Genomic DNA, 121,896 nt, shown 5'->3' with positions numbered 1-121,896 from the left:
TCTTCCTTCGTACTAGGTATAACTCCAACCAGCAGAGAGTTTTCCCCGGCTCCCATTGACTCCAATTTTGTTAGGACTAATGGGGTTAGGAGCTGAGTGGCCCTGGCAGAACCCAAACTGAGCATCAGCGAGCAGGTTATTGCTGAGCAGATGCCACTTGACCCTTTTCATCACTTTGCTGATGATCGAGAGTAGACTGATCAGGTAGTAATTGGCCAGTAAAATAAAAGCAAAATACTGCGGATGCTGGAAATCTGAAACAAAAACAAGAAATGCTGGATTCACTCAGCAGGTCTGGCAGCATCTGTGGAAAGAGAAGCAGAGTTAACGTTTCGGGTCGGGTCAGGGAGTTCCGAAGAAGGGTCACTGACCCGAAACGTTAACTCTGCTTCTCTTTCCACAGATGCTGCCAGACCTGCTGAGCGAATCCAGCATTTCTTGTTTTTGTTGTTGTAGTAATTGGCCAGGTTGGATTTGTCCTGCCTTTTATGGATAGGACACATTTGGGCAATTTTCCACATTGCGGGTAGAAGCCAGTGCTGCAACTGCACTGGAACAGCTCGACTAGGGGCACAGCTAGTTCTGGAGCACAAGTTTTCAGTATTATTGCCAGAATGTTGTCAGGACCCATAGCCTTTGCGGTATCAGCACTTAACAACATAAAATACAATTTAATACTAGACTCTCTGCATTACTAGATAACATTAACCACTAGGAACCTGTCCGACCTCTGGTGAATTCAATTCCTCCTTCAGATACCTCAGCCTGACACAAGTAGGCCACACGGTAACATAGCAACCGCCGGTTAAAGGTCAAATGAGCCGCTGTTGCCCAATGAACGCCGTCATTTTGAAGGAATATTGAGTTAAAAAATACAAGAGAACTGACGGCTGAAAAACGATCGGATTAATACTCGTCTGGTTTGTGGTCAGATACTTGCCACATCCATTTTTGAAAGTGTCATTTTCCCAACTCTCCGATTCGTATAAATTTAATCCCCGTAAAGAGCCGCAAATAACTTCCGGTCTGGTCCATCAGGAGGCAAAAAGCACAGGGAGTTGGGATGGGAAGCTATGAATGATATCTTGGGGAATAATAGCATCTAAATAAGTACATTGGAGTCGCGAAAGAGCGGAACGGATTTCATAATGACTATACTGCACATAGATTTGATTTTTTTTGCCGGTCTGCCGGTTATTAAGCGGTTTGCCTCCCTTCCGTGCACCCCCCTCATCACACAGCCGGTTTGTGAGTGTTGGTATGTTCCACCTGTCGCGCGAAGTCGCAGCTGCGGTTTCGAGAAAAACAAAAACAGTCGCGAGCGTGAGGCGCGCGGATCGGCCCGGAGCGGAGTGTGGTGGCGGCGCAGGCGCGGAGCCGAAGCTCGAGCCGCGGGGAGAAACCATAGGGTTCGGGTCAGTCAGTCCGCCCGCGTCCGCTCGGCGGAGCGGTCCGTCTGTCTGTTTAACTTCCCCCCCCCCTCCCCCACCCCCTGTTTGGTTATATCATGGAGCAATGTCTGAACGTGGAGAGGGAGCTGGATAAAGTGCTGCAGAAATTCACCTCGTATGGACAACATTGTGACCGGACCTTGGAGGAGCTGATCGAGTACACGAGCGGCCTGAGGCAGGAACTGACCCAGACTGGAGGTGAGCGCCGCCATGGCGACGAGGACACTGGGCCAGCAGCAGCAATTGTTAACAGTGCCCAGGCCTGTAGGGTGTATGTGTATTTGTGTGGTGTGTGGGTGGGGGGTGTTGGATGGTTGGCTCAGTTGGCTAGACGGCCTAGTGTATGATGCAGAAAGATGTCAACAGCGCGGGTTCAATCCCCTTACTGGTTGTGGTAGTTCATGGCGGCCTGCCTCCTCGCCTTAGGAGCGGTGACCCTCAAATTATACATCACCAATTGTCTCTAATCGGGAGAGATGCCTATGCGCCTTTGGGACTATGGCTAGCACAATGAAATACAATGTGTGTGTGTATGCCTTGGCATAATTCAAAGGCACATTGCATTCGGCGTATGTCACATACCCACACTCTGGCTGATGCATTTCATACTTACACTACACTTGACTGCTTTGGCTCCCCATTTAATATTATTTAACCTCAATCCACTGCATTGCATGAGATGAGGTGTGTATTATTGCAACACTGACATTGCATGATTCTCTGGCTGGAATGTTATACTACAACTGAGAACAAGTGTGCAATGTTCTATCACACTTAATAACATTACATGACACTGGAGCTAAGATCTGTAATGTTATGCAACACTCATTTGCACTGATAGCACACTTGAGCTGGTGTACTTGCACAGTTGACTTTGGGATTAGAGTAAATGAGAAAATAAGTCGTACTGCAATTGTATAGAGTCTTGGTGAAACCACACCTGGAGTTTTGGTTTCCTTACCTTAAGGAAGGAAATACTTGCCTCGGAGAGGGTGTAATGAAGATTCACCAGATTGATTCCTGGGATGAGAGGACTGTCCTATGAGAAGTGATTGAATATGATGGCCCTATATTCTCTGGAATTTAGAAGAATGAGAGGTGATCTCTTTGAAACATATACAATTCTTGGGCTTGATAGGGTAGATGCTGGGGGGGATGTTTCCCCTGGCTGGAAAGTCTAGAACTAGGGGTCAGAGTCTTAGTCTGAGGGGCCGGTCATTTAGGATTGAGATGAGGAGACACTTCCTCACTCATAAAAGGGTTGTGAAATTTTGGCATTCTGTACCCCAAAAAGCTGTGGATGCTCAGTTATTGAGTATATTCAAGTCAGAGATCGACAGAATTTTTTGAAATACTAAGGGAATCAAGGGGTTATGGGAATAGTACAGGAAGGTATTGTTGAAGTAGAAGATTAGCCATGATCGTATTGATTGGCAGAACAGGGTCAAGGGGCCAAATGGCCTACTCCTATTTCTTGTGTCCTTACTTACAATAAGCTCCCTTGCAGTGATGCTACAGTACACAGATGTTACATGTGTATTCCAGCCTAGAATTTCACTCACTGGATATGTGGTCCATGTGTATACACAGCGTGATTATGGTAACTTACAGTGCCAGAGGAGGATGCAATGGGAAATTACAAAAGTACTAGAAAATCTTGTTGATTGCAACTTGCTGCCAGGAAAATCATCTCTTCTGATATGTACATTGCAGTCTGCAGACTGTAAAAACTTGTATTACAAATTAAGATATACCCCAGCAGTGTTGCTGTAAGATTTTACAAAAGCATAAAGTATCAGCAGTTTTCACGAGGTTGCAGCAGAGGTGTTTTGTTGGGTTTATAGTGCAACATAATGCTGTGTGTGTTTTTTATGTAGATTGTGCACTTGAGCTTTGGAAACATAATAAGGGCGTGGCTAGATTATAGTATTTTGCTTACATTTTTTTTTTACTGTATTGGTACCAAGCTCTTTAACCAAGCATTTGGTCACCTGTCCTAATATCTCCGTATGTGGCGCGGTGCCAAATCTTATTTGAGAACACTCCTGTGAAACGGCTTGGGATGTTTTATTACATTAAGTTGTTATTGATTGCACTGCTTTAGATTTTGTATTGTATTATGCTATGATTTTCTTAGGCTAGATGGGAGATGAATGGTTTACATCAAGCTAGCTTCTTTCCACGATTAGCTACTTCGTGATTTTACTTAAACTGATCTCAATTAGCTTTTGTTGCTTTGAAAATAATTTGGATAGGTGGTAGTGCCTCTTGGAGTATGATTGATGTCTTCGCTATAATTGGTACAGTAAACTGTGCTGTGCTGTCTAAAGGGGGAGGTAGTTGAACATTTTTCAGGTAGGCTAAATGCAAGTTTGAGCCAAAATATAACACCAGATTGAAACAGCTGATGCGGAATCTGCTCCCTTTATAAAGTGGAATCAATTCAGCAACAGAAAGAAATTGCATGAGTAGTTGAGACCCTAATTTGGATGTGTGTGTATGTACAAATTTTAATGAGTGCAAGGTTTCATTTGTACATTTGACTTAAGTACTGTTGGTGAAAGAAAGCAAGACTTGCACCTATGTAGTAGCTTTCATGACCCTAGGATGGTGGAAAGTGCTTTACAGCCAATGAAGTGCCTTTTGAAATGTAGTCATTGTTGCAATGTAAGAAATACAGCAGCCAAGTTGTGCACAGAAAAGTCCCACCAACAACAATTGGTCTCGGAGGATGATGGACTGCATCCAGATGTATGTCTGCTGGAGTGTTCTCTCCAGGGCACAGGCCTGGGCAAACAGCATGGAGACCTGGAGTTCCTCAAGCATCAGGACCAGCACCACCCCCCCCTCCCCTCGGCATTGCTGGTATTGTCCAAAGGAAAAGGAAAAAACAGTACCGTTTGGTACTAGCTGTGCTGCAGGAGTTACCAGAAAGCTGTCCGATAAATGATACATAACCGCCTATGGGACTCCACTCTGGATTTTCGGTCGGGAATTACTCCCTAAGCCGCCTTCTCTCCTGAGATGCGCACAAGACAGCGATGCTATTTATCCATAGCTGGGGGTCTGGTTTGTGGACGTCCGGGCAGAACCACGTGGTGGGCCTGCATGCCATGCATTTGAGGGCCAGGCCTCCTCAGTTTCCTATAGTTTAGCCTGGGACTATAGATACCCAGTTTACGTATGTCGCCACAGGGAGGCATTACATGGGGATTGTTGATGGAAAAGCTATGTACTGACAGGCAGAGGCTTAAACACTTGGCTCTCTTTTTTGCACTACTTGTATTGCTAGCTAGTGGTGAGAACTGAAAGCGAGAGGTGACCAGCAGACTAACTGCCATGCATCACCCATGGTTAGACAATAATCTCTGGATTATTACCTGAGCCACGTGCCAGTTGGCAGAGGGCACAGAAGATTACTGAAATGAATACGTGGCTGAAAGACTGGTGTGGGAGAAATGGGTTTCAGTTCTTGCGGCACTGGCACCAGTACTAAGAACATAAGAAATAGAAGCAGGAGTAGGCCATTGGCCCCTCAAGCCTGCCCCGCCATTCAATAAGATCTGCCCTAGACCTCAATTCCACTTTCGTGTCAGCTCCTCATAGCCCTCAACTCCCTGATATTTCAAAAATCTATCTACCTACTCTTTAAATACTTTCAGTGATCTAGCCTCCTGGGCGGCACAGTGGCGCAGTGGTTAGCACCGCAGCCTCACAGCTCCAGCGACCCGGGTTCAGTTCCAGGTACTGCCTGTGTGGAGTTTGCAAGTTCTCCCTGTGTCTGCGTGGGTTTCCGCCGGGTGCTCCGGTTTCCTCCCAAAGACTTGCAGGTTGATAGGTAAATTGGCCATTGTAAATTGCCCCTAGTGTAGGTAGGTGGTAGGAGAAAGGTGGGGATGTGGTAGAGAATATGGGATTAATATAGGATTAGTATAAATGGGTGGTTGTTGGTCGGCACAGACTCGGTGGGCTGAAGGGCCTGTTTCAGTGCTGTATCTCTAAATAAAAATAAAACTCTCTGGGATAGAGAATGCCAGTCATTCACTACCCTCAGAGAAGAAATTCCTTCGCATCTCAGATTTAAATGACTGTCCCCTTATTCTCTACCTATGTTCCCTAGTTCGAGATTGCCCCACTAGTGGAAACGTCTTCTCAACATCTACCCTGTCAAGCCTCCTCAGAATCTTGTACATTTCAATAAGATTATCCCTCATTCTTCTAAATTCTAATGAATAAAGGCCTAACCTGTTTAGCCGTTTTTGATAAGTCAACCCCTTCATCCCAGGAATTAGCCTAGTGAATCTCTTTTGAACTGCCTCCAGTGCCAGTATATCCTTTCTTAAATATGGGACCAAAACTGTATACAGTACTCCGGGTACGGCCTCACCTACACCCTGCACAGTTGTAACAAGACTTCCCTATTTTTAAACTCCAACCCCCTGGCAATGAAGGCCAAAGTTCCATTTTCCTTTTAATTACTTGCTGCACCTGCATGCTGACTTTATGTTTCATGCGCAAGAACACCCAGATCCCTCTGCTGCATTTTTTTGAAATCTCTCTCCATTTAAATAATCTGCCTTTTGATTCTTCCAACCAAAGTATATGACCTCGCACTTTCCTACATTAAACTCCATCTGCCAAGTTTTTGCCCACTCACTCAACCTATCTATATCCCACTGGGGAAAGTGGAGGCTGTACTGTTGGGACAGTCTGCACCTGAACCGTGCTGGGACCAGTATTCCAGCAAACCATATAACTAGGGAAGTAGAGAGGGCTTTAAACTAAACAAGGGATCAAGCCTGGGTAGATGTAGCAAACCAAGGGTTAGAGTCAAGACAGGAGAGGAGAATAGTAATGTGGGAAATGAAAGTCAAAGAATGGAAGAAAGGGACAGAGAGAAAAAACCTAATAACACACCAACAGTCCAGACTTCCTCCTTCTTTGGCCTCCTTGTCTCGAGAGACAATGGGTAAGTGCTTAGAGGTGGTCAGTGGTTTGTGAAGCAGCGCCTGGAGTGACTATAAAGGCCAATTCTAGAGTGACAGACTCTTCCATAGGTGCTGCAGATAAAATTGGTTGTCGGGGCTGTTACACAGTTGGCTCTCTCCTTGCGCTTCTGTCTTTTTTTCCTGCCAAGTGCTAAGTCTCTTCAACTCGCCACTCTTTAGCCCCGCCTTTATGGCTGTCCGCCAGCTTTGGCGATCACTGGTAACTGACTCCCACGACTTGTGATCAATGTCACAAGACTTCATGTGGCGTTTGCAGATGTCTTTAAAGCGAGACGTGGACGGCCGGTGGGTCTGATACCAGTGACGAGCTGGCTGTACAATGTGTCTTTGGGGATCCTGCCATCTTCATGTGGCTCACATGGCCAAGCCATCTCAAGTGCCGCTAGCTCAGTAGGGTCTATATGCTGGGGATGTTGGCTGCCTTGAGGACTTCTGCGTTGGAGATACGGTCCTGCCACCTGATGCCAAGGATTCTCCGGAGGCAGCGAAGATGAAATGAATTGAGACGTCGCTCTTGGCTGACATACGTTGTCCGGGCCTCGCTGCTATAGGGCAAGGTACTGAGGACACAGGCTTGATACACTCGGACGTTTGTGTTCCGTGTCAGTGCGCCATTTTCCCACACTCTCTTGGCCAGTCTGGACATAGCAGCAGAAGCCTTTCCCATGCGTTAGTTGATTTCTGCATCTAGAGACAGGTTACTGGTGATAGTTGAGCCTACGTAGGTGAACTCTTGAACCACTTCCAGAGCGTGGTTGTCGATATTGATGGATGGAGCATTTCTGACGTCCTGTCCCATGATGTTCGTTTTCTTGAGGCTGGTGGTTAGGTCAAATTCGTTGCAGGCAGCCACAATCCTGTCGATGAGTCTCTGCAGACACTCTTCAGTGTGAGATGTTAATGCAGCATTGTTAGTGAAGAGGGGTTCCCTGATGAGGACCTTCCTTACTTTGGTCTTCACTCTTAGACGGGCAAAGTTGAACAACCTGCCAACTGATCTTGTGTGGAGGAAATTTCCTTCTTCAGGCTTGAACGCATGTGAGAACAGCAGGGAGAAGAAGATCCTAAACAGTGGAGGTGCGACAACACAGCCCTGTTTCACATCACTCAGAATAGGAAAGGGGTTTGGTGAGGCACAGCTATGGTGAATTGTGCCTTTCATGGAATGAGGTGATGATACTTAGTAGCTTTGGTGGACATCCGAACTTTGCTCCTAGTCTGAAGAGACCACGTCTGCTGACGAGGTCAAAGGCTTTGGTGAGATCTATGAAAGCAACGTAGAGGAGCATCTGTTGTTCGTGGCACTTCTGTAGCTGGCGAAGGGAGAACAGCATGTCAATGGTGGATCTCTCTGCTCGAAAGCCACACTGTGCCTCAGGATAGACACGCTCAGCCAGCGTCTGGAGACTGTTTAAAACGACTTGAGCGAAGACTTTCCCCATTATGCTAAGCAGGGAGATTCCACGGTAGTTGTTGCAGTCACCCTTGTGATGATATTGGCATCGTGCATGTCCTGTGGTACTGCTCCCTCATCCCAGCGCAGGCAAAGCAGTTCATGGAGTGCTGAAAGTATAGCAGGCTTGGCACTCTTGATTATTTCAGGGGTAATTCCGTCCTTCCCAGGAGCTTTTCCGCTGGCTAGAGAATCAATGGCATCACTGAGTTCCGATTTTGTTGGCTGTTCGTCCATCTCCTGCATGACAGGAAGAGAATGGGCTGCATTGAGGGCGGTCTCAGTGACAACATTTTCCCTGGAGTACAGTTCTAGGTAGTGCTCCACCCAGCGGTCCATATGCGTGCGTTGGTCAGTTACAAAGATAACAAAAAGACAAAACTAAAGGCTCTGGATCTGAATGCACGTAGCATTCATAACAAGGTTGACAAACTGAGGGCACATTGATGTAAATAAATATGATCTGATAGCCATCACGGAGATGTCGCTGCAGATGACAAGGATTGGGTTCTGAATATTTTGAGGGGTATATGACATTCAAGAAGAATAGGAAGCAAGATCAAGGTGGAGGGGTAGCACTGTTAATCAAGGATGGCATTGGTGCAATAGTTAGAGATGACCTTGGTTCAGGAGATCAGAATGTAGAATCGGTTTGGGTGGAGATGAGGAATAGTAGGGGAAAGGAGTCACTAGTGGGAGTGGTTTACAGCGCCCCAACAGTAACTATAATGCAGGACAAAGGTTAGAAGGTTGTTGGGTGGTTGTGATAAAGGGACAGCAATAATCATGGGTGATTTTAATCAACATAAAGAACAAAGAACAGTACAGCACAGGAACAGGCCATTCGGCCCTCCAAGCCTGCGCCGATCTTGATGCCTGCCTAAACTAACACCTTCTGCACTTCCGGGGCCCATATCCCTCTATTCCCTTCCTATTCATATATTTGTCAAGATGTCTCTTAAACGTCGCTATCGTATCTGCTTCCACCACCTCCTCTGGCAGCAAGTTCCAGGCACTCACCACCCTCTGTGTAAAAAAAAAAAAAAAACTTGCCTCGCACATCCCCTCTAGACTTTGCCCCTCGCACCTTAAACCTATGTCCCCTAGTAACTGACTCTTCCACCCTGGGAAAAAGCTTCTGACTATTCACTCTGTCCATGCCGCTCATAACTTTGTAAACCTCTATCATGTTGCCCCTCCACCTGAATCGATCCAGTGAAAACAATGAGTTTATCCAACCTCTCCTCATAGCTAATGCCCTCTAGACCAGGCAACATCCTGGTAAACCTCCTCTGTACCCTCTCCAAAGCCTCCACGTCCTTCTGGTAGTGTGGCGACCAGAATTGCACGCAATATTCTTAAGTGTGGCCTAAGGTTCTGTACAGCTGCAACATGACTTGCCAATTTTTATACTCTATGCCCCGACCGATCAAAGCAAGCATGCCGTAAGCCTTCTTGACTACCTTATCCACCTGCGTTGCCACTTTCAGTGACCTGTGAACCTGTACGCCCAGATCTCTCTGCCTGTCAATACTCCTAAGGGTTCTGCCATTTACTATATACCTCCCACCTGCATTAGACCTTCCAAAATGCATTACCTCACATTTGTCCGGATTAAACTCCATCTGCCATTTCTCCGCCCAAGTCTCCAACCGATCTATATCCTGCTGTGTCCTCTGACAATCCTCATCATTATCCGCAACTCCACCAACCTTTGTGTCGTCCGCAAACTTACTAATCAGACCAGCTACATTTTCCTCCAAATCATTTATATATACTACAAACAGCAAAGGTCCCAGCACTGATCCATGCGGAACACCACTAGTCACATCCCTCCATTCAGAAAAACACCCATCCACTGATACCCTCTGTCTTCTATGACCGAGCCAGTTCTGTATCCACCTTGCCAGCTCACCTCTGATCCCGTGTGACTTCACCTTTTGTACCAGTCTGCCATGCGGGACCTTGTCAAAGGCTTTACTAAAGTCCATATAGATAACATCCACTGCCCTTCCTTCATCAATCATCTTTGTCACTTCCTCAAAAAACTCAATCAAATTAGAAAGGCACGACCTTCCCTTCACAAAACCATGCTGTCTCTCGCTAATAAGTTCGTTTGTTTCCAAATGGGAGTAGATCCCGTCCCGGATAATCCTCTCTCATAGTTTCCCTACCACTGACGTAAGGTTCACCGACTTATAATTTCCTGGATTATCCTTGCCACCCTTCTTAAACAAAGGCACAACATTGGCTATTCTCCAGTCCTCTGGGACCTCACCTGTAGCCAATGAGGATGCAGAGATTTCTGTCAAGGCCCCAGCAATTTCTTCCCTTGCCTCCCTCAGTATTCTGGGGTAGATCCCATCAGGCCCTGGGGACTTATCTACCTTAATGCTTTGCAAGACCCCCAACACCACCTCCTTTTTGATAATGAGATGACTGAGACTATCTGCACTCCCTTCCCTCGGCTCATCATCCACCAAGTCCTTCTCTTTGGTGAATACTGATGCAAAGTACTCATTTAGCAGCTCGCCCATTTCCTCTGGCTCCACACATAGATTCCCATCTCTGTCCTTGAATGGGCCAACCCTTTCCCTGGTTACCCTCTTGCTCTTTATATACGTATAAAAAGCCTTGGGAATTTCCTTAATCCTGATTGCCAATGACTTTTCATGGCCCCTTTTAGCCCTCCTAATTCCTTGCTTAAGTTCCTTCCTATTGTCTTTATATTCCTCAAGGGCTTCATCTGTTCCTAGCCTTCCAGCCCTTACAAATGCTTCCTTTTTCTTTTTGACTAAGCTCACAATATCACGTGTTATCCAAGCTTCCCGAAACTTGCCAAACTTGTCTTTCTTCCTCACAGGAACATGCTGGTCCTGGATTCTAATCAGCTGATGTTTGAAAGACTCCCACATGTCAGATGTTGATTTACCCTCAAACAGCCCCAAAAACTGGAAAAACTGGAAAAATCAGATTGGCAATAGTAGCTTGGATGAGGAGTTCATAGAATGCTTTTCAGAGAGTTTCTTAGAGCAGCACATTCTGGAACCAACCAGAGTAGAGGCCAGCTACCCGACCCAAACCTGACGACATGCGCCGGGTTCGAGTCGGGTTGGGCCGGACACACACGGTAAGTGCTCTGCTGGTAAAATAAAAAAAACTTACCTGAGCTGGGAGTCCAGGCCGAAATTGAGTCTGCGCAGTGAGCGACTGACGTCACAATGACGTCATCGCGCATGTGCTCTGCTGCCGGGAGGATCCGAGTCCGAAGGTAAGTAAACGGATGGTCGGAATGGGATTAGGTTGTGTCGGGGCCTGGGCTAAATCGGAGGGACTCGGGCCGGGTCGGGCTCGGGTCCGCTGTGGTTCGGGTTGAGTTCCTTTTTCTTGACCTGAACAGGCCTCTAAACCAGAGAGCAGGTTATGTTAGACTTGGTATTTTGTAATGTGACAGGATTAATTAATGACCTCAGAGTAAGGGCACCTCTAGGTAGCAGCGACCACAATACGATTGAATTTTACATTTAGTTTGAAAGGAGTGGGTCTAAGACTAGTATTTTAAAGTTAAATAAGGACAACTATGTGGGCATGAAAGCTGAGCTAGCTGAAGGGTTACTAGGCTAGGAGATAGATCAATAGAGAAGCAGTGACAGCCATTCAAGGGGATATTTCAGAATACTCAGGATTAGTACATTCCCACTATAAAGAAAAATTCTAAGGGGAGGACCCACCATCCGTGGTTAACGACAGAAGTTAAGGGAAAAGCATATAATTGCGCAAAGGTGAGTGGCAGGTCAGATGATTGGGCAGAATATAAAGAATGACTACGAGAATGACTACAAGGATATTGGGAGAAAGAAATTGGAGTATGAGAGGAAGCTAGCTAGAAACTTAAAAACGGATAGCAAGAGTTTCTACAGGTATTTAAAAAGGAAAAGAGTAAGTAAAGTGAGTGTTGGTCCTCTAGAGAGTGAGAATGGGGGGGTTACTAGATAATCAGGAAATGGCAGATGAAATGAACAAATATTTTGCTTCTGTCTTCACTATAGATATACATTTCAGAAGTATTTAGATGAGCACTTGAAATGCCATAGCATACAAGGCTACGGACCAAGTGCTGGAAAATGGGATTAGAATAGTTAGGCGCTTGATGGACGGCACGGACACGATGGGCCGAAGGGCCTGTTTCTGTGCTGTATAACTCTGACTCTATAGAGGATACAAAAAACATTCCAGTAATAGCTGTAAATTAGGCGGTGGAAGGAAGAGAGGAACTTGGTGAAATTACAATCACCAGGGAAGTGGTACTGACCAAATTAATGGAGCTGTGGGCTGACAGGTCTCCGGGTCCTGATGGGCGTCATCCTAGGGACTTAAAAGAGGTGGTTAATGAGGTAGTAGATGCGTTGGTGTTAATTTTTCAAAATTTGCTAGATTCTGGTAAGGCTCCATCAGACTGGAAAGTAGAAAATATCTATACAAGAAGTGGTGGTGGAAAGAAACAGAAAACAGATAACTATAGGCCAGTTAGCTTGACGTCTGTCTGGGGGAAGGTGTTCGAATTGATCATTAAGGAGGTTATAGCTGGGCAGTTAGAAAAACTCAAGGTAATTGGGAATAGTCAGCATGGCTATGTGAAAGGGAAATTGTGTTTAACCAATTTATTGGAGTTCTTTGAAGGAGTGATATGTGCCTTGGATAAAGGGGAGCCCATTGACGTGCTGTACTTGGATTCCAGAAGGCATTTGACAAGATACTACATAAAAGGTTATTGTGCAAAGTAGGAGCTCCTGGTGTCGGGGGTAACATATTAGCATGGATAGAAGATTGGCTGGCTGGCAGAAAACAGAGTATGCATAAATGGGTCCTTGTCACATCCTGCCAATCAGAAGAGTGGAGTTCCGCAGGGGCTTCAAGTTTTTACTATTTATATCAATGACTTAGATGAGGGGAGTGATGGAATGATAGCTAAATTTGCAGATGATACAAAGATAGGTAGGAAAGTATGTTGTGAAGAGGACATAAGGAGGTTGCAGACTGATATAGAAGGTTGAGTGAGTGGGCAGAAATCTGGCAGTTGGAGTATAATGTGGGAATATGTGAAGTTGTTCACTTTGGCAGGAAGAATAAAAATGCAGTCTATGACTTAAACAGAGATTACAGAACTCTGAGGTCAAGAGGGATCTAGGTGTTCTCGTGCATGAGTCACAAAAAGGTAGTACACATGTACAGCAGGTAATAAAGAAGGCTAATGGAATGCTATCCTTTATTACGAGAGGAGTTGAAAATAAAAGTAAGGATGTTGTGCTTCAGTTATACACTGCATTGGTGAGACCACATCTCGAATACTGTGTGCAGTTTTGGTCTCTTTATTTAAGGAAGGATGTGAATGCATTGGAGGAGGTTTACTAGATTGATACTTCGATTGAGTGGGTTGTCTTATGAAGAAAGGTAGGACAGACTGGGCTTGTATTCACGAGTTTAGAAGAGTGAAGGGAGACTTGATTGAAGTACGTAAGATCCTGAATGGTCTTGACAAGGTGGATGTGGAAAGGATGTTTCCTCTTGTGGGGAGTTCAGAACTAGGGGACACTGTTTTAAAATTAGGGGTTGCCCTTTTAGGACAGAGATGAGGAGAAATTTTTTGAGGGTTGTGCGACTTTGGAACTTTCTGCCTCAGAAGGTGGTGGAGGCGGGGTCATTGAATATTTTTAAGGTGGAGGTAGATTTTGCTTTTATTATTGTAGATAGATTCTTGTTAGGCAAGGGAATCAAAGGTTATCGGGGGTAGTTGGGAGTGTGGAATTCGAGACACAAACTGATCAGCCATGATCTTATTGAATGGCGGAGCAGGCTCAAGGGGCTGAATGGCCAACTTCTGCTTCTAATTCATATTTTCGTATGCTAACACATGACGTAATGTTGGTTGGATACATCCTGGGCAGGTTGCACCATGTTGGAAGTAACGGGCAAAGTCCATTGTTTCTGGCAGAGGAAGTGTTGCGTCCTTTTTGTTGACTTTTTTCTGTCAGTGCTTTCAGTGTTTGAGCCAACCCTGTAGTATAAAGAAGCACAATTGAAATTGTATGTAACTTCAGAAAGATGTAGACAACCCAATCAAATACTTATTTGATTGCATTCATACTATACTCTAGTAAGATGCAAGATTTGAGTAGTGTATAAACAGTAACAACACGTTATACATCATATTTAATTTTTTAAGCAGTGAGATCAGATGCTGTGCGCATTTTCTAAACTGTGCTTATATAACCTAGCAGTTAACATATCTTAAATCATAATTAAGGATTGTCCTTTGCACCTTGAGATTAGATTATATTTAAACTTGAGTTTTGACAATGAGTGTTATGATCTATTTGATCATTGGAAGCACCATAGTTGTCTACTGGGGTTTTAAAATATCAATTGGAAACTGGATCCTTGGTTGATTTTTTCTTTTTCCTTTCAACCCGACAGTACTGAGGCCAAGTGCTTAAATGAGGAGCCAAACTTGGGACCTTGCTGATTTGTATACTCACTGGATAAAAAAGCTACCAGGAAATTTCGGTGTATTTCTTGCATATATTGCACTGTACTTCTCATTCTCCTTAATATTCTTAAACTGACTTGTGGGGTGAAGTGCTTATATTTTTTCTCATAATTTCCTTCCCTTTTCTTAAAGATGTTTCTTGCTTAGCTGTGCTCTCATGAATGCGAGAAGTGTCCTCTGTCCCAGCAAGTATGATCGTTACTTAGATTTTCATGCAAGAGTACACTCTGAGTTGGTAGTATACTTGATCATGGAGGGCATTTCCATTATGTGTGATTCTGTCATCAACTCATGACCACATTGTGAGCTTTTCAACAAGGGTCACTGATTTCCCAACCCCTTCCATTCCCTGCCTGCCCAGCCCAGAGGCGCTTGAAGCTGATATCATCCAAGGTTTCTGCCTAATTGAGATCAGCATGCAGTACAGATTGGGTGTGAATCTAGGACCTATAGGAATTGATAGCTTATCCAAGTTTTTCTCTTCATGGGTTGCATAAGAGCATACCATGGAGCCTGAGGACCATCTAAAAAGTTTAAATCTGTGTTTCCTTTCATTTTGTATGTATCTCGAGCTGTAATTTCCAGTACTTTGTTGTTCCAATTTAGGATTTATCCACTAAGGAGTCAACAGTTCTAAAAGCAGTTTTTCCAAACCTTCTAGACCACAAACTTTAAATAAGAATATTTAAAGGAATAACAAGTGCAAATGGAATAGTCTCACTTGGGTTTTGAGGGTCACATTGCTATGGCTTAGGTCTCTAGGGCTATAGATTGGATACTCTGGCTTAGTATCATTGCTCACCAGAAGCTTGTGGGTGGAACTCCATATGGGCAGTCTGTTAAAATAGACATCCCTTTAATTGCGCACACTGAAGTGGGAGGTATCCCATGGTAAATGAACACCAGACAACATGATTCTATTAAATTAAAATATGAAATGGGATTCAAAATGCATTTAATTAAAAATGTGTGTTGATAGTGTAAAGAAATTTGTGAACAAAAAAGACTTTTTACAGAGCACCTTTCACGACCTTATGACACCCCGAACACTTCAAAACCAGTGAAACACTTTTGAAGTCTAGTCACTGTTGTAATGTAGGAAACTTGAAAGCCAATTTGTGCACAGAAAACAGTGAAATTGACCAGCTGATCAGTTTTTAGCGATCGTGATTGAGGGAGGACTGTCCTATTCTTTTCAATAGTTCATTGGATTTTTGCATTCACCTGAGAGGATGAATGGACCTTGGTTTTAATGTCACGTGAAAAACTTATGACTAATTTTTTGGGTGAAGAAATCGGTATATTTTTTCATGATGTATGATTCCAAAAACAGCCACAAAATGTCTCCTTCAATATGTTTAATCAATACAGTAGCTTTTTACTTTTGGGAGAAACAGTATGTTTCTGTCTGTTAGCATCTTTGGTAAATTCACTGCTACTATTCAAAGCAGTGTTCTGTTAGTTTCTACTCAGAAAGCCCTATCTTATTTCTTTTGTTATGCTGAGAGAACACTGCATGCTATACTGTTTACACCAAAGTACTACTTTACTGCATGCTGAACAGAATTAATTTGTGTGTTTTCACATATGTGAGAAATTGTAAACCTATTGCCATATCTATTCAGGTAATTGGTGATGTTGCTACACTTCACATGCTATTGAAGTGGCCACTGTGACTTTTTGTAAAGTGGCTGAAATACTTTTTATGTGAAAGTATAACCATGCTAATTGGATCAGAATTACAGATTCTTAATTGTTGTGGGGCTTATGAAACAAATCGTGTTTTGCAAAACTTAGTACAGTAACCAATAAATTTAGTACTTGCCATGGGGCGTGTTACATGATTTTATGGTTATTAAAGTGTCCTTTCTGTCCATTGGACTTACAGCTGCCTGAAGAATATTCAGGATCTGGGGTAGTCAAGTGGATGTAGAATGCCTGGGTTCGGGAGAGGAAAAATAAAAGTAACATTTAACTTTTGATCTCAGTCCAGTGAAATGTCAGGTGAAGATAGGATCGGGTTCAAAGGTGATACTTAACATGGTAAATAGACTGTGAAACTCACTGTCAAAGTTCACGTCTGGAGACTGAGCACTTGAATAAGGTAGTGCAGGATTTGCTAGTACCTCCAAAGCCACACCCCAGTACGTTAGCATTTTCAGAACAAGCAAATTACACAATTTGAAGGTAGAGGAAGGGGTGGGGAATAGAATATGCTCCAATTTCTTTTTTACTCCTTCATTCCTCCTCTCCTGAAGATGTTGACTCCTGCCAGACCATGGTTCCATGTGTACTGACCTCCCTGAGTAGCATTCTTTCTATGTGAATCCAGAGATTGAGTGGCAACTGATTAATTCCAAACCCGTGACCTCTTCCATCTGGAAGGACAAGGGAAGCAGATGCATGGGAAGACCATCATCTGCAAGTTTCCCTACAAGTCTCACAATATCCTGACTTGGAAATATATCGCCATTCCTTCACTCTTGCCAGATCGAAATCATGGAACTCCCTCCCTAACAGCACTGTGGGTGTACCTGCTGCGGTTCAAGAAGGCAGCTTGCCACCACCTTCTCGAGGGCAATTAGGGATGAGTAACAAATGCTGGTCTTGCCAGCGATGTCCACATCCCATGAAATGAATAATAAAACAAAAATTGGCCAGCAGAAAATAACTGGTTTTATCACCATTTATTGCTTGGATTGTTTTAAAATCACTCTGATCTAAAGTAGTAATAGCATAGGATGTGTTTTAATAACAATTGTCATGCAGGTCCCCACTTGCCGAGAATGAGACATTAATTACGCCACATAAACATTGATTTTTAAACTGTTACTGGAGTAAAGAAAGAACTAAAAAAACCCACTAGACTCTTGACTGGAAAGACAAGTGCATAGTAATGGACAGTACTTGGAAAGGACAAAGGGGTCACTCCCTGCTCCAATTTAATCCACAATGGACTTTTAGTTGCCAGACGTTGAAGGTGGAGAGGCCGGCATTCCAGGTTCACTGCTGAGATGGCCGAATATACAAATAGACATGGTCAGACCAGTTTAGTCACATGACTAACTGGCTATTGGAGTTTTTTTGAATTTGAACTTGCCACAGAGTTTTAAAAACTCAGAAAGCTGTTTGCTCCTGGACTGAAAAGACTCCTCTTCTGTCTGCTCTCATCTCACTCTCACCAGCTTCAGAAGCCATTGAAGGCACATGAACCCCGAAAGAGAACAGTCTCCTACAGTGAACAAGGTTTATGAAGAATACTGGGCCCCAACGAAAAGCAAGAATTACCTACAAGAAAGAACTACCTACAAAAGGACCACAGTGAGCTTGAAGCACAGTAACAAGAAACTCTTCTGATATTGTCTCAAACCTCTCTATTTTTTCTTCTCTTTTCTGTCTCTATTTGCATGTGCATATTGCGTATGCATGCTGGCAAAGGGCCGCGGTGTGTATCCGTAGGCGTTAACTGAATTAGAGTTTTAAATGTTAATAAATTTCACTTTACACCTTTAAACCCAAGAAGGCCTGTTTGTGCACATTTCTTTGCCTTATAATTAGAAAGCGGTGAACAAGGATTCACCAAGGGGGAGCTCAAAACGGTGTTTAAAATTAAACCCTGTTTGAATAAGACCAGGTGAAGGCTGAAAAAGACCCCTAGACCCCTTTTATTACCTGGTTGTAACACAATGTGCGCAATTAAAGTTGCTGCATTACAGCAGCTTCTAGTGATTGTAATTTCTAGAGCCTCAGAATGACAGTTTAACAGTTCCATCACACAAACCACCTATTTCCACCTTGAATATCATTTGTCTCAAATCTTGCCTCAGCTGATCCATCCCATTTGTTACATCTAGACTTGACTATTCCAATGCTGTTCTGGCTGGCCTCCCATTTTCCACCTTCCATAAACTTGAGTTTATCCGAAGTTTGGCTGCCCATATTCTAACTTGCACGAAGTCGAGTTCACCCATCAATCCTGTGCTCGCTGACCTTCATTGGGTCCTGGCCCGGCAATGCCTCATTTAAAAAATTCTCATCCTTGTTTTCAAATCCCTCCATGGCCTCTCCCTCCCTATCTCTCTAACCTCCTCCAGCCCTACAACCCTGCTGGCCAGGCTCATTACCCTGAGAAGGTAAAGTTAGGGCTCCTTTAACTGCTGCAGTCTTTTTAGTGGTGCTGCTCCATAGAAGCATAGAAAAAGTACAGCACAGAAGAAAGCCATTCAGTCCATCGTGTCAGCGCCAGCTGAAAAAACTAGCCGCCCAAACTAATCCTACCTTCCAGCACCTGGTCCATAGTCCTGCAGGTTACAGCACTTCAGGTACATGTCCAGGTACCTTTTAAAAAAATTTAGGGTTTCTGCCTCCACCAATATTCCTGGTAGCAAATTCCAGACACCCACCACCCTCTGGGTAAAAACGTTTCTCCTCGTGTCCCCTCCAATCCTTCTACCAATCACCTTAAATCTGTGTCCTCTGGTAATTGACCTGCCCACTAGGGGAAACAGGTCCTTCCTGTCTACTGTATCTAGGCCCCTCATAATTTTGTACACCTCAATCAAGTCACCCCTCAACCTTCTCTGTTCTGGGGAAAACAATCCTAGTCTATCCAATCTTTCCTCGTAGCTGCAACCTTCAAGCCCTGGCAACATTCTTGTAAATCTCCTCTGTACTCTCTCCAGAACAATTATGTCCTTTCTGTAATGTCGTGACCAGAACTGTACACAAAATTCCAGCTGTGGCTTAACCAGCGTTTTATACAGTTCCAGCATCACATCCCTGCTTTTGTACTCTATACCTCGGCCAATAAAGGAAAGCAATCCATATGGCGCCTTCACCACTCCATCCACATGTCCTGCCACCTTCAGGGACCTGTGGACATGCACTCCAAGGTGTCTCACTTCTTCTACCCTTCTCAATATCCTCCCGTTTATTGTGTATTCCCTCGCTTTATTTGCCCTCCCCAAATGCAATACCTCGCGCTTCTCTGGATTGAATTCCATTTGCCACTTTTCCGCCCACTCAGCCAAACCATTGATATCATTCTGGAGTCCACAGCTTTCCTCCTCCCTATTAACTACATGGCCAAAATTTGTGTCATCAGCAAATTTTCCAATCATGCCTCCCACATTTAAGTCCAAATCATTAATATATACCACAAACAGCAAGGGACCTAACACTAAGGCCTGTGGAATGCCACTGGAAACAGCTTTCCATTCGTAAAACCCGTCAACTACTACTCTTTGTTTCCTCTCCCTGAACCATTTCTGGATCCAACCTGCCACCTTCCCCTGTATCCCATGGGCTTTCATTTTACTGACCAGTCTGCCATGTGGGACCTTGTCAAATGCCTTCTGGGAATTTCAGGAATTTGACCTTGTGACTATGAAGGATTGGTGATTATGTATCCAAAGTAGGATGGTGTGCCTTGTCATAAACAAATTGATAAGGAAACACTGTGGGCCGAATATAGTGCCCTTTGAAAAATTTAAGGGGTTGGGACCATTTCTGGGTCCTGATCCTGCTGGAGTCAGAGGTGCACTAACAGTTGGAATCTTGCAAAAGAGGGCCAATTAACAGGCTGCCTCTATGTTTGCTGTCCAATTAAGGACAGTGGGTGGGTTCCAAGGTGTGGATCCCAATCAGAGGGCCCGCAGCACAGGTCAGCTGGCAGCCTGACTACAAGACGTGGGTGCTGCTGAGACAGGTGGGGGACCACGAGGGTGCCTCAAAACGGAGGCGCTGTCTGAAGTGTAATGAAAATTTTAAAATAAAGAATGCCCACAGCTTTCAGGGCCGTCATTGTGGAGGGCAACCCCTTCGCAGGATTGCTTGAGGCCGCGGCTGTGGATCCGTGATTGGGTGTTTGAGAGGAGGCTCCAGTAGACTCTGGCCTGCCACCAGGAGGCCACTCCAGATAGCTGCTGGGTTCCGGCCTTTGCGGGGAGCCTGTCCAACATCTGGAAGATGCTGGCGGGTTCTGGAATTGGCAACCATGTGGGGCCTTAATTGGCAGCCCACTTCCAGCAAGATCGAACTGAGGCTGGGACGCTCGGGGAGCCAACCGATGCGCAGCTTTCAAAAATTTCCTGCCTCCAAAGCCGCTTCTGCTGGCCTGATGAGATTCCGCCCTGTGTTGCCCTAGTGTCGTCAGACATAAACAAAATTGCCTGTTTTTAAAGGGGCGCAACTAATAAAAAAACTAAACCACAGAATAAAAGAAACTTGTAAAAATAAATAAATACTATCACCCATTTCAGCTTTGCAGTCCAGTCCCTGCAGTACTCATCGGGTGAGATCAGTTGCTGACCACTTTCGTGCTATCACCAAGACCCCCCTCCTATTATTACCTCTAATAGTGCCCATCTCTGTCCCTGCCTTAGCTATCTGCTGCTGAAACCCTCATTCAGGCCTTTGTTACCTCTAGATTTGACTGTTTCAAAGCTGGCCAACTGGCCAGCCTCCCATGTTCTACCCTCTCTAAACTTGAGGTCATCCAAGGCTCTGCTGCCCTTGGCCTTATTTGCAACAATTCCTGTCCACCACTGTGGTCGCTGATCGACATTGATACCAGAACTTCTAAATTGGAAGAGCGCTAACTTCAGTGGGATGGTAAAATGGAATCAAAGATTGACAGGAAGAACTGTAACAGAACAATGGGTGATCTTTAAGGAGGAGATGTTTCAGGTACACAGGCTAGGTACATTCCAACAAGGGCGATGGGTAAGGGAACCAAAGTCAGGGCTCCTTGGATGATGAGGGAGATAGAGAATATGATGAAACAAACAAAAGTATATGATGCATGTCAGATGAATTCTTCAAGTGACAACCAGGCTAAATACAATAAGTTCAGAGGGGAGGTGAAGTGCAAAATAAGACTGGCAAAGAGAACATGAGAATAAAATGGCAGTCAACATAAAAGGGAACCCGAGAATCTTCTACCGGCATGTAAGTAATAATTGGGTAGTGGTAGGTGGAGTGGGGCCTATTAGAGACAAAGAGGGTGATTTTTACTTAGTCATAGGGCAAGGCAGGAATACGTGATGCGCACTTTGTTTCGGTGTTTACTAAGGAAGAGGATGGTGACAAAATATCGGTAGAAGCAGAGATGGTAGAGGTAATGGATGGGGTGAAAATTGATAGGCAGGATGTTGTAGAAAGGCTGGCTGTACATAGGGTGGTTAAGTCGCCTGGTCTGGATGGCTTGCATCCCAGGTTGCACAAGGAAATGGGGATGGAAATAGCAAAAGGGTGTGCCTTGATCTTCCAATTTTCCTTAGATATGGGGGAAGTGCCAGAGGATTGGAGAGTGACAAATGTGGTACCTTTATTCAAGAAAGGGTGTAGGGACAGTCCTGGCAACTACAGGCCAGTCAGTTTGACATCTGTGGTGGGTAAGCTTTTAAAAACAATAACCGGGGGAAAAAACTCAACAAGCATTTGGAGTGGTTTGAGTTAATTAAGGAGAGCTAGCACAGATTTGTAAGAGGTAGATCATGCTCGACTAATCTAATTGAAATTTTTGGTGAAGTAATAATGAAGGTTGATGAAGGGAAAGCAGTGGATGTTGTCTATATGGATTTTAAGAAAGCGTTTGACAAAGTACCACAAAAGGATGGTTAACAGAATTGAGGCTCGTGAGGTCAGAATCAGCTTGGATTAAAAAATTAGCTAGCGAGTCATGGAAAATGGTTGGTTGTTTTTCAGGCTGAAGGATGATGGACAGTGGTGTTTCCAAGGTTTAGTGCTAGGCTCAATGCTTTTTTTGATATATATAAATGACTTGGATTTTGGAATACAGAATTAATTTCAAAAGTTGCTGCTGATGCCAAACTTGGAGGTGTGACAGACAGTGAGGAGGGTACCAATCAACTGCAACAGGACATAGACTAGCAGAATGGGCAGACAAGTGGCAAATGGCATTTCATACAGAGAAGTGTAAGGTGATGCATTTTGGCAGAAGCGATTGCGAGAGGCAGTATTAGATTAAATGACACAGTTCTGACGAGTGTATAGGCACACAAGAACCTGGGAGTTCATATGCATAGATCTTTGAAGGTGGCAGGACATATTGAGAGAGGGGTTAGCAAAGTATATGGGATCACAGGCCTCATAAATAGGTATTGAGTACAAAAGTGGGGAAGTTATGCTGAACCTTTATAAAGCTCTGGTTAGGCCACAACTAGAGTATTGCATCTAGTTCTGGTCACCACAGTTTAGGAAGGATGTGAGGGTCCTCGAAGGGGTGCAGAGGAGGCTTACCAGAATGGTTCCAGGGATGAGTGATATCAGTTACAAGGAGAAGCTGGAGTTGTTCTCCGTGGAGCAAAGGAGATTGAGCGGAGATTTAATAGAAGTGTACAAGATTATCACAGGCTTCGATAAGTTAGACAAGGAAAACTATTCTCATTAACTAATGGTACAAGGACTAGGAGACAGATTGAAGGTTTTGGGCGAGACATGCAGGGGGAATGGTTCCGCAGTTGGTAATGACCTGTAACTCGCACCTCACCCCACAAGGGTGGTGGAAGCAGACAAAATCAATGATTTCAAAAGGAAATTGAATGGCCGCTAGAAGTAGATTATGTCAGGTTTAGAAAAAGTAGACAAAAAACAGCTGTTCCCATTAGCTGATGGTACAAGGACTAGGGGCCGCAGATTAAAGGTAAAGATATGTAGGTGGGATGTGGGGAAGAACTTGTTTTACGCAGCGAGTGGTATTGACCTAGAACTCACTACCTATGCTGGTGGTGGAAGTGGAGACCATGATTTCAAAAGGAAACTTGATGGGCAGTTGAGGGAAATAATTTTGCAAGGCTACGGGAATAGATTGGGGGAATGGTACTGATTGATTGGATTGCTCTACGGAGAGCTGGCATGGACTCGATGGGCCGAATGGCCGCCTTTTGTGTCGTAATAACTGTGGCTCCTGGTTAAGCAACATCTCAATTTTTAGAATTCTTGGCTCATGTGGATATAGCATGAAAAGTTTGGTGAATAATTCCTAGTGAGAGTGCTGAGGCAGAGAGAAATGTTGGCCACTTAGTGTTTTTCCAGGTATCAGAGGTCCTTCAAGGAATGAATGAAGACGGTACTGCCTTATGCAGAATGAGACTGATATTAATTCTACATTGGTGTGTGTGCTAGTTGTGGCATTTTGAGTGAAAAATGGTTGGGACTGATATTTCTACATAAAGCAAATCCTACAGCTGTTGCGGTAATAGTTAACATCAGTTTAGATAAAAGAGAGCTGACAAATGTATGCTATAATAGAACAAAGTTCAAGTTGTTTGTTTGTAAACAACTCATCCAAACCACAGACGATACCAATTGTATAGAAATAATACTGAGGTTGAGATTGTTGAGACATAGTACCTAACTTAAAAGAATGCTAGGTGTTGATGCAGGGTGCCCAGTGATGCTGATTTAGTATGGAAACTGATTATATGGTACTACATAATATAGTCAGACGAATTGGATAGCTGACATAAACAGCAGAATCAGAAGTCAGGAAATATGGGATAATGCATCTTCAAATTTTTTTGGTATAGCCGTGCAAATTTCCTTGATGTCTTTGACAGTTTTCTGAGTTGGAAATTCAGACTTGAAAAATTCAACCTTTTTACACAATTCCTCAATACCGTAGTTAGACTGAAATTGCAGTTTGATAAATAAGGCATGAATCTTCTGCGACTCCACTTGAGATGGTTAAACATCTGTTGAATATAGACCAACCAAGACAGATTTATCACCTTGTCAAAACTATATAAAAATGATTTCCCCATGTGTGGCCTAATACAAAACTCATCAGTTTAATCAAACTTGTTTCAACAAAATGGGGTATTGTAGCATTAAGAGATTTTAGAATATTGTTTTCAAAACCTGTTATTTCTAATGTGTGGGTAAGAATGGTATTAAGAAAATATCCCTGCTGCTTTCCCATTTACTTAAATCTAGTTTATTAATAAACTGTTCTTGTGGTAAAGTTACATGATTTGGACTCCCCCACCCCCGCTATTGCTGCAATGCAACATTTTGTGTCAGAGGCTATCATTGCCACTCACTGATTTAAGCAATAACTGGTCTAAGAGTATGGAGTTCTTCGTGGTTTTCCTTTTCGTCTGTTTTCTAGGGCTCATATTGATTCTCTAGCCCAATGACAAACCAAATGCAACTAGTATTGGATGAGGGAACCTGCTGTGGTTCAGGAGCATCATTGCTAACATTAAGTGAACAGTAATTGGTGGCTCCACTTGGTGGAAGACTGAACAAAGGCATTCTGCTCCTGAGGATAAATTGAGTATTTGGCATCTAAGATAGCACTCTGTTACCAATTCTCAGGTCAACTTTAGTTGCCGACAATGTGATACCCCAATGTAAAAAATGTACAGATGATCCTAGAATTAACCTCTAAAAATGAAGAAGAATGGCCTACTGCAATTTATATCTGCAAGTTTCCACATACTGTTATGAGTTACAATCTCCACCTGCGGAGAAAATCAGTTGCTATAGGCTAGTGGGAGAATGCTGACTTGTCTGCTATTCTAGACTGGTGTATCATGCATGCCTTCCTGTTGGAGAAACTATATAAAATGCTGTTTAAAAAACATAATTTCAGTAAAGGAAATAAATTGTGATGTTTCGTTCAGCCTTGATGTACTATTGTCATAAGTATTAAGACTATTAAGTTGTAATGAGGATAATCCATTCTAAGTGATGTATTTATGTAGCCATTTGTGTGAGAGGCAATTCTTTGCAATGAAGGGATCTACAAGTGAGTCAAGTCCCCAATGTTCTCCAAATCCTCTCTAACCCATTATGTTTTTCCCTTTCTATGTGTGGAAATCTACAGAATTAGATTCGGATACCAGGAAAGTTGCAAAGTACCACCTGACTTTCCTTCTTTCTAACTCAATGTGTAAGAGTTATAGGAAGAACATAAGTTGCTGATAATTGGATATGTTTCTGGAAAGTGCAACATTTGAGATTATGTTTAGTTGGTAGAACTGTTACATTTGAGTCAGAAGATTGTAGTCCAGTCTGGGACTTGTGTGGATGATCTAAGATTACATTTCAATGCAGTACTGAGGGAGTTCTGTATTGTCAAAAGTGCTGTGCTGCAAATGAATTGTTAAACAGAGTCTGTTCTGTTTCAGATGGACATGGCCGTTTTGAACCCTGGCGCAGTGGTTAGCACCGCAGCCTCACGGCTCCAGCGACCCGGGTTCAATTCTGGGTACTGTCTGTGTGGAGTTTGCAAATTCTCCCTGTGTCTGCGTGGGTTTCCTCCGGGTGCTCCGGTTTCCTCCCACATGCCAAAGACTTGCAGGTTGATAGGTAAATTGGCCATTATAAATTGCCCCTAGTGTAGGTAGGTGGTAGGGAAATATAGGGACAGGTGGGGATGTGGTAGGAATATGGGATTAGTGTAGGATTAGTATAAATGGGTGGTTGATGGTCGGCACAGACCCGGTGGGCCGAAGGGCCTGTTTCAGTGCTGTATCTCTAAACTAAACTCTAGCGAACATTCCTCCCTCATCTCATTGCTATTTTGGGATCTTGCTATGCACTAAATGGTCATTGGGTTTACCTATCCAAGATAATTATATGTTTTTTATTCGTTCATGGGATGTGGGCATCGCTGGCTAGGCCAGCATTTATTGCCCATCCTAATTCCCTTGAGAAGGTGGTGGTGAGCTGCCTTCTTGAACCGCTACAGTCCATGTCGGGTAGGTACATCCACAATGCTGTTCGGGAGGTAGTTCCAGGATTTTGACCCAGGGACAGTGAAGGAATGGCGGTATGGTTCCAAGTCAGGATGGTGTGTGACTTGGAGGGGGACTTGCAGGTGGTGGTGTTCCCATGCATCTGCTGCCCTTGTCCTTCTAGTTGGTAGAGGTCGCGGGTTTGGAAGGTGCTGTCAAACGAGCCTTGGTGCATTGCTGCAGTGCATCTTTTAGATGGTACACATTGCTACCATTGTGCGTCCGTGGTGGAGGGAGTGAATGTTTGTGAATGGTGTGCCAATCAGGCGGGCTGCTTTGTCCTGGATGGTGTCGAGCTTCCTGAGTGTTATTGGAGCTGCACCCATCCAGGCAAGTGGAGAGTATTCCATCACACTCCTGACTTGTGCCTTATAGATGGCGGACAAGCTTTGGGGAGACGGGAGGTAAGTTACTTGCTGCAGGATTCCTAGCCTCTGACCTGCTCTTGTAGCCACGGTATTTATATAGCTACTCCAGTTCAGTTTCTGGTCAGTGGTAACCCCTGGAATGTTGATAGTGGGGGATTCAACGATCGTAATGCCATTGAATGTCAAGGGAAGATGGTTAAATTCTCTTTTGTTGGAGATGATCATTGCCTGGCACTTGTGTGGCGCAGATGTTACTTGCCACTTACATTCCTACGTGGACTACTTCAGTATCTGAGGAGTTGCGAATGGAGCTGAACATTGTGCAGTCATCAGCAAACATCCCCACTTCTGGCGTTATGATTGAAGGAAGGTCACAGATGAAGCAGCAGAAGATGGTTGGCCCTAGAATACTACCCTGAGGAACTCCTGCAGGGACTGCTGTCACGTGGTTCCATTCTTATCTATCCAATCATAGCTAGAGACCTGCTTGCAATGGCTTCTCGTCCCACTCCCACACCATTACCTCTGGTAGCCCCCTCCTATTTCCCATCTACATGCTGCCCCTCAGCGACATCATCTGAAAGCACAGCGTTAATTTTCATATGTATGCTGACGACATTCAGCCTTCTCTCGATTTCTCCACTATTGCTAAATTATCAGACTACTTATCTGACAAATGGTATTGGGTGAGCAGAAATTTCCTCCAATTAAACATTGGGAAGACCTGAAGCCATTGTTTTCAGTCCTGCTCCAAACTCCATTCCCTAGCTACTAACTCCATCCCTCTCCCTGGCAACAGTCTGAGATTAAGCCAGTCTGTTCGCAACCTTGGTGTCACATTTGACCCCGAGAATTTCCAACCTCATTCGTGCCATCACTAAGACCTTCTGTTTTAACCTCTAACATCGCCCTACTTTGCCCTGTCACAGCTCATCTACTGCTGAAACCCTCATTCATGCCTTCATTACCTCTAGACTTGACTATTCCAATGCAGTCCTGGCTGGTCTCCCATATTCTACTCTCTGTAAACTTGAGGTCATCCAAAACTCTCCTGCCCGTGTCTTAACTCATACCAAGTCCTGTTCCCCTATCACCCCTGTGCCCTTTGGCCTTCATTGGCTCCCGGTCCAGCCATGTCTTGATTTAAAAATTCTCATCCTTGTTTTCGAATCCTTCCATGACCTCGTCCCTTACTATCTCTGTAATTTCCTCCACCCTCATGACTCTCCAAGATATCTGCGCTCCTCCAATTCTGGCCTGTTGTGTATCCCTGATTTTAATCGCTTCGCCATTAGTAGCTGTGCCTTCAGTTATCTAGGTCCTAAGCTCTAGAATACCCTTCCTATGCCTCTCCACCTTGCTTTCCTGCTTTAAGATGCTCCTTAAAACCTACCTTTTTGACCAAGCTTTTGGTCATCTGAGCTAATATCTTTTTTTGTGGTTTGGTGTCATATTTTGTTTTACAGTGCTCCTGTGAAGCGCCTTGGGATGCTTAAAGGTGCTATGTAAATGTAAGTTGTTGTCTAATGACCCTTTCTTATCCCTATCAATTCATGGCTATAAAAATAAATATTTGATTGAATTAAAACGACTAATGCAGAGTTATGGTATTATAATGGGTAGATTGGAGAGGTTTTTTCCATGTCCTTTCAATTCCAATGTTGTCTTCACTTTTTATGCTTTCATGATATTCTTCTATCTACTACACTAAACTTGCCTGTTGTTAACTTGAAAAATAAAACAAAGAAGAATGACTATCTGTAGTCGATAAAGACCCGAGAACTTGTTGATTGAATTACTGCCATGTAACTTGCTGCTAATTTTAACTCTGCTCTCTATAGGAGATTTTTATTCTTGTTTGCCAAAGCTGTTTGTTTTTATAGTGGACTGTCGCCCCAGGTTAAGCCAGATGGCTTATTTAAAAATTGAGGCATGTTGTGTAATTTATAGAATTGCAGTTGCAGCTATACCATCATGTGCTGCCACACTATTCCATTATGTTAACCAATGTCATCCCTAGGTATGTTTAATATATTGGCACCAATATGTTACAGGAAATATTGTACTAAGGCCAATATATTAATTCATCCCATAATATTGGTCTCCCATGGTGTTCTCTTCCAGATAGAAAAGTTTTAAAGAACAAAATTTACAGTTGGACTGCTGAGGTGTTTTTCACAGTTCAAGTAGAGCACAAAAAATCCCCTCAGCAGTAACCTTTACTGTAATATAAGTAATAAGATTGTATAATGGTAAATATAAATTGCTATCCTCACCTGTGTATGTGTTCTTGCAAATGCAATTTGCCCACTATATGTGATGGGCAGTCTCACCTGACAGCCAAGATCTTGGAGGTGGTTGGCAGTGCATGGTGGAATTGTGCTATTTTCACGATCTTCACCAGCTTTTCTGATAAACTCTACTGTTTAAAATAATCTTCAAAGCATATTTGGTAGTACAGACCTGCAATGCTTGATCTCTTGTATCATTTCATCCAAAATCCAATACACTGAAAACCTCTTATCCAAAACAATGCAATTCAAAAGGAAGGTTTAATTTACATGGCAAAAACCTAATCATTTGAATGCAGGAAAATGGCAAAACAACTGCTATGAGGAAAACAATTCAACTTGCGCATGCGCTATAGCTGAAACATCAGTGAATTAATTGGTTTTAATTAGGGGTTAAAATGCTTTCATGCTGTTAAAACATATGTTTTCAATTTAGAAGCTGCTTAATTTCAGTTTTTTTTTAAGAGATACAGCACTGAAACAGGCCCTTCGGCCCACCGAGTCTGTGCCGACCATCAACCACCCATTTATACTAATCCTACACTAATCCCATATTCCTACCACATCCCCACCTGTCCCTATATTTCCCTAACACCTACCTATACTAGGGGCAATTTATAATGGCCAATTTACCTATCAACCTGCAAGTCTTTGGCATGTGGGAGGAAACCGGAGCACCCGGAGGAAACCCACGCAGACACAGGGAGAACTTGCAAACTCCACACAGACAGTACCCAGAATTGAACCCGGGTCGCTGGAGCTGTGAGGCTGCGGTGCTCACCACTGCGCCACTGTGCTGCACTGTTCCGAAGTAAACATGTAGCTGAGGGAAATGTTGGCAGAGGTCTGGATAACTTTCAAAACCTGGGTGACTTATTACAGCTGATGGCCTGTAGACACTCGTTCACTGGATAAGAGTTCTCTCATTTATAGGCTATTTTGTTAAATTGCATTCAGTGCACATTATTGAGGTGTTAGTTACTATGTTTGTTCTTGCGTTCAGCACACCTTAATGAGTTGCAAGCTAATGAGTTAATATAATTTCTGCCCAAAAGAAATGGAGCACTTGAGACAGTATCACCAGCAACTTTGAAATTGACTTCAATGCAAATGGTTAATAGTTTTCGTTTTTTGGCTGATATAAATATTACAGTTTTAAGTGAGGACTGTACCACATTTGTTGGATATACTGTTGCATTTACATGTCCATTGAGAGTCCTGGATTATGATAGGACAGTCAAGCAGAGGGAAGATGCTTCTGCCTTACAGCTGAGACTTGAAGGATGAAAACTCACGTGGCGTGGGGAAGAGAATCTCTGTCTATGAATTGCAAAAGTTTTTCTTTACATTTTCTATTTACCAAGGAAAGAAATTGAAGAGCAACTGAGTCTATAACAACTCCCATCAGGGTGAATTTTGATTTCTTTTTCTGCATTATTTAGACACCAAAATCAAAAGTAAAGCAAATTTTTTTTAAAAAGCATAATAAAAAGAATGTTCTTTAATTTCCATATATTTCTCTTGCTGTGATCAAAACAAGACCTGGAAGCATCCAGGGCTTGGGCTGATAAGTGGCAAGCAAAATTCACACCACACAGGTCCAGTAAATAACGATCTCCAACAAGAGAGAGTCTAACTATCTCATTTTGACATTCAGTGGCGTTACCATCGTCGAATCCTCTGCCATCATGTATCCTGGGGAGGTCACCATTGAAACAGTAGCTTAACTGGACCAGCCTCCTGTAAGAACAAGGCAGAGACTGGCCATTCTACAGTGCTGACACCCACATCCTGAGAATGAATTTTATAAAATTTAACTGAAGAGGGTGCATATAGGAGACTGTTAGTTTGGATATGATTAAGCTTCTAACTTACTGTAAGTTGCACCATGAATAACTGAGTTGGCAGAAGTTGTCGGAGGACAAACTATCATGCTGCGTGTTTTATGAGCAGTACTAAGTTGCAAATGTAGGAATAATGGCTGAACTGACCATGTTGTAAAGATTAAAATTCATGTTTTTTTCTTTTTATATGGCATTAGGACAAGATGTTGAGTTGTCAGGGACCTTGTCGCTTGTTCTGTCTCAATGTTGCAAAAGAATAAAGGACACAGTTCAAAAACTGGCTTCCGATCACAAGGACATTCACTGCAGTGTTTCACGAGTAGGTAAAGCCATTGACCGGGTAAGTTCATGCCAGTTTTGACTGCTACTGTCCACAATTTTGTTCCTATAGGTTTGAGTTGTTGGTCCAGCAGTAAAATTGTACATGTGATTTCTTTGATATATTTTGATCCTACCATTCTAGATGACACTAGGAGTTAGAACACACCAATCCGTTTATCAGATGCAGTTTCTTCAGTCTCTGAGCTTGTCTCCTGAGGAACTTCCACCGTAACCTTGTTTTCCTTGTTATTTCCTTCCCTGCCTTCAGAAGCTTCCATAAGATCCTTTTATCAACTATTCCTTCACCTCCAACTGCTTTGTTCTTCCTCCCCCGCCCCCTCCCCTTCCCTAGCTCGATGCCTTTCCTTTGTCCATAATCCTGTATTTTTGCTTAAACTGAATGGTACTATCTGGGCAAAATACTGCAGATGCTGGAAATCTGAAATAAAAACAGAAAATGCCGGAAATACTCCAGTCAGGCAGCATCTGTGGAGAGAGAAACAGAGTTAATTTTTCAAGTCAATGAAGTTGGTTCTGAAACATCAGCCTGCAACGTTAACTCTGTTTCTCTCTCCACGACTGCTGCCTGACCTGTTGAGTATTTCCAGGATTTCCGGTTTTTATTTTTTATTTTTTAAATTTATTTTATTTATTTTAGAGATACAGCACTGAAACAGGCCCTTCGGCCCACTGAGTCTGTGCCGACCAACAATCACCCATTTATACTAACCCTACAGTAATCCCATATTTCCTACCACCTACTTACACTAGGGGCAATTTACAATGGCCAATTTACCTATCACCTGCAAGTCTTTGGCTGTGGGAGGAAACCGGAGCACCCGGCGGAAACCCATGTGGTCACAGGGAGAACTTGCAAACTCCACACAGGCAGTACCTAGAATCGAACCCGGGTCCCTGGAGCTCTGAGGCTGCGGTGCTAACCACTGTGCTGCCCAAAACTTGTGGGTCACTGAGAGCAGGGTATTTGGTATTTTATATTTGGTATGGTCTGGAATTGGGTTTGTGCAAGCTGCTGAATCTTTGTCCGAAGGAACCAAATTACTATCAGCAGAGGTGTAATTATTATTTTTGCTGTTCTTTCTAGATTACTTTTGGTATTCTTGGCTAACTGAAAAGATTCTTTCCTGTAAATCAAGTCTTTCTTAGCTCAGTCTTTTTATTTTGTCTGATCAGATTCTCCCTTTCCCTCTGAACTTGTCTAAGGATCCTTCTATCTCCTCTTGTCTTTTAAAATATACTGGCTGAGTTTCTGGCCCCTGAACCTCTCATGCTAGATCAAATAGGATATAATTGCATTAGAAGCAGTTCAGGGAAGGTTTACTTGACTGATTCCTGTGATGAGGGGGTTATCTTAGGAAAGGTTGGACAGGTTGGGCCCATATCCATTGGCGTTTAGTAAAATGAGACATGATCTTGTTGAAACATGTAAGATCCTGAGGAGACTTGACAGGGTGGATGCTGAAAGGATGTTTCCCCTATGGGAGAGACTAGAACTAGGGGACACAGTTTAACAATTGGGCATCTCCCATTTAATACAGAGATAAGGAGAATTTTTTTCTGAGGGTTGTTAGTCTGTGGAACTCTCTTCCCCAGAGAGCAATGGAGGCAGGGTCATTGAGTATTATTAAGGCTGAGTTAGATAGATCCTTGATTGACAAGGGAGTCAAAGGTTATAGCAGATAGATAGGAAAGTAGAGTTGAGGTTACAATCATAGAGCTATGATCTTATCAAATGGTGAAACAGGCTTGAGGGGCCGAATATGGCCTACGTCTGCTCCTAATTCGTATGTATGTAGGACCCGTATCTCTTTTTCTATTTATTTAAATAGAAAATTATAAGAATTGGTTTTACAAGAAAATAGAGAGTGAAAGACAGGAGAAAAAGATTAAAAGAAAAAAGCAGAGAAAATTACAAAGTAAAAAGTACAATGAGAGAAGAATGCTGAAAGTGAGAGATGTATTGGCATACATACAGAAATGACAGTAAAAACCTAGGGACAACAGAGAGAGAGAGATGCAGAAAAATTCATGAGTGGTTGACAGAGACGCAGTTATATGGAGAGGCATAAATATTATTTTCCATGAGCAGTACCACAGGATATCAACGAGTGTAATTTAAAAACCCTTATCCTCAATCCTACATGTAACTGTTATGATTCCGTGTTTGCTTTCAAACTGTTCATCAACCTTCAAGGAAGCTTGGAATTAACCGTTTTAGGTAGGAACTACATGAAAATTTTCTCCAATGAAATTAATAGGAAGATAGGAGCAGGAGTAGGCCATTCAGCCCCTCGAGCCTGTCCTGCCATTCATTGAGATCATGGCTGATCCACGGCCTAACTCCATATACATAACTTTGGCCCATATCTCTTAATATCTTTTCTTAACAAAAATCTGTCTATCGCAGGTTTAAAATTAACAACTGTTCGAGCTTCAACTGCTGTTTGTGGGAGAGAGTTCCAAACCTCTACCACCCTTTGCGTGAAGACGTGCTTCCTAACATCTCTCCTGAATGGTCTGCTCCTAATTTTTAGACTATGCCCCCTAGTTTTAGAATCTCCAACCAGTGGAAATAGTTTATCTTTATCTAGCCTGTCTGTTCCTGTTAATATCTTGAAGACTTCGATCAGATCACCCCTTAACCTTCTAAATTCTAGTGAAAAAAGGCCTAATTTGTGTAATCTCTCCTCGTAACTTAACCCCTGTAGTCCAGGTATCATTCTTGTAAACCTATGTTGCACTCCCTCCAAGGCCAATATATCCTTCCTAAGGTGTGGTGCCCAGAACTGCTCACAGTACTCCAAGTGGGGTCTAACCAGGGTTTTGTACAGCTGCAGCATAACCTCTGTCTTTATATTCCAATCCAAGCATGCTATCTGCAACCCACTGTTTCCAAAGTAAATTCCACATCTGTTTGATGGATCACTAAGTGACTAAAGTAGTGGGCAGGGGGATATTCATCTATGGATGTTATTTATTTGGACTTCCAGAAGGCATTTGAAAAAGTCCCTCAGAAGAGACTATTAGCTAAAATTGAAGCTCATGGATGTGAAGGCAAATTATTAATTTGATAGGGAGAATGGGAAGTTACTCTAATTGGCAGGATGTGATCAGTGGTGTCACACAAGGATCTCCATTGGGAGATGGTGGCATAGTGGTAATGTCACTGAACTATTAACCCAGAAGTCTAGGCTAATCCCTGGAGACACGCATTGAAATCCCACCATGGCAGCTGGTAGAATTTAAATTCAATTAATTAATAAATAAAAAAATCTGGAATTGAAAGCTGCCATGGTGCCAAGAAACTATCATTGATTGTCATAAAAACCGATCTGGTTCAATTAAGTCCTTTCGGGAAGGAAATCTCTACTGTCTTTACCCGGTCTGGCCTACATGTGACTCCAGATCCACAGCAATGTGGTTGATTCTTAACCGCCCTGTGAATTGGCCTAGCAAGCCACTCAGTTGTCAAGGGCAATTAGGGATGGGCAACAACTGCTGGCCTTGCCAGCGACCCCCGCATCCCATGAAAGAATAAAAAAAATCCTTTATTAATTAACAACTTAGATGATGGAATAGAAAGCCACATATCCAAATTTGCTGATGAGACAGAGATATTGATAGGTTAAGTGAATGGGCAAAACTGGCAAATGGATTACAATGTAGGCAACTGTGAGATCATCCATTTTGGACCTAAAAAGAACAGGGTACTTTCGAAATGGTGAATAGCTAGAAACAGCAGAGGTCCAAAGAGACTTGGGGGGGGTGGGGGGGGGGGGTGCGCAGATAAATAGCTCATTAAAATGTCATGAAAAGGTACAGAAAAATAATCCAAAAGGCTAATGGAATGCTTGCCTTTATATCTAGAGGAGTAGAATACAAGGGAGTAGTGATGCTTCAGCTATACAAAGCCACACCTGGAGTACTGAGAGCAGTTCTGGGTACCACACCTTGGAAGAATGTATTGGCCTTGGAGGGAGCACAGTAAGGGTTTACCACAATGATACCTGACTCCAAGGGTTAAATTATGATGAGGGATTTAGGAGGTTAAGGGGTGATTTGATAGAACTTTTCAAAATAATAAGGGTGACAGATTAGATTAGATTAGAGATACAGCACTGAAACAGGCCCTTCGGCCCACCGAGTCTGTGCCGAACATCAACCACCCATTTATACTAATCCTATCTATAAGATGGAGACTAATTGCGCTGTTTGTGAGTCTAGGACTAGGGGGCATAGTCTAAAAATTAGAGCTAGACCTTTTGAAATTAGGAAACACTTCTACATACAAAGAGTGGAACTTCCTTCTATAAATGGCAATTGATGCTAGATCAATTGTTAATTTTAAATCTGAGATTTGTTAGCCAAAGTTATAAGGGATATTGGGCAAAGGCGAGTATTTGGAGTTGATTGCAGGCCAATCATGATTTCATTGAATAGCGAAACAGGCACGAGGGACTAAATGGCCTGCTTCTGTTCCTATGTTCATAAATGCTTGAATGGAAATTTATATACAATATTTGCACTTATACTGCCCCAAAGACAATTTTAAGCCATGAAATGTGAACCAGGAGAATGCAGATAATACCTCTGCATAATATTTAGGCTTGTATGCCAATTTAAATGCTTTTCCTTTAATGAATTGGTGTGAACCTTGCATATCTTTTTTGGCATTTAAATTATAACTAATCTTGAGATTTTATGAAATAAGTATCAATTAGTTGCCATTTTATAAGAAGGGGTAGAGAGAACTACACACTTTCAAACTAAATTAAGAATATTAGTTTTAAATATTGGGCCAAATCTTCCTGCAAAAATAATGGCATGATGTGCAAATCGGCCAGCAAGTTCATTGGTAGAAGAAATATGCTAAGAGTTGAGAATCCAAATAACTTGCCGATCGATTTACAGTGCTTATGCTTAACGGCGTAAGTATCCTGTTAACAATGTGATAATTGTTAATACAGCGCCAATCAACCTCTCTGGCTCAGAAGGGGACAAAGTTAGATTGCTGAGTCTCATTCTTGCATCTAGTTAATTAAGAGATTTGAAACATTTCAAATATAAAACGTTTGCTTTTTTTCATTTCCTTTCTAACTTCTGTCTTAATCCAATCTTTCTTTCCCTCTTTATTTCACTTTCTGTAATTGATTTGACCCAAATTCACTTTCCTTCTCCATTCCTGTTTCTATCACAATCCTTAAATCTCATTGGTTAAGGAGATAAGCTTTTGGTCCTGTTGTTCACTAAGCCCCAGATGCCCCCTTGTCCTCACTGTGCCTTTATCAGCTTGCACTTGCAGCAAGTTTCAGTGCAAATTATATTTGAGCTGAAGGGTGCAGAAAAAGTCCACACGATTCAAAATGCCCTGCATCAGCAAGATTTGGCCCTTTTTTTTTTGTGCACTACAGACACAATGGACCAATTGATTTTTGAAATATTTTGCTGTACTTTCATTTTGTCGACACATCTCTCAAGTTTTTATCACCAAATTAGTAGTTCATTTGTAACCAGTGGATTTTCTTTTGAATATCATGCCTGAACATTACTGCGAGGTTACTCGAAGAATAGAATAGTCTGAAGGGAGAGAGATCCTGCCCTGCTTAATTATTAGTCATATATGTTTTAATTATGTATTTACTGTAGTACCTTTGTTTTTAATTGCTATTCAATGTAATTTGAGAAACATCTGTAAGTTGAGTTTTCTGATAGAATGTTGTACTGCTTTTCCATCACTAAACATCTCGGTATTTCAAAATATACTAAAACCAGTGTAAATTTATGAAGTACCATTAGCAATATTGGTGCACAAACACTTGACATTCCTTTACCCACTATTTTAACTGGATGTTAACCTGTTTTTAGCTTTTTAAATTGCTACTGCTCAAATAGCAAAGAAGTACCATACAAATTAATTAGGTGTTTATCCACTAATATCGCAAGCAGTAATTTGTGGGTTTAGTATCATTCATTTAATGGATACTGCACACGCATTAAAAATAAAATCCTGAGTGACTTTCTGTTATAAACAAACTGAAGCAAATCGGCAAACAAATTTATGTTAGGTTGTTAATGGGTTAAGTTTTCAAGAAGTCTGTTGCACCCTATTTAAAACTTATTTAAACGTGATTGTTCGTTTGAATTTGGTGTGTATTTTATTTAAGTACAGGCTTGCCTGAGACTGCTAAAATATTTCTATCTTGGTTTGTTTCATGATAAATAAGGAGCTGGTTTGTTTGCTTTTTTTCTGGTTCTCAAAGTTGTTTCTGCTACAATTTGTAGCACTGAAACCATATCTTTACAATTGGCATAATGAGCATAGTATGTTCCTCTTTCTATTTAATTCCACCCCCCCCCCACCCCCTCCAGCCCCAGCACCTCAGAACACTTGAAGCTGAGGTTTAGTTCCTGGAGCACTGATCATTCTCTGACATTTTGCAGCTTGATTGTGAGTGTTGTTTGGTTAGATGGGACAATGGGGGAGAGGGTGACGCTAGGGTCATTTTGGATGAATAAAGTAAAATGGGTTGACTGGTGTTCCTTATCTGTAATTATTTTGTGATCTTTTTGGCAGACTACTCAACAGCAGGAGAAGGGCGGTGGAGACGGATAGGGGGGTGGGTGGCATCAAAGCAGAGCATAGTCTTGATTCTATCCTTAGCCAATATCTACATCCACTTCCAACGTGTGCCATTGGGCAGTGATTTGTAGTGGGAACCCTGGTCAATTTTGGCTGTCTCTTACTTGGGTACTAAGGCAAATTGCTGATACTGGAGCAATATCAACTGACCTGGCACAGATATTTTATATAAATTAACCTCCTTGCTGAATAAACTTATTTAGCAATCAAGAAAATTGCAATTTGTGTATACAAACTGTAAAATGGAAGCATATTCAGATTTCTTTTTGGTACATAGTCCTAAACAGAATTTTGAGACTTAAATTGAGTCACTGATGATTGTGTTGCTCCTGTTGACGCATTATATCTTTGTAAAACTTTTAATTATATTAGTTTAACTCTTTTATTAGACGGAGGCTTGCTGAGAAAACCACTGCTGATTTTTGCCCTGCTATGCATTATTCAGGGAAATACAATAAATCTTAATGGCGTAACTGAGAAATTACATTCTGAACAGCTGGCTGTTCTGTTGTACAGATGATCTGATTCTAAAACCACCTGGACTACACAGTTACCTCTGCATATCTGCAGTGCATTCTGAATAGTGGTGTAGTGAACTAGTAATCAGTAGTTCTGCAGCACAGCGCTGCACAAAATTCTGGCTCATAAAATACTTCAAAGTAAAAATACTATAATTTGTAAATTAGATTTTTAGCAAAACTGTGAATGTTTATCTTGGATTTCACCCCCCCACCCCCCCCCCCCCCCCCCTCAATTTATACGATCTCTAAATACCCCATTTTGTTGTCTTCTGCTTCTGTTTACTTCCAGGTATTTCGGCACGTTTCCCCATTCTTTATACTTACAGTAGATGCCAAATACTGCTCCTTTTATCCGAGAATGGGACAGAATTTTGCTACTAATCAGGTAACTTGATTAATTTCTTCCCACCCAAAAATATTTTTCATTTGTGCAGCAGTGTTCATAAAACCTTGTTTTACCAGTGTACCCTGTTTGGCACTTTATTAATCCAGAATCGAACATTGCACTGATACCATCGGACAGTTCTAGCCTACTTAGTTGCAATGGCTGTTTTAAAATAGGTCCTAATAGCCTGAGGTGTTAGGTGGTCAGGTCTGCCATACCCTCTGTTACCAAAATATTGTTCAGATCATAAACCTCTTAAGTATATACACATTGAACTGCTGTACAAAATTCCCAGGAAAGTGTAAAAGAACAGCTGGGAATGAAGGATGAGATATGTGTTTTTCTGTCTCCTGTTTTATTATCATATGCAATGCAGCTCAGAGGCTAGCTGACTTCATTTGAAAAATTAGGTTGTTGCTGTCATAATTGGTTGTCCTTTGAAGCAGTTGAAGTGTTAAATTGTGACTGGCGCCAAAACTGTAAATGTTCTTAAATTAAAAATATGCAAAACCTTGAGTAGCACATAAAAAAACAGATTAGTGAACAAAACAGGAAAGTTTGTCTTTGAAATGTAACCGGTTTGTTGACTTTTTTTTAAAAAGCTGAACAGATTGTACAAATATAAGGGTAGATTTTCTGTTTGTTTGCTATGACTGGGCAGAAAATTTAGCCTTAACAGTTCTGTTTTTGAATAGTGACTTTTCTGTTGACTTCTAGCACTCCGAAGTTATTTAGTAACTATCTGTACATGAGATATGGTCTCTACTTGGTAACACTGTGGAGTTCCCCTTTTTGGTTAATTTTATACTATCAAAGGAAAGGTTGGAGAATACTGTGAGCATACAGATATAATTGAAAGATAAATAGCTTCTGTTGTAGCATGTGATAGGTGAAAATCTAAAGGCAGAACAGAATACCCTTGGCCCATCTTACTTCTCGTCCATCTACATGCTCTCAAACCCTCTACTGCATTTATGTGTCAGACTTCTTGGCCGACATACAGTTCTGCATGAGCAGAGATTTCCTCCAATTAAACTTTGGGAAGACCGAAGACATTGGGGCGAATTTTACAGACCCCCCCAATATCGGGGTCGTGGCGGGGGGGCCGGAAAATGTCATTGGCAGAGGCCCGCCATGGCTTCGGCACCAGGAAGGCCCGGTCTGATATTGCCAGAGGCGATGAGGCCTTGTGGTGGCCCCACCACTGCTCGGCGACGGGACACTCATTACCATATTTAAATCCGTTAGAATTTATGCATTAGTCAGACCTGAGCCTCTGCCTTCCATCCCTCTGCGATATTGGTGTTGGTGGCCGGTGCTTCTGCTCCTCTGGATCCCCGTCCCAGGATCTGAGGCGGAACACTGGTGGGGGTGGGGGGGGTAGCAGGTAGGTTTTCAGTGTGGGGGTGGTGGGGGGAGCAGCATCAAAGTAATTTAATTGGTGTAGGGGACGGTGGGAAGGGGTAAAGTTTAAATTTTATGAACTTTCTGGGGGGATGGAAGTAAGTGTTTTCGGGGGGTGGAGAGAAGGCAGGTAATTAATTCTATTATTGGGAGGGTGGGAGAGGGTCAGGATGGATTTATTTCATTTTTAAAAATCACTATCTGAGTCCTATTTAACCCTAAATTGAGTTTACGACCACGTCCTCTCCATCACAAATACAGCCTACTTCCACCTCTCTAATATTACTTGCCTCCACACCTGCTTTATCCCACCTGTTGCTGAAACCCACATCTACGCTTTTATTCTCTCCAGACTCAAATACTGCAATATTCTCCTGGCCAGCCTCCCATCTTCCATCCTCTGTAAACTTCAGGCACCAAGTCCCATTTGCCTGTTACCCCCTGTCTGTGCCTGCTGGTCTATATTGGCTTCCGGTCCAACAATGCCTCAATTTTAAACTTCCAACCTTGTATTTATCATTTCCTATTTTTGTGACCACTTCCAGCCCTACGACTGTCAGAACTCTGCGTTCATCCAACTCTGGACTTGTGCATACCCACTTCTTTCGCCCCATTATGCCTTCAGCTGCCGAGGCATTAGGTCTAGAATTCCCCCCCCCCCCCCTCGCTCTCGCCCTCCTCCCCACCCCCCCTGGACATTTCTTAAAGCCTGGCTCTTTGACCAAGCTTTTAGTTTTCTGCCTTAATATCTTTTTGCATCGTTTGGTTTCAGTTTTTGTCTGATTATGCTCCTGTGAAGTACTTTGGGACATTTTACTACACTAAAGGAACTCTAAGAATACAAGTTGTTATTGTTAATTGGGGATTAGACCGAAAACGATATTGCAACATTTAGAATATTCGCTCGGGGCGGGGTGGGGGGGGGGGGTGTGGGGCTTGATGTTTGTGGTGGAATCCTAGTAGAGATCTTCATTACTGAAACATAAAAGCTTGTAGTGGTTAACTGAAGTCACTGTTTCCAGAATGAATTACAGAGAATGAGTGAAAGGCATCAAGCTGACCTGATTCAATATTGCAAGCTAAATTCTCCCAGAACAAAGCAGCAGATGTTTCAGAAAGTTTGGCGGTAGTGATATTGGAATTTCTACACTTTAAGGCTGTCCCCAGTTATCTCCAATAATTTTCCCTAGTTGAGAGGCAACTATGTCTCACACTTTAGACCTCCTCTTTGAATGAATGCTACTCTGGACCTGATTGCTAGAAATTGTGCCAAGGAAGTCTGCATTGACTTACTGGCATATTTTTCCTTTTCTCCCTTTGCCTTTGGAGATGTATCTGTCCATTCTCTAATTCTAATAGCACATCTTAAGTTGAAACTTGTGTGGATGTGTGTCGTACCCTTTTATATACCGATGCACTGCATCACTCAATTAAATCATCCTTGTTTTGTAATGATTTACAAAATTTTCGCGCTTCTAGACTGCCTATTAACACCTCTAACATCGCCTGACTCTGCCCCTTCCTCAGCTCATCTGATGCTGAAACGCCATCCATAACTTTTTAAACCTCTAAACATGACTATTCCAATACACACCTGGCCAGCTTCCCATGTTCTACCCTCGGTAAACAGATCATCCAGAGCTCTACTGCCTATATCCTAACACCTATCACCCCTGTGCTCACTGATCTCCTCTAGCTCCTGGTTAAGCATCCCCTCAATTTTAAAATTCTCATCTGTTGTTTTCATATCCCACTATGGCTTCACCCCACCCTATCTTTGTAATCTCCTCCAGCCACACAACCCTCAGTATCCGTGCTCCTCCAATTCACCCCCAATTTTAATTGCTTCACTGTTGGTGGTAGCATCTTCAGCCGCCAAGGCCCTAAGCTCTGGAATTCCCTCCATAAACCTCTTTGCGTCTCTACCTGTCTTATCTCATTTAAGATGCTGCTTAAATCTATCCTTTTGACCAAGCTTTTAGTCATGTACACTAATATTTCATGTGGCTCGGTGTCAAAATTTTGCTTGATAACACTCCTGAGAAGTGCCTTGGAACATTTTACTATGTTAAAGGTGCAATATAAATTCAAGTTGTTCAATTATGTAATGATGTGGGAAGGAGTATCTGGAATTTCATAAATCTTGTTTTTCTATACTTCATTTTTACTTGATTTGTTAGGCTGTGTTTCAGATGACTATTGACAATTGTGCAAGTAAAGAAATCGTTTTTTTCTTAATGCTGCATTGCTTTTGAAAATTTATATTCCCATTTGCATTTTTTTCAGAATTTTGATGCAGATATCAATGGGGTTGCAATAGATGGATGCTGGCAAACTGATAGCCAACGTCTCCTTAGCGAGGTGATGGTGGAACACTTCTTCCGACAAGGGATGCTGGATGTGGCAGAAGAACTGTGTCAGGTAAAAATAATGGACATTATAGTACTGGTATTCAATCCCATCCGTAATTCCTTTTTCCTAAATTGCTTCTCTGAAATGGATCAAGTATTTCAGGATGAATTACACTTGTCAGTCGCATGCAACTAATTCTTCATGCTCCACTGTGCATCTGTGTTTTGTTTATTTGCATTCTTATGCTAACTTTTGCATCATGTTCTATGCTTATGTCAAGCCATTCAACCTGCTGTGTTACACTATCCTACACTGCATATCGTGTCCCAGCTGTTTGGAATAAATACTGTCTTTGTTTTGACCCCGTTTAGCCTATTGTATTTATATTGAAGTAATTTATTCATAGGTTATCTTTTTGGAAGGCCTTTGTTGATGTTTTACCTTATGAATACTTGAAGAAATTTTTCAGAATGTTTACTATTTTATAGAAAGGTCACAAACCTGAGACGTAACTGTTTTTCTCTCCACAGATGCTGCCTGATCTGCTGAGTATTTCCAGCATTTTCTGCTTTTATTTCAGATTCCAGCATCTGCAGTATTTTGTTTACTACTTTATGTTCATCATTTTCAAGCCCTTTCACATCGTTTAGGGTTTTCACCTAAATTTTCGTCGTGAGATTGTCCTTTCAACCCTGTTACTGCATTTTCTTATTTTTATCCTGAGTTGGGTGCCTCAGGATTTGGTGTTGGGACCATTATTGTTTCCAATTTACATCAGCAAATTGTATTCAAAGCCCAGTGCAAACTGGTTAGATTTTTAGATATCAAATCAGGAGTGTCAGAGAACTGGAGCGATATTATGAATTCTACTATTTCTTAAGGCACTGAGGAAGGTCCATGGAATTGGAGGAACCTGCTTAGAAATTACAGAATGAGAGGTTCAAAAAAAAAAGTGGGCAGAACTGTGGCAAATGAAGTTTAATACAGACAAATGTGAAAGTAATAAATATTTTAAAAATGTGCAACTCACATAAGAAATAAGTAACCTAAATAACAGCAGGAATAGGCCAATTGGCCCTTCGAGCCTGCTCCATAAATGTTGAAATAGATGAGGATGAAGTTGAAAAGGTATTTGGAGCCTTAGTAAACTCAATGCAGAAAACATCCAACTATTGCAAAGCAATAATCAACAAAGTCAGTAGAATATTGAACTACACAGCCAAAACAGTAGAATACAAATCGGAGGAATTCAAATTCAATTACAATGCTCTAGCCAAACCACACCTTAACTATTGTTTCCAGTTCTGCTTATTGAGACCCAAGGGAGACATTCAAACATTGGAGGTAGTGCGAGTAAGAGCCATCACCCCAGGAGGCCTCAATTATGGAGAAACTTAAAGACGATATCTGAGAGGTAATCGTATGGAGGTAAATTGGATAGAAAATCTAAATATAGAAAATTACTTAAAATTGTGAGAGTGGAACAAGTGGTGACCAGTTTAAATGAGTAAAAAGCATATTTGGGACTGATATCGGGAAGTTCACAGTGATCAAAATGTAGAATGGTTTCCCAGTGAAAGCGCAAACCCTGGAATCATTTAAGAAGCAATTTGATTATGCAGCAAAGATACTGTAGAGTCTTTTTGGATAGCTTCCCTTGTCTGTAATTATCTTGTGATTTCCATGAACACCATTTTTCAGCCAGCTTTATAGCAGTTGTTTTTACTTGGTCACAGTCAAGTCTGGTTCCTGTTGACAGCAGGAACCCAAGTCTTTTGAGTGCTTATTACTAATACTTGAAAAATAATTTAGAAGCTTAAAGCTAATTCTGCTAGCAGCAGACATCTGTTTTTTTTGTGACTGTAGGGGTGTGATTCTGAATAGGGTTTCCCCAGGCTATACTAGGAAGTCTTGCTGCTGCCCAAATCTTCAGCATTCACAATTTCCCAACCGCATCACCATCATCCTCGCCCCCCCCCCCCCCCCCCCCCCCAAAACGCCGCCTTCTCCTTCAGGCAATACAAAAGCAAAATACTGCAGATGCTGGAAATCTGAAATAAAAACAGAAAATGCTCGGTCATCAACCTGAAACATTAACTGTGTTTCTTTCTCTGCAGATACTGCCTGATCTGCTGAGTATTTCCAGCATTTTCTGTTTTTTGTTACCTTGTACCAGCTTGCTCTCCCTGCTTAAGTAGTTGATCTCGTTTCCACCTCGTTGCTTCATGCTACCTGTCACCACCCCAAGCAGCTGTACCATTCCTGCTTCCTCCTACCATATTTTGCCTTCTCCCTCACCTGCTGTGACCCACTGTCAAACCCTATTGTTATGACCATGTGAGAAAGGTGTCTTGGGGTCTGTTACTGTCTTCACCTGTTCTTAATATAGCAGGGTATTATTTTTAAACACACTGTGTTTTGAGCTCCCGCTCTGTGAATCCTTGTTCACAGCTTTCCAATTATAAGGCAAAGAAATGAGCATAAACAGGCTTTCTTTGGTTTAAAGGAGAAAAGTGAAATTTATTAAACCTTAAACAAACTGTAATATGGTTAACGCCTATGGATATAAGATGCGCCCACGCTAGCATGCACACGCGATATAGAACAAGAACAAAGTACAGTACAGCAGTGGAACAGGCCAATCGGCCCTCCAAGTCTGCGCTGATCTTGATGCCTGCCTAAACTAACACCTTCTGCACTTCCGGGGCCCATATCCTTCTTTTCCCTTCCTATTCATATATTTGTCAAGATGTCTCTTAAACATTGCTTTCGAATCTGCTTCTACCACCTCTCCTGGCAGCAAGTTCCAGGCACTCACCACCCTCTGTAAAAAAAAAAAAAAAAACTTGCCTCGCACATCCCCTCTAAACTTTGCCCCTCGCACCTTAAACCTATGTCCCCTAGTAACTGACTCTTCCACCCTGGGTAAAAGCTTCTGACTATCCACTCTGTCCATGCCGCTCATAACTTTGTAAACCTCTATCATGTTGCCCCTCCACCTCCATCGTTCCAGTGAAAACAATCCGAGTTTTTCCAACCTCTCCTCATAGCTAATGCCCTCCAGACCAGGCAACATCCTGGTAAACCTCCTCTGTACCCTATCCAAAGCCTCCATGTCCTTCTGGTAGTGTGGCGACCAGAATTGCACGCAATATTCTAAGTGTGGCCTAACTAAGGTTCTGTACAGCTGCAACATGACTTGCCAATTTTTATACTCTATGCCCTGACCGATGAAGGCAAGCATGCCGTATGTCTTCTTGACTACCTTATCCACCTGCGTTGCCACTTTCACTGTACGCCCAGATCTCTCTGCCTGTCAATACTCCTAAGGGTTCTGCCATTTACTGTATACCTCCCACCTGCATTAGACCTTCCAAAATGCATTACCTCACATTTGTCCGGATTAAACTCCATCTGCCATTTCTCCGCCCAAGTCTCCAACCGATCTATATCCTGCTGTATCCTCTGACAATCCTCATCATTATCCGCAACTCCACCAACCTTTGTGTCGTCCGCAAACTTACTAATCTGACCAGCTACATTTTCCTCCAAATCATTTATATATACTACAAACAGCAAAGGTCCCAGCACTGATCCCTGTGGAACACCACTAGTCACATCCCTCCATTCAGAAAAACACCCATCCACTGATACCCTCTGTCTTCTATGACCAAGCCAGTTCTGTATCCATCTTGCCAGCTCACCTCTGATCCCGTGTGACTTCACCGTTTGTACCAGTCTGCCATGCAGGGCCTTGTCAAAGGCTTTCCTAAAGTATATACACATGCAAATAGGGACAGAAAAGAGCAGAAGAAAAAATAAATGGAGAGGTCTGAGGCAGTCTCTAAAAGGGATTTCTTGTTACTGTTTGTGTTTCCAGCTCATCCTTGCTTGTAGACAGCTCTTACTTTTCGTTTTCTTAAACCTTGTTCACTGTAGGAGACTTTTCTGTCTTGGTGTTCGTATGTTTTCAGTGGTTTCTGATGCTGGTGAGAGCGAATTGAGAGCAGGCACGAGAGAGGTGTTCAGTCCAGGAGAAATGTGCTTTCCTATTTCAAATCTGTGGCAAGTTCAAAAAAACTAACAGCCATGTGACTAAAACTGGTCTGACCACTTCTTCTGTGTATTGGGTCCTTCTGTTCCAATATTTACTATGCAAATGTCTCTCCAGTCAGGGGCTTGCAATTTTAAGTTTTAATGTTCGTGTGGTGAAATCATGTGTGTCTCAGTCTTGGCACATTGGGGGTTTGCCTGACACTATGCTGAATAGCCTCTAATGTGCTGTATGTTTGCAGTTCCACCCTGGGTGCCTGTTTGTTTCCATCCCTCATTACTGCAACGTTTCACTGCCACCAACCACTTTCTTCTGCCACCCTGTAATCACATGCCGCTATCTTTCTCTCCAAAGCACACCCTCCACTTATCACTTATTGCTGTACCACTCCCTTTCCTCACCCAATGTTTCTATCTGTTTCTTTTTCCCTCTCTGCTTATAAAAACATATTATTAAGAACAAACTTACATTTATATAGTACCGTGTGTATCATCAGGACATCCCAAACTAATTCATAGCTTTTGATGTGCAGTTACTGTTGTCATGCCTGGTGTGTGGTTATGACCGAGGTGGGAGGGTGCACTGTCTTTTAAGTTCCACTTCTCCACAGGTCACAACATCTATTTAAATGTTTACCCAGTTACTGATACAGCCAATCATGTACTCTAATTTTTTAAATCCCAGAACAAAATACACCAACCAGGTCTCTTTAATAAACAACAAAATTATCAGTTTATTATAAAACAAGACTTGACCAATAACGAAGCAAAGCATTAACACATTGATTAAAATATGAAAGTTCTCTTTTTAAAAATTCCCCAATTAGACTCTCAGACACACACACACACTGAAAAAAATAGAGGGCTGGATTTTACCATAGGCGGACAGGACTTCGCCACTGATGTAAAAGTCGGTGGCGAACCCACTTACGCATAGTCTGGGGATCCGACCCACATTTTATGGGTCCCCGGGCTTTAATTGTCCCGAGGCGGGACTTCCACTTGCTTAAGGGAAGAGGTCCCGCCTCAGTGAGCTGCCGGCCATTAGTCCCAGCAGTGCCACCGGGAGCGGTGGCCACTGCTGGGACTGCAGCCCAGCCAATGCCATTGAGCCAGGACTTCAGGTAAGTTGGGCTTGCCTCACCAGGCAGGTGATCGATTGTGGCGGCGAGGCAAGGGTAGTCGTTTGGGGCGATGGGGGAGGTGCGTATTGGGTCCCAGGGGGTGGGTTGGGAGGCAGGGGTGGCCCTCAGTGGGGCGCCCTGTGCCCGACTCCCGTGGCACCCCCTGGTACGAGGAAAGACCAGCAGCTATCGCCAGGCGGCCTTTCACGTCCCCAACACGCCCACCTGCCATGGGTAAAATACCCGTGGAGGTGGGTGAGGGCCCTTAAGTGGCCGTTAAGTGGTGACTTAAGGGCCTTGATTGGCCTCAGGTGGGCAGGCTCAACCCCCCACCCCCCCCCCCCACCTCGCCCGCCCAACCGCCATAAAGTTGGCCGGAGGCGGGAGCAGGGCGGGAAGGCTTCCCAGAAGCTGCCTACTGTATTTTACGCCACCCACGTGCCACCATCCGACCCAGTGGAGTGGCATAAAATTCAGTCCAGAAATTCACTCTGCAGAGGTCTGTTACAAAAAAAGAGACCCAAAAAAAAACTACTTTGGCCAAATACTACTTAATTCTTCACCAAAAAAGAAAGAGGATATGGAAGGAAGTCACTTGTCCCTTTTTTGGTCTGGTATACGTAGATGGGCCACTAGGATCATTTCAGAAGCAGTCCGTTCTGGAGATGTGGAGAATTATTCTAGTAGGCTTTCTAGAAGAACTGTGGCATCGAGGTTTTTATGCCAGCGCGCGCTTGAATCACAGAACTTTTTTTTCCAGCTCCTCAGGAGCTGTACAGCCCCATGGATATTTTGCTCTTCCACACCGAATCTTGGCAGGATTTCTTCAAAAAGGTAGAGGTGGTGGTGAGCTGGGTGTTTTATTTTTCTTTGGCAGGAAAATATCAACTGTCTTCAAGCAGTTCACACCACAACTAACAGAAAACAATGTTCAAATCCCAAACAGTGAGTCGACCTCCTGACTTCCATTAACCTTGACATGTGGCTTCCCTGTATCTCTAAATAAATATACACCACCAGGTGCATGTTCCCCTCCAAGCCACACACCATCCTGACTTGGAACTATGTCACCGTTCCTTCATTGTCACTGGGTCAGAATCCTGGAACTCCCTTCCTAACAGCACTGTGGGTGTGCCTACACCCCAAGGACTGCAGCAATTCAAGAAGTCAGCTCACCACCGCCTTCTCGAGGGCAATTAGGGATGGGCACAAAATGCTGGTGTAGCCAGTGACGCCTGCATTCCATGAACGAAAAATAAAATAGCTGATAAAATGAATTACTATGCATAAGAGCATAAGAAATAGGAGCAGGAGTAGACCATATGGCCCTTGAACCTGTTCTACCATTCAGTTTGATCATGGCAAATCTGTCTCAACTCCACTTTCCTGTCTACTCCCCATAATCCTTGATTTTGAGACCACCTATCGCTGCCTTGAATATACTCAATGATGGAGCATCCACAACAAAGAACAGTACAGCACAGGAACAGGCCATTCGGCCCTCCAAGCCTGCGCCGATCTTGCTGCCTGCTTAAACTAAAACCTTCTGCACTTCCGGGGTCCGTATCCCTCTATTCCCATCCTATTCATGTCTTTGTCAAGATGCCTCTTAAACGTCTCGAAGGTACCTGCTTCCACCACCTCCCCCGGCAACAAGTTCCAGGCACTCACCACCCTCTGTGTAAAGAACTTGCCTCGCACATCCCCTCTAAACTTTGCCCCTCTCACCTTAAACCTATGTCCCCTAGTAACTGACTCTTCCACCCTGGGAAAAAGCTCTGACTATCCACTCTGTCCATGCCGCTCATAACTTAGTAAACCTCTATCATGTTGCCCCTCCACCTCCGTCATTCCAGTGAAAACAATCTGAGTTTATCCAACCTCTCCTCATAGCTAATGCCCTCCAGACCAGGCAACATCATGGTAAACCTTTTCTGTACCCTCTCCAAAGCCTCCACATCCTTCTGGTAGTGTGGCGACCAGAATTGCACGCAATTCCAAAGATTCACAACCCTCTGAGTGAAGAAATTTCTCTTCATCTTGGTCCTAAATGTTCAACCTCTTATCCTGAGACTGTGCCCCCTTGTTCTAGATTTCCCAGCCAGGGAAAACAATCTCTCGGTATCTACTCTGTCAAGCCTCTTCGGAATCTTGTACATTTCAGTGAGATCACCCCTCATTCTTCTAAACTCCAGAGAACATTGGCCCACTTTACTCAGCCTCTCGTCATAGGACAATCCTCTCATCCCAGGAACCAATCTAGTGCATCTTTGCTGTACCACCTCCAAGGTAAGTATATCCTTCCTTGGATATGGAGATCAAAACTGCACACAGTACTCTAGTTTGGTGTGGTCTCACCAAAGTCATATACAATTGTAGCAAGATTTCCTTATACTTGTACTACAATCCCCTTGCAATAAAGGCCTTTTGCGTAGTAAATCTCCCCACCATATCTGACCCTATTAGTTGTTATTAACTGCACATATTAATCAGCTTACATTGTAGTTTCTGTTCGACTCTAAATTCGCTGTATTTTGGAGACAGTATTTTTGAGCAATAAGAGGTTTAGTTGCCTCTTATCCAGAATGATTTGTCAAATTGCACCCGGTATATAAATGTACTGATTTGTCCATTAGGAAGCTGGCTTGTGCATAGAAGGGAACCAAAAGGAACCGTTTGTAGAACTAAATCGAATCTTGGAGGCACTCAGAGTAAGAGATCTAAGGCCTGCACTAGAGTAAGTCACATTTTTAAAATATTATACGATAAATGTATTGAGCAATTAGGTCACAGACCTGAAATGTTCACTCTCTTTCTGTCTTCACAGATGCTGCCAGACCTACTGAGTATTTCCTGCACTTGCTGTTTTTATATGAGCAGTTGGGAATGTTTTGACAAATTTGGTTAAAGTAATTTGGTTAATGTTCCTAGAATGCTGTGCAGTTCTGATTATAGTTATGGTTTCAAATTATATCTTCATATTTCTTTGCGAACAAATGAGCAACTCTGGAAGAGTCCTGCTTTTAAAAAGAAAAGTGTTCTTTAAACTGAATTGTAATTTTGCTCAAATTTGGAAGAGTGGTGGAAGACATTGAGAATTTCTGTTCAGAGTTCGGTGTACACAAACTGGTTTTAGTCGCTCCTTTTGTCCGAATGTAGTTGTAACATTTATCATGACGTTATTTAGCTGTTTGGTGGTGTGGTTTTCTTTGCAATTAAAATGGGACTTTTTCTCAAACCTATTAAATTGTAATCATATATATCAATTTCTTTCACCTTTTTTAAAATTTATACATTCACGGGATGTGTGCTTTGCTGGCAAGGCCAGCATTTATTGCCCATCCCTAATTGTCCTTAAGGTAGTGGTGAGCCACCTCTTGACAACTGAGTGACTTGCTATTTCAAAGGGCAGTTAAAAGTCATTGCTGTTTGTTTGGGAGTTACATAAGACAGAAGTAGGTAAGGAGGGCAGATTTCCTTCCTGAACCAGGTGGGTTTTTATGACACGTTACATGGTCACCAATACTGGTAGTATCTTTTCAGAGCCAGATTTTTATTTAATCGACTGAATTTAAATTCTCCAGCTGCCATGGTGGGATTTGAACTCATGTCTCTGGATCATTATTCCAGGTCTCTGGATTGCTAGTCCAGTAACTAACCATTATACCACTGTTTCCTTCGGTTTGTAATGATACCTTGTGGAAGCCTAGTTAAAACATTGACGAGTTTATTTTCCTTAAAGATGGGCAGTTGCAAACCGAGAGATGTTGATGGCACAGAACAGTTCCCTAGAGTTCAAGCTACACAGATTATATTTTATAAGCCTGTTGATGGGAGGTACAGAAAATCAGAGGGAAGCACTTCAGTATGCCAAGAACTTCCAGCCATTTGCTTTAAATCACCAGAAGGGTAAGCTGCATTTTGGCTTGAAAATGTATATTGTAGGAGCCCATGTTTTACTATGTGTCATACGTAATGCACTTTTCTCTTAAATTTTCTTCCGTCCTCTCCTGTGGACAATTCCACAGGTGTCAGTTGCCTTCTGATTCTTCACCCAAAGTAACATTATTCAACTGCAACATGCATTTTATAGCTCCTTTAACATAGTAAAACGTCCCAAAGTGCTTCACGGGTGTGTTATCAGATAAAACTTGACACCGAGCCACCTAAGGAGATATTAGGACAGGTGACCAAAAACTTGGTCAAAGAGGTAGGCTTTAAGGAGGGAAAAGAGAGGTAGAGTAACTTAAGGAGGGAATTCCAGAGCTTGGGACCCAGGTCCCAAGCACAACTGCGAAGGAAACTGGGGATGCACAAAATTGGAGGAATGCAGATTTCTCTGGTTGTCGAGCTGAAGAAGGTTATAAAGATAGGGAGGGGTGATACCATGGAGGGATTTGAACACAACAATGAGAATTTTTAAATTCAAGGTGTTTTAGCTGCAGATGGACTGAGACAGGGCAGAAACATTCACATGTAAGTGTTGATGAGCATTAACAGGCTATTTGACTTGGGGTTATAACAGCCGAGCAAAATTCTGTTCTCATCCAGTCTCCAAACAGCGCAGTTCCATCGGAGATCTCCTAAGCACTGGGAACTCTGTCTACTTCAATCTTCCCTAGCCTAAAGCAATAAGGAAAATCATAGTGTCCTTTATCCTGGCACCTGTTGAAGTCAATTCATTTAGGACAAACTGGGGATTGATCTTGAGACCTACCTGAGCAGTATGATTCATCCTACTCACTGAAGAAGCTGAATTGACAAAAAAGACTATGACTTTGTAATTATATATTAAAATTAAAATTGTATATTTTGTGTTGGGATATACTAATTGCAAATGCATGTTCTTGAAAGTCATAATGCATCTCTTGCCCTCAGCAATTGGTAGAGGGAGAAGAAAATAGGTATTTTATATTTGCAAGAAGTACAGAATATAAAAAGGTGTTGCTGCAAATCTATAATGCAATCACTGCATATGAGCAAATTTATTATGTGAGACGTTTTCTTTACTTTTTACATTAGGATTAAATGTAGGTTGCTGTAAATACTGGACGGGGAGGAAAATGGGAACAAATTGAACTAATATTTATAATCTGGTACATTGTAAGATCGCAAAAGTAACTTTGGCTTTGAAGATTGATGCATGCTCATTTTAGTTAAAAAAATATACTTTATTTTTGTCTCTTTACAGACATCCAGGTGCTAATGGGGAGCCTTGTTTACTTGAGACAGGGAATAGCAAACTCGCCATATATGCACCTGTTAGATTCTAACCAGTGGGCTGATATTTGTGATATCTTCACCAGGGATGCCTGCTCTCTCCTTGGTCTCTCAGTAGAATCACCACTAAGTGTCAGGTATGAGTAAATATTGTTAGATCTGATTACTCAATCGTATTAGAGTGGTGGGCAATTTTTAAAGTTTCCTGTTACCTTTCATCCGTTGATAGTTTTGAATGAGGATGATGGAGCTAAATCAAGCAATTATGGTAAGTTGCTTTTTGGCAATTTTATGACTTTTTTTTGGTTCGTCAAGGTAAGTATTGCTATAGTGTTGGGGAATAGAACCATTTATGTTTTTTCAGGCATCCACTGTGTACAATATGTCCTTTCAGGTCAAGTATAGCACAGATGGAGAACAAAGTTTACATTTCCCCCATCAAGGTCTCTCTGTCCCAGCATTTTAATAAGCACCCATTACTCCACCAGGAAGATGTTTTGACATTTTCCCTCACCAACTATTCTCTATCCTCCTTTCAGTGAGATTGCCAATTATTCCTAAATTAGGAGCAGTTTTGCACTGAGGGTTTATACATATTAAGAACTGGATTGATTGAACTCATTTCATCCTTCACACCCAGCAGACAAAGATGTGTAAGTCCAGTCTGGATTTGATTCCAGGTCCCAAAGATAAAATGTCAGTGTCCAAACCAATGGGTGCACCTGTATCATGCACTTTTAATGGACGTCATAAGAATCATAACAACACAGAAGGAAGCCATTTGGCCCATCAAGTCCATTAACGCTCAATGAGTAAATTAGCACATATGCAACAAATCTTAGTGGGCACCCATATCACTCTATCATTTGTGCTTTCAGTATTTTTTGAACTGTGCCCTGTGGTTAGTAACACTAGTGAAATTTCAAAGTGTGCATCATCTACAATACTTGGTAGAAGACTCATGGAATAAAAAGACTAGCGAGGCCAGTGGGGCTGTATATTCTATGCAATTCTATACCATAATATCAGAAATTGATCCTGATTGTGGTGTTGCATATTGGTGAACTACTTTTATTCACTTGATGGCAGTGTTGTACCACTTTAAATTCACCTGTGTAAATTATTCTTCCTGTTGATGAGTTCCTAATTTTATTGGGCCTTCAGGAGGTACAAACAAAGGCTCAGTGACCCTCCCCACTGCAAGGAAAGAAAACTCTTAAGAATGATTCACCTTGACTCTTTTCACGCATCTTCTAACTGATTTGGCAAGTAAAATCAAGGAAAACCCAAAGATTTTTATATATACATAAAGAGCAAGAGGCTAACTAAAGAGAGTAGGGCCTATAAGGGTAACCTGTGTGTGAAGGAGGAGGACGTGGGCATGGTTCTGAATGAATACGTTGCATCTGTTTTCACTAAAGAGAGGGATGATACAGTTATTGCAATTAGGGAGGAGAAGTGTGAAATATTGGGTGAAATTAACAGTGAGAGAGGCAGTTTTGATGAATCTCCAGGCCCAGATGAAATGTATCCTAGGCTGTTCAGAGAAGAAATAGCGAAAGCTCTGACCATCATTTTCCAGTCCTCTCTGGGTGCAGGTGTGGTGCCACAGGACTGGAGGACAGTTAACGTACCATTGTTTAAAAAAGGGAAAAAGAGAGACACTGACACAAGCCTAACCTCGGTGGTGGGAAAATTATTGTAAACGTTTGAGAGACGGGACAAATCTTCATTTAGAAAGACAGATTAGTCAACACGGATTTATTAAGGGAAGGTTGTGTCTGACTAACATAATTGACCCTCCTTGTTACCTCCTCAAAAAAATTCAATGAGGGTAGTGTATTTGCTATATAGATTTTAGCAAGGATTTTGAGAAGGTCCCACATGGCAGATTGGCCACTAAAGTAAAAGCCAGTGAGATCCAAGGCAGTAGCAAGTTGAATCTAAAATTGGCTCAGAGGCAGGAAGCAAAGGGTAATGGTCAATGAGTGTTTTTGTGATTGGAAGGCTGTTCTGCAGGGCTTTGTACTAGGTCCTTTGCTTTTTCTGGTATATATCGTTAATTTAGACTTGAACAAAGAGGGTATGATTAAGAAGATTGCAGATGAAACAAAAATTGGTTGTATGGATGATAATGAAGAAAGATATAGGCGGCAAGGAAATATCAATGGACTAGTCAGGTGGACAGAACAGTGGCAAATGGAGTTCAATCTGGAGAAGTATGAGGTAACAAAGCAAGGGAATACACAATAAATGGGAGGGTACTGAAAGGATAGAGGAACGGGGGGGACCTTGGAGTGCATGTCCATAGATCCCTGAAGGTGGCTGGACAGATAGATAAGGTAGTCAAGAAGGCATTCACGATACTTTCTTTTATTAGCCGAGGCATAGAATATAAGAGCAGGGAGGTTGTGCTGGAACTGTATAAAACACTAGTTAGGCCACAGCTGGAGTGCTGTGTGTAGTTCTAGTCACTGTAGAGAAGAAGTGATTGAGGTAGAAAAAAGATTTGATGACATTGCCTGGACCGGAGAATTTTAGTTATGAGGAAAAATTAGATAGGCTGGGGTTGTTTTCTTTGGAATATAGGAGACTGAGGGGAGATTTAATTGAAATATCTAAAATTGAGGGGGGTCTAAATAAAGTGGATAGGAAGGCCATATTTCCCCTTGGTTGAGGGGTCCATATTCCAGGGGGTACAGATTTAGGGTAGGAGATTTAAAGGGGATTAGAGGGGAATTTTTTTTCACCCCGAGGGTGGTGGAATTCTGGAGTTCACTGCCTGAAAGGTGGTAGAGGCAGAAACCCTCATAACATTTTAAAAGAAAATTCCTTGAATATGCACTAGAAGAATTGCAACCTACAAGACTACAGACCACAAGCCAGAAAGTGGGATTAGGCTCAATGGCTACTTGTCAGCTGGCGTAGATGTGATGGGCCAAATGGCCTACTTCCATGCTGTAAATTTCTATGATTTGAGAATTGGGATTTCTGTTCTCTCAGTTGGGGGCTATTTTGTTTGGAAAGATTTCAGGGGAGAAAATGTATGTTTTTTCTTTTTTTTTAAAAACTAGGAAAATCAATTCTGATATCTGAATTATATTATCAATAGGGCTTAATCTATCTTGCTGTTGTTTGCTCTGAACGGCTTCTACATAGCAATTTCGCATCCTCATGGATTTTCTAATATTTTAACATCTTTTCGCCATAAAACCTTCAAGACTGCTGGATTTTGGCTCCCAAAACTTTTCAGATTGGATTTTATACTACATTAATGGGATACCATATTTTTTAATATCACATATCTTTTGTTCACAACAGCTATTTAAGAGCTAATTCACAGTAATTTATACATAATGTTTGAAATATTTTCATATTAAATTGCTATGTATCTCTATTAAGAATTATTCATTCAGTTTTTCAGCAGGATGTATTGCATTGCCAGCTCTCATTAACATTAAGGCAGTCATTGAGCAGAGACAGTGCACTGGAGTATGGAATCAGAAGGATGAGTTGCCAGTAAGTACATATTAATGTTTGTATTCAGATTATACATAAACCCATACTAAACACAGACTGTTGGTAGAGCTTGGGTTAGTAATTTGCCTTCAGCTTGGGGTCGGATGCCAGAATTGGCAGCCAAGCCCAGGAAGGTTGCTGCTACTTGCCTACTATAATGGCAGCTAGCCAAGGAAGGATCCATTGTATATGTTACTTAAACAGGTATTTTTCCAGTTGGGAAATTAATCCTTTTGCTTCTTAAGATTACTTGATGACTCTTGAAGCTGCTTAAAAGCATGGAGATACATTAAAGTAAGTTGTATGGAAAGGAAGGAATAAAATAATTCGCATTCAGAAAACTTCTTTACGACCTTTATTTCAGTTCGTGTTCACTGTTGAACTCCATAAAGAACGTGTTGGCATTTTGGTAGCACTCCGTATACAAGTATTCAAGGAAGGTTCTTGATTCCTGCAGTTTTGCACGCTGCTTTGTGTTCCTCATTTTGAGGCCTGGGACTCCAGTCTTATGCCAGAGACATGGGATGCAGCACAGACTGGATTTCTAAGGCTACTAACCTAGACATAAGCCCCTTTCCTGAAACTTTGTCCTTTTGAGTTAAACATAATAATCAGATGTTGCCTTGACTCCAACAGCTGGCTGTATATTAAAACACAATGGCACTGTCTGAAGAGGTGGTTTCGCTCGCAATATCAAAGATGCATTGCTGCTGGTGACATATAAATGATGATCAGGGTTCTGGCTGCTGCAAGCTGCCATGCTGCCATTTTAGCTGAGCACTGATCCATTCATACCATCCACTAATATGGTTTTTGCATTATTGGTGTATATAGACTTTCCCATGGTATCAAAGAAGAACCGTGGTGAGAAAGTTTGAACAACAAAAGAATACAAAGTTTTTTTTTGAGAAAAAGGCCAGGAGATAACATTTAACTTGTACAAGGCCATGGAGAACTGTAATCTTGGGCATCTCCTTATATGAGGGGTGTACAAGCAATGGAACAAGTATATCTCTGATTCACTAGGATCTTACCCAGAACCCTGATGAAAGTCGGCTCCTTCTATTGTCTGTACAGTGAAGTCCTTCCGGGAGATAGGTTTGGGGCAGCTCAATGCAGTTCCTCATGGAAAAATCACAGCCTCTAATCCAGCCCTGTTTGATACTAGGTTGACAGTCTTTCTCAGGGACTATGAGAATGGCTGTTGGAGGAAATGGAAAATGATAACTTCAGTTTTCCTACTGTTTTTGTCTTGCTATGAAGCAATTTCACATCACAGTGATACAGAAATGCTGTAACTTAAGATTGGCAGTAGAAATGAAAACTCTGACTAATGGAGCTGATGGTTTCACCCCTGATGTCCAGACTGCAGTGTAGTACTGGTATCTTAGCGCTTGGTTGCATAGAAATATTTGTTGAGCATTCCTGTTATGCCAAGACTGTTGGGAGCATTGCCTAGCAAGATACAATTGGGTGTTTCCCATTGCAAGTTAACACTGTACACATTTTGTGAATTGCTACCTTCAGAATCTTAAAAAAACTGAAGCTGCTATGGTATATTTATAACTAGCATATATGACAGGTGTCTATTCTTTATATTATGGGTAGCATATTGTACCCTTACATAATTGCAGTGAGGGGCATTGAGTATTGGGTAATCTGAAGTTGGGATTAAACAGTATTATTAAGCATAGAGTAGAAGCTGCCTGTACTGTATCTAAATTGGGAGTGCTTGTGCTTCAAGTGAGAGAGCTTCCTAGCACTGATATCCCATAACTTGGAAATAGGGGGAAAATACTCTTGCCTCTTGTTAATAATTTGTGGGCTGGAGCAATTCACAAACATCTCTTTAAGAATGATTGACTCCTATTACATCAAGCTGTTGTTCTTCAGTTATATCTTCAGATTACCAGTTCTTTATCTACCTCTTATTGGCTTCCTGTATACAAGAGACTGATTACAAGATCATCATCAGTCCATGGTCTTGCCCTTCCTACTTTTTTGATCTCCTTTGGCTGTACATCACTGCACACACCCTCCTCTCAGACACTGATCCATTTCCAAAAATTCCTCTGCAAAGCCACCTTTGTTTCTGCTCTCAAAAGCCTAATTAAAATTTTCTTTAGTTGTGCCTTTGCTCGCCAACCCGTTTTTTTCCCACTTTTTTTTCCTCCTGCTTGGTTCTTACCATCTCTGAAACATTGTTCCTTTGCAAAGGATGCCATATTAACAAATGTTATTTTTCTCCTGATTGTTTTCTAGATTGAAGTAGACCTTGGTAAAAAATGTTGGTACCATTCAATATTTGCTTGCCCAATTCTTCGACAACAGACTACAGAATCCAATCCACCTATGAAGCTTGTCTGTGGCCACATAATCTCTCGAGATGCTCTGAACAAAATGATCAATGGAAGCAAGTAAGTTCTGTCCCACAAATCTGCTTGGATGTTTCTGTTTAATGTTTAGTCATTGAACGCATCCTTGTTGTACGTATGTTATCAGAATTTTCTTCAGTAGACAGGAGTAGGCCATTCAACTTATACCTATTCTGACATTCAATTAGATCATGACTGATCTCTACCACTACTCCACTTACCTACCTGTGTCCACATTGCTTGAAACTGCGATCCAAAAAAGTGATCTCAATATTAAAAATTTCTATTAACTCAGCATCCATAGACTTTTGGGGAAAGGTTCCAGATTTCTCTACCCATTGTGTGAAAAAGTGCTTCCTGATGTAAATGTCCTAGCTCCAATGTGAAGTCTTATTTTGGATTCCCACACCAGAGGAAATAATTTCTTTGCATCTGTGTTATTAAATATTTTTTCATTTTAAATGTGAATGTGCAAATATTAAATAGTTTAGGAAATATTCAGTAACTATATGTTTGTCTCCTTCCCTTGGAATGTAAGCACATATCTTTTCCCATTCATTTTTAATTTTATTTTAATTGCTACCTATTTCTCCATCCACACCTGCAGCCACAATTTCTTGGTTGTGATGGTGGACGGATGGCTTGTTCTTAATCCTCTGTCACGAGCAACCAATGGAATAGGCATGAAGCTGGCCTAAGGAAATTTCTGTTGGTTGAAATGGTTTGTTACTATGTTACTCTTGCCCATAAATGAAAATGTTCTGTGTCTACTTTATCAAACTCTCTCATAATTTTAAGACCTCTGTTAGGTCATTCCTCACACTTAAGTTTAGTTGTCGAATGTAAAAACACAACGACCTAGATATTTAGCTGCACAGCCCCTTTTTTGGATGCTAATCAGCCTCAAAAGCCTCCAATATGGTGATCATACTGTGCATATCTATTAAGAGATGGAATTGTGTTATTTGCCATGCTCGTAAAGCTAAATATAATTGTGATGCAGTGCCCATGTCCGAAACGGACGTTGGGCCTTTTGCATATTCCCTGCAACTGTTGCTGGCTACAATCCGGGAAACCAGGTTTACATGCGACTCAACAGGCAGTCCTAAAGGGACCACCTGTTGGGCTGCAACCAATAAGGTAAGATTTTAAAATATACTTACCTGAACGTGGAGAGGAGCGAGAGTGCCTCTCCCAATCCCACATTCAAAGAAAATGGGTCACTGCTCCTCCCCGCCCTAGCCACCACTTAACCCCCATCCCTCCACCCTGACTTGATCGTCTGCTTTCCTGGTTCCTTTAATCATTTATCTGAGAGCTATTGCTTCTATCACACTTCGACAGCAAGCTGCCTTTTGCTGGACAGCGGGCCAGCTTGAGGCCCGAGACCCCTTATAGGTTGTGCCTTGCACTCAGGGATTGCTTCCTGCGCTCCCTCAATTCCTGGGCCCATCACTTCGGTATCACTTAATGTGGAAACCTTGGAAGACTTCATGGATTCAAAATCAAACCATGTCCAGAGACTCATTGTGCATTGTGGGAATGCTGACTGTATCGATGCTGCTACCCCTCTAACCAGACTGGATTTGAACACAAGAGTTGGATGAAAATCTGAGTTTGGGTAGTATAGTTGGTAGGCTATGGCACAAAATTCCCATAATTTATCTGTGATTAGCCCAAATTAACAATATTTTCCAGAATGTGAGAAATACAAAAATATCTCTGTTGCAGTCTGAATGCTTTTGTGAGGTAACTGGAATTGTGCTTCTTGTTGAAGTATATTTGGCAGAATGATCTTAGATTATTTATCTTGCTGTGATTTTCTAATGAAAAGTCATTTTTTCCTTTGCTTCCTAGGTTAAAATGCCCATATTGTCCAATGGAGCAGGCACCAGCAGATGCAAAACAGATCTTCTTTTGAAGATAGTTGTGATTTTGGAGGTGGTTTAAGAACTTTGAGCAGTGCTGCAGCAATTCATTGTTCTGTTGGACTAATGCTTACTAAGTTGTAGAATGGTGTGTACATGCCGATGTGTATTTGGGGATGGACTAAAGAGGAAAACTACTAGATATAAATTGGTTGCAATAGGGCTTTTGAACTCAGCTTGGTCTGGTATTTGATCAAGTGATTACACCAGCACTCACCATTTCATGCAGTTATTTTATATTGAGACAATACTAGCAGTGCATTTTTTAAACTTAAAAGTATATGTAATCACCCATGAACAATGCGTTTCATATGATTCTTCATTGTATCATTGTCATTTCATGGGTTAAATTTGATTTTTTAAAGTTCAGTGTGATCTTCATTCTTTAAGAAAATAGAAAAATTGAATGTATGAGTAGACAATAACTACTGGTAATGTTTGCATACCTTTCTATGTTGGTTTGATTGAGGTAGCTTTGATATATTTTCACGTACTTTCTTTCCTGAAGCAATTTGGCACAAAGCTCAAACATTGAGTGTGCATATATTAAGCCCTCAGGGGCTGATTATTTAAATTTACTGTAAATTTAAACAGCATTTGCATCGAAAGTGGATTGGCAAAGTATTGGCATGGGGGAAGGAAACAATGCATGAAGGATAGACGTGTATAATTTTGCTTCATGTAGATAATTTAGTTAAGTGTATGATACCATGTCCAATACATAACTACAACCCTGAAAAATAAAACTCAAATCTTATTAAACATAAGTTGTATACCAAACATTTGTGTATTTCGTCACTGTTTGAGGTGTACACCATTATGTTCCATTGAAGGATGGGTCAGTTTACATTATCTTAAAGCATATGGGTGGTGAAATTCCATCATAACTTAATTGTATTCTCTGCTTTATTATAGGAATTAATTTAATTTCTGCACTTTAGAAAGGAGTTCTGAAGTAAATTACTAAGTACGTTTGTGAACAATGCTGAAATTTAATTAATTTTCTCCCACTCTAGGTTTTCCATTTTTTTTATTCGTTCATGGGATGTGGGCGTTGCCAGCAAGGCCAGCATTTATTGCCCATCCTGAAGGTGCTGAGCTGCTGAAGCGGTTTGATACAACTGAATGGCTTGCTAGGGCATTTAAGAGTCAACCATATTGTTGTGGGTCTAGGGTTACATATAGCCCAGACCAGGTAAGGACATCAGATTTCGTTCCCTAAAGGGCATTAGTGAACCCGATGGGTTTTTACAACAATTGACAATGGTTTCATGATCACCATTAGACTAGCTTTTAATTCCAGATTTATTAATTGAATTCAAATTTCGCCATCTGCCATGGGTGGGATTTGAACTCATTTGTCTGGGTCTGTGGATTACTAGTCCAGTGACATTACCATTATGCCACCGTCTCCCCAGAATTTAAATTCCACCAGCTGCCATGGTGGGATTTGAACCTCTGTCCCCAGGGCATTAGACTGGACCTCTAGATTACCAGTCCAAGGACATTACCACGACACCACTGTTTCCCTCTTGTGTTGCAGGTCAATTTTTTTAAATTCACATTAGTTGTGTGCTTTGGGCATTTTCATTACAGATTAAGCCCCCATCTGAGTTGAGCAAACAGCCTTTCAGATTTAATCGCAATTTATCAGTAACAACATCTGTAATTTTAATAATACTAAGGGAACACAAGAGTACGGGTGCATTTTTGACTAAACCTGCTGGTGTCCAGTCTTTCTGGATAAATGAAGTTCATTGGTTGGAGAATAGCTTGTCTAATAAGCATGACCATGATTAATATATCCCTGGAATTTCAGTTTATAAATGATCTACTGTAGATTGCAGCATCTAGGACACCCCCATTTTTCCAGCCCCAAAAATCATGTTTTTGTATATACTCGGTGTAAAGTTGACCCCTGTTTTCAGCCACGACATGCTACACTCGCATTAGTATTCAGCCTCAATTTTTTGATCCACAAATGCATGTTTTAGTTACTTTCTAACTGGGCGCAAGGGATCAAGCAGGCGATACGGACCATATTGCGAAGACGTGCATGTGTTTAAGACAGGATCACACAGAGCAGACCCCGTGCAGTGAATGAGAAAAAGAAATGGGTCCTCCAGCAAAACAAATGAAGTATGAAGCTGGTCTCAAGCTAAAAGTCGTAATATTTGCTAACTCATAAAATAACTGTGCTGCAGTGAGGGAATTCGGTGTGAATGTAAAACTGGTGCGAGAATGGGAGGAGGAATCTGTTTTGAAGAAGATGCCGAAGCCCAACTGTTCCATGAGAGTGGGGACCAGTCACTGGCCTGATCTTGAGAAGCATGTATCGGAATTGGGCTTCAAATCGTCAGAATGGTTACATTGTCACCAGAAATGCAATGCATATCTAGCACTTAAGTGGGCCAAATCAATACCTGAGTCGAGCAAAGATTTCAGAGCAACAGCTAGTTGGTGTAGCCACTTTATGGTACCTCCTCTGGAGATCTTCCCTATGGGAAGAAAGGGTTTCGATTCATGGGGCACTGACACCAATACTGGGAAAAGAGGGTGTTGTTCCATTGGGATGGGTTCCACTTGATCAGCATCCTGGCAAATCGTATAACTGGGGCAGTGGATAGGGCTTTAGACTAACAGAGGCAGTGGAGGGGGTCAGTTGAAGGTGGATTTGAAAATCTAAGCAGATGGGTTGAGGCAGTAGAGCAGTGTAGCGATTTGGGTAAAGAGAAGCGGAGTGAGACAGGAAGGGACAGAGCGCTTAACAATAGTGCATCAGCGAATAAGTTCCATGCAAAGAATAGTGGCAAAAAATAATTAAATGCTCTTTTTCTGAATGCATGCATCATTCATAACAAAATAGATGAACTCGTGGCATAAATAGAGATGAATGAATGATATAATTGCCATTACAAAGACAGGGTTGTAAGGTGACCAAGGTTGGGGAATATATATTCTAGGGTAAACAACATTTTGAAAAAGCAGGCACAATGGAAAAGGTGGAAGAGTAGCCCTGGTAGTAAAGGATGACATAAGGCTGGTAGGAAGAAACGCTCTTGGCTCAGAAGATCAAGAAGTAGAATCGGTACGGTGGAGATTAGGAATAGCAAGGATCAGTAAATGCTTGTGGGAATGGTTTATAGGCCCCCTAACAGTTAAACTGTCTACAGAGCATTAAGCAAGAAATAATTGGAGCTTGTAACAAAGGCAATGCAATAACATGAGGAACTTTAATCTTCATATAGGCTGCACAAATCAAATTGGCAAAGGTAGTCTGGAAGATGAGTTTGTAGAATGCTGTTGTGGCAGCTTCCTGGAACAGTACATTGTGGAACCAACCAGGGACAAAGCTATTTTAGATCTAGTATTCTGTAATAAGGCAGGGTTAATTAGTAATCTCACAGCAAAAGGTCCTCTGGGGAAAAGTGATCAAACAATTGAATTCCATAGTAATAAAAACAAGAAATGCTGGAACCACTCAGCAGGTCTGGCAGCATCTGTGAAAAGAGAAGCAGAGTTAACGTTTCGGGTCAGTGACCCTTCTTCGGAAGAAACGTTAACTCTGCTTCTCTTTTCACAGATGCTGCCAGACCTGCTGAGTGGTTCCAGCATTTCTTGTTTTTATTTCAGATTTCCAGCATCCGCAGTATTTTGCTTTTATTTTAGAATTCCATAGTAAGTTTGGGAGTGCTATGTTTGAGTCCGAAACACGGATCTTAAAGCCAGTTATGTAGGTATGAGGGAAAGCTGGCTACGTTTGATTGGATAAATAGACTGAAAAGTATGATAGTAAATAAACAGAGGGAATCATTTAAAGAAATAATTCAAAATGTGCAACAAAAATAGTTCCATTAGAAAACAAAAACTGAGGAAGAAAGATCTATCCATGGCTTACTAGGGAAGCTAAGAATAGTATTAGATTAAAAGAAGAGGCTTATACTTTTGCGAAGAATAATAGTAAACCCGAGGATTGGTATATTTCCGAGTCAGGATGGTGTACAGCTTGGAGAGGAACTTGCAGGTAAGTGGTGGTTTTCCCATGCACCTGTTGCCCTTATTGTTCTAGGTGGTAGAGATCGCAGGCTTGGACAGTACTGTGGAAGGAGCCTTAGCAAGTTGCTGTAGCTGGTACACATTGCAGATATGATGTGCTGGTGGTGGAGGGAATGAATAATCAAGCTGGTGGGTGGCGTGCCAATCAAGTGGGCTGCTTTGTCCTGGATGGTGTCAAGTTTTTGAATGTTGGAGCTGCACTCATCCAGGCAAGTGGAGAGTACTTCATCACATTTGCACCTTGTAGATGGTGGACAGGCTTTGGGAGTCGGGAGGGGTGTTACTTGCCGCAGAATTCCCAATCTCTGACCTTGTAGTCGCAGTATTTATGTGGCTGGTCCAGTTAAGTCTTTGGTCAATGGTGACCAGCCCCCACCCCCCCCCCCCCCCCCCCCCCCAGGATGTTGATGGGGGTTTCAGCAATGCTAATATTGTTGTATATCAAAGGGCGATGGTTAAATTCTGTCTTCTTGGAGATGATCATTGCCTGGCATTTGCGTGGTGTGAATGTTACTTGCTGCTTATCGGCCAAGCTGGAATGTTGTTCATGTCTTGCTGCATGCAAACACGGACTGCTTTATTTTTTGAGGAGTTGCAAATGGAACTGAAAGCTGTGCAATCATCAATGAACACCTCCACATCAGACCTTAGGTTGGAGGGAAGATCATTGACACAGGTGAAGATGGTTGGGCTTAGGATTGCCCTGAGGAACTCCTGCAGTGATTCCCTGGGACTGAGATGATTGGCTTCCAACAACCACAACCATCTTTCTTTGCTCGAGGTATGACTCCAACAGATGGAGAGCTTTCCCTCTGATTCCCATTGATTTCAATTTTGATAGGGGTCCTTGCCCTTTATGTCACAGGCAGCAACTCTCACCTCCCCAGCAGAATTCAGTTCTTTTGTCCATGTTTGGACCAAAGCTGCAATTAGGTTTGGAACAAGTGGCCCTGGCAGAATCCAAACTGAACATCAGTGAGCAGGTTATTGGTGATAGCACTGTCGATGTTACCTTCCATCGCTTTCCTGACGATTAAGAGTAGACTAAAGAGGCAGTATTTGGCTAGATCAGATTTGTCCTGTCTTTTATTGACTTGCCATACCTGGGCAATTTTCCACATTGTCAGGTAGATGTCAGTGTTGTGCTACAGCTGGGATGTTGTGGGGGCCCGTAGCCTTTACTGTATCTAGTGCACTCAGCCATGTCTTGATATCACATGGAGTGAATCAAATTGGCGGAACACTGGCATCTGTGATGGTGGGGACTTCAGGAAGAGGCTGAGATGGATCATCCACTTGGCACTTCTGGCTGATGGTTGCAAATGCTTCAGCCTGGACTGTGCCAGCATTGAGGATGGGGAAGTTCGTTGAGCCTCCTCCAGTTAGTTGTTTAATTGTCCACTACCATTCTTGACTGGATGTGGCAGAACTGCTAATTTGATCCGTTGGTTGTGGGACCTTTTAGCCAAGTCTATAGCATGCTGTTTCTGCTGTTTAGCATGCATATGGTCCTGTGTTGTGGCTTCACCAGATTGGCACTTCATCTTGGGTATATGTGATGTTGATCCTACATGTCTTATTGAACCAGGGCTGGTCCCTTGGCTTAAGGTAATGGTAGGCGAAAACAGTGGTGTAGTGGTAATGTCACTGGACTCGTAATCCAAAGGCCCAGGATAATGCCCTGAGGACAGGGGTTGAAATCCCACTAAGACAGCTGGTGGAATTCAAATTCCATCAACTAATAAAAATCTGGAATTGAAAGCTAATGTTGCCATGAAACTATCATTGATTGTCGTAAAAACTCATTCTGGTTCACAAATGTCCTTTTATGTGACTCCAGACCCACAGTAATGTGGCTGATTCTTAACTGCCTTCTGAAATGCTATAATAAGTCACTCAGTTGTCAAGAGCAATTAGGGTTGGGCAACAAATGCCGGCCCACCAGTGATGCCCACATCCCACGAAAGATTTAAAAAATAGACAGAGGTATGCCAGGCAATGAGGTTGCAGATTGTGGAAGAATACAATTCTGCTGATGGTCCACCGCACCTCATGGTGCTCAGTCCTGAGTTGCTAGATCTGTTTTGAATCTATTCCATTTAGCACGGTGGAGCATGTCACCAGTGTGAACACAGGACTTCAACTCCATAAGGACTGTGCAGTAGTCACCCCTACCACTAATCTCATGGATATATGCATCTGTGACAGGTAGATTGGTGAGGACAAAGTCAAGTAGGATTTTCCCTCATGTTGATTCTCTCACCAGCTGCTGTAGGCCCAATATGGCCAATATGACCTTCAGGACTCAGCCAGCTCAGTTGGCAGTGGTGCTACTGAGCCACTCTTGGTGATGGACATTGAAGTCTCCCATCTAGATACATACATCACTGGTGGGCTGGCATTTGTTGCCTAACCCTAATTGCTCTGAGTTTCCACTCTGAGTTTTTCTTCCAAGTGGTGTTCAACATGGAGGAGTACTGATTCATCAACTGAGGGAGAGCAGTAGATGGTATTCAGTAAGAGGTTTTCTTGCCCGTATTTTACCTGATGCCATAAGACTTCATGGGAGTCGATGTTGAGGACTCTAGGTCATTGTTTCCTGACTGTATGCCACTGTGCCACCCCCTCCCGTGGGTCTGGCCTGCCAATGTAACAGGACATATACAGGTTTGTTGATTGAGGAATCTGGAACATTGCCTGTAAGGTTTGATTCTGTGAATATGACTGTCAGACAAGCCTCCCAATTTTGGCACATTTTTGATAGTGAGGAGGACTTTGAAGGGTGTGCCTTTGTAATTTCCAGTGCTTAAGTCAGTGCGTGGTGGCCTATCCAGTTTTATTCTTAATTGCATTTTTCATAGCAGCTTGATGTAACTGATGAGCCCTTTAGGGGTCAACCATGTTGCTGTAGGTCTGGAGATACCTGGACTTGGACCCAGGCTGCGTAAAGACAGCATATTTCCTTCCCTGTAGGGCATTATTGAACCAGATGGGGTTTTACAGTGTCAGGCAAACCGGCCAAGACTGAGGCACGCATTGTTTCGCCGCATGAATGTTGAAACTTAAAATTGCACACCCTGACCAGAAAGACATTTCCATTGGAGCAGACAATGTTGAAACAATGGGGATCCAGCAGTTGCTTCTCCAATACGCAGAAGTGCTCAGACCAGTTTTAGTCACATGACTGGCTGTTGCAGAGTTTTTGAACTCCCAACAAAGGTTTTAAAGAGAGACAAAGCCATGTGCTCATGGAGTAAACACCTCTCCTGAAACTGAAGCAAGAATTGCCGCCTCTCCTGTCTGCCTTCATCTCTTCCCACAGAACTGAATCTTGTGAAAACACCTGAAACTAAAGGAGAGAAAGATTTCCTAAATGAGCAAGGTTTAAGACTAATACTGGGCCCCAATGCAACGCAAGGCCGTACCTTCAATCAAGGACTACAGCGAGCTTGAGAAACCAGTAACGATATTGCCTCAAACAGTTCTATTTATCTTTTCTTCTCTTTTCTGTCCTATTTTGCATGTTTATATTGCGTGTACATGCTAGCGTGGGCGCGTCGTATATCCGTAAGCATGAACCATATTAGAATTTAAGTTTAAGGTTTAAGAAATTTCATCTTCCTGCTTTAAACCAAAGAACGACTGTTTGTGCTCAGTTCTTTGCCTTATAATTGGAAACTGTGAACAAGAATTCACACAAAGGGAAGCTCAAAACACAGTGTGTTTAAAATTAAGCTGTTACAATAAGACCGAGTAAAGATAGCAAAAGACCCCTAGACACATTGCTCACCTAGTTGTAACAGGAGCAATCCGTTGGTTTCATGGTAACCATTACTGAGACTAGCGGTTTATTCTAGATTTATTTAATTAATTGAAAGTAGGTTCCCCCAGCAGCTTTGGTAGGATTTGAATTCATATCTCCCAGGCCTTTGAATTACTAGTCCAGTAATATTACCATTATCCTACCTAACCACTGTTCCAAGTATATAATGCAAAAAAACCCTATTTGGCCCAGCAAGCCTGGTGTTTCTGTGGATCACCTGCATAGAATAGAATGGTTACAGCACAGAAGGTGGCCATTTGGCCACTCGAGCCTGTGCTGACACTCTGCAAGAGCAATTTAGCTAGTCCCAGTACCCTACCCTTCCCTTTCCTGCAATTTTTCTTTTCCTTTAAGGCACTTATCTAATTCCCTGTTGAAAGCCATGATTGAATCTGCCTCCACCACACTCTCAGGCAGTGAATTCCAGATTGTAACCATTCACTGCATAAAAAAAGTTTTTCCTCATGTTGCCTTTGGTTCTTTTGCCGGTCACTTTAAAGCGGTGTCCTCTGGTTCTCGACCCTTCAGCCAATCAGAACAATTTCTCCCTATCTACTCTGTCTAGACCCCTCATGATTTTGAGCCTTTCTCCTTAAAGAAGAGAATGTTGAGAGGTCGCCAATCTATATAACTGAAATTCCTCATCCTGGGAACCATTCTCTTAAATCATTTCTGCACCCTCTCTTAAAGCCTTCACATCCTTCCTAAAGTGCAATACCCAGAATTGGATACAATATTTCAGTTGAGGCGGTACCAGTGTTTCATAAAGGTTCATCATAACTTCCTTGCTTTTGTACTCCATGCCTCTATTTCTTTAACCCAGGATCCTGCATGCCTTATTAACCACTTTCTGCACCCCTCCTGCCATCTTCAATGATTTTTGCTCATATCCCCAGCTGTCTCTGTTTTTGCAGCCCCTTTAGAATTGTGTACCTTTAGGTTATATTGCCTCTCCTCATTCTTCCTACTGAAATGTATTACTTCACACTTCTCTCGTGATGCAGTCTGCGATCTGCTGGACAGTGGGGGAGCATGTGTGAGCTGTTGTCTGAACAGATGACTTGTTGAATGTTCTGTTAGGTGCACTGACCCTTGTTACGAAGCTTGTTTTTTTCTGAGACAGATCCTAACTGAAAGGGAAATTAAAACTGAAACTAAAACTTTGGGTTTTTGGGGAACTGAAACTAGTTGAAACCCGATAAAAGGACACAGAGCCATCTGAGCTCAAATCACACAGGAGTGGAGTTTAGGCAGGTTGCAGAAACTGAAGGCTCGATGCAGGAGCTGGCCATAGGAAAATATGAGTTGCTGTAGTTGCTTCTGTTACTTAAGGTAACTGATTAACCAGACCTGGCCATACAGCACATAGTGTTGTCACTGAAGGGCTCGGATAAAGTTAATACTGGTGGATCCACGCCATCAAGACTGTCTTGAGCAGAGCTGAGGAGGTTCTGGAGAAGTGTGCCGTTTTGGGTGAAGGCTGTACCTGTGGAGTTTGGGTTGAAAGAGATTTGCTGTCAGATGAGAGTTGGCTGCATCTTGGACGACAGGAGCTGGAGATCCACCTGAGGAAGTTCAGAGCTTTGGAGAACTTTGTGGCTGTAATTGATGGCATATATGCTGAGTGGACTGTCCAGTAAATCCATGAATTATCTTTGTTGTATCTTATAGTTAATGTATAATTAGTAATATAGATACAGACTGTGATTTGTCTGTTAATTCATGGTTAATTGATGTTGATTTTGGTTTGATTGTTAAAGTAAAAGTTATAAAAGTGAAATCTTGCCCGCTTGTTTTTTTATTGGGGTCGTATGGTAAATTCGATTCTTTTGGTTTATGGATCTCCACAGGGATCATCTGCTACGTGTCCACCCATTCCACCAGCCTGTTTATGTCCTCTTGAAGTCTATCACTATCCTTCACAATACTTCCACATTTTGTGCCATTTGCAAATGTTAAAATTGTGGCCTCCACACCCAAGTATAAGTCATTAATAAATATCGCAAAAAACGGTGGTCCTAGAATTGCCAGTAGACTGGCTTCTTATTGACTATCACATTTCTGCAAATGCTGCATGTTGATCCAGAAGATGGTGTGTTCGTCAACTTTGTACAGAATTTAGAGTAAGTGCTTACGGACTGGAGTTTTGCACTAGTTTTGCTGAGGTAGAGTTGAGCCCAAGTTACCACTCAAAATCAATAGCGTAAACCCGAGCAAAGATCTCCTGTGAATCAGCACAATCAAGCAGTATGGTTTCAATTGACTGATAGCTACAGGTCTTGTATATGTCAAGACCCGATCAATTCACCGAAGTTGAACTAATTAAAATTGAATTTAAAGTAATTGATGCATCAGTATGACAAAGCTGAGTGAGGCTTCCATTGACTGAATGTTCCTGCAGCTACAGGCTATTAACACTGGTTTCATGTGTCCACAGTGGTTGTGTGCCTGAGAATCTGGAAGCAATGTGATGAACTCTTCTTAGGGATGTGGCTATTCTTGTAGTCACGGACTCTATTGGGCGAATGGACTTTTAAACCAGTGTAAAAGATCACAGAAACTCCAGCGTGAGGTGATTATGGGCTTAACTCACTTATGCTTAAAATTCCACGATGTTTTGCCTTATTTCATTTCAGTCCACTCACATTCTGCTGTTATCTGGGGGGAAAATCATATGGAAACTCCAGGCATATGTGTTTTGCGGTTATGCACGAGTTCTTGTTACCAGGCCTGTTGGAGGTGTTGTTAAACATCACCCACAACAGGTGTGAAGTCAGCGCTAGGGCTGTGCCGCCCTCCTGAAGATGGTATGGAAAGGTCAAAAATTTTTCAAGTTCAGGCCTCATTTGAATGCAAACAGCGAGCAGTGGATGTCAAATGGACGCTCCATTGCAGCTCAACGATTGTGCAGGTTGGGCCTGATCTGGAATGGTGGGGTGGGTGGGGGAATCTAATCCTGCAGGGGGTAAGCACTGGTTGGCAGTAGTCCACAATGTGAACATTTGTTATAGATTGAGATCCTCCAGTGAAATCATCCAACCATGAAACACTCAGCAGTGAAATTCTTTGTCTACGTTATTCACACAGCATCAAATTGTTGTGCCCCTATTTGATGGTATATCAATTTGAAATATAAAGGATATGTCTGTGAACTTGCACAGCAAGTAAAACCACACCTTTTGATAGGCAGGAGCTCGAGTTTATATATCAAATACATATTTACAACTAGAATCAAGCTTCTACTCCCTAGCTCTTTACAAGAACCTGCATCTCGCAGACAGCAGTCTTTATTTTGAAGTTTGGTAAAGAGAAGCTTCCATTTTAACTAGTTGCTTCAAAAATGATGTAAAATAAAATATGGAACTGTTTTTCTTTTTGATGCAAGATAAAAAGTCTGCTTCCATCACACCCACAATTTGAATATGTGAATTTGTTAAAAATCCATTCACATGACGAAGGGAATCACTCCAAGGCCAGCGTTTATTGCCCATACCTACTTGGCCAGAGAAGATTATAGTGGATTTTCATCTTGAGCTGCTATTCTTTGTAACAGTCTGATACAACTGAGTGGCTTGCTAGGCCACTTCAGAGAGCAGTTTAAGAGTTAACCACATTGGTCAGACCCAGAAAAGATAGCAGGTTTCCTTTCCGAAAGGCCATTAGTAAATCAGTTGACTTTTTATGGCAATGTCAATTTCATGGCCACTTCAAACTGCCCTGGTGAGAATTGACATTCTCTAGATTATTAATTCATGGCTGATTACTAGTCCAGTGACATAAATACTACACTGCCATACCCCATAAAATCTTCATATGCTTCTTTCTCCCAGTGTAACTTTTACATTATGAAATCAATTTCTGACCGGACCTCAAAATGCCCTCAAAGGAATAAATTCAAGAAATAAGAAGAATATGTCCTGGGTCCAATGTGGAGAAATGGCACTAGTTTTAGGCAACTGAGTTATGAGAAATGACCGGAGATATTTTGGATATTCCCGACACAGCTATGATGGGCCGAATGGCTATATCGATTTACGACATTCATTCTGGAAATGAAATATTTAAGAGTTGACTTCATAGAGATTTATAGGATAGGAAATGACATAAAAAAGGTAAATTCAGAATATTATCTCAAATATTAATCATGATAGAGCTAATTAATGAAGGCAAATTCAGGACAGGTGTTATAAAATTATTTTTCATTCAATAAAAATCAACATATGAAATAGATTTCTCATTAAAACTTTCAAAACTTGTTTTGGGGATCTGGGGGACACTGGCAAGGCTGTATTTATTGCCCCTCCATAACTTCTCTAAGAAGGTAATGGTAGGCTGCCTTCATAAATGATAATTTTTATAACCAAGTGACTTGGTAGGCCATTTCACAGAGTATTAACAGTCAACTATATGGTGTAGGGCCGGAGTCTCATGTCAGCTAGACTTTGTATGGTTAGTAGGGCCCCTTCCCCGAAGGACATTAGTAATGAAAAAGTCATGGAAACAGTTAAATAACACAGGTGAGTGCTGAACAAAGAACAGTACAGCACAGGAACAGGCCATTCGGCCCTCCAAGCCTCCGCCTATCTTGATGCCTGCCTAAACTAACACCTTCTGTACTTCCGGGGCCCATATCCCTTTATTCCCTTCCTATTCATATATTTGTCAAGATGTCTCTTAAACGTCGCTATCGAATCTGCTTCCACCACCTCCTCTGGCAGCAAGTTCCAGGCACTCACCACCCTCTGTGTAAAAAACTTGCCTCGCACATCCCCTCTAAACTTTGCCCCTCGCACCTTAAACCTATGTCCCCTAGTAACTGACTCTTCCACCCTGGGAAAAAGCTTCTGACTATCCACTCTGTCCATGCCGCTCATAACTTTGTAAACCTCTATCATGTCGCCCCTCCACCTCCGTCGTTCCAGTGAAAACAATCCGAGTTTTTCCAACCTCTTCTCATAGCTAATGCCCTCCAGACCAGACAACATCCTGGTAAACCTCCTCTGTACCCTCTCCAAAGCCTCCAGGTCCTTCTGGTAGTGTGGCGACCAGAATTGCACGCAATATTCTAAGTGTGGCCTAACTAAGGTTCTGTACAGCTGCAACATGACTTGCCAATTTTTATACTCTATGCCCTGACCGATGAAGGCAAGCATGCCGTATGCCTTCTTGACTACCTTATCCACCTGCGTTGCCACTTTTAGTGACCTGTGGACCTGTACGCCCAGACCTCTCTGCCTGTCAATACTCCTAAGGGTTCTGCCATTTACTGTATACCTCCCACCTGCATTATACCTTCCAAAATGCATTACCTCACATTTGTCCGGATTAAACTCCATCTGCCATATCTCCGCCCAAGTCTCCAACCGATCTAATATCCTGCTGAATCTTCACACTGCTGCTATGGGTGACCGACATTAGGTAATTATAATGTAATCTGAAGATTTACCACATGGAATCTAGTTTGTGGAAATCTTTGGAGCTTTGAATAATGTAACTAGGTGGAGTCTCACAATCTATCAAGCCAAAGTAACAGAATGTTACTTGTTTTTTTCTTGCTTCCTTTACTTTGCATTAGGATGGCTGCTATCCTGTGACTTAGACCTCATCCGGGCCCATCTTTTGTTTCTTCACTTGTCCTATTACTACCCACTTTGGATTTGTACCATGAAACCTTTTGTAATTTAATCTCTCCTGACTCCACCCTATCACACACCTTCCCTTTTGTTTTTCTTTCCCCTCCTCCCTTTCACTTGCTCAAAACCTATCACATTTCTAACTTTTGCTAGTTCCAATGAAAGGTCACAGACCTGAAACGTTAACTCTGTTTCTCTCTCCACAGATGCTGCCAGACCTGCTGAGTATTTCCAGCATTTTCTGTTTTTGTTTCAGATTTCCAGCATCTGCAGTATTTTGTTTTTGGAAAAAGCTAGTTCCTTCTGGATGGATAAACTACAATAGACAAATGGCCTTCCTTATCCGTATCGTTTCATAGAAATGAAGTCTTGTTTTGACAGGGTTCAAGGGAAACTATTAAGAGCCCCATCCTCAGCCTTAGTGAAACATGGAATTATAGAGTTATAAAGTTATACAGAACAGAAACAGGCCTTTCGGCCCATCGTGTCCGCACCGGCCATCAAGCCTATCTATTCTAATCCCATTTTCCAGTACTTGACCCGTAGCCTTGTATGCTATGGCGTTTCAAGTGCTTATCTAAATACTTCTTAAATGTTGTGAGGGTTCCTGCCTCTACCACCCCTTCAGGCAGTGTGAAGATTCCAACCACCCTCTGGGTGAAAATTTTTTTCCTCAAATTCCCTCTAAACCTCCTGCCCCTTACCTTAAATCTATGCCCTCTGGTATTGACACCTCCACTAAGGGAAAAAGTTTCTTCCTATCTACCCTATCTTTGCCCCTCATAACCTATCCAGTCTCTTTTCATAGCTGAAATGCTCCAGCCCAGGCAACATCCTGGTGAATATCCTCTGCACCCTCTCCAGTGTAATCACATCCTTCCTATAGTGTTGTTGACCCTTTTTCTTTGTAGGGTATCAACTGATGAGACAGACAAAGATACACTAAAACCAAAGTCTCATATAATTTCACTTTATTAGTGCTAAAATCACTTAAAGCATACAAATGCTTACAACAGTTTTATTTAGACATCAAATAAGTACAACTCTCACTTCTTGTACAAGATACTACCCATCAACACAGAGGTGATCAGTCTCTTGTCACGGTTGATCACTGAGCTCCAGAGTCAGGGTCCTACCTTTGAGAGTTGTTCTCCGGTTCCCGCCGAAAATACCCTCAAGTGTTAACCCTTATATATTCTTTGAAGGCTCCTTGCTCAACCCATGACTCACATGATCTTGTTTTGCACAAATCTTGAAGCATTATCTCATCTTTGGCAAGCATTAGCCATTTAGCCACCTGGACAGAAGTCCAGACTTATTTGCAAAGCCACCGTTCGTTCCCCTATATTTGTTCCTCTTTTATCTATTCTTGTTCAATAGTCCAGTCTAATGGTCACATATCCCTAACCACAAGCTTCAACATATCTGTTAGCTTACTTCAGCAAGTTCTGCACTTATCTTTAGCTGCCTTAGAGCATGCTGGGTATAAAGCATAACTTGACCAACTTTTCAGGGCCTACAGTGTGGTGACCAGAACTGTACACAGTAATCCAGCAGTGGTCTGACTAGCATTTTATACAGCTCCATTATAACCTCCCTGCTCTTATATTCTATGCCTCGGCTAATAAAGGCAAGTATCCCATATGCCTTGCTAACCTGTGCTGCTGCCTTCAGTGATTTATGGACAAGTACACCAAGATCTCTCTGACCCTCTGTACTTCCTAGGGTCCTACCATCCATTGTATATTCCCTTGCCTTGTTAGTCCTCCCAAAATGCATCACCTCACACTTCTCAGGATTTAATTCCATTTGCCACTGCTCTGCCCATCTTACCAGCCCATCTATATCATCCTGTAATCTAAGGCATTCCTCCTCACTATTTACGGCACCACCAATTTTTGTGTCATCTGAGAACTTAATGATCATACTTCCTATATTCGTGTCAAAATCATTAATGTACACTACAAACAGCAAGGGTCCCAGCACCGATCCCTGTGGTACACCACTGGTCACAGGCTTCCAATCACAAAAACAACCCTTGACCATCACCCTCTTCCTCCTGCCACTAAGCCAATTTTGGATCCAATTTACCAAATTGCCCTGGATCCCATGGGCTGTTACCTTCTTAACCAATCTCTCATGCGATCCTTATCAAAAGCCTTACTGAAGTCCATGTATACTACATCAACTGCTTTACCTTCATCTACACACCTAGTCACCTCCTCGAAAAATTCAATCAAATTTGTTAGACAAATATGTTGGAGAAATTGTTCACTAGTAGTTGTATTCCCCAATTGACCCAGTTACATCATGCCTAAGTCCTGAAACCTGATTGGGTGACTGCCAAGTTAGGCTTTGCCAATTGAAGAATATCATTGCCAGTGCTTGACTGGAGGTAGAGGGCATAACCAGGAGATACATGCTGCATTTTGAGCATCTGGTCCCTAATTACAATGACACACTGTCAAAGTGAGAAACTTAGAACTGCTATAGCAGAGTCACTCTGACTGATAGTGGGGGTGCCACTAATCATTTTCATCCCTGAGCCTGAGCCTCCTAAAAGAAGTGGCTAGTGAGATAGTTGATGCGTGGTTTTAATTTTTCAAAATTCCATAGATTCGGGGAAGGTTCCATTAGATTGGAAAATAGTGAATGTAACTCCTTCATTCAAAAAGGGAGAGAGACAGAAAGCAGGAAACTACAGCCAGTTAGCTTAACATCTGTCTAGGAGAAAAAGAAGCTATTATTAAAGACATTATAGTAGGGCACGTGGAAAAATTCAAGGTAATCAGACAGAGTCAACATCGTTTTGTGAAAGGGAAATTATGTTTAACCATTTTATTGGAGTTCTTTGAAGAAATAATATATGATGTGGATAAAGGGGAACTGGTGGATGTACTGTACTTAGATTTCCAGAAGGCATTTGATAAAGTTCCACATCAAAGGTAATTGCAGAAAATAAAAGCTCATGGTGTAGGGAGTAATATATTGACATGGATAGAAGATTGGCTAGCTAACAGGAAACGGAGAGTAGGTATAAATGGCTCATTTTCTGGTTGGGAAGATGTAACGAGTAGGGATCAGTGCTGGGGTCTTAACCTTTTACAATATATATAAATGACTTGGATGAAGGGACTAAAGGTATGGTTGCTAAATTTGCCGATGACACAAAGATAGGTAGGAAAGTAAGTTGTGAAGAGGCCATAAGGAGGCTACAAAGGGGTTATAGATAGGTTAAGTGAGTGGGCAGAAATCTGGCAAAGGGAATATAATGTGGGAAAATGTGAAATTGTCCATTTTGGCAGGAAGAATAAAAAAGAAGCATATTATCTAAATGTTGAGAGATTGCAGAGCTCTGAGATGCAGAGGGATCTGGGTGTCCTTGTGCATGAATCGCACAAGGTTAGTATGCAGGTACAGCAAGTAATTAGGAAAGCTAATAGAATGTTATCGTTTGTTGCGAGGGAATTGAATACAAAACTAGGGAGGTTATGCTTCAGTTATACAGGCATTGATGAGACCACATCTGGAGTACAGTGTACAGTATTGATCTCCTTATTTAAGGAAGGATGTAAATGCATTAGAGGCAGTACAGAGAAGGTTTACTAGACTAATACCTGGAATGGGCGGGTTGTCCTATGAGGAAATGTTGGACAGGCTAGGCTTGTATCAGCTGGAGTTTAGAAGAGTAAGAGGCAACTTGATTGAAACAGATAAGATCCAGAGGGGTCTTGACAGGATGGATGTGGAAAGGATGTTTCCCCTTGAGGGAGAATCTAGAGCTAGGGGTCACTGTTTAAAAACAAGGGGTCGCCTATTTAAGACAAAGATAAGGAGACAATTTTTCTCTCAGAAGGTCGTGAGTCTTTGGAACTCTCTTCCTCAAAAGGCAGTGGAAGCAGAGTCTTTAAATATTTTTAAGGCAGAGGGGATGAAAAGTTATTGGGGATAGGTGGGAATGTGGAGTTGGGGTTACAATCAGATCAGCCATGATCTTATTGAATGGTGGAGCAGGCTTGAGGGGCCGAGTGGCTACTCCTGCTCCTTATTCGTATGTTTGTATGTTCCTTCTACCTCTGTGGTGAAATTGCTGGTTAAAACACAAGAACACAAGAAATAGGATCAGGAGTAGACCATATGGCCCATCGAGCCTGCTCCACCATTCAATACGATCATGGCTGATCTTAGGGTTCAACACCACTTCCCCACCCACTCGCCATACCCCTTAATTCCCTGAAAGACCAAAAATCTGTCTATCCCAGCCTTAAATGTATCCAACGATGGAGCATCCACAACTCTCTGGGGTAGAGAATTCCAAAGATTCACAACCTTTTGAGTTAAGTAATTTCTCCTCATCTCAGTCCTAAATGATCGACCCCTTATCCTGAGACTGTGCCCCCGTGTTTTAGATTCCCTGACGAGCAGAAATAATATCTCCGTGTCTACCCTATCCAGATCCTTTAGAATCTTATATGTCTCAATGAGATCACCTCTCATTCTTCTAAACTCCAGAGAATACAGGCCCAATTTACTTAGCTTCTCATCATCGGACAACCCCTTCATCCCAGGGACTAATCTAATGAACCTTTGCTGCACTGCCTCCAATGCAAGTATATTCTTTCTTAAATGTGGAGACTAAACTGTACACAGTATTCCAGATGTGGTCTCACCAAAACCCTGTACAATTGCAGCAATACTTCCTTATTCCTGTACTCCAATCCCCATGCAATAAAGGTCAACATGATATTTGCCTTCCTAATTGCTTGCTTTACCTGCATGGTAACTTTCTGCATTCCTTGTACAGGCACACCCAAGTCTCTTTGAACATCAACAATTACAAGTTTCACACCTTTTAAAAATATTCTGCTTTTCTATTTTTATGACCAAAGTGCATAACTTCACACTTTCCTACATTATACTCCATCAGACATCTTATTGACCACTCACTTAACCTGTCTATATCTCTTTGCAGCCTCGCTGTGTCCTCCCCACAGCTTAGCTTTCCGCCTAGCTTTGTATCATCAGCAAACTTAGATACATTACTCTCTGTCTCTTCATCTAAGTCATTAGTATAGATTGTAAATAGCTGAGGTCCCAGCACTGATCCTTACAGCACTCCACTATTTACTGCCTGCCAACTTGAAAATGCCCTGTTTATCGCCACTCATTGCTTCCTGTCTGTTAAGCAATCATCTATCCATGCTAATATATTACCCCCAGTTCCATGAGCCCTCATCTTGCCTATTAACCTTTTGTATGGCACCTTATTGAATGCCTTTTGGAAATCCAGGTATACAACACCTACTGGTTCCCCTTTATCTACCCTACTAGTTACATCCTCAAACAACTCTAATAAATTTGTCAAACAGGATTTCCCTTGAGTAAAACCACATTGACTTGTTCTAATCATACTGTGCTTTTCTAAGTGCATTGTGAATAAACGTATTACTTATAGCAGTCAACCTAAAAGGCTCCATCTTAACATATAGCTGAGAGCCAGAAAGAATAATCTATAGTTGTGCCTATAATCTGTGTCCTGAGATTGCCCAAAATGTGAGACAACTGAGGCAGCTCCTGTGGCCATATACGGACATCTTTTAGACTCATTAACAAATCAGGTACTGCTGACACATTTCTCTTAAAGATCATCCTATGGGTTTTGAATAGATAATTTTATAAAATTATATTTTGAACCTTAAGTGTTAGTCATGGCTCAATGATGCACTTCCATCTCTGAGTCAGAAGGTTATGAGTTCATATCCCACTTCAGGGCTTTGAGCACATAATCTAGGCTGACACTCCAGTGCTGGACTGAGGGAGTGCTACATTGTCAGAGGTGTATGGCACTATTTTGAAGAACAGGGGAGTTCTCCCCACTGTCCTGGCATTATTTATTGCTCAATTAAAATCACTATAAACAGATTAGCTGGTCATTTATCTCATTACTGTTTGTGGGAGCTTGCTGTTTCCAAATTGACTGTCGCATTTCCTACATTACAACAGTGATTGCACTTCAAAAGCACTTCATTGGCTGTAAGTCATACAAAGTACAAAGGAACAAAAACAAGAAATGCTGGATTCACTCAGCAGGTCTGGCAGCATCTGTGGAAAGAGAAGCAGAGTTAACATTTCGGGTCAGTGACCCTTCTTCGGAACTGACAAATATTAGAAAAGTCACAGATTATAAACAAGTGAGGTGGGGGTTGGGCAAGAGATAACAAAGGAGAAGGTGCAGATTGGACCAGGCCACATAGCTGACCAAAAGGTCACGGAGAAAAGGCAAACAATATGTTAATGGTGTGTTGAAAGACAAAGCATTAGTACAGATTAGGTGTGAATATACTGAATATTGAACAGCAGCAAGTGCAAACCTGAAGAAAAACAACCTGAAAAAAACAGTGGGTAAGCAAACTGAACAAACTAAGATGAAATGAAATAAATGCAAAAAAAGATTGTAAAAAATGTAAAAAGGAATGTAAAAAAAAAAGAAAAAAAAAGGAAGAAAAAATAACTAAAAATGACTAAAAATGAAAGTAAAGTGGGGGGCTGTCATGCTCTGAAATTATTGAACTCAATGTTCAGTCCGGCAGGCTGTAGTGTGCCTAATCGGTAGATGAGATGCTGTTCCTCGAGCTTGCGTTGATGTTCACTGGAACACTGCAGCAATCCCAGGACAGAGATGTGAGCATGAGAGCAGGGGGGAGTGTTGAAATGGCAAGCAACCGGAAGCTCAGGGTCCTGCTTGCGGACTGAGCGGAGATGTTCCGCAAAGCGGTCACCCAGTCTGCGCTTGGTCTCCCCAATGTAGAGGAGACCACACTGTGAGCAGCGAATACAGGATACTACATTGAAAGAAGTACAAGTAAATCGCTGCTTCACCTGAAAGGAGTGTTTGGGGCCTGGGATAGTGAGGAGAGAGGAGGTAAATGGGCAGGTATTACACCTCCTGCGATTGCAAGGGAAGGTGCCCTGGGACGGGGACGAGGTGGTGGGGGTAATGGAGGAGTGGACCAGGGTGTCGCAGAGGGAACGATCCCTTCGGAATGCTGACAGGGGAAGGGAGGGGAAGATGCGACTGGTAGTGGCATCACGCTGGAGGTGGCGAAAATGGAGGAGGATGATCCTTTGGATATGGAGGCTGGTGGGATGAAAAGTGAGGACAAGGGGAACCCTGTCACGGTTCTGGGAGGGAGGGGAAGGGGTGAGGGTAGAGGTGCGGTGAATGGGTCGGACACGGTTGAGGGCCCTGTCAACCACAGTGGGGGGAAATCCTCGGTTGAGGAAAAAGGAGGTCATATCAGAAGCACCGTCATGGAAGGTAGCATCATCAGAGCAGATGCGTCGGAGACGGAGAAACTGGGAGAATGGAATGGAGTCCTTACAGGAGGTAGGGTGTGAAGAAGTGTAGTCGAGGTAGCTGTGGGAGCCAGTGGGCTTATAATGGATATTGGTAGACAACCTATCCCCAGAGATGGAGACAGAGAAGTCGAGGAAGGGAAGGGAAGTGTCAGAGATGGACCATGTAAAGGTGAGAGAAGGGTGGAAATTGGAAGCAAAGTTGATAAAGTTTTCTAGTTCGGGGCGGGAGCAGGAAACGGCACCGATACAGTCATCAATGTACCGGAAAAAGAGTTGGGGGAGGGGGCCTGAGTAGGACTGGAACAAAGAATGCTCGACATATCCCACAAAAAGACAGGCATAACTAGGACCCATGCGGGTACCCATAGCGACACCTTTTACTTGAAGGAAATGCATGGAGTTGAAGGAGAAGTTGTTCAATGTGAGAACAAGTTCAGCCAGGCGGAGGAGGGTGTTGGTGGATGGGGACTGGTTGGGCCTCTGTTCCAGGAAGAAGCAGCCTCTAACCTGTCCCCCTCTGAACTTGAGGCACTCCGTTCTCTCAGGTCTAACCCCGACATGGTCATCAAACCTGCAGACAAGGGTGGTGCTGTTGTTGTATGGCGTACCGACCTCTACCTTGCAGAAGCTCAACGCCAACTCACAGACACCTCTTCCTACCTCCCTCTGGACCATGACCCCACCACCGAACATCAAGCCACCGTCCAAAGGACTGTCACTGACCTCATCTCCTCTGGAGATCTTCCCTCTGCAGCTTCCAACCTCATAGTCCCGCAACCCCGGACAGCACGCTTCTACCTCCTTCCCAAAATCCACAAACGGGACTGTCCCGGCAGACCCATTGTGTCAGCCTGCTCCTGCCCCACTGAACTTATTTCTTCCTATCTAGACTCTATCTTTTCTCCGCTGGTCCAGTCTCTTCCCACCTACATCCGTGACTCTTCTGACGCCCTACGTCATTTTGACAATTTCCAGTTTCCTGGTCCCAACCGCCTCCTCTTCACTATGGACGTCCAATCGCTCTACACCTCCATCCCCCATCAGGATGGTTTGAGGGCTCTCCGCTTCTTCCTGGAACAGAGGCCCAACCAGTCCCCATCCACCAACACCCTCCTCCGCCTGGCTGAACTTGTTCTCACATTGAACAACTTCTCCTTCAACTCCATGCATTTCCTTCAAGTAAAAGGTGTCGCTATGGGTACCCGCATGGGTCCTAGTTATGCCTGTCTTTTTGTGGGATATGTCGAGCATTCTTTGTTCCAGTCCTACTCAGGCCCCCTCCCCCAACTCTTTTTCCGGTACATTGATGACTGTATCGGTGCCGTTTCCTGCTCCCGCCCCGAACTAGAAAACTTTATCAACTTTGCTTCCAATTTCCACCCTTCTCTCACCTTTACATGGTCCATCTCTGACACTTCCCTTCCCTTCCTCGACTTCTCTGTCTCCATCTCTGGGGATAGGTTGTCTACCAATATCCATTATAAGCCCACTGGCTCCCACAGCTACCTCGACTACACTTCTTCACACCCTACCTCCTGTAAGGACTCCATTCCATTCTCCCAGTTTCTCCGTCTCCGACGCATCTGCTCTGATGATGCTACCTTCCATGACGGTGCTTCTGATATGACCTCCTTTTTCCTCAACCGAGGATTTCCCCCCACTGTGGTTGACAGGGCCCTCAACCGTGTCCGACCCATTCACCGCACCTCTACCCTCACCCCTTCCCCTCCCTCCCAGAACCGTGACAGGGTTCCCCTTGTCCTCACTTTTCATCCCACCAGCCTCCATATCCAAAGGATCATCCTCCTCCATTTTCGCCACCTCCAGCGTGATGCCACTACCAGTCGCATCTTCCCCTCCCTTCCCCTGTCTGCATTCCGAAGGGATCGTTCCCTCTGCGACACCCTGGTCCACTCCTCCATTACCCCCACCACCTCGTCCCCGTCCCAGGGCACCTTCCCTTGCAATCGCAGGAGGTGTAATACCTGCCCATTTACCTCCTCTCTCCTCACTATCCCAGGCCCCAAACACTCCTTTCAGGTGAAGCAGCGATTTACTTGTACTTCTTTCAATGTAGTATCCTGTATTCGCTGCTCACAGTGTGGTCTCCTCTACATTGGGGAGACCAAGCGCAGACTGGGTGACCGCTTTGCGGAACATCTCCGCTCAGTCCGCAAGCAGGACCCTGAGCTTCCGGTTGCTTGCCATTTCAACACTCCCCCCTGCTCTCATGCTCACATCTCTGTCCTGGGATTGCTGCAGTGTTCCAGTGAACATCAACGCAAGCTCGAGGAACAGCATCTCATCTACAGATTAGGCACACTACAGCCTGCCGGACTGAACATTGAGTTCAATAATTACAGAGCATGACAGCCCCCCACTTTATTTTCATTTTTAGTCATTTTTAGTTATTTTTTCTTCCTTTTTTTTTTCTTTTTTTTTTACATTCCTTTTTACATTTTTTACAATCTTTTTTTGCATTTATTTCATTTCATCTTAGTTTGTTCAGTTTGCTTACCCACTGTTTTTTTCAGGTTGTTTTTCTTCAGGTTTGCACTTGCTGCTGTTCAATATTCAGTATATTCACACCTAATCTGTACTAATGCTTTGTCTTTCAACACACCATTAACATATTGTTTGCCTTTTCTCCGTGACCTTTTGGTCAGCTATGTGGCCTGGTCCAATCTGCACCTTCTCCTTTGTTATCTCTTGCCCAACCCCCACCTCACTTGTTTATAATCTGTGACTTTTCTAATATTTGTCAGTTCCGAAGAAGGGTCACTGACCCGAAACGTTAACTCTGCTTCTCTTTCCACAGATGCTGCCAGACCTGCTGAGTGAATCCAGCATTTCTTGTTTTTGTTTCAGATTTCCAGCATCCGCAGTATTTTGCTTTTATTAAAGTACAAAGGAAGATGGTTGTGGTTTTGGAGGTTAATCATCTCAGTCCCAGGACATCAGTGCAGGAGTTCCTCAGGGTAGTGCTCTAGGCCTAAACATCTTCAGCTGCTTCATCAATGACCTTCCCTTCATCATAAGGTCACAAGTGGGGATGTTCACTGATGATAGCACAATGTTTAGCACCATTCAAGCACCATTCATGACTCCTCAGATACTGAAGCAGCCCGTGTCCAGATGCAGCAAAACCTGGACAACATCCAGGATTGGACTGATAAGTGGCAAGTAACATTCACACCATGCAACTGCCAGGCAATGACAGTCTCAAACATACGAGAATCTAACCATAATCTAACATAAATGCTGTGGCTACAAGAGCAGGTCAGAGGCTGGGAATTCTGCAGCGAGTCACTCACCTCTTGACCACCCCCCATGCCTGTTCACCATCTACAAGGCACAAGTCAGAAGTGTGATGGAATACTTTCTACTTGCCTGGATGTGTGCAGCTCCAACAACAACTCAAGAAGCTCAGCACCATCCAGGACAAAGCAACCCATCCACCATCATCAGCATTCACTCCCTCCACCACCGATCCACAGTGGCAGCAGTGTGTACCATACACAACGTGCACTGCAGCAATGCACCAAGGCTCCTTTGACAGCACCGTCCAAGCTCATGATCTCTATTAGTTAGAAGGACTAGGGCAGCAGATGCATGGGAACACCACCACCTGCAACTTCCCCTCCAAGCCACACACCATCCTGACTTGGAACTATATCACCATTCCTTCACTGATGCTGGGTTAAAATCCTGGAACTCCCTTCCTAATAGCACTGTGGGTGTACCTACACCCCAAGGACTGCAGCAATTCAAGAAGGCAGCTCACCACCACCTTCTCAAGGGCAATTAGCGATGGGCAATAAATGCTGGCTTAGTCGACGATGCCCACGTCCCCCGCACAAATAATAAAAAACACCAGAGAATAACTCTATGACTCTAAAGCGCTTTGAGACATCTTGAGACGGTGAAAGACACTATATAAATGTAAGTACTTTTATTTATTTAGGAGATATAAAACTCTACCAGGAAGTGCAGGCTGGTTGTAAACTTTATCCTGGAAGATGAAGAGATCATTAATACCTACGGAACCCAATCCTTTCCTTAGAAAATATTTAATGCAGAAAAACATCAGGCATTAAAATGAATTGGCAACAAATAAATACATGATGAAATTAAATGTATAAAATTGATATTTCTCTTGCAAGTTATTTGCATAGATGCATTTAAAGGGAAGCTTGATAACTACTTAAGAGAAAAAGGAATAGAAGAATATGCTGAGAGGGTGAGATGAATTTCATTGAGAGGAGGCTTGTGTGGAGGAAAAACCCTGGCACAGACCATTTGGGCTGATTACCCGTGTCCGTGCTGTAAATTTTATGTAAAATTGTATGTAGAAATGTACAAATCACAAATTTTTAAAGGGAGCAGAATGCTGATGAGAAAGGAATACAACTTTCCTATTAATATTCAGAGAAAGGCAAGGTACCGCAACATAGAAGAAGCACAAAGCAAAGCATATTGTCCTGGCCCTCGGTGACTGTGCCTATGGTTTCCCACCTCTGACATGCCCCTTACATGCAGCTGGTTGCTGGGGCAGAAAGTCAAAAAGGGTTCTGATGAAAGGTCACTGACCTGAAACGTTAACTCACTCCACGGATGCTACCAGACCTGCGGAGTATTTCCAGCACTTTTTGTTTTTATTTCAGATTTCCAGCATTGCTTTCATATTAATTAAGTCAAAAAGGGTGTTGGTATCAATGCAGCCACGGTGTTTTTGCCTTTTTGGAAATGATGCACCTTAAAGCTATCAGCCATGCCATTACAATCTAACCATTTCATCTTTAAAAAATTATAATACACAAAATTTGCCACCGGAAATTGTCAATATTAAATGAGAATCACAATGCCAAATTTTAATTGTTAGCTCTGGAAGTGGTTCAAGAGTTCACCTACCTAGGCTCAACTATCACCAGTAACCTGTCTCTAGATGCAGAAAGCAACAAGCGCATGGGTAAGGCTTCCACTGCTATGTCCAGACTGGCCAAGAGACTGTGGGAAAATGGCGCACTGACACGGAACACAAAAGTCCAAGTGTATCAAGCCTGTGTCCTCAGTACCTTGCTCTATGGCAGCGAGGCCTGGACAGCGTATGTCAGCCAAGAGCGACATCTCAATTCATTCCATCTTCGCTGCCTCCGGAGAATACTTGGCATCAGGTGGCAGGACCGTATCTCCAACACAGAAGTCCTCGAAGCGGCTAACATCCCCAGCTTGTACACACTACTGAGTCAGCGGCGCTTGAGATGGCTTGGTCATGTGAGCCGCATGGAAGATGGCAGGATCCCCAAAGATACATTGTACAGCGAGCTCGCCACTGGTATCAGACCCACCGGCCGTCCATGTCTCCGCTATAAAGACGTCTGTAAACGCGACATGAAATCCTGTGACATTGATCACAAGTAGTGGGAGTCAGTTGCCAGTGTTCGCCAGAGCTGGCGGGCAGCCATAAAGACAGGGCTAAAATGTGGCAAGTCGAAGAGACTTAGTAGTTGGCAGGAAAAAAGACAGAGGCGCAAGGGGAGAGCCAACTGTGCAACAGCCCCGACAAACAAATTTCTCTGCAGCACCTGTAGAAGAGCCTGTCACTCTAAAATTGGCCTTTATAGCCACTCCAAGCGCTGCTTCACAAACCACTGACCACCTCCAGGCGCTTACCCATTGTCTCTCGAGATAAGGAGGCCCAAAAGAAAAGAAAGAAAAGAAAAGAATGCAGGCTGGGACTTTCCAGATCTCTCAGCTTGCTTCCTCAGCTGACTACCAGCAGCTGCAAGAAACATGCTGGTTGGTTTTTTTTTTGTAAAAGTTGCTGGATTCTCTTTGAAAAATATCCAAGGCAAACCAGTCAAGGAATCGATATTGCAATGTCAATATTTTTCCTTGCCGGGCACTCTGCATTCCCCCTTCCCTTGGCTGTTACAGACTTCCATGTTTATCAAGGATGACATCTGACCACAGATGCTCGTTTCCACACTCTTCAGATGCAACCACCTTACATTTCTTATACGTATCATAAAAGCCACAGACTGGCGACCTCATGGTTTAATTTGCAAACAAAACAAACAGGTTTCATCATTGTCTATCATTCAGAGAGTTGTACTGTGACAAGATAAATGGCAGTAATTGACTCGAATGTGATTTGATGGTTTCTGTGCTATGTTACATAAGAACATAAAAAATATGAGTAGCAGGAGGCCATATGGCCCTTCGAGCCTGCTCTGCCATTCAATAAGATTATGGCTGAACTTCTACATCAATTCCACTTTATTGCCCTATCCCCATATCCCTTGATTTCCTTAGTGCCCAAAAATCTGTCAATCTCAGTCTTAAATATATTGATCGACTGAGCATCCATAGCCCTCTGGGGCAGAAAATTCCAAAGATTCACAACCTTTTGAGTGAAGAAATATCTCCTATCTCAGTCCTAAATGGCTGACCCCTTCTCCTGAGACTATGCCTCCTAGTTCTAGATTCTCCAACCAGGTGAAACAACCTCTCAACACCTATCGTGTCAAGCCCTCTAAGAATGTTATACATTTCATTGAGATCATCTCTTATTCTTCTAAACTCCAGAGGATATATAGGAAAAAAAAGAAAGATTTGCATTTATATAGTATCTTTCATGACATCAGGATGCTCAAGAGCACATCAAAAGCCATTTAGTTACTTTTGACATGTAGTCACTGTTCTAATGTAGGAAATGCAACAGCCAATTTGTGCACAGTAAGGTCCCACAAACAAATGTGGTAATGGTCTCATAATCTGTTTTTTTGTGGTTGATTAAGGGATAGATCTTCACCTGGATACCAAGAATAACTCCCCTGTTCTTTTTTGAAACAGTGCCATGGGATCATTTATGAGAGATCAGACGGGGCCTTGTTTTAACATTTCATATAGTCCCATTCTACTCAATCTCTCCTAATAGGACTGCACTCACATCCCAGAAATCAATCTCATAAACTTTTCTTGCACCCCCTCTAAGAAAGTACATCCTTCCTTAGGTAAGTAGATGAAAATTGTACGCAATTCTCCAACTGTAGTCTCACCAAAGCCCACATGTATAATTGCAGCAAGACTTCCTTACATTTGTGCCACTCAAGTGCCAGGCAATGACCATCTCTAACAAAAGAGAGTTTAACCACTTTAACATTAAACAGCAATACCATCGCCGAATCCTTCAACATCAACATCCTTGGTGTAACCATTGACCAGAAACTTAACTGGACAAGCCACATAAATATGGTGGCTGCAACAGCATGTTAGAGGCGGGGTATTTTGTGGTGAGTAACTCACCTCCTGATTCCCTAAAGCCATCAACAAGCACAAGTCAGGAGTGTGAAGAAATACTCTCCACTTCCTTGGATAAGTGTTGCGCCAACAACACTCAAGATGCTCCACACCATCCAGGACAAGCAGCCCACTTGATTGGCACCTCATCTACCACCTTAAATATTCACTCCCCCCACCACTATTGCATAGTGGCTGTAATGTGTACTATCTACAAGATGCACTGTAGCAACTTGCCAAAGGTTCTTCGACAGTACCTCTCAAACCTGAGAGCTGTACCACCTCAAAGGACAAGGGCAGCAGGTGCATGGAAACACCACCATTTGCAAGCTTCCTCCAAGTCACATACCATACTGATTTGGAAATATATTGCTGTTCCTTCATTGTCACTGGGTCAAATTCCTGGAGCTCCCTACCTAACAGCACTGTGGGAGTACCTTCATCACATGGACTGCAGTGGTTCAAGAAGGAAGATCGTGTGCAGTTTTGGTCTCCTTAAAGAAGGATATACTTGCCATAGAGGAAACTGGGCCTGTATTCGCTAGAGTTTAGGAGAATGAGAGGTGATCTCATTGAAACTTACAAAACTCTAAGATGGTGTGACAGGGTGGATGTAGATAGGATGTTTCCCCTGGCTGGTGAGTCTAGAACCAGGGGATATAATCTCAGAATAAGGGGTAAATCATTTAAGAATGAGATGAGGAGGAATTTCTTTACTCAGAGGGTGGTGAATCTTTGGAATTCTCTACCCCAGAGGACTGTGGAAGCTCAATCACTGAGCATGTTCAAGACTGAAATCGATAGATTTCCGGAGGCAAATGACATCAAGGGATATGGAGATGGTGTGGGAAAGTGGCATTAAGGTAAATGATCTAATTAAATGGAAGCGCAGGCTCAACGGGTTGAATGACCTACTCATGTTCCTATGTTTCCTATGTTCCTAGCTCACTACCAGCTTCTCAAGGGCAACTAGTGATGAGCAATAAATGCTGGCCTTGTCAGCAATGCCCACATCCCAAAAATGAATTTAAAAAAAACTCTTGCACTCCAATATCCTTGCAATAAAGGCTTTCATACCATTTGCCTTCCTAATTGCTTGCTGTACCTGCATGTTAGCTTTCTGTGATTTGTGTACAAGGACATCTAAATCCCCCTGAATATCAACATTTACTAATCTCTCATCTTTTAAAAACTATTCTGCTTTTCCATTTTTCCTACCAAAGTGGACAATTTCACACTTCCTCACATTACACTCCATTTGCCACCTTCTTCCCCAATCACTTAACCAGTTAATATCTTTACATCCTCTTCACAGCCTAATTTCCCACCTAGCTTTGTATTGTCAGCAAACTTGGATGTACTATTCTCGGTCTTCTCTAAGTCATTGATATAGATTGTAAATAGCTGAGGCTCAAGCACTGATCCTTGTGGCACTCCACTAGTTAGACTCCGCCATCCCAAAAATGATTCTTTTATTCCCAATCTCTGTTTTGTGTCCGTTAACCAATCCTCAGATATCTTCTCTTCTTCTTCTCTTCTTTGGCCTCCTTCTCTTTAGAGACGATGGGTAAGCGCCTGCAGGTGGTCAGTGGTTTGTGAAGCAGCGCCTGGAGTGGCTATAAAGGCCAATTCTGGAGTGACAGGCTCTTCCACAGGTGCTGCAGATAAAATTGGCTGTCGGGGCTGTTACACAGTTGGCTCTCCCCTTGCGCTTCTGTCTTTTTTCCTGCCAACTAAGTCTCTTCAACACGCCACACTTTAGCCCCGCCTTTTGGCTGTCCGCCAGCTCTGGCAATCACTGGCAGCTGACTCCCATGACTTGTGGCCAATGTCACAGGACTTCATGTCGTGTTTGCAGACGTCTTTAAAGCGGAGACATGGACGGTCGGTGGGTCTGATACCAGTGACGAGCTCGCTGTACAATGTGTCTTTGGGGATCCTGCCATCTTCCTTGCGGCTCACATGGCCAAGCCATCTCAAGCATCGGCTCGCTCAGTAGGGTGTATATGCTGGGAATCTTGGCTGCCTCGAGGACCTCTGCGTTGGAGATATGGTCCTGCCACCTGATGCCAAGGATTCTCCAGAGGCAGAGAAGATGGAATGAATTGAGACGTCGCTCTTGGCTGACATACATTGTCCAGGCCTCGCTGCCATAGAGCAAGGTACTGAGGACACAGGCTTGATGCACTTGGACTTTTGTGTTCCGTGCCAGTGCGCCATTTTCCCACAGTCTCTTGACCAGTCTGGACATAGCAGTGGAAGCCTTTCCCATGCGCTTGTTGATTTCTGCATCGAGAGACAGGTTACTGGTGATAGTTGAGCCTAGGTAGGTGAACTCTTGAACCACTTCCAGAGCGTGGTCGCTGATATTGATGGAATGGAACATTTCTGACGTCCTGTCCCATGATGTACGTTTTCTTGAGGCTGATGGTTAGGCCAAATTCGTTGCAGGCAGCCGCAATCCTGTCTATGAATCTCTGCAGACACTCTTCTGTGTGGGATATTAATGCAGCATCGTCAGCAAAGAGGAGTTCCCTGATGAGGACTTTCCATACTTTGGTCTTCGCTCTTAGACGGGCAAGGTTGAACAACCTGCCATCTGATCTTGTGTGGAGGAAAATTCCTTCTTCTGAAGACTTGAACGCATGTGAGATCAGCAGGGAGAAGAAGATCCCAAACAGTGTAGGTGCGAGAACACAGCCCTGTTTCACACCACTCAGGATATAAAAGGGGTCTGTGAGGGACTGCTATGCTGAATTGAGCCTTTCATATTGTCATGGAATGAGGTGATGATACTTAGTAGCTTTGGTGGACATCCGATCTTTTCTAGTAATCTGAAGAGACCACGTCTGCTGACGAGGTCAAAGGCTTTGGTGAGATCAATGAAAGCAACGTAGAGGGGCACCTGTTGTTCGCGGCATTTCTCCTGTAGCTGACGAAGGGAGAACAGCATGTCAATGGTCGATCTCTCTGCTCGAAAACCATACTGTGCCTCAGGGTAGACATGCTCGGCCAGCTTCTGGAGTCTGTTTAAAGCGACTTGAGCGAAGACTTTCCCACTATGCTGAGCAGGGAGATTCCACGATAGTTGTTGCAGTCAACGCAGTCACCCTTGTTCTTATAGAGGGTGATGATATTGGCATCGCGCATGTCCTGTGGTACTGCTCCCTCATCCCAGCACAAATATATTACCTCCAATTCCAAGAACCCTCATCTTGTGTCACAACCACTTGTGCAATACCTTATTGAATGCCCTCTGAAAACCCAATATATAATATTCACTGGTGCCCCTTATCTACCCTGCTTGTTACATCCTCAAAAAACACAAAAAAAAACTAGATTTATCAAACATAATTTCTCTTTCATAAACCATATTGAATTTGCATATTCATATAGTGATTTTTCAAGTGCCCTGTTACTGCGTCTTTAATAATAGATTCTACTACTTTCTCTATTACTGATGTTGTTAATCTGAGTAGCTGTCCAACCTGTGTTCATACATCCTCTTACATCGCCTAATTAATTTCTAAAGTTGCCAATTTAAGTAGGTCACATATAACACCATGATACCCAAAACCACTATCAGGACATGGGAGATAATTCTAAACCAGGGGTGTATCTGCACGTCTGACCTCCAATTCCATAAGTCCTCCTGCCAGGTAGAATCATTTATCTCATCAATCTCATCTTGTTGCATCTTCGACTGTTGTTCCAAATTGTAGTACACTACAGCAATGACTTCTAGCTGCTGTCTCTCCTTACCCAAGCATGTGGGCAATGGCTGAATAGTCAAATCCTCCTTAATACTTTCTGTCACAGTTATTGTTTCTGTTATGTATCTGTACCAACTCCATCTTCCCTACTCGGGTTGGTATTTGTGGGTTGAACCAAAATGTACTGTTGCTCACCGGACAAGTCCGTTTATGTCCATACTGGTACTCCTTCGCTGTGGTGGTTAAGCAATATCTCCCCTTTCCCATATAGGCCACATGGGTTAGCTCTGACAATGCTTTCCTACTCTCCATGGTGTAATTTACAGTGGCATTAAACCCACATTTTGATTCTGCCGTTTTATATTTAGGATGAGGACGTATGACCACCTGGTTTTCCAGACTACACTCAGACAATGGACAATATTGTTCCAATTACCTCTTTTCCAATTTCCATAACATAGGGTAAAATATCAGTTAAGTATTCCAACTGGGTGTCATTGATCCAAACTGGCACCTGTCTTGCATCAATTTGCCTCGAATTTTCTCGAATTTGTTCTAACATTCACGAACTGTATGTACTACAAACACTCTCATTATTTGAAATGTCACTGTTCATTAATATATGTTACTGGTTACTAAAATAATATTTCTAGATAGACAAATTGTCTCCCTTGCCTTTGCTCTGGTTTTCATCCTCCTTCACTGCACATAGCGCCTGTATGAATGGCAAGCTAGTATGCCCCATATTATGGCCAGTATTAACTGTATTTTACTATGGAGGCACCGGTATTGAATCTGGTAGCAACGTCATTAACTATCCCACTCTTTGTTCTATAAAGCTTATCCTGGCCTCTAAATCTGGTGGCACCCATGGCATCAGCAGCCTGCTGCATTACAATCTTACTTAATACACTATTATATTTCTTGCCTGTTCCGTACAATATCCCGGCATTTGAGATATTGACCAGGGCAGGCACAATCTCATGTTTAACATTATCATACAACGCTTCCCCTGGGCTCGATGTACCCACACACATCCATGTTCCTTTCAACTTTCCTTATGATCTGTTGCCCAATGGGAGGGGCACAAATAATTCCAAAGACACAGCTCTCAGTTACCCCGTCCCCTTTCTGTCTGATCACGCAGTTAGCACGGTCATCTGTGGAACACCGTACACACTTCCCATCCAACATGTTGTGCAATGCCCCATAGTTCATATAGTCCATATTAATACTCCTTTCATTAATCCGTTGTGCATCCATTACCGGGTCTTTGTTCTTCCTCTCTGGATATTAGCATCAGGCCCCACAGCCACTGCAGTCCGGTTCTTTCCCATTCTCCACTAGTGGTTATATCTGTAATTTAAACACACTGTCCTGGTGGTCACCAGGTGTTAGTACTTGTCCATGTTGTGAGTATCCCCTGATGAGGCATACATGTCTACCTGTGGGGACCGAACATGTCCTGGGGAATCCAGGAGTTAATTTATATTCTTATCATCTCTACTCTTTTGAAATTATCTATATGGTCCCGTTGTACTCAGGTTTCGTTCCCCACAATCCTTGCCCAGTTAGTAACCCATCTAATAATAGTCCAAATGCCTATTAATACTACCATTATTCGCTTGATTATATTTTTTTTAGTTGGTACCATGTATTTCTATCGGCCCTTCCCTTTACCATTACTTTGCCTTCCACAACAGGCACCTTTGTCTGTTCCTCTATCATGTTTCTATAGAACCTCCTGCCTCACCTTATGCAGTTGTCTGCACAGCTCCTTCACAAATCTTTAACCCTTTCTCTTGCGGGTCCTATTTCCTCACTACCTGCTACGACATACCTTGGCAGTCTCATCACCCTTCCTGTCACCATATTCATCAAGTCCTTTCCTACTTTAGCTACACCACTCTGTCCTTTTTGTTCCTTTTTCAAAATATCCTTTACTAGCTGACTAAGTGTTCTAACATTCTGGTCCACATTTTCCAAATCTATAGTATTGACAATTGAAGTTCCCGTATTAAGGACTGTGGCTGCGTCATTCACTGAGCTATGTTTATGTCTCTTTCCCTTTATTATTCCCTCATTACCAAATTCCTGTCTCAGCAATTGTTACAGTAACCTTGTACAACTCTCGGTTCTTAGGGCACCAGCCAGGTAGCTGGATATCTGACATATTCAATATTACCGGTACCAACTCAAGTTTTATGTTATCATATACAATTTTATTAGTTTTTATTATCGCAAGTCCATTCTGTAGTCAAGGCTGGGCGAGGGAGACCAGTCACTTGTGGCTGTTGGGTCGTAACCTTACTTGTTAGTAATTAAAATGTGGGGGTAATCGGGGTGATTGGAGCTTGTTGTCCGTTTGATAAATTTTGAATGCTGGTTTGATTGTTGGCTCTTTCCCTTGTACACCCCCCCAATGATTTTGACACAAAAGGTCCCTTGAGGGCCTTTGCTGTCAAAATCTGACACACCTGGTAGATTAAATTGTCTACTAAAATAAAAGCAAAATACTGCAGATGCTGAAAATTGTCTCATTGATAAAGATGCTGTGATATTTGATGTCTGCAATTAGCGACACCTTTTACTTGAAGGAAGTGCGTGGAGTTGAAGGAGAAGTTGTTCAATGTGAGAACAAGTTCAGCCAGGCGGAGGAGGGTGGTGGTGGATGGGGACTGGTTGGGCCTCTGTTCCAGGAAGAAGCGGAGAGCCCTCAAACCATCCTGGTTAACGACAGTCAGTTTTACAGAACACAAGTTGTACAGAACAAAGACACAATAACTTGTTTTTACTCTAAAACATACCTATCTTTAAAACACATATTTACCGTGGCGCTTCTGCGTCTTTCTCAAGTGGGCAAACGGACGTGGGTCGCCTTTCTCCAGAGGACATGATTTACTTATCCCCAGGGGCAACCCTTCCTCCTTACAAGCCGTCAAGCCCATTCTTCCTTCTACTTTCTCAAACCCTAGTTCTTTTCTATGAATCAAGCAGCATTAAAACGAAAGAAAACAAACAAGACACAAGAAAACGAATAAACACAGTAACACAAACAAAGGACGAACCACACACAAGGAGACGAACATGGGACAGGAAATTTTTAGAGTCTTTTGGTTTCCCCCTTCACTAATCGGTATTCCTAATTTGAGGGCGTTTTCGTGCCAACTTGATAGGATTCTATTTTTTTTTCTCCTGACAATATTGTATCCATAATCCAATTAATTCTTTGGCCCTATTGCCTTTATTTTGTTTCCAGATTTTTTCTTGGGTTTTTTTTAGTCACTTCCAAATCTTTTGTCCCCCCTAAGGGCCATTGGTCTATTAATTTCTTATTTAAGGCTGCCGATAATTGTCTGAAGTCTTTCCCTTTATCCAGATATTTATCACACAGTACTTGTAATGGGCAGGATGGATCACTTGTATTATCTAAACAGTTTCCCATATTCACAACTATTATCACAAACTATAATTACAACTATTATTACAAACTATTATTACTTACAAATTATCTAAACAGTTACTCACAATAAAAAATAAAACCTTAATCTCAGTCGTTCTAAAACAACCTTGCATAACCTTCAGTCGCGACCTACTTTAACCTTCAGTCGTAGTCAATACAACCTACTTTAATTCTACCTCAGTCCCCCATCAGCCGTCCTCTAAAGAAACAGACTGAACCTGAGCGTCAGCCGTTCTAAAACGACACTGACTTTAATCAACCTTCAGCCGTAGCTTAATACGACCTACTTTAACCTTAACCTCAGTCGTACCTACTTCGACTGACCCTTATCTTTTCTAATCCGCCAGACTGATCGTTGATCTCGTCCAGATGATCTTACCTGACCATAAGCGAGTGATCAAACTTTTATCGGACTATGAGACAGGGGAAAACCGGCGTGGTCACACATCAACTACTCACGTCGGGGGCCCATTTCCTCTCTCTCCGTCCTCTACTAGTCTGATTCTGATTTCGCTGATGATCGGCGGTCGTCTGTTGAGATCCCACTTCTGACACCAAAATGTTAATCTGAGTTCTTTTTGCCTTCAGTCTGGTTCAGTAAATATACCAAGTCGGATGTGTAGGTAAAATCAATTACTTTATTTGCGCAATTAGCCGGCTGACTTACTCTATTGTAATGACACTGACTCCACCCAGAGTCTGTCTGGTCCACCAGAGTAAGTGAAGTTTGTGATACAGGTACTACTGTTTATACATTAAGATTCATGCTACACCTCCTTGTTTAACCAATCAGTGCGGTACAATTCGACTTCACCCACGTGGTGACATGCAGTACATCTGTTACTGAGGTTACAATACACTCCATTCTCAATACATACTTGTTACTAACATAATCAGCAAGATTAAAACAAAACAGACATTAAGACAATTAGCAAAAGAAGAAGGGTTAGAAACAAGATACTGATTTTGATTCCCACAGATACTACTTTTGCTTCCCATAATTGTTATAAGTCCTGGGATCCTGTAATCTCTATCAAGTCACAGCATAAAGTAACACCAAGCAGCAACAGTATACAGTGATAGTGTGGCCTTTCATTCCTTATCATCATTCACACAGGGATGGCCAGCATCTCTCACAGGAATCCATTTGTTCCAAACCACAAGGAGTTACACAATCAAGTCATGAATGAACAATTGTCCTTGCAATTACCAGTGCCTGTAAGTTTATACGATATCACACTCTCAGCCTTTACTTTTAACTATTTCATTGCAGTTTCTGATACTTAAAATCAAAGCTCAGCAAAGCTACTATTCCTAACTTGGCTATATTTCCCATTAAGCATAGTGCCATGCCTTTCTGCTCACTTCCACAATGTCAGGTTAATAGGCCTATAGATTCCCATTATGGCTTCCCTTCCTTTCTTGAACAGCAGTGTTACATTTGATACCTTCCAATCCACAAGGATTGTTCTGGAATCAAGAGAATTCTAAACAATCAAAACCACTGCATTAACTATCTCTGTAGCCACCTCTTTTAAAACCCTAGGATGTAACCCATCAGATCCAGGAGATTTGTCAGCTTTTAGTCCCAATAATTTCTCCAATACTTTTTCTTTACTGATATTATATAAGTTCTTCACTCTGATTAGACTTGGTTCCCCACAATTTCTGATATGTTCTTTGTATCTTCTAATGCGAAGACACATACAACAGATTTGTTTTTAATGTCTCAGCCATTTTCATTTTCTCCATTATAATTTCTCCTGTCTCTAGCTCTAAAGGACCTATGTTTACTTTTGCTAATCTCTTCCCTTTCACATACTTACAAAATCTCTTACAATCATTGAAAGCAGAATATTTTTTAAACAGTGAGAGACTGTGAAATGTTGGGATTCAGAGGCACCTGGATGTCCTTGTATACAAGTCACAGAAAGTTAACATGCAGGTAGAGCAAGCAGTTGGGAAAGCAAATAGTATATTAAGCTTTATTACAAATGGATTGGAATATAAGAGTAAACAGCTATTACTGCAATTATATAGGGCATTGGTGAGACCACACCTGGAGTGTATGCAGATTTGGTCTTACCTAGGGAAGGATATACTTGCTTTAAAGGGAGTGTAATGAATGTTCACCAGACTGATTCCTGGGATGAGGGGAATGTCCTATGAGGAGAGATTGAGTAGATTAGACCTATGTTCCCTAGAGTTTAGAAGAATGAAAGGTGATCTCATTGAATCATATAAAATTCTTAAGTTTAAAATTTTTTTTGTTCCCTTTAACAAAACTTCAGTTTTTCAATGCATCACTTTGACTGTGAGCACATCTTACTAAAAAAAAAGACACCCTCACATGCAGGGCTGCAGTTTTGGCACTTTCAGTATAGAATAGCAAATACACTGTGCACTGCTGCACAACCACAAGCTAAAGAATCATACTCCAGCTTGATCAAATGTAGTTTCTTGGCTTCATACTGTGCAATGTTTTGCAGATCAAAGTGCTAACCTTCCCGCAAAGTGCACTTCACCCTTTTGGTGAATAATGATATCTCTTTTTAAACGAGTAGTTCATCAGATCCAGTATCATAGTGTTAAAGAATGGATGTCCTTACCTATAAATTAATAAATAATTTCTCAAGATAATCGGGTTCAAAGGCATTTATTGGCTTTCATAGGAATTAAGCATACAATGATAACTTTTATGACTAATAATTATACATATACAATCACAACCATTATTATCAATAATTTCACATATTTCACTTAAGGTCGCCCTTATGGTACAAGGTACCAGACAATTCACAAAATAAAGTTCTCGAGCTTGCAGGCTATATGTGGTCAGGCCTTGCTGAATTCTGAAGAATAAGTTCTAACAGCCCGCTTCATATAATTTTCTCTCCTGCAGATTCATATGTTATTAAAGGATTAGCTCATCTCAATGAATAAATGTCAGTTTTATAAAGAATGCCTCCTGTAAGAATGAAGTCAGGTGACAATAAACTAGTTGACAGCAGTCCTTTATTCTAAGCACAAGTGTCTTTTAATGTATTCCAGTAATTAAGCATTAATTTTTTACAGAAGTAGAACAAAGTTACCCATTTTCCTTCTGGTCTGGAGATGCTCCTCTTCTACCCTCTTTCTGTGGTCGCTGTCTACAACTAAACTAGGCAAACCCCTCCCTTTATATGGCTTCAGGTTGCATGACTAGTTTTGTTTCTGCGTTCCAAGCAAGCTGTGGGATGGTTGGGCCAAATCCTGGCTCACCACAGTGCTCAAGATCTTAAGGCTGGCTTCCACAAGTCCCATGTCTTTCTCCAGATGTCTTGCATCCCAGGTTGCTAAAGGAAGTGGGAATGGAGATAGCGGAAGGGCTTGCCATAATCTTCCAGTCTTCCCTGGATACAGGGGAGATGCCAGAGGATTGGAGTGGCAAATGTGACACCCTTATTCAAGAAAGGGTGTAAGGACAGTCCGAGCAACTACAGGACAGTTAGTTTAACATCAATTGGTGGGTAAGGTTTTCGAAGGTATTATCAGGAAAAATATCAATGGACACTTAGCGAGGTTCGAGTTAATTAAGGATAGCCAGCATGGATTTGTGGCAGATCATGCTTGAAAATCTAATTGTATTTTTTGATGATGTAACGGAGGTGGCTGATTAAGGGAATGCAGTGGATGTTTTTTATATGGATTTTAAGAAAGCATTTGATCAGGTACCACATAAAAGGCTGGTTAAGAAAATTGAAGCTCATGGAATTGGAGGGTCAGTGTCCAATTGGATAAAAAATTGGCTTATGGACAGAAAACAGCGAGTCATAGTGAATGGTTGTTTTTCAGACTGGAGGATGGTAGACAGTGGTGTTCCCCAAGGGTCAGTACTGGGACCACTGCTTTTTTTGATATATATAAATGACTTGGATCTTGGAATACTGAGTAGAAGCTCAAAATTTGCTGATGACACTAAACTTGGAGGTGTGGCAGTGAGGATGATATGAACTGCCTGCAACAGGCTTGCAGAATGGGCAGAGAGGTGGCAGATGAACATTAATACAGACAAATGTGAGGTGATGCATTTTGGTAAAAGGCATGGGGAGAGGAAATATATACTTAATGGCACAATTCTAAAGAGTTTGCAGGAACAGAGGGACCTAGGGATGCATTTGCAGCAATCTTTGAAGGTGGCAGGACCTATTGAGAGAGTGGTTAGTAAAGCATATAGGATCTTGGGCTTGATAAATAGAGGCATTGAATACAAAAGCAGTGAAGTTATGCTAAACCTTTATAAAGCTCTGGTTAGGCTCCAACTGGTGTATTGCATCCAGTTCTGGTCACCACACTTCAGGAAGGCTGTGAGGCTTCTTGAAAGTGTGCAGAGTAAAGGCCTGCTACCCGACCCGAACCTGATGGGACCCGACAACATGTGTCGGGTTTGGGTCGGGTCAGGCGCACTTCCAGATCTGGCATTCAGGCTCGGGTCGGGTCAGGCTGGATCAGACACACTCTATCACCACCTCAGGTAAGTGACTTTAATGTTAATTTACTTTTTGGACTTTAAAGGTGGTTTTGATACAGTTACTTTAAGCTTGTGCAGGTAAGGAACAAAGTGAAAAACGGAAGGTAAGTTAACTGATGGTCTGGTCGGGTCAGTTCAGGCGTGGGAAAAAATGGACGGACTCGGGCCGGTTCAGGCTCGGGTCAGATGTAGTTCTGTCAGGCTCGGGTCGGGTCTCATTTGCAGACCCGAGCAGGCCTTTAGTGCAGAGGAAATTTATTAGAATGGTTCCAGGGATGGAGAGTTTTAGTTACAAGGTTAGGTTGGAAAAGTTGGGTTTGTTCTCCTTAGAATAAAGGAGATTGAGGGGAGATTTAATAGAAGTATACAAGATTATGACAGGCTCAGATAAGTTAGACAAGGAAAAGTTGCTCCCATTAGCGGCACAGTGGCGCAGTGGTTATCACTGCAGCCTCACAGCTCCAGTGACCCGGGTTCAATTCTGGGTACTGCCTGTGTGGAGTTTGCAAGTTCTCCCTGTGTCTGCGTGGGTTTTCGCCGGGTACTCCGGTTTCCTCCCACCACCAAAAGACTTGCAGGTTGATCAGTAAATTGGCCATTATAAATTGCCCCTAGTATAGGTAGGTGGTAGGGGAATATAGGGACAGGTGGGGATGTGGTAGGAATATGGGATTAGTGTAGGATTGGTATAAATGGGTGGTTGATGGTCGGCACAGACTCGGTGGGCCGAAGGGCCTGTTTCAGTGCTGTGTCTCTAAAAAAATAAATAAATTAGCAAATGGTACAAGGACTGTGGGGGCACAGATTGAAAGTTTTGGGCAAAAGATACAAGGGGAATATGAGGAAGCAACTTTTTATGCAGCGAGTGGTAATGACCTGGAACTCACTGCCCACAAGGGTGGTGGAAGCTGAGACAAATACTAACTTCAAGAGGAATTTAGACAGCCACTTGAGAGAAATAGACTTGCAGAACTACGGGGATCGAGCCGGTGAGTGAGACTGACAGCATAGCTCCACGGAGAGCTGGCATGGGCTCCATGGGCCAAATAGCCTCCTTTTGTGCCGTAAATGACTCTATGACTCTACGATCTGCATTTATAGATTCTTCCACCAGTGCCTCAAAATATCATCATTGCCTCAATGTTACAAGACAGGTTGTGACAGAGTTGTACTATTTATTTGTTATTCATTCTCTGGATGTGGACATCACTGGCAAACCTAGCATTTATTCCCCATCTCTAGTTGCCCTTGGTAGTGTTTGCCTTCCCAAAACAGCCCAAAACAAAGCCATGAACAACAACCTTTGTGTTTAACTGGTGTTTTAACCCTCCTTGATCATTCTGCAGTGTTGACCATGCCATCCTCATCTAACTCCTCTTTCTATTGTCCAACTCTGTGGACACTTTTTAAAATATTAATTTCATGGGATGTGGGTTTCGCTGGCAAAGCCAGCATTTGTTTCCCATCCCTAATTACCCATGAGAAGCTGGTGGTGAGCTGCCTTCTTAAATCGCTGCAGTCCATCTGGTGCAGGTACACCTACACCTGTTTGGAGGGAGTTCCAGAATTTTGATCCTGTGATGGTGAAGGAACGGCAATATATTTCCAAGCCAGGTTGATGGGTGCCTTGGAGGGGAACTTGCATATAGTGGTGTTACCACATGTCTGCTGCCCTTGTCCTTCTAGGTGGAAGAGGAGCGGGTTTGGAAGGTGCTGTCGAAGGAGTCTTGGTGAGTTGCTACAGTGCATCTTGTATGTGGTGCACACTGCTGCCACTTTATGTCAGTGGTGGAGGGAGAGAATGTTTAAGGTGGTGGATGTGGTACCGATCAAGCGGACTGTTTTGTCCTGGATGGTGTCGAGCTTCCTGAGTGTTGTCGGAGTCACACTCATCCTGGCAAGTGGAGAGTATTCCATCACTCTCCTGACTTGTGTCTTGTAAGTAGTGGACAGGCTTTGGGGAGTCAGTAAGTGCGTTACTCACGACAGGATTCCCAGTCTCTGACCTGCTCTTGTAGCCACAGTGTTTATGTGGCTGTTGCAGTTCAGTTTCTGGTCAATGGTAACTCCCAGAATGTTGATGGTGGGGGATTCAGCAATGGTAATGCTGTTGAATGTCAAGGAGAGATGGTTGGATTCTCTCTTGTTGGAGATTGTCATTGCCTGGCACTTCTGTGGCACAAATGTTAGTTGCCACTTATCAGCCCAAGTCTGAACGTTATCCAGGTCTCGCTGTATATGGACAGAGACTGTTTCAGTATCTGAGGAGTTGTGAATGGTACTGAACAGCATGCAATCTTCAGAAAACTTCAGATTATGACCTTATGATGGCAGGAAGATCATTGATGAAGCAGCTGAAAATGGTTGGGCCTAGGACCCTACCCTGAGGATGTCCTGCAACAATAACCTGAGGCTTAGCTATTTGGCCTCCAACAACCACAACCATCTTCCTTTGTGCTAGGTATGACTCCAAAGAGTGGAGAGCTTTCCCCATGATTCCTATTGACTTCAATTTGGCCAGGGCTCCTTGATGTCGCATGCTTACACAATTCTATCCTCACACAGCTGTACGACGTGGATAGGCCCTTTAACCAGCAATGCAATAGGGTCCTTGCTAATGGCCCTATGAGTTACTCAGTGAGATTATCACATGAGAAGCCAAGCATTGTGGCAGACCCTTTTCTCAAAAGGGTCCTAGATAAATCTTATGAGCCTTATTTTGTTATTGTAGTGAGGCTTTTAAACACTTCTGGCACACACCTTAGAGCTATAGAGCAGCCTGATCTAAGGTGACAGGGGTTGCACATCCAGCAAGGGATGGGCATGCAGAATTGGACACTTAAGCCCTTATTTTATGTTTATAAAATGGGCACTGCATGATCCAACTTCTTGGATACTTTCTTTCGGCTGCAGACTGGAAAACCCAAAGTCATAATATTCAGGCCGCATCACAAACTCTGCTTTCTTGTTACTGATTTCATCCCCTTGCCCAGACACTGTCTCTGACTGAATCAGAATGTTCACAACATTGATGTCTTGTTCAATTCTCAGAGTCAGAGTTTCCAACCCCATATCTTCACCATCACAAAAATTGCCTACTTCCACTTCTGTAACATTGCCCACTCTAAGAATCCTGGGAAATCCATGCATCTGTTTTTCTTGCTAATTAATGAGAACTAACTTATATAAAATGACTGACTACGCACTTCTTTAAGTTAATTGTTATACCTAATCTAATACTGAATTGCACTGAAAGGTGACTTGATGGGAAACTATGATTTGGGCCTTCATTGGCCAAATGGTCAAAAAGTAAACTTCAGCAGAAGTCTAGAAGAGTATGCAACCAGGTGGCCTACTGTGTGAGAACTAAAAGATAAACGGCTTAGCAGAATTCCGGAGGCCCAGATAGAGGGCAGAGAATACAATAGTGCCCTGAATCCTAGACAAGTCATCCTTGTGCCAAGGCCTGCATGTTTTTCTTGCTTCGGTCAAGCTTGGTATTGGAATGTTTATGAGCTGATAGGAGTCCAAGTGTGGGAAGTCAGAGATCCTGAGACTCTGACTTACCTTGGGCTGATAGATGGGTGCATCTTCTAATCGGGCCGTTTAAATAATAAAGAGGTGATGATTGAGTTCAATCAGTCTCCATAGGCTTTGCTGTGTAAAGAAAGTTTAAGAAGGGATTCCCTGAGCACAGAAATTGCAGAGGTATAATGTGTCGCATTGACTCCTGCGATGGTACCTAGGCATGACCTGGGAGTAGTTACCTGGAGATTGCACTTCCACACAAGAAATAATGGCAATGCTGTTGCACTTTGATGCTACTGCTTAGACATTAGCATGTGTAAAGTTTTATACTGATTAAAAAGATAATAGAGGATCATTACTTCGAATCATTTCAGAACTTGACAGTGAAGGGGTTAAAGGGTTAATTGACTTTGTTACCCTGAATTCCAACAACGTGCCGAGTCAGGTAGGAGTGATAATATTGTTGGTTTCAATTTTAAAATTTTAGTCAGTGTCAATGGGATTCTAGGGTGTGTGGCTGATCACCGAGCAGCTTAGAAACTGAAACTGAATCAGCATTTGACCTACCAGTAGTGAAGAGATCAGAGATCATGGTTGACTGGATTTTGTCTGCTAGGAACAAAGAGTTTGAGAAACTCTCTGCCAGTGACTTAGTCTCATTTCTTACGAGTCTGGAAGGGGAATCATTCAAGAAAGCAGTTGAATGGGTCCAGGGTCAGGTTACCCTGGGAAGTTTAAATTGGGTAAAAGGAGTAGGCAACCCAATTGTGTGAACAACGTGGAGACTTGAGTGAGGAAAAGCACCTGGAAGAAGCGTTATATGAACTTATTTTTATAAATTCTGTGCGTAAGTTAAAAATTTATGAACTGTTGGGTCAGCTGAAGCAGTATGATGCTATGGTCTCGACTGCAACTCATAATAATGAGCTGCTGAAATGACAATTAAAAAGGCAAAAAGAAAATAAACTGAAAGTTGAAATCATCACTGAATCTGAACAAAAATGCTGCCAGCTTCTGTGCCGAGGGAAATAAAACATTAAAGTTACTGAAGGAAAGTAAACCTTAAAGTAGAGATTAAGATGAAGAAGAAAAAGTGTGCTTATGACAGATGTCAGGTGGATAATACAATGGAGAACCAGGCTGAATATAGAAGATTTAGAGGGGAAGTGAAAAAGCAAATAAGAGAAGCAAAGAAGAAGAATGAAAAAAGACTGCCTGCTAACATAAAAGAGCATCCCAAAGTCCTCTATAGGCATATAATTAATAAAAAGGTGGTAAAATGTGAAGTGGATCTGATTAGGGACCAAAAAGAGTATTTACACATGGAAGCAGGAGGAATAGCTGAGGTATTGAATTAATACTTTGCATCTTTTTACTTTACCAAAGAAGAAGATGCTACCCAGGCCACGGTGATAAAGGAGGTAATTAAGGTACCAGAAGAATTTAAAATTGCTAAGGAGGAGGCATTCGATAGGCTGTCTGTACTTACAGTTGATAAAGCACCAGGACCAGATGAGATGCACCAAGTATACTGAGGGAAGTGAGAGTGGAAATTGCGGAAGCACTTTTCCAGTCTTCTTTAGACTCGGGGGTGGTGCCAGAGGACTGGAGAATTGCAAATGTTACCTTTGCTGAAAAAAGGGTGTAAAGATAAGCCCAGCAACTACAGGCCAGTCAGTTTAACATCGGAGGTGTGGAAACTTTATAAATATATAAAACGAAAAAGAGTGGCTAAAGTAAACGTTGGTCCTTTAGAGGATGAGAAGGGGAATTTAGTTATGGGATATGATGAAATGGCCGAGGCATTGAACAGGTATTTTGTATCGGTCTTCTCAGTGGAGGACATTAATAACATGCCAGTAATTGACAAAGAGACGAAAGTAGGTGAGGACCTGGGAACAATCATTATTACGGAAGAGGTAGTGTTGGGCAAGCTAATGGAGCTAAGGATTGATAAGTCTCCTGGCCCTGATGGACTGCATCCCAGGGTACTAAAAGAGGTGGCGGGAGAAATAGCAGGTGCACTGACGGTAATTTTCCAAAATTCGCTGGACTCTGGGGTAGTCCCAGTTGATTGGAAAACAGCAGATGTGACGCCACCATTTAAAAAGGGAGGTACACAAAAGATGGGGAATTATAGACCGATTAGCTTAACCTCAGTAGTGGGGAAGATGCTTGAGTCTATTATCAAGGAAGAAATAGCAGGGCATCTCGATTGAAATTGTCCCGTTGGGCAGATGCAGCATGGTTGACAAATCTTTTGGAATTCTATGATGACATTACGAGCAAGGTGGACAATGGGGACCCAGTGGATGTGGTGTACCTAGATTTCCAAAAGGCCTTCGACAAGGTGCCGCACAAGAGGCTGCTGCATAAGATAAGGATGCATGGCGTTAGGGGTAAAGTATTAGCATGGATAGAGGATTGGTTGACTAACAGGAAGCAGAGAGTGGGGATAAATGAGTGCTATTCTGGTTGGCAATCAGTCACTAGTGGTGTGCCTCAGGGATCGGTGTTGGGACCGCAATTATTTACAATTTATATAGATGATTTGGAGTTGGGGACCACGTGTAGGGTGTCAAAGTTTGCAGATGACACTAAGATGAGTGGCAGAGCAAAGTGTGCAGATGACTGTGAAACTTTGCAGAGGAACATAGATACATTGAGTGAGTGGGCAAAGGTCTGGCAGATGGAATACAATGTTAATAAATGTGAAGTCATTCATTTCGGTAGGAGTAACAGTAAAAAGGATTATTACTTGAATGGTAAAAAGTTGCAGCATGCTGCTATGCAGAGGGACCTAGGTGTCCTTGTGCATGAATCGCAGAAGGTTGGTCTGCAGGTACAGCAAGTAATTAGGAAGGCAAATGGAATTTTGTCCTTCATTGCTAAAGGGATTGAGTTTAAAAGCAGAGAGGTTATGTTGCAGCTGTATAAGGTACTGGTGAGGCTGCACCTGGAGTACTGTGTGCAGTTTTGGTCTCCTTACTTGAGAAAGGATATACTGGCACTGGAGAGGGTGCAGAGGAGGTTCACTAGGTTGATTCCGGAGTTGAGGGGGTTGGCTTATGAGGAGAGACTGAGTAGATTGGGATTATATTAATTGGAGTTCAGAAGAATGAGGGGGGATCTTATAGAAACATATAAAATCATGAAGGGAATAGATAAGATACAAGTAGAGAGGATGTTTCCACTGGCAGGTGAAGCTAGGACAAGAGGGCATAGCCTCAAGATTAGAGGGAGCAGATTTAGGACTGAATTAAGAAGGAACTTCTTCACCCAGAGGGTTGTTAATCTATGGAATTCCTTGCCCAGTGAAGTAGTTGACGCTTCTTCAGTAAACGTCTTTAAAGCTAAGGTAGATATCTTTTTGAACAATAAAGGAATTAAGGGATACGGTGGGAGCGCGGGTAAGTGGATCTGAGTCCACGAAACGATCAACCATGATCTTATTGAATGGCGGAGCAGGCTTGAGGGGCCGGACGGCCTACTCCTGCTCCTAGCTCTTATGATCTTATGAAACAATAATTCAGGACAAAATTATTTGTCACATGGACAAATGCGGGTTAATTAAGGAAAACCAGCACGGATTTGTTAAGGGAAAATCGTTTTTGACTGACTTGCTGGAGTTTTTTGAAGAGGTAACTGAGAGGGTTGATGAGGGCAATTCTGTTGATGTGGCGTACAAGGACTTCCAAAAGGCATTTGATATAGTGCCACACACCAGGCTTGTAAGCAAAGTTATAGCTCATAGAATAAAAGGGACAATAGCAACATGAATACAGAATTGGCTGTGTGACAGGAAACAGAGAGTAGCGGTTAACAGATGTTTTTCTGGCTGGAGGAATGTTTGTAGCGGAGTTCCCCAGGGTCAGTGTGGGGAAGCTTGCTCTTCCTGATACATCTTAATGGGCACAATTTCAAAATTTGCAGACGATACAAAACTTGGAAGTATTGTGAATTGTGAGGAGGATAGTGTAGAACTTCAAAAGGACATAGACAAGTTGGTGGAATGGGCAGACAACGGGCAGATGAAGTTCAGCGCGGAGAAATAAACTCTAAAGTGGGTGCAGGCGCAGAGGGACCTAGGTGTATATGTGCATAAGCCATTGAAGGTTGCAGGGCAGGTTGAGAGTGCGGTTAATAAAGCATACAGTATCCTTCATACAGGTTATGTTGAACTTGTATAAACCTCAGCTGGAGTATTGCATCCAGTTCTGGGTGCCGTGCTTTAAGAAAGATGTGAAGACACTGGAGCGAATACAGAAAAGATTCACAAGAATGGTTCCAGGGATGAGGAACTTTAGTTATGGAGATAGATTGGAGAGGTTAGGACTGTTTTCCTTGGAGAAGAGAAGGCTGAGAAGTGATTTGATAGAAGTATTCAAAATCATGAAGGGTCTGGACAGAATAGATAAGGAGAAACTGTTCCCACTTGTAAATGTATTGAGAACTAGAGGACACAGTTTGAAAGTAATTGGCAACAGAAGCAATAGTGAAATGAGAAAAATGTTTTTTATGCAGCGAGAGGTTAAGGTCTGGAATGCATTGCCTGAGAGGGTGGTGCAGGCAGGTTCAATCAGGGCATTCAAAATAGAATTAGACTGTTATCTGAAAAGGAAGAATATACAGGGTCACAGGGAGAAGGCAGGGGAGTGGCAGTAGGTGAATTGCTCATTCAGAGAGCTAGTGCAGACACGGTGGGATGAATGGCCTCCTTCTGTGCTGTAACAATTCTGTGATTCAGCTATGAGCTAGTTGAATGGGGCAGGGGCCAAAATGGCCTACTCCCGCTCTGATGTTCCTATGTATTGGGAGTCTCAGCTGTCATTTCGTTATGGTTATTTTTATCTGCAGTTGGAAGAGACTGCCGCAACTTCCGCTTCCAAAAAATGCCGTCATTTGTATGTGTGAGATATTTAGGGCGGAGGGGGTATCTTTACATTTATTTTCTATTATATTTAAGGTGATGCAAATTTGAGGATGCTTCACTACACCAAGTGCTTTCACATCTGGAACTTGCACCAGCGTGTAGACATGGTCTCCCTCTCGCAGTAGGAATTTTATCTCTCACTCCAACCCGTGCCTTACAGTCTTTATGATTTCCTGACGCAATTTTTTTTTTTAACGAACAATTCATATTTCTATTTCTGATGAAGGGTCACAGACCTGAAACGTTAACGCTGCTTCTCTCTCCACAGATGCTGCCTGACCTGCTGACTATTTCCAGCACTTTCTGTTTTTATTTCAGATTTCCAGCATCGGCGGTATTTTGCTTTTAATTCATATTTCTATCTCTTTTGTTGCACTCAAAGTGATCACAAAACCAGATTTCGGAAGAAATGTCCGATTAGGTCTGTGTAAGATGGGGAGAGACAGTGCTTATTGTTAAACCAGAGACTTATAGTCTTGATCTGACTCTCATATTTGCTCTAAGACACATTGGTTACGGATCGTTTGATGAGGTTATATACCTCGGTGCAAAAACGAAAGCAATTGTTTGCAGTGCTGACAGTCTGCGGGCGGTCATCTGCTGCGGCTTGTAAAGCGGCACAAAGACGAAGCAGAGCCGGGCGGGTGTTTACTGCAAGGTTTAATATCACAAGAGATACATTCAAATCATTTCAGGTTAGCCAAAAGTCCAGAATCGACAAGCGCCAAGGGCGAACAGCCTGGTATATGGCTAAAGACAGGATTTCTCAGGTTTATCAGAAACGAACTAGTAAAAGGCATTTAAAAGCTTATCAAATAATTCATAAACTTTGATATAGGCTCTGAAAGAATGCGGAAATTCCAGTATTTCATACCATATGTTCACAATAAAAAGGCATATTTAAAATCAAATCCTAACTCACGACCTGAATTGTTCTTCTCTACACTTTCCCCCCTCCCCACCCATTGCTAATTCCAGCAGAGTCTTTATGAAGATGATAACAGATTGGCTGTGAACAGAACCTTAGCCTTGTCCCACACACACGGTCTGAAATCCCAATCGTAAACACCCTCCCCGGGATTAGTACAACAGCCGGAAAGTAATTTAAAGCGAACATTTAGCCTTTGGTACAATAAAGCTACAGCACCACCCGTCCCCTCCCCCCCTCCCTCACCCCCATGTAATCCCTCCTACCCTTTAAAGAGTGAAAGGTGGAGGGCGATTTCTTCTTCCATCTAAAAGGCGGAGATCACATTTTGTAATTCTTCCAGTCACTTATTATTCGGGTGGTGAGAGACGAGATCACGAAGTCTGATTTGTGGATTCCCCCCCCCCCCCCCCCCCTTGATGAAGGGATGGAATGATCTGACATCCCAGAGTGATCCTGGAATTCCACAAGCGTTACCTGCTCCACACTCTAACACCAAGAGGTGAAATAGATTTTTGCATTTCAACCAGGGATTTCGGAAAAGTATGAAATATGAAACAATTGAAAATCAAATTACAGCTTCTCACTCCATGACTGAACTCTTTGTCGGACACAGAAATGCCCAGGAAAAAGAAATTCCTCTTTACATCGGTCACGAAACCACAGTTCAGTCATGAAACACAGGGAAGGATATTAGCACCTGTCAGCTAGAGCAATGTTACGTCAACTAAAACGCGGTTCAAGTAGACATTGAACAAAATGTGAAGGCCAGCTGAAAGACAATCCGTTCTAAGGTCATCATTCCTGTGTTGGCTCCTTTGTTTCTCTGAAGTGTAGAGCTGGATTCCAGGATTCAGCGTTGAATCCGCACGTTTTCAGAAATTAACCTGAAGGAGGGAAGATGTTAAGTTTTTGGTCAATGCATTCGCGAAAAAACATGTGAGCTAAGAAACCTGTATCCGAGGCACAGTAGGGTGTAACAGACCCTAACCCCAATCCTTTTAGGTGACTCCTAATTTCTAGGACAGATAGCAGAACTTTACTGCTAATTTCAAGAGCGATTTATTTCACCATTCAGAGGTGAGTGGATAAAGATGCTACAGTTAAACAGACTTGTAGCTCCTCATAGGGACATAGAAAGGGCGGGGCTTATAGGGGGATGGTAGGATAGTGGTAATGTTACCGAATTAGTAATCCACAGGCCTGGGCTAATGTTCAGGTGACATGAGTTCATGTTTAGAGATACAGCACTGAAACAGGCCCTTCGGCCCACCGAGTCTGTGCCGACCATCAACCACCCATTTATACTAATCCTACACTAATCCCATATTCCTACCACATCCCCACCTGTCCCTATATTTCCCTACCACCTACCTATACTAGGGGCAATTTATAATGGCCAATTTACCTACCAACCTGCAAGTCATTTGGCTTGTGGGAGGAAACCGGAGCACCCGGAGGAAACCCACGCAGATACAGGGAGAACTTGCAAACTCCACACAGGCAGTACCCGGAATTGAACCCGGGTCGCTGGAGCTGTGAGGCTGCAGTGCTAACCACTGTGCCACTGTGTCAAATCCCCCCAAGGCAGCTAGGAGGATTTAAATATAATTAATAAATCTGGAATACAGCTAATCTTTACTAATGATGATCATAGAAACTACTGGATTGTTGTAATAACCCATCTGGTTCACTAACATCCTTCAGGGAAGGAAATCTGCTGTTTTTACTCAGCCTGGCCGACATGTGACTCATAAAAGCCCTCTGAAATAGCCAAGCAAGCCACTGTGTATCAAACCACAATGAAAAAAATTTAATATAACTGGATGGACCGCCCGGCATTGACTGAGGCACTGGAAATGACCCTGCAAAGTCTTCATGAACATCTGGAGACTTGTGCCAAAATTGGGAGAGCTGACCCATGGTCTAGTCAAGCAACAGCCTGATATAGTCATACTCACTGAATCATATCTTACAGCCAATGTCCCAGACTCCTCCATCGCCATCCCTGGATATGTCCTGCCCCAATGGCAGGACTGATCCACCAGAAGTGGTGGCACAGTGGTATACAGTCAGGATGGAGTGGGCCTGGGAGTCCTCAACATTGACTCCGGACCCTATCAAGTCCAACATGTACAAGGAAACCTCATGTTGATTACCATTGGCTGCCCTCAGTATTCCTCTACATTGAGCACCACTTGGAAGAAGCACCGAGGGTCACAAGGGTACAGAATGTACTCTGGTTGGGAGTCTTTTATATCCATCACCAAAAGTGGCTCAATAGCAACACTACTGACTGAGCTGGCCAAGTCCTGAAGGACATATCTCCTAGACTGGGCCCCTTTTAAAATTCTTTCATGGGATGTGAGCATTGCTGATAAGGCCAGCATTTGTTGCCATCCCTAATTGCCCCTGAACCACTGCAGTCCATCTGGTGTAGGTACACCCACAGTGCTGTTAGGGAGAGAGTTCCAGATTTTTGACCCAGCAACAGTGAAGGAACAGTGATGTAGTTCCAAGTCAAGATGGCGTGTGGTTTGGAGGGGAATTTCTGGTGGTGGCGTTCCCATGTGTCTGCTGCTCTTGTCCTTCTAGGTGGAAGAGGTCATGGGATTGAAAAATGCTGTCGAAGGAGGTTTGATGCCACTGTATGCCGGTGGTGGGGGGGGAATTATGTTTAAGGTGGTGGATGGGGTGCCGATCAAGTGACCTGCTTTGTCCTGGGTGGTTTTGAGCTTCTTGAGTGTTGTTAGAGCTGCACCCATCCAGGCAAGTGGAGAGTATTCCATCACACTCCTAATTTGTGCATTATAGATGGTGGACAGGCTTTGGGGAGTCAAGAGGTGAGTTACTTGCTGCAGAATTTCCAGCCTCTGACCTGCATTTGTAGCCACAGTATTTATATGGCTGGTCCAGTTAAGTTTCTGGTCAATGGTAACCCCAGGATGTTGATGGTGGGGATGCAGTGATGATAATGCCATTAAAGGTCAATGGGAGATGGTTAGATTCTCTCTTGTTGGAGATGGTCATTGTCTGGCGCTTGTGTGGCAGGTGGTGAGAGGACCAACACAAAGGAAAAACGTACATGACCTCATCCTCACCAATCTACCTGTCAAAGATGCATCTGTCCATAACAGTATTGGTAGTGACTAATGCACAGTCCTGTGGAGACAATTCCCATCTTCACACTGCGGGCATCCTCCATTATGTTGTGTGGGACTACCACCATGCTAAATGGGATAGATTCAGAACAGATAAAAATGGGGCCTCCCTGAGACTTTGTGGGCCATCAGCAGCAGCAGAATTGTATTCAACCACAATCTGTAACCTCCTGGCCTGGCACATCCCTTACTCTAGCATTACCATCAAGCCAGGGGATCAACCCAGGTTCAATGAGGACTGTAGGAGAGCATGCCTGGAGCAGCACCAGGCATACCTAAACATGAGGTGTCAACCTGGTGAAGCTACATCACTGAACTAAATGCATGCTAAACAGTTGAAGCAGCATGTTATAGACAGAGCTAAGTGATTTCACAACCAATGGATCAGATCAAAGATCTGCAGTTCTGCCACATCTAGTCATGACTGATAGTGGACAATTTACCGAGTAACTGGAGGAGGAGGCTTCTCAATGATGTCTGTGTAAAAGAGAAGGCTGAAACATTTGCAACCACCTTCAGTCAGAAGTGCCAGGTGGATGATCCATCTCAGCCTCCTCCTGAGGTCTCCAGCATCACAGATGCTGTCTTCAGTCAATTTGATTCACTCCATGTGATATCAAGAAATGGCTGAAGGCACTGGATACAGCAAAGACTATTGACCCTGACAATATCCAAGCTGTAGTGCTTAAAACTTGTGCTCCAGGACTAGCCGCACCCCTAGCCAAGCTGTTCCAATACAGCTGCAACACTGGCAACCACCCGACAATGTGGAAAATTGCCCAGATATGTCCTGTCCACAAAAAGTGGGATAAATCCAATACGGCCAATTACCACCCACCAGTCTGCTCTCAATCATCAGCAATATGATGGAAGGTGACGTCGACAGTGCTATCAAGTGGCACTTACACAGCAATAGCCTTTTCACCAATGGTCAGTTTGGGTCAGGGCCACCCGGCTCCAGACCTCATTATAGCCTTGGTCCAAACATGGTTAAAAATGCTGATTTCTGGAGGTGAAGTGCGAGTGACTGCCCTTGACATCAAGCATTTAACTGAGTGTGGCATCAAGGAGCCCTAGCAAAACTGGAGTCAATGGGAATCGGGGAAAAACTCTCCACTGGTTGGAGTTTTACCTAGCACAAAGGAAGATGGTTGTGGTTGTTGGAGCCTAACATCTAAGCCCCAGGAGATCGTTGCAGGAGTTCCTCAGGGTAGTGTCCTAGGCCCAACCATCTTCAGCTGCTTCATCAATGACCTTCCTTCAATCATAAGGTAAGAAGTGGGGATATTCGCTGATGATTGTACAGTGCTCAATCCCATTCATGACTCCTCAGATACTGAAACAATCTGTGCCCGCATGTAGCAAGACCTAGATGACAATTAGACTTGAGCTGATAAGTGGCAAGCTACATTCCCACCACACACATGCCAGCAACGATTGCCTCCAACAAGACAGAATCTAACCATCTCCCCTTGACATTCAATGGCATTACCATTGCTGATTCACCACCATCAACATCCAAGGGGCTGGGGGGCGGGGGGTGCGCGGGCACAGGGGTATCATTGACCAGAAACTTAACTGGATCAGCCATATAAGTACTGTGGGTAGAGGCTGGGAATTCTGCAGTGTGTAATTCACCTCCTGACTCCCAAAGCCTAACAACCATCTGCAATTCACAAGTAAGGAGTGTGATGGATACTCTCCACTTGCTTGGACGAGTGCACCACTGACACTCAGAAGCTCAACACCATTCAGGACAAAGCAACCTGCTTGATCAGCACCCCATCAGACACCTTAAACATTCACTCCTTCCAACACCGGCATACAGTGACAGCAGTATGTGCCATCTGCAAGAAACTCACAAAGGTTCCTTCAATTGCACCTTTCAAACCTATGAACTTTACCACCTAGAAGGACAAGGGCAGCAGGCACATGGGAATAGCATCATGTGCAAGTTCCCCTCCAAGTCACACACCATCCCGCCTTGGAACAATATCACCGTTCCTTCACTATTGCTGGGTCAAAATCCTGGAACTCCCTCCCTAACAGCACTGTGGTTGTATCTACCCCACATAGCCACCAGGAATTCAAGAAGGCAGCTCACCAGCACCTTCTCTAGGGCAATAAAGGATAGGCAATAAATGCTGGCCATGACGGTGATGGTCTAATCGCATGAATGAATAATTAAAACAAAATTCTGGACCAACAAAGAACAGGGTCCATCTACCTTCCTGGTATTTGCATAACACAATGATAATGGACGTTGACTAATCATAGCAATTAATCTCTATCAGTTCGTCTACAAAAGATCCAGATATGACATGAGGAATTCCCCATTAAGTTGTAACAATTGCGTATTCATTTGAGTAGACCAGATTTGCAAGTTGCAAGAATAGATATAAATAGTTACGTACACTCAAATTTACTAAACCAAGAAACATCATAAATTCGCTGCTATTCCTACATCTATCAGCCACAATTTATAAAGCTCACCTTTCATAACCAGAATAGTCAAACTAAACACAAAAACGCTTTTAAAAATCCCCTATTGAATAATGAGCTGCTGCTTTGAGATTTATTTGCAAAGTAGCACAAGCAGCACAGATGAAAAGTATAGCATAGGTTAACCATACCAGAAATATTAAACTTATCAAAGAATGATTGTGAAATAATATTACTGCAACTGAGAACAAAATTGGGTAGGGTGGAAAGCCAGTATTGCACCCAATCCAGTCATTTCCTGACAGACAAGTGAGATTTATCTTGGTCCCAATAGTTAGTTTATGGGACACTATTTTCCTGTCTCTCAGTTTCAGAGTTTTTTGATCATTAAAAGTTGATGCTTATAGCTTTATAATCTTTAAGCCAATTATTTTTTTCCTGGTATTTTCTACCTTCCTTCCTTGGAAGTCCTGATTTCCACTGGGCTACAGTTCCACAGGCACCAGGCCTCCTACAGTATCTTATCCTGGAGCGATTCTTCATGTGTGAATCTAGATAGTCAGGATTGGCAGGTCAGACCACACCTCTGCCATTGTAACTTTATCCATTTCCACCCTATCTCCAGAACTTGAAGGGTAGACTTCTCAAACATACTCCTTTTTAATGTTCGGAACTCCTGCCTATACTAGACTCCAATTTGTCTAACGCTCTGCCACCCACAACCTATCCTGCACTATGTCCCACTCATCCATCACTGCTGTCCTTGCTGACCTCCATTTACTCCATATCTCCCAATATACCGAATTCAAAATTCTTGTCAGTATTTAAAAATTCTCTATTGGACTTTTGTAATCTCTTCCAGACCTATACCTAGTTTACATCCTATGGCCCTCTGACTTTGAACTCTTGTATGCCACCCTTCCCCAGCATTGTTACTTGGCGGCAGAGTATTTAGTTGTCTAGGTGCCATCTCTGGAACTCCCTCCCCAAATCTCTTTCCCTTCACCCTTAAAAGCCTCCTCAAAATCTATCTTTTTGACTAAACATTTAATTACTTCTCCTGATTGTCATGCAGTGAAAAACCTTGGGACATTTTATGACATAAAAAAGCACTATACAAATTAAAGTTATTATTGGGATGTTCTGGTCTGTATGACTCATTACTAAATAATCCCAAAATTTAACATATGGTGCTGTACCCATAGCTCATCTGTGCAACATTAAGAACATACTTGCACTATATTCATTGACATGGTTCTTTACCTTCATTGAAGTACAGTACTTACTTGTTAATGGTATCTATTTGTTGGTCTGCTAACCTCTTCAGGTATTGGTCTGAATAAATAATGAATAAAGAATGTTAAGTAAAAAACAATTTTCTTTTTCTTGAAAATATTATAGTTTTTTAACTGACTTTAGGCAGTAATATGTTCCTTGCCTACAAAAAAAAACTAAATTGCAAAACATTGGTGATGCACAGTAAGATAGGCATAGTAAAGAAAAATTGTCAGATGAATTTGGAGGCTAACTTATTTCATGTATTTTAAATACATGCATCACATTTAAATAAGTGATTTTCTGAAAACTGAATGAAGTGTTGATACAGGTCAATCCCTGAAATACAATAATATCAGAACAAATTGTTTTACAGAGAGTATCATTGCTGTGCATTTAAAATATTGTTCACATTCCAGGGTCGAATCCTGGTTGACTCAATATTCTCTGATGTGACTTATATTAGTTTACGTAATACAAAACTTGAAAGACACATTTAAAACTAAACTGATCCTTTACATAACCACTAAAATAACTCCTCACAGCTGTGCTCAAATTTGTTATTTGTTAAATGATTAAATATTGGTGCACTAGTATGATTTATATTTAGATAGAACAGTATAGTAAGTGTTTTCTGCACTATTGAGTAAATTTGGGTGTAGACTGAATTAATCTTATATAGTTTTCAGTTTATAAAAATGTGAACTCAAATGAAGGAATCATCTTGGTTAGTATAAACTTACTGGAAATGTGTTGTTCTTCAGTTGGTATTTTTGCAAATCAAAATAGAGCCAATCGAAGTGTGTTTGAGAATATTTGTGAAAATAATATTAATCCTGCTTTTTGTTTTCTTTGTTAATGCACCACAGATGTCTTCTGGTCTCTGCCAAGACTATTCTTTAGTGCACTGCTAAAAGACTTGCAACAGCAGTTTAGCAATAGAATATGAACTTGAGAATGTCTGGAACAAGAAAAGCCCAATCAGCCTATCAAGCCTGCTCTTAGTATAAATTTGATTAATTTGACCATCTGAGGGAAAGTTTTGGACAAATATAATCTGATCCCCAAAGACAATCAAGCAAAATTCCTGAATATTTATTCATTTGAACATTTCTATAATCCAGTCATGATTTACCACCTTCTGTAGGCACACTTTCTCAGCTCTTGACTTCAGCAATACATTCCATGGAGTATTTGATTATCTTAATCTGTATGTATCCCTATAACCTTTCATTCCCAACCAAATATGGCCTAATCCATGAACTCCCTCCCCTTGTAGAGAGGTGCCTTCCTTCTATTTTTTTTTACACATCATATCCAGAACCTCAGAACTGATAGATTGTTAAAAATTGTTCCCTTCCAAGTAAAATACTAAGAACTAGGTAATGCTCAAAGGTTTAAGATTTTGAGCAAGTGAACAATGAAAAATTGTTGCTGCTATAATTGTGCACCTGGCAACCTTTGACCTTTATCATGGTGTCATGCAAAGCATTCACCATTTCTTAGTAAGTAAACAATAGTAATCTGGGACACAATGGATAGACTGGTCCAGATATGGTTTCATACATGGTTAGGGTTAAGCAGTGGAGTTGTGAGCATGAATGAATATTTTGGAGTTTTGTTTGATTATTTTTGGAATAGACAGCAGTATGTAGCATGTTCCCTCCAAAGTTTAAATGGGATTGACACAGGATAAATTGGATGGTATGTGGTTTATGGAATGATGAACCAAATGCTGTTCTTGTTCTGTGCATTTTTGTGCTCTTAAAATAAATCTAAAGATAGGAAAGAATGATTACTTTACTGAGGGCTCAGACTATGCTATACTCTTCAGTTAGATTTATCTGTGCTAATACCACTTTCCTGCCCTTTCTCCATATCCTTCCCCCCGCCCCCTTCTGGAATACATATCCAACTGCCTTTTGAACAATTGGCAAAGCATTTATTGTAATAATCTGCTGTGTGAAAACATTTTCTTTAGCTTTTCTCGTTGTTCTTGATAATCCTGTGTCTTTACTCCTATGTTACCAACTAGCCAATGAAAGCAATTTTTCATTTTTAATTCCCTCAAAATATGTATAATAATAAAAATCTCTATTAGATTCTTCTTTTAACCTTGTCAGCTCCAGTTAGAAAGGCACAAATTTTCAAACCTTTCTTCATAATTGTGGCCTTTCATTATTGATAACATTCTAGTGAATCTTCACTATAATCTTTCAGTGTTTCTGATATCCTTCCTACAACTGGATGCCCAAAACTGCAGAGACTCCAAACTACAGCCAAACCAATGTCTTAACATTTTCTTGTTTGTATATTCAAAGCCCTCATAAATAAAATCTAGCAAATCCACTTTTAAAGGTTATTGTATCTGTATCCAAGATTTCTTTGTTTCTCCCCTTTGTTAAGAGTTCTGCAGGTATTGTTCTTTTTTCCTAAAATGTGCTACTTCACATTGCATTAGTGGAGGATATTTTTTTCCAGGGAATTTGAAGCTACTTTTTAAGATTCCTTTTTACACCAATGTGGTGTAGTGAGGGAGCTCTCATAACTGTAAACCAAGTAAGACATTTTCCTTAATGAAAACAGGAAATGGTGGAAATTATCAGCAAGTCAAACAGCATCTGTGGGGAGAGAAAGAGTTAATGTGTCAAGTATATGTAATGTGTCAAGTCAATGCCATTTAATCAGACACTCTTCAGCCTGAGCTCTGTATAAATTTTAATTTAAAAAAATATTTATTTATTTATGGGATGTGGGCGTCATCATCTCCATTACCCATCTTCAGTTGCCCTTGAGTAAGTGGTGGTGAGCCACCTTCTTGAACTGTTGCTATCCATGTGGTATCCTGTTAGGTATGGAGTTCCAAGATTTTGACCCAGTGCTGATGAAGGAATGTTGATATATTTCCAGGTCAGGAAGGTGCATGACTTGGAGAGGAATTTGCAGGTGGTGTGTTCCCACGTGCCTGCTGCCCTTGACCTTCTAGGCAGTAGAAGCTGTGGGATTGGAAGATGCTGCCATAGAAGCCTTAGTGAGTTGCTGAAGAGCATCTTGTAGATGGTGCACACTGCAGCCACCTTGTGCCCATGCTGGAGGGGGTGAATGTTTAAGGTGTTGGATGGGTGCTGATAAAACAGGACCTGCATGCTTCCCCACTTCCTGTATCTTTATCCTGTTGACAAATAGACTTATGGTACAAACTCCTAGTCTTGCCTATTCTATCCAAGACCTCAAAACAACTCCTCATCCCCTTGCAACTTCTCTTCTTACAAACTTGAAGTGTTTAAATACCATACCTGTCGTCCCTTAACTACTAGTTCTTCATTGGTGGAATTTTTTGATGAGGTAACAGAAATTGGATGAGGGCAGTGCAGTTGAGAATGTGTATATGGGCTTTCAAAAAGGAGTTTGATAAAGTACTACTTTATTTGCTTTTTAGCAAATGTTAAAGCCCGTGAGATAAAAGGGGCAGTAGCAGCATGGATACAAAATTGACTAAGGGACAGAAAACAGAGGATTGATTTTTGGACTGGAGGGAGATATACAGTGGAGTTTCTCAAACTCAGTACTAGGGCGACGGATTGCTGTTTTTGAAATATATTAATGACTTAGACTTGGGGATACATGGCACAAAATTTGAAAGTGACAGGAAACTTGTAAGTGTAAACAGCGAGGAAGATGGTAATGACTTGGAGAGGATGAAAGAATGGGCAGACACATGGCAGATGAAATTCAATGCGGAAAGGCGTGAGGTCGGAAGAATGAGGAAAGACAATGCATGCGAAATGGAATGATTTTCGAGGCTCTGCAAGAGAAGAAAACATGGGGGTGATTGTGCACAAAGCTTTGTAAATGGCAGGACAGCTTAACAAAGCAGTGAAAAAATCAGATGAGATTGTGGGCTTTATAAATAGAGCCATAGAGTACAAAAAACCGGGAAGTTATGCTAAGCCTATATAAAACAATAGTTCGTCCCCAGCTGGACTATTTTTTGCAATGTTCAGGCTTGGCCTGATAAGTGGCAAGTAACATTCGTGTCACACAACTGCCAGGCAATGACCATCTCCAACAAGAGAGAATCTAACAATCTCCTCTTAAGATTCAATGGCATTACCATCGCTGAATCCCCCACCATCAACATCCTGGGGGTTACCAGAAGCATTACCATTGACCAGAAGCAGAACTAGACCAGCAATATAAATACTGTGACTACAAGAGCAGGGTAAAGGCTGGGAATACTGAGTAACTCATCACCTGACTCCCCAAAGCCTGTCTACCATCTACAAGGCACAAGTCAGGAGTTTGATGGAATATTCTTCACTTGCCTGGATGAGTGCAGCGCCAACAACACTCAAGAAGTTCGACACCATCCAAGGACAAAGCAGCCCACTTGATTGGCACCCCATCCATCATCTTCAACATTCACTCCCTCCACCACTGATGCACAGTGGCAGCAGTGTGCAACACATATGAACTTTGTCTACTTAACAACAGTCATTACACTTCAAAGTGATTCATAATCCTGAAACATTGAGATATTTCTGGGATATGTGACTAGGTGCTCGGCTTTGTCTCGTTTCGAACCTGAATGTCTTTTTTGAACGAACCAAATGTCATACCCACCTCTTTCTGAATTGATGCTGACAGCGTCTCCGACGTGGTCCTAGAAAACAGAAGCACCTTAGTTTGTGTGCATTTCAACCATACTGATTTAGAAAGTTAAAACTCCATGTATTAGAAGAAAGAGAGAGAAGAATGTGAACGATATACTTCTGCAATAAACGGTGGAGACGATTATCAGTGCTAACAACAACAGAAAGGCAGCGCCCGTCAGAGGAGCCCAGATGATCATGTGGCAAGACATTTTATCGTCCTTGATCGCTAAAATATATAAAAACAGGAAACATATATAATTAATTTATTACGTGAATGTCAAGACAAATGTATTGAAAATTTACACTTGTGGCTAATTCAAACGATTTTTTTGAGACAAAATTAAAATGTATTTCAATAAATCGAATATGCATTGGGAATTGTCCAACTTTTAATATTCAACATCTAAAATTATAAAATATGTAGCACAGGCAGGATATATCTAAATATGCACATTTAGAAGGAGAACAATGTAGAGAATCCGAAGTAGAATATATACAACAAACACATTTTATATTTTGCTTTC

At 42.4% G+C, this 121,896-nt stretch overlaps 2 protein-coding genes across 2 annotated transcripts in view; one reads left to right on the top strand and one right to left on the bottom strand.

The window, feature by feature from the left end:
* The first annotated feature begins 1,054 nt into the window (after positions 1 to 1,054).
* Positions 1,055 to 61,371, top strand: LOC137368874 (E3 ubiquitin-protein ligase RMND5A). The gene is made up of 10 exons (XM_068029102.1): positions 1,055 to 1,649; positions 30,926 to 31,068; positions 38,521 to 38,616; positions 42,307 to 42,441; positions 50,186 to 50,286; positions 51,292 to 51,458; positions 52,741 to 52,906; positions 56,186 to 56,288; positions 58,551 to 58,705; positions 60,521 to 61,371. Exons 1-10 carry the CDS (start codon positions 1,508 to 1,510, stop codon positions 60,582 to 60,584), a joined length of 1,272 nt encoding a protein of 423 aa, XP_067885203.1. The 5' UTR covers positions 1,055 to 1,507; the 3' UTR covers positions 60,585 to 61,371.
* A 48,874-nt stretch (positions 61,372 to 110,245) lies between these two features.
* Positions 110,246 to 121,896, bottom strand: part of LOC137368869 (T-cell surface glycoprotein CD8 alpha chain-like) — a 15,418-nt gene continuing 3,767 nt past the window's right edge. Inside the window, exons 5-8 of the mRNA XM_068029088.1 lie at positions 121,488 to 121,598; positions 121,341 to 121,380; positions 116,729 to 116,777; positions 110,246 to 110,726 (exon numbers count right to left, since the gene is read on the bottom strand). Of these exons, the coding sequence (XP_067885189.1) occupies positions 116,732 to 116,777; positions 121,341 to 121,380; positions 121,488 to 121,598 (197 nt within the window). The 3' untranslated portion in view covers positions 110,246 to 110,726; positions 116,729 to 116,731. The remainder of the gene's footprint in view (positions 110,727 to 116,728; positions 116,778 to 121,340; positions 121,381 to 121,487; positions 121,599 to 121,896) is intronic.

Source organism: Heterodontus francisci, chromosome 1, assembly GCF_036365525.1.
Source record: "Heterodontus francisci isolate sHetFra1 chromosome 1, sHetFra1.hap1, whole genome shotgun sequence".
In the NCBI taxonomy this organism is placed as follows: domain Eukaryota; kingdom Metazoa; phylum Chordata; class Chondrichthyes; order Heterodontiformes; family Heterodontidae; genus Heterodontus; species Heterodontus francisci.
The sequence above is the reverse complement of the archived record's forward strand: the minus strand, read 5'-3'. Positions and strand labels throughout refer to the sequence as shown.

Excerpts from the sequence above, each read along its gene's own strand:
- LOC137368874 (XM_068029102.1), top strand. The coding sequence starts at position 1,508 with ATGGAGCAATGTCTGAACGTGGAGAGGGAGCTGGATAAAGTGCTGCAG. Across the intron at positions 38,617-42,306 it reads AGAATTTTGCTACTAATCAG|AATTTTGATGCAGATATCAA; the intron begins GTAACTTGATTA and ends CATTTTTTTCAG. Across the intron at positions 56,289-58,550 it reads ATCAGAAGGATGAGTTGCCA|ATTGAAGTAGACCTTGGTAA; the intron begins GTAAGTACATAT and ends ATTGTTTTCTAG.